The following is a 123,286-nucleotide window of genomic DNA, read 5'->3' as shown; positions in this document are numbered from 1 at the left end:
CTCCACCGCTCCTTTATCTCCCTCAATTCAATTTCACTTCCAACAATTCGGCCTGCTTTATGGGCATGAGTGCTGCCCAAACAGTATTACCAAAGCTTCAATTACAATTCAATTACTCCGTTTCTCTTCCTCTCTTCATTTACCCATTTGCCCTCCCTCTCTGTCTCTCAAATTGAAGTCCAGAATTTGTTTTTTGGCATGGCTATAATTAAGTTAAGTGCAGTATTGTTGTAGTGTGCTGTGCAAGATTTATAATGCAAGTACAGTAATACAGAATTTCAAAATAAGACAAAAAAAATGCACATTACAAGATGGTTTACCAAAAATCATTGTCAGGAAATCATTTAAAAAAGGAAGAACGGGGCTGCAGATGAAAATTATTGTTATGGTGCAGGCAGGAAATGAGATATAAAAAAAATATAATGCAACTGATTAAAAAAGGAAAAATGCTCTGCTGTATAAAACATACATAAAACAGAATGTGATCATTTGCTAAAACCTCTGACTCAGCTGAACTGATGAACTCAATTGAAAATAATGTGTTTAATGTTTGACCTCATCGGTTTCATTGATTTTTTGTAAATATCTGCTTATTCTGAGTTTGATGGCAGCAACATGTTTCAAACAAGTTTTGCAGAGTGTGTGAAATTCTCTGTTTTTCGGTTGTATTTTGCGACAGAACTTGGTTATTCTCTGTCTTTGTGCAGGCTGTAGTGAAGCAGGAAGTGCTGCTCTTTCCCTGCTTCTCCTTGACACCATCTGTTTTCTCTGGGTTGCCAGGTTTGTCTGTGTCCACCAGTCTCAAGGCTGGCCAGGTTGTCGTCATTCAGTCTGAATTTACTCCATGTCTTCTCCAGTTTCTGGTCGCTCACAGTGCCCAGATGGTATTGTCGCTGCCACTTTGTCTTGTCTGTTGGGTGTTACTTAGCATTGATGCTCACTTTGAGTTTTTGCTGTTGTACTTTTCTCTTATCTTTATCTGCAGGTTGGTCAAGATTGCATGAGGCTTATGTTCTCTCATTTTTCTATGAAACATCCGAAGCAATTTCCCATCCCTTGAATACTGTTGAAACTTCGTATTGGTGAATGTTCCTGATTGTGTATTTCAGTGTGGAACCATAACAAAGTCACTGCAATCATGTGAGGACACATGAAAACCGAAACAAATGCTGATGAGAGCAATTACAGTTTTATTTCTCCAAAGGTTTACTCATTGGCTGTGGCATGTGCCGATATATTTAGCTGTCTCTGGGGAGCTTTTCTCTCCCATTGAATTGGAATTTTATTTTTGCAAAGAATTTGGACCCTTTCTGTATCGTATTTGCCACAGCGGAGCAGAAAATGTTTGTCATCTCATTTTGAGGGCAGCGCTGACACATTGTGCCTTCTCTCTGCTGCCAGGTTTATCTTTGTGTCATCCAGTCTTTACAGTCCCCGTCTGCCTACTCCCTCTCACTTCGTGTTTGCCTCTGTTGTTGCTGAGTGGTTTTATTGTGTTCAGATTGTGACAATAAAGGGTTTACAATCCAGAATCCATCCTCGCTCCCCCGCTCACTCTGTTTTCACCTTTCTAGCGCAATTTTTACCCCTTATCTGTTTCCTCGGTGTTAAAAACTGTTCTCATATTCACATTAATATTTTAACTGCCCATTAGCTACAAGCCATACATAAAACAACATAACCTGAATAATTTGAAAGTGACTTGTAACTGTAGAGCACAAACTGGGAATTCAAGTAAACATGTAAATTAAATATACGAGTGTGCGATGTGACTGTTGTGTGCTGTGATTGGGTTATAAGACCTGTCCATCAAGCCTTCTTGCCCACTTCATATTTAGATATGCATTGTTTTCTAGCTAAGTAAAATTGGAAAAGCACACTGTGCCCATTCATACTGTTGTCAGACGTGTATCTTTTATACCCATGTCTGCAGGAAGAGGGGTTTAGGAGTAAAAGAGACCTGCAATCACTCTCTGTGGTTCTCTGAATCACACTGTGTGTCCAGAATTGAATCTGAGGTGAACTGTACGGGCTCAGAGAAAATCTCATGGGTGGTCGCCAAATATGATGAAACTGTGCCCTCGACGGAAATCTTCCGTCTCTTCGATGCCAAAAAGCAATTTCCAAATGTCTCGTATTGTCTGAAGCACACGCAAAACAAGCTTTTCTGAAGGGTATAATTTAATTGAAATCAAATGGAAGATTCACCATAGCTTAGTGTTACAAAGGAGGAAGGGATTCCTCGGGTGCAGGGAAAACTGGGCCTCAGCATCAAGATAAGAGATGACTGTCTGTAAGTGCCTGTGTCTAAATAATTTAGACAAGGAAAACGTGAGGAGTAAAAAAAAACAAAAAAGCACATTTATATCAGCAAAACAAACAAAAAAGTCTTTATTTCTGGCTACTTGGTGGCAGCAGATAGCTTAAAACACACCATTCCCATATTGTCTCCTTATAAAGTTGTTATCGTGAACCTTTTACACATTCAGCAGACATGCAGCAACATATGTTTCCAGCTATCTGACAAATGTAAGCTGAATATTCACTTTGAAGCATTGGTAGTTTCACTGCACGTCTCCGTATCGTCGCTGTTTCCTGAATCAAATAGCTTTTCTGTAGCTCAGCTCTTTAATTGATCAAATAGCGTGGTAGCGTCCACACAAGCTACATTTTTCCAACCATTCTGATGCTTCATGGAACTTTCTGCTGCAGTGTGAAATAAAACTGCTGTGGATCAGAAAGTGACGCCACCGCCGTACATGGACGTGTACGTGTGGCCGATAGACGAGCTTCATTATGAGATGATGGCTACATCGTCTCTGCTGCAGGGGAATGCAGACACATGAGCTCCAGTTTACTTGATGGAAATGTGGCAGAGGGTGAGGAAGGAGGGACTGATCCCGAGGGAGTCTGGATTTTCCTCTTTATCTACAGTGGTTTGAGTTGAGTTATTCAATTTTGGGTTTGTCCTGCAAATGTGCCAGAGTCTAAATTGACCCCCCCCCCCCCCCCCCCCCCCCCCCCCCCACACACACACACACACACACACACACACACACACACAGATAGATGAACATACACACACTCTTGACACCTGCTTTTTGTTATGCGCAGCACATGTTCGTTTGTTTATTACCATATTGGGTTTTGGAGCAGTGAGAGCAGAGAGCACAGCTGATTGTTTAACTAGTGTCTTTGCCTGTCTATCTGTTTGACTGACAGTTTATTGATCACTTGATAGCACTGACTTGAAATGAAGCTGGTTGAATGTATATAAAAGAAAAAAGAAAGCTTTAATGTAGCAAACTACTTGTTGCTTTAGCGTAGTTTGCTGTAGTGAAGCCTCATTTACTGTAGAGCAACCGGTAGCTTAGCTCACTATACTTTCCAGGTATCTTGCCCAACACTGTCTCTCTCCATCAAGCAGCGAGCTGGTCTGCACCTAAAGGCTCTGGCGGAAATATCTGACTTTTCAGCTGCTAAATTCTTGACTCTCCAGCCAGTTGCCAACTCTGTCTGTTGTTTGGCACCAGGCAGTAGGTAACAAAGCGACCCCCTTTGACATCACACATTTTTTTGGTCCATTGGTGATATGAAAACGTTGGATTAGCACAGCTTTAAAGCTCAATCTTCATAAACTCTAAACTACTACAATTTGCATTTAATGTGTCAGAATGGGTTTTGAGCCCCTGTTCGTGCAGCCACTCTGGCTCCTCATCAAGCTAACAAACAAGGAGAACGTGCCTGATGTTACAACAGAGTAGCACAATGTCCTGAGAAGACAGCAAATCAGGCAACATAAAGACCTGGGTGGGTGGACTATGGGTGTGTTGGGGCTTCAATTAGTTCCCACAAGCTGAGGTGTGTCAGAGTGCTACAATCCCCCCCCCCCCCCCCCCCGAGTTTCTTGCTTTCTTTAACATTTCCCTCCATTCCTCTGCATCTCATCTGTTTATCTTCCTCTTTCCAACCCATTTCTCTTTCCACTTTCCCACCCCAAAGAGTTGAGCATCATTAGCAGCAACAGCAGTTGGATGTCTGTGGCCCATATTCAACATCAAAATAGACTTCCTTCAGAGTGATTTGGCCACAATAAACAGGAAGCTTCTCTACACTGCAATACTGTATGATGTTGGAATAATACATTCAAGAGGCAATAGAGCAGAATTTAAGCATACATCATATTACATTAGTAACTGGCACAGGAATACGGTCTGCTCCTAAATGCCAATCATGACTGTTAATTCCACTCTGCGACGTAAAAATAAACACTTCAGCAGAGCTTTTATCAGTCCATGCCATCAGAGTTAATTCAGCTCTAAATGGACAACTCTACAATCAACAAAAAACAATAGTTACAGAAAACTAATAACACAAGAAAATGTGTTGTTTGGGAGCACAGTAGTGTTTTGTTCTTATTTGCGCTCGCTGCAGAATGAATTGATTGCGTTTAATGAAACAACCATAAAATTTGGGGTGAAATTAATCTTGAGTTCAGGTCAAGAGGCTCTCAGTTTTTCATATTTTGAGTCTGAAATATTACACAAGCAAGTTTTTGCTGGGGTACAAGACGGGGACTATATATAATTTTTGTCGAGTGTTGCAGTCAATTCTCCAGCGCTCCAGTCAATTCTCAAACCTCATTAAGCCGGGGCTCTGTTTATTTTATTACTCTCATGATTTGTTGTTTCTTTGGACATTTTAAATGTAAAATAAATGGCAGGTCTAAGCATGCACGAGTATTATAAGTACTCATGGGCTTACAATACATGGGCCTATGTAAAGCAAACATCTAGTGATACATTTATTTTGATTATACTGCTGCAGTGAGACAAATGTGTGTATAGATTGCATGAGTGGCCTAATAAAATACCTTCTGTCTTCCTCTATAACTGCACTGCATCTCTGGAATCATTTTCAGCTTTAAAAGGCCATAAAAATGTGTAAAATCCAACTCTCATGTGTCCAGGTTATAATGCTGTACAAGTTGAGCGGCTCATATGAGCGAATGGGGAAGGGAAAGTGATTTGTATGGGTCCTGGATACTTGCCTTAATACATCAATTTTATACTTGAAAGTAATGTCCTTTTAGGCCCTATTAGAATAAATGTGCATATTTTAATGAAATTAAGATGATGACAGATTTGAAGATTTACTTGAGTAATGCAATATCTTGTCTGATATTCAGTCTTTGGTAGTCACACTTTGTCCAGATAGTCCAGTGTTGATACTCAGCTTTAAATTACTGTAATATGTCATTAAAAAGTGTGATAATTGTGCAGGAATGCTCTTTAATTGTTTGCAAACTTGCCCATAGGTGTTGGAGATCTGATACATGTGAATATCAGAAATGTAGTCAGGGTAACTCATAATAAAGTTATGATGATTAAATATGAAATTAAAGATGAATACGGCGGAGAGAATAATGTGTTATGTAATTTACTGATGAAGCGTAGTACTTTATGCTTTAAGGGGAACTCAAAGTGTGTTTACTGCATGTGTGCAAAAAGCATTTTTTTAAGGAAAGTAGAGGAGCAGTAGAAGACATCCTGACTGGAAACATAACAAGCTGATGTGGTTTGAGCCCAGAGCTGGTGGACTCTGCCAGTGATTAAAACTGCAAAGAACTTCATTGGTGCCCATTTACCGAGTATCAGTGATATCAATGAGGTGAGGTATGCAGAGCCCAAAGGATACTAAAGGACAGTACCCACCCCAGTCACAGCCTGTTCACCCACCTGCCGCCTGGCAAGCGATACAGAAGTATCTGCTGCTGTACCACCAGACTGCAGAGCAGCTTCTGTCCTCAGGTGGTGACACTCCTCATGTCATCCTCAACACTCCACCATGTATAGTAGTTTTTTTTGTTTTGTGTGAAGCATAAAGGGACTAGAGCTTGCATTTCATTGTACAGCCCTGTGCCGTAGAATGCAAAACAATATGAACCTTGAATCCTGAACATTGAAACTTCTGCGGCCTCAGAAGGAGCTTCATGAAATCTGCCTTAAATGATGTCACTTGAGTCGGCGTGATTAAGGGCTGAAGACTAATAGTCTGAAAACGACAAAAATCAGGGGGTGTGGAGTGAGGAAGAAGCTCCTGATCTCTGCTTGAGGCTATGTCAGCTTACTAGCATAACATGGCTGGAATTGTTGGTGGTTGGGTTGTGTTGTGGGTAATGCAGATGGCGGGAGAATAAACATGGAATAAAAGAGATGATATCTCTGGTTCTTCATCATTGATTTTGATCTATTGTATTTTTTAACTGTATGGGAGTGCAATGCTGCATGGGTGGAGTGTTCTTTTAATTTCTTTGAAACTGGACAGTGTGTCAGTCTGGAGGAAGAACAGCACATTTGTTCAAGTTGTTATCTCAATCATGTAGAAAAGTCTGTTTTCTGTAGCTCATTTTACCGGGAAGCAAACACATATTGTTTAGTGAGATAAAGTCTGCAGAGTGGCTATTCACATATACACTGAAGTCAGTCCTTTATTTGGCAGATAGGGAAAAAAATCCCTCAATCAGGATAAATGTTTGGGTTGCAGAAAACTTGTTTCTTTCATTTGCTATTTGTGTGACTTTCTTATCAATACATGAACACATGTTGCTTGAAATGATGTAGATATGTATAATGTCATGAATCATGTCTTCTATGAGCTACTGGAGGATGTCTAGCTTGACATTTAACATACAGCAGTGTCTTGTAATTGCTTGTGAGATTGTTACTTCAGTGGATGTTTGACCATCACAGTGCAGAATGATGTTCAGTATATGCAGCGTTTGACACCGGAAGGCTTCCCATTCATCTGCTTGCATTCATGCGTCTGATTGTGTAACATCGCAGCTAGTTTTGAAGCCAATCAGGATCCAATATCCGATAGACTTTTTATTTACAGATTGTGGAGTTTCAATGGTGGAGAATGAGTGACGTGCTTTTATGAATATCTAACCATATCAGACAGTAATTGTTATTCAAGGCATAGTGTTTTGAAATGCTTTAAAACATGTCTGGAGGGTGACTTTAAACAGCCACCTCTTGGTGCCTGACAGCTGAGCATCAGCCAGTCAAAAAAAGTGCTTCTTGTATAAAAACAAACAGATCATCTCATCCATTTATTCATAACATCCACACCTCCCATCAACAGCTCTTTCCTATCAAAATAAGATCTGCACTTATGCAACATTATGAAGTGAAGAAATTATCTCCGAACCAGGTTTGACTTGCGTGTGTGAAATCTTGTGGACAAATGTGGTCTTTTTCCTGGTTTTGATGTGTCAACACCGGTCACCCGCCATCTGTCCATCCAGTCACTCATCTGCCAAATGCTGTTTAGTATTATCTACTTACTGGTAACATTGGCAGCTAACCAACCATTGTTTGGGGATTGTATTTCATGATTAAAACTGGTTGGCGGTGGATAAAACAGTCAAACTCGATAAATACTAGGAAATATCAGGCTCTGCCACTGATCGTGCAAGGATTGGATATATTCTCTGTGAGAGAACTTTAGCAGTATTGATAAAGTACTGTATTATCGAGGTGAAAGGGGTAATCAGGAATCAGTTTCAGATTTCAATCAATGGCACGAAGTCTCTCAGTTTCTCTGTCTCACATTAGCTTCCTTTATCTTCCATCAGGTTCCGCTAATAGGTAGTTTGTTATGCCCCTGTTCATCTTCATAATATGAGATTTATCCGGTTCATAATATGAGATTATGAGCCCTTCTGTGTCCTTTTCTCTGCATGTTATCTGGGTCCAGAATGTGTTCTGGATTCGTTTAATTACGAAAGTATTTTTTCCCTTTGCCCTCCCATGTGTCTCTCCAGCATCCCTGCTGTAAATTACTCGCTTCCTTTCTTGTTATCTGCTCTTGTGAGGCTAATTTCTTCCTTGACCAGATGAGCTGTGCCTATTTTCAGTAAATGCTGTGTTACTCTCAGCTAAGCGAAATCTATGCAACACAGAGACATTAATAAGTCCTCTCTGTCTCGCTCTCTCGCTCACCTTGCAGGGATAGGTCATTCACAGGGATGATGGACAGGTGATCTGCGCCGGGCTGCTGTGACCTCTATAACCTTTTAATGACCTTTCACGACCTTCTGACCAGCCGATTAGTGTCTACCCCGTCCCTCTCTGATTAGCCTGAAAATTGGAGCTATTTGGACGACCTTTTCAGCTGAAAGGTCCACTCCCTACTCCCTCTTCATACACTCGTAGTTCTTTTCCACTGCCTTCATTTGCAGCAGTGCTCAACCACACACACACACACACACACACACACACACACACACACACACACACACACACACACACACACACTAAAACACTCAAGCAGCCCATCTCCCATCTCCTCTTTTTGCTTCTGAAGGGTAACATGATAAGGCTTATCGACCACCATGTTGTTAACCACAGCAAATTTGTAGTTGCGTTCTCCTACATTTCACTGTGTCCTCACTGTGGACTCACTGTGGACTCATTGTGTCTTCACTGTGGACTCACTGTGTCTTCACTGTGGACTCACTGTGGACTCCAAGTCTGATTATGTTCCTCAGTTACTCTTCAGTTTCTGTGGCTGCACCAACTTCGGCAAAGTCCTTTGTTTCCTTTATTTCTTTGCATACCAGCATGCTTTTCCTTATTTCTTTCACATTTCTGACTGTGAAAACTACAATTTCAGCTCCATTATGAAACTAGTAATTCCAGAAACGGCAAGGAGCCAGTGAGTCACTTTGTGAGGTCAAAGTGAATCACTGCAAGGAGGAGAAATGGAAACAGAGCCTTTTTTTGATTAAAAGACCAGATTAGAAGACCACCAACAGACTCCATAATGCAACTTTGTCCTCTGTGGTCAATCAACTGCTCAGATGGACTTGCTGTCAGGTGGAACAAAGCCACAGCTGCAGATGGAAATGTTCAATAGATTATATAAATCGGTTACTATAGAATAGATTGTGAACCGTCAGCAGTGCCTGCCCACACACTGCATTTATTCCTCTGAGACTGAACCCAAATGAAGGAGTTATTTTATCTCCCCAATCCATATCTTTCACTTGTCCTATCGTTTATCTTTCTCTCCCTGTTGTATTTTATCGCTGTCTATCTTGTTTTACAGGGTTTGGGGAAATGAGATTCAGAGAAAGGGAGCGTGAGAGGGAGAGAGGAAGACAAAGATGTGTGTTTACTGTGAAGCTTCACAGCAGTGTGCGTCTGTTGGGTCCCTGTGGGAGAGCCCGACGGCCTTCACCTTGAGGTGCGTGCATACAGACAAACATGCTGCGGCTCACACGCTGAAACATGCACAGGAGGTTTAAGCAGTTGTACAAGATAAATGGGAGCGCACACACATTGCAAACCTAAATCTTAAAGGGCCAGAAACATCAGTTATTATTTCCTTATTGAACACTGAGCTGTTCCCTAAAGCGGGTTTGATAGATACTTTTATGATAACAATGCATCAAATGGCAGTGTGTAATGTAGTGAGTCCTGATGAACCAGCAGAGAATTATCACCTGATTTTGCAGCTCCTCTCAGCTTTACAGAGGCTTATACTGAGTTTAAATGCACAGTAAGTAAGATCTGCCACTAGGGGAGTGAAAACAAAAGACATAGTTTATTGACATCATGAAGTAGCACACAAGTCCTCATTCACACAGGAGATGAGGTCATGCATTAAAGTCTCATTCACGTTACGTCTACTCACGTTTGCCGATTTTCTCTGGGTTTGAACATTGTTGGAAACATTTGGGACCACTCAACTTAACATATAACAAAGGTCTAGATGTTTCCAGACACTGTAATGTAGAAATGTTATATATTATATCGTAAAGCCAATTTTTTTGGCTGTCTAGCCCACAACTTTACTGTTTTTGGTTCATTGTCAACGCTCCTGTTGTATCGTTTTCAGCCACAGCAAGCACTGTTAGCACCTGCTTAGCACCAAGCTGCAGACAGACACACTTAGGCACTAGCTGGTGAAGACAGTGGAGCATTTAGCCAGTGGTTGGTGGAGACTAAAAACGGAGCTAAAAGTGAGTGATTACTGGACTTACATTCATCAGGTGGCCACAAACAGGACTCCAAATGAATGATAATGTTGCTCCATACCGGCTGGATGTGTAAGTAAGCAACTATTTGTAATGTTAATGTCATCCAGAGCTGTTTTGTGACTTACTGATATGATTTAATGGTTTTTGTATTCTCTTTGGTGCCTTTGGTCTTTTCATAGAATTTTGTTGACAATAAGAAAAATTAGACGATCACCCGTCTTCAGTATTTTACAAGCCCTCTTTTATTAAAGTGATTGTATCTTTGGTGGCTCCATGTTGGAAGATCATTATGTGTACTGTATTGTGGAAGCAAATATGAACCGCATGCAGACTCATTTAGAGTTTTTGTTTGTAACAGCGCCACAAGTCCTCTTTTATGTGTACATGTTGTCAACATTTGTTCCAGCCTTTCTGGAGTTCTTGGTAAAAACACTGCTTGCAGGGCAACAGTGTCACCATTAAAGAGGAAGCTGAAAAAACACTGCTGGACGGCACAATTATCTTACTGATATGAAAACTGCAAGAAAACATTTGCAAGCTGAGTACATCACCCACCACTGAGCGCAGTGCTTTCTTTGCCAAGCGACCATTCGGCCCCTCGCTGCTCCTCACATTTATTCTGCTTGTAAACAGCAAAATATCAGAGACCAGAGCAAACAACTATAATTCACATAACTCCCATGTCCCTCCAGTAATTAGCCTCCCCCACCATTTCCTCTTCTGCAAGTACTTAATATTTCCACAATGCAATGCTGTCTTACAAATTGTTTTAAATAGCTCATCTCATCCTTAACATTTAGCATTTTCAAATGGCCTTTTCAAACTTCCTACATAATAAAATAATAGTCTTCACTCAAACATTAACAATAAGATTCATGCATATTTAAAATGCAGATATATATATAAATAATGTTTAATTGAATGCCACAGGGAAATTAGAAGCCAGCAACACCAAACAAAACACATAATAACCTCTCTAATATCCTCTCTGTTTTCATCACACATTCTTTTGTTATTTTATGCGTTGTAAAATTTACATTGTAGATGAAGACCCTGATGAACTTTTAAACTGCTGCTTTTGATAAACAGTAATATACAGAAGTGGCCTTTCCCCCCAAAAAAATGAAATGAAAATGTCTTCCCAAAATAGCAGAAAATGTTCTGTTTGCCCACCAAACATGTTTGGATGAAGAACGAGCAAATCAAATTTACATACTACATTTTAAACTGCCATAAGCTGTTAAAACCCCTGCTCCTTTTGGTGGATTAAGCAGTGCTTTGTTCCAGCTTTGATCCTTTTTTTAGGGGGATATTTCAGAGGAAAGATGTCAGTCAAATCATTAGAGATCCAAGAGTGATACACAAGCTAATGTGTAGCCCGTGAGAGAAATCTGAAACTTAAACATAAAAATAATCTTCAGCTGTTAAAAGATTAGTTTGACATTTTTGAAAAAACTCTTATATGCTTTGTTTCCAAGAGCTAAATGAGAAGATTATACCACACTCATGTCTGTACATTAGATATGAGGCTATTTAAAGACTGGAAACAGGAGAAGCCCTGTTGAAAGATTTAAAAAAGACCTTGCAGCACCTGTAAATTTCAGTAAATAAGACTTTTTATGTTATTATGGACTTTGTATCTTCAGGAAGAGCTAGGCTAGCAGTTTCCCCCTGCTTCCAGTTTTTAAGCTAAGCTAAATTAGCAATCTTCTGGTTGTAGCTTCATATTTAACAGAGATATCAGAGTGGGATTTGATCTTTTTATCTAATTCTGTGCAAGAAAGCAAGCGCATTTCCTAAAACGTCTAGACTATTTTATTGAACTTTATCGATCATATCATTGCCTTCTTAGAGCACACTGTTTTTGCCTGCCACTTAAGGACATCTATATAAAGTATGAAAAAAACAACCTAAGTTTGTGTTTTTAGAGACACTACTTTGTGTAAATTGACCCTATAAAGAGGAGATAAATTAAAAGCAACATGTGGTACTATTGTAGGCAAATTTCTGGCTGTGAATCCATAAGTAAAAGGATAATATTAAATGTGGTTGAATTTAGAGAGAGCAGCAGTGAGAAGTAAAGTAGTGAGAGAAGTGTGGAGACTACATATCAGGAGTAATTAGGTGTATGGTGGAAGAGAGAGGAGTGCTGAGTGAGCTAGAAACACGCTGTCTTTAGGCCCTCTCTTTTGTCAGTCGTATTGACCCAGTGGCACTGGCACCTTATCTGTATCACATTTAATGTAATCAACACTGTGTTTTCTGCCCAGAGTGCACTGTGAATACAGATAGATACCAGAAGCACTCCGTGTGGAGTCCAGAGATGCTGGAGAGTACAGAGGAACGAGTCCTTACTGTTCCCCCTGCTCATTGAATTTCTGTACTTTTTCTCATTTTTGTCTTAGAGTGAACTGCATTGTCTCTTGTAAACGAATAAAATCAGGCAATTCTAGTTCAGACCAGCAAAAGAGCCTGTGGGGAGCAGTGTTTGTCACAAATTCAAACTCTTGACTCATGACTTTCTGCACTCAGCACTGAACCTGCTTTTAAACGAGGGTTGAAGAAGATACCAGAGCTGGCTTGAAGTCTTTGAGGCTTAATAAACAAAGAATAAGCATTTTTATTTTTCTGGCATTTTATCAGGATCCTACACTGAAGTAAAAGCTGCAATGTAAAAATACTGGTCCATGTAAAATGTCTGCGTTGGCGTTTTTATGCTATAGAATTATCAGGAAAAAGATACAAAAATGAAAGGAGTATTTGTAATGTTGTGATGTGTATTATATTTTTGGATTGTAATGATAAATGCGCAAGTATGCTTTTAGTGTAGATTGCTGAGGTTAACTGCTACTTTGTGTGCATAATTCTGGGTAGTTCAGTCGATAAATATATGTCATTTTATTTCTTGATCATGTTTTGTATGTACAATATGAATCTGTAAAGTAGCTAGTGACTAAATCCCTCATTCACGACACAATTTGACACAACTTATTCACCTCGTCGGGGTTATGGCAAATATGTTAGCATGCAGTTATCCAGTTACACAATCAGGAAACACAGAGCAGCACAAGCATTCAGTTGAAGTTGTACTTTTGGCCAAATGGCTTTAAGTCCAATATCCACTCTGTTTTAGCCTCCACCAACTCCTGGGGGAAATATCTGGTGCTGTAACTGCTAAATGCTCCACTATGTTCACCAGCTAGTCGCTAATTTGGTCTGTCTGCCATTTGGTATAGAGCAAGTAGAGTGGGTTTTTAGAGATATTGCCTGCTCCGACTCCAAATTCAATTAATGAAAGTGAACCAAAAAAAACAAACAAAAAACAATGAGCTGAAAGACACTAACACGCTTCATGGAGCTGACGGTAGCTGTGGACTCTCTGTGGGTTCATGGCTACAAGCAATCCCTTTCTCTTTACACATAGTCATTTTTAGCCTTCTTAATATGAATATATTGATAAACACAGGGGCTGCACGGTGGCGCAGCAGGTAGTGCGCGTGCCTCACAGCAACAAAGTCACAGGTTCGATTCCCGGGTCGGGCCTTTCTGTGTGAAGCTTGCATGTTCTTCCCGTGCATGCGTGGGTTCTCTCCGGGCACTCCGGCTTCCTCCCACAGACCAAAAACATGCTCATTAGGTTGATTGGTGACTCTAAATTGCCCCTAGGTGTGAGTGTGAGTGTGAATGGTTGTGTGTATGTGCCCTGTGATCGGGTGGCGACCGGTCCAGGGTGTACCCCGCCTCCCGCCCGTTGACAGCCGAGATAGGCTCCGGCCCTCCGCGACCCCGAAAGGGATAAGCGGTATAGAAAATGGATGGATGGATGGTAAGCAGAGCTCTGAGTACGTGTCTGAAGTCCTCATTCTTGTGACTTAATTGTGACTCAAGTTCAGTTTCCAGTATACAAAGTTCTACTCTCTACGCTAAAAGAGGAAGTGTGGCATAAAACCAGCATGCAGAATACTTTGTATGTATGTGTGAGAGCAGGTTGTGACATATAAGGTACTGACTGTATATAAACACACATATCACATATCAGTACTGCCTACTGCTGCCATCTCTTCACATACAATGTTATTGTTCTAATTATTGATAATCATTGACAACATTGGCCGGCTCTCATATCTTTCATTAGTTCAGGCAGCTCATCAATAACAACACTTACTTTGTAGCCAAACCAAGACAGCTAGGTCAGCTGATTTATCTGAGTGACTGGAAGCCAAGGCAGCTCAGCTACAGTGTAAAAAAAAAAAAAAAAAAAATATATATATATATATATATGTGTGTGTGTGTGTGTGTGTGTGTGTGTGTGTGTGTGTGTAGCCTACTAATAAATACAAGAAAGCGTAATTTTTTGCTCATATTTCCTCTATGCAGCTATAATTTACTTACTTACTTACTTACTGTCTCTTCTTTCTTTTCCTCTCTGCCTGTCTCACCCTGTATCCTGCGCTATTGGACAAAGTGAAAATTATTCATGAAAACTAAGTCTGCAACATCTCTATTGTATGCAGTCATATAATGCATGGCTACTCCTAATGGTCCTGCAACAGCAGCTCGGGACTCTCACAGAGTACAATACAGAAAATACTATCCAATGATACAGTGAACATCCCTGTTTTCTATAGTCAAGACACTTTAGAAAACATTCCTCTCACCACAGGAAGCAGAGATCATATAAATAATGTCAGTGACAATCTACCTCCTCAAATGAATCATATATACAACCCTGGTATGAGAAAACAGGGATGCGGTGCAATACATTTCTAAAACAAAATGTGATAACTTGCTATATGCATATATGCAATTGAAAACAGTACAAAGACAATATTTAATGTTTTAACTGATTTTTGTAAATATGTACTTATTCTGAAATTAATGCAGCAACACATATTAAACAAGTCTGGACAGGAGCAACAAAAGACTGGGGAAGTTGTGGATTGCTCCAAACACACCTATAAACACAGTCTGATTACAAATGGCTGCATTCTGTTGTAATTTATGTTTTGTACAGCTTCCCAACTTTCTTGGAATCGGGCTTGAATCATGTTGTATCAGATGTGACTCATCAGTACGTCCGCTCGAAAACTGGAAGCTCCGAGCTTCATCCTCCTCATTCATGTTTCAACATTTGGGAGTCAGTTAGCAGTTCATTGTCTTTTTGGCAGTGTGGCCAAATTCTAAGAAAATACAACAGTGTAAATATGACTGATTTGATCTGAAGTTTTAAAGTAATTAGTTAAAACCATCCGTTATTTATGATTTTACCGTGATAGTGGTGGCATATAGGTTGAACCAGAGGTGCTGAAGTTCGTCCTACTTACAGGTACGATTACAGTTAATTACAAGTGGGATCTTAGTTTTATTGTTTTATCCATCCTAACTACAAGAATCATCTAATCAGCTTAATTACTGAGATCTGAGAACTTGCCGTCATTGTCAAAAAATTAATTTGCTGTTTCACTATGTGTTTTAATTCCAGGACCTACTTCCTTTTACTGTGTCTGTCTGTCATTGGTATGGACGGTGAAAGAAAAAGTAGGTAGGAACATGCTCCATGCGTCTCTCTCTCTCTTTTGTTTTATAACCATCTAACTCAATCTGATAGCAACTAATGAGTGTGATTACTTTAGAAGCTGCTAATAGCTGCAGCTAATCCCTCCCTGCCCCCTTTCATTTCATCTCACTCCGCTCGTCCTGCATCACTCCACGCATCTCTCAGCTCTCTGACTTTGCATGCCGTTATTATGAGACGTGTGACCCCTGAATTCCCTCATCACCTTTTACACATCACTAATGACAGGAGGCATTGTTGCAAATGTCCTACTTGAAGTGGAATTAGTTGCTGTGTGTGTTGTGACAGTAAGTGTGTTAATGTTGTACAGTTCTCTGAGTGGGAGTCAGACAGGCTGACCTGTAAAAATGAGCAATTTGTCCCGCTATCACAGCACCAAAGTGACATTTCACCTTGTGGGTACTTCTTAACCTTTTCGTCATACTTGTGCAGAAGTCTGTCTTTCTTTTCATGAGTGTCATTCACTCCCTCTCTCTTAACTGCAAACAAGCAAAATGGGTCCAGGACACATTTCCTGCTGCAAGATTTAGATGAGGTTTTCAAAATAAAGGTTAAAAGGTGGTGCTGACTAGAGATCCCCAGAGCAGCCCGTGTAAATGAGTTGCTGTGGAGTTATGTACACTAAAAATGGAAATGTTCTGCCAAAGTGAAAGATCAATTGATCTCATGGTTCTCGGTATTCTCATTAATTGCGATCAGGAGGAGAGTCCCATCTGTGTGCAACGATACCAATATTTCTTTTTGAAATATAATCTATATTATTTTGTGTTAATTAAAATCTTGGAAATGCCACAAGCTCTCGCACTGGAACATACTTGAGCCTCATGAGTAATGTTTATGTGAGTAATCTATCAAAGTATATACAGTACATGATCCTGTTGGTGTGTTAGTGTGTGTTTGCTGGTGGGGTGTCAGTTGAGATATGTGTAAGTGCATGACTGAATGTGATTAGGGAGTGGTAGAGGCCATGCAGAGCCATACTTCAAAGAGGAAAAGCATGGAGAAACACATCAAGAAACCTTCTCTCAAGGTTATCAGTCCTTCCACACTGTCTTCCTTTTTTTGTCTCTGCATGTTGCACTGTGATAAGGTTAATTAAAGCTGCATAACGAGCAATTGATACATGTGCACACAACTGCACTGACGCATGTAAAGCACATACTCAGGCTGCACCTATTGTACTGGCTTGACTCGTTAAAAGGGGAAATCCCACGGAGAAGGGTTGCACCTCTCACTTGCAAATGGAAAACAGGTCACCACCTGAGAAACTGGAATATAGTTTTCAATTTTTGGTCTACATCTGGCCTGTGAAGTGACTTCTTCTCAAATGCAGAAGGACACTCAGTTGAGTCATCGCTGCAAAAATCCATTAAGAAGACTCTTAACCTTTACAGTAAAGACATCACATGCATTTAAACATCCTGGTGTGTTATTACTTCAAGGAATGAGAGTGTATATGCACACAGGGACATACACAAATTGTAAATGCATACAGAAGTGGTGTGTAGGTGCAGAAAGTAGATCAGGAGCAGCATGTGTTTTGCTAAGTGTCCACTTACTGCTTTGATATAGCTTCCTCTCTGGTTTTAGCTTTTATCAGTTTAGTCTGACTAGTTTGTCTTGGACACACACACACACACACACACAAACGTGTTTCCATCACTTCCAAGGACAATTCATAGACGCACCTTAATTTCCTGGAGACTTGCCCTAACATAACCATAACCCTTACCTTAACCTAAACCCAAGTCTTCACCCTAAAATTCAATGATTTACCTTATGGGGACTTGCATTTTGTCCCCATAAGGGAGGCAAGTCCCCACAATGCATAAACAGATTTATGTCCCCACAGCATGAGTAATACACATCCACACACACACGCAAACACACACACTTTAAACCTCCTTACTCCCCTCCCCTCTCGCTCCCATTTCTCTGATTTGCAGCAGGAATATTATAATATTTCTGCTCCTCATAAATCACCGTGACAGGGAAGGGCCACATTACACCTGAGCTCAGGAACTCCCCACTTTCTTTCTTCTTCCCTACCTTTGTGTCACACCCCCTCTTATTTGCACTCTCTTTCTCTGTGTCTCCCTCGGGGATCGACACATGGCTCCTCATCAGCGCGGGAGAACGTCAACAGCAGCCTTTTCCCCCGGGTGTGTTTCTTAACGCTCCCTAATTGGCATGTGCATCACGGCACAACAGTAGGCCTGTGTGCGCTTTCATGACAACAAAAGACCTTTAGTAAACCTAACCAGTGCAGCCTGTATGTGACACCTATCTAAAACTAGCGTTGCATACTTAAGGATAGAAAAATAGAAAAAGAAACAATAACAGGGACTCTGAAAGGAGATGGAGGAAGTGAAGACACTCTCATTTGGGAGCTGCCTTGAAGCAGGTTTGAGACCGCACCTATCAAGCAATTGGTGTCATCCCTGCCTAACTACCAGGTCCCAGCTGGGCTCTTTTATACCATGTAAACACTCACAAGACTCCTGCAGGATACAGCTGCCTGCTAGGTGATGTCTCTCTGTGAACATACCATTAACTATTCACTCTTGCCATTTGATGCCTCTTGACATTAGATACATCAGATGTATAAGGTGAAATGGATATAAGGCCTTGAAGGACCACCAAACCAGTCTTTCTGTATGTTACAGCTGATAAACAAACCATGCACTGCTGGGCATATTCCAAGTCATATGGACTGCTATTTTACTACAACACAAATATCAACTTGCACAGATTTGAAACTTGAAACAACATGTAATCTGTCTGTTTTTGTCAAAGCTAATGTGCCATTAATGATTTTTTGTGCCATTGGGGGGCAGAAGAACTCCAAAACAAGCCGACAGACACATATATTTCATATATGATCGAAGTATTAAGTGGTTATGGCGATTGAGGTAGCAAACCGTGTGTGGCTTCTACCAACTCCTCAGAAAAATATCTAGTCTTGTGAAATGTTTGATTGTCTTTCTTTACCAGTCTGTGTCATTTGGTGCCTGTGGAAACTTGGTTGATGAGACCTGGGGGTCTGAATCATGGGGTGCTCCCTCCAAATAAAATGACAAAATTCATGAAATATGCGGGAGGACATCATTTGTCAGTGCCCTCTGAAAGCAAATCGCTGTATAGAGAAAAAATCTGTTCATGATCTGACAGCACAGTGGTTCAGGTGTGGTTTGGTTCAGGCACGAACTTGATGTGGTTTGGTTCGAGGAAAGATGTTTTTTCCTGGAAAAACGTTTTGGTGTGGCCTAAAATGACTAGTTTGTTAAGGTTAGGGGACCTTTGTTGTCATGGTCGTAATTATAACCACATGGTTATGGTTAGGGAAAGATTGTGGTTGAAAATCAACAGCACTGATGGTTGATTGAAATGAGGAAACAAACAGCTGTTTCTCATGGTAGTGTCACTGTCCATGGACCTCAACCTCCTCCATTTGTGAGGCTGTACAATGACATCACCCGACTTTGCTTCGATGGACACATTATAATTACTACAGGGGGCTCTACAGAGGTTTCATCACTTACATGTAAACAAAGGTTTTGTGAAATGACTGGCGTCTCATTTTATTCAATGTGCATAGAGAAATATCAATTAGTGCAGATTTGTTCACATGCCGTGCACTGCAGTTACAAGCCAGAACTCTTCTTGTTATCCAGGACTGCATAGTGGCCTAACAGCAACCTTTAAAATACAAGAAATGATCAAAATCATGTGACCTTTTTCACAGTATCCATGTTTTCTTCTTGTTTCTCCAATGGGGATTGATTTTCTGACATGTAGCCCAAGAACACAATGCATGCTTCCAGCTGCATCACCATGTGACCAAGTTGGTGAGACGTTCCCTGTGGTGATGGCTAACTTATCTCCAGCATGATGTAAGTGCAAGTTGATCTGCGTACAGCAGCAGAATGATCTGATATCAATGGCTGTCAGGAAGGCGGTACGCATGTGGTGATAATCCAGTTCATCACGATCACTGAACATTAGAAAAAGTGAAGAGAATACATTCAAGTGAAGGACACATTGGCCTGTTTTAATCACTTTAAAACATATATACTGGTAGTTAAGCTCAAGCTAAACAACTATTTAATACAGAGACAGACTATGTAACACAAACAACATGGAAAGATCATTTCATCAACAGGGAAAAAGACAAGTATGTAACACTATTTATATACACCAATGCTGTATTTACCAACTAACTAACTCATCATCAGTGGTGGAATATAACTAAGTACATTTACACATGTGCTGTACTTAAGTACAGATGCAAGGTACTTAGTTAGGTAATTTAGTTAAGTATTTCCATTTTTGAACTCTATACTTCTACTCCACTTCATCTCAGAGGCGAATACCAGTCTGCTCCATTCATCTGACAGCTGTGGTTACTTTACACATGACAGTTTTGACAACAAACATTTACAGCAGTAAAATGCGACATACACATTATTGCAGCAGTACTATTCATCCAAAACATCACATAGAACATATACATATATAGATATAGTAAAACTGCAGAATAAGTACTTTTTATATTTTAAGTCAATTCTCTCTGATAATACTTTTACTTAAGTAAAAGCACCACCGTATTACAAGCACCACCGCTTATAATACAATGACAATTAAGTCCTTTATTGATCCATGTTGGGAAACTCCTTCTCTGCATTTAACCCATCCTCACTATGAGGAGCAGTGGGCAGCCACTGAGCGACACCTGGGAACCAACTCCAGCTCCAAGCCAGAGACCTGGTCAAGGGCACTGACAGGAGAACTGACCTAACATATGCTTTTGATGGTGGGAGGAAACTAGAGCACCAACAGGGAGGGCAATAGGGGATGGGGCCCAGGACCCTCTTGCTGTGAGGCGACAGTGTGAACCACAGAGCCACCATGCAAAGTTCTGATTCACACCTCAGTCAGAAAGGTAGTAAGTCTTTCTAAAAATGTATGGTTTGCTTTGGAAATTATAAGATATCTGTCATTTATACTTAATGGGCTATAACATGTAATATGACAGATATGGGAATATGTCTTTCTAGCCTTTATTTATTCGTTTGTTTGTTTTAGTCTCTGATATGAGCTCTGATAAGGCCCCACGAAAATCTGAGAAAGTACAGTACAAAACTTTTACTTTCCTCTCCTGCAAGCCTCCATTAAGCTTCCCATTTGCTCAAGGCAATTGCAATACCGGACGCCCTTTCACCAGAAGTGAGACAGGGATGTCTTTCTCCATGGTCTCACAGAGAGCACTAATACAGTCCCTCCCTGTTCATCTCTTCAATCTTCATCTTCAGCGTCCTCCGTGTCTCCTCTTCTCCCTCCCTCTGGACTCTCATCCTGCTGCAGCCTCTTCTGTTAAGAACTGGTGGAAATGCTCGGCACAACCCAAATGCTCTGATCTACAATTCTGCGCAACGTTGGGGTCATTTGTTTCTCTCAATGTTGGGCCTTTGTCCAAAGACAGCGGATACACCGAAAAGATCAGCAGTGCTGGAGTTATTGCTGTATTGCTGACAGAGGAGTGGGATTGGGTTAATGCTTTATAACATATGCAGCGGCAGGACTTTAATTACTTGATCTTGAAATATGTGGAACATAAAATTAAATAATTGAGCAGCATGTGAAGCGGATGATGATGTGAGGGTAAAGAGTGGGATTTCCCATGTTCAGTGTTTGATTCCCAAGCGTCTGATCATAAAATTTAATTTCTGGTGGTGACACGGTTTATCCCCCCTTCTAGACTTTTATCAATTTGATCTCTTTGATCTATTTCTTAATGAAAGCCTGCAGCCAAAAGCATCAGGGCCACTTGCAAGCCACTGAAGTTCTGCTCGCTCTGCAGCCGGCAATGGACCGTGAATTTGAACAGCGATGCGTCAGAGCCTCATTTTCAGACATATACCAGAGAGTAGCGTTGGGTAGCTTTCCTCGATGGAAAAAGGAGATTTGCTCCTTCCCACATGTGAGAAGAAATAATTTGAGGGGAAAGCATGTTTTCTCTTTTCTGATTCTCCGTTCACATTAACGCGTCCATATGCTCATACATGCGTGCATTGCAGCTGTTTTGCTTTTCCGCTGTAAGCTGCAAAGGTGGTTCTAATGTAAAAGTAATGGAAAATCCACTGTCATCATGCTTGTAAAGATTCTGAAGTTCAACACTCATGGCAGAAGATCATTTACTGATGTATCAGTACAACGGTGTAAAAATGCTCCAGTATTAAAAGACTTGCGTTCAAAATCTTAAGTAAACTGAAGTGAAAGTGCAGAATTATCAGTAAAATGTACTAAAAGTATCATTATGCAGAGAAATGATGGCGTTAATCTGAACATTTTCATTCTTAATATGTAACGATGCATAATATTTTAATTTTTATCTTTAAAAGCTGAGCTAATTTATATGAAAACTAGGATAAACTAGGAACTAACTACCTAAGAATAACTGGGAGCTATCACTGTCAGATGCAGTTGAGCAAATGGTGCAATATTTTCCACTGAAATGCAGTGGAGTCGAAGTGTCCCTCGAAAGTTTTATTGCACAGTACTTGAGTAAAAGTACTTAGTTACATTCCACTACTGAAGATCAGCCGAAGCTAATGTGAGGCTTCAGCGGTCTGAATTTGTCACGTCAGGCGGGTATCGTCCATTGTCTCTTCATCCATCCATCCCAGCCCAGCACGGAAACACTGTCCAAAGAAGTTTTAAGACGTATGTGAGAAAAATGCGAGTATATGTTGAGTGAAGCGATATGTGCCCGTCATTCCTACTAGTTGAGTCATATAATGTGGCTTTTTTGAGTTCACAAGGAGTCCCTCCTGTGTGAGTCAATCAGAATCGTACTCAGAGCCTAAAATAAATACTAGTAGCTCTCAGATTTCAAGGCTCCTTAGAAGGAATAGTCAGTGAGTCAATGGGTAAACTCATGTTTGTCTCAGCAAGGCGTTAGTCTGCTCATGCAGAGCAATGAACGCGTCATTTAAAGGGAAGGATAAGATGTTTTCTAACAGACTGTGCTGTGACCTGATGGAGCAGCTTCAAATATTCCAAATTTCTTTGGAAGGGACTGCAGACCCCCCTCCAACCCCCCACCCCACTGCTTCTTTCTGATTTTTTTTTTTTTTTAATTGCACTGATTAGCCTAAGTGGGACGCTGCGACAACAGTTGCTTTTTGCCAGTGCAATCACACTCTGATATGCCCAATGGGAAAGCACGATGTCAGTCTGTCATTTCATGAGTGTCGTGCGTGCACCAGCAATTTAACAAAACATGACTTCATGAATAAAAACATGCGAAACAAAGCACATGTATCAAAATGCGTTCGATCGTGACAAAATGTGGGCAGATGAGGCTCCTGCAAACAGGATTCTGCCTCAAATCACCAACACGTAACAGCAGATGAAACTTACTGAATGCTTCGGGGGATGAAGTGATGGAAAGATGGATAGACAGTGGCAGCGTGAATGGCTCCTGCATCAGGAAGTGGTTTGAGACCACCTTCGTATTATTTAATGTCAATAATGGAGTCGTCCATTAAGTGGCGCTGGTATTTTCAGTGACAACAAATGACATGTCTTCTTCCTCACCTGTCACCTTCGTCCCATGATAACATCCGTCAGCTGTCAATAAAACAACAAAACAACCTTTTTTTTTTCACCTCGCTTGTCCTGATAAAACCACAGTGGCGTATCCCTGAATGCAATGTAACACTTGACGATAAAGACCCCCCCCCCCCCCCATCTATCTGCTTTTCTTCGAGGACATCCACATTGTGTATGGCCTACATTGCCAGCTCCAGTGAGGATCCAGAGCAGACAGGACATTCGTCATACTCTTCTCTGTCCTCCTTTACATGCACGCAGACTTCACAGATTGCATGGCAGAATGACAGGGTCTCTAATAATGTCGCCGCAGGGGACAGCAGCACTGGTCCTCCGCTGGAGGACACAACCTGCAGGCCGCTCTGACCTCTCTGAACTCGACTGCTCCCCCTGTTTTGGTTCTTGGCTCTGGCTGTGAAGCTTAACCTGCGTGTCCTCATACTCCTGCTGTACCATCACACGTCAGCAGCTGGCTTTACAGAGCTGTCTTATCACACACATTGTGATTCTCAATCTGTAGGGCAGATCTGCTGTTTTTAATTTAAATGGTTTGCTTTTGAATCACAGTGTTTTCTGAATTTCCTAATTACAATATTATGCATGACTCAACTCTTGATCATTATTCTGTGCAATTACTTTCTGTGGCTTTTTTCTGTGTATGCTCGCACACACAGGTAGGCTCGGGTTGCTGGCAGTGTTTTTGTGGGAGGTGTGAGGTTTGCAACAGCAGTACAGCCTGAATTTATGGTGCACTACTGCCCCCCTGTGGACTGTATTTACACATGAAGGGAGACCTCATTTCACCTCACTGCCATAATTGGTAACTTTTTAAATCTTCTAAGAGAGATTTCCAGACTGTCTTCCTTTGCCCAAACCCAACCCTGATACTATCACCTGTTTCCAGTGAACCTGTTTACCTGTGGAATGTTCCAAACAGGTGTTTTTGGAGCATTCCACTACTTTCCCGGTCTTTAGTTGCTCCTGCCTCAGCTTGTTTGAAACGTGTTGCTGGCGTCAAATTCAGAGTAAGCAGATATTTACAAAAATTAATGATGTTAATGAGGTCAAACATGAAATATATTGTCTTTGTACTGTTTTCCGTTGAGTGTATGTCAAAAAGGATCGCAAGTTATCACGTTCTTATTTCTTATCCATAATTTTTCATTGGTTTGATATTCAGAATGTCAAAACTGAGCAGATATGACTTCACAAATCTGTTTTTTAGTGTTTAGAACAATCAGAACAACCGTACTGATTTCACAATTGATATTATTCCTTACAAAACTGGTTTCGAAATAGAACAAATGTAACTGAAAATATCATGAAAAACAGTATTTTACACTTACTTAAACAGCTATTATAAACATGTCAGCTTAACAGTTGATTTCTTGTTTCTTTTAGACTGTATGCACATTATGGCCTTGTGTTATATTTATCGCCTAATTATGCGCACTACTATGTTCATTATGTTACCATTATAACTAAGAGTTGTAGATTATATTGTGCTACAATTAAGATAATCATTATTTTGATGAAATGCTCATTTTCATAGCTTGTTAGTTATTTGTACTATATTATGATGTGATGATATTGTTATATTTTATGATCCACATGCGTGCCCAGGACGCTGAGTTTTGAATAACAGGAAATGTCTAAGTGTGGAGCCGGGACAGCCAGGGAGTAATATGTTACAGCAGCCAATTCTGGAAGGAATTAAAAATAAAAAATGACAGCGGGGATCAGTTTTCTCCACCAGCGAAGGTCTCTCTCCCTCTCCATCGCTCGCTCTCTCTGCTTCCCTGGGGGATCGACACATGGCTCCTCACCAGTGCTGAAGAACATCAACAGCAGCCTTGTCCCTCGAGTGTGTTGTGTTTTTTTTTTTTTCACTCTCCCTAATTAGCATGTGCGTCATGGCCAGGCAACACATGCGCTTTCACAGTAACAAAAGACCTTTATTAAACTCAATTGATAGACTCCTGTAGATGAGACCACTCCAAAAACTAGAACAACATCCTCAAAGAAAACAATGGCTTGTTGACAGAGAGCCTGAGAGGAGACGGACGCAGGAGAAAACAGTCCCTCTGAGCCTGAAGCCTGCCTGGCCTTCAGGCCGCACCTTCAAAACAGTCGGTGTCCTCCCTGCTCAATTACAAAGTCCCAGCTGGGTAAACCCTGACCCAGAGCTCTGTTATAACACACTAATGCTCACAGGGCAGTAAAGGAGCCACCTGTTTTTATTTTCATCTGTTAACAGTAAAGTGTTTAAGATTAATTAACAGAAACTAACACACCAATTATACTTTTTTCTAAAGTTGTGTGTATATTGGGTGCCCATAGTATAGGAAAGGGTGCGATGCAATAATGCTTCCATACAAGGCTCATTTTTCTTTTTATGCTTTTTTCCATCCTCCATTTTTCCCCTATTGAGCACGAGACTTTTGATATCTGTCACTGCTCTGGGCCTTTCCCAAACCCTTAGGAGGACTGGCTATATGCCAACTCCTGTATATCGCTGCTGACGGGATAATATGGTGTTTGGGCTATTGCCTTCATATGTTTGTCAAAAGAGAATCTGGATCAAAGATAACGTCTGTGTTTTTGACAGAGTCCTTTGGGAGAACTGTGCTGCCACTGAAGTTGAAAGTGAGTCTGATAAGTGAGTTCCTGTGGCCTAGAATTAGCATTTCACTTTTATCTGTTTTTTTTAAAAAAAAAAAACCTTTGTCAGTTTTTGTGTGTGTGTGTGTGTGTGTGTGTGTGTGTGTGTTGGTGCACAGAGATGAAAGATTGATTTTCATGATTTTTACAGTAGCTGCTTTGTATCACCTGGCTTGTCTGAGGTGTCACTGCATTCTCATCTGTGTCTTTAGGGGTCAGCCTCCTATCAGCTAGCAACGAGTCCGTCGCTCTGCCACAAAAATGCGAGCACACACTGTACCCGTTAGCTGAGCATCAATCAGACAGTAAAATGTGTTTTCTATAAATGTGAGGTGGAGGGAAGACACGTTGTTGTTTGCTTGAGTATTTGCAGGTTTGGTTCCAATAATTAACCATAAAACATTAAACTGGGTCTTACTGTAAGTCCTGGCTTAATAAATACAGGTAAGAAACATGGATTTGCTGCTCTGGCTAGCTCTTCAGTAACGTGAAGTTTAGCTCAATCTTTCTATGAAATGCATGTTGCAAAAGACTTAGAAAACAATTACAAAAAGGCTCAGTCACTCACAAGTGAGGATAGAGCAAGGTTCACCACTTTGTCAAATACATGATTGTATAAAGGATGTTACTGCATGTGCTCAGGAGCACTTCTCAAAACACAGTTCATTTGCACATGATTGCATCGTGTTTTTCTTTACATTTTGCAGTGTCCCAACTTTTTTGGAATCAGGGTTGTATTTCAGAGTCCGCTGATTTGCATTTTCCACAGAAACGTGTAAAGTCACATGATTATTTTATTCTCAAACTTTCTGTCAGTTGACTTATCAATCAATCATTTCTGAAGTAGTAGGCACTGTAGAGAAGAACATCCAGTGCTGAATAATTCAGACAAGTACAGAAATACACCAGAGAACGCTCGTCTTGTCTTGTCAGTGTCACAGATTTCACTCTCAGAAGTTCTCTTTACTGACAAATCTAACTCTGTATATGATAAAGTCAGATGTGAATGACATATAATGGACACACTAGATTATATTTCCCTGTGAAAACACTCATTGCCCCTCTTGTGCCTAAACTCTTCAAACCACATGAAGTCGACACAAGATTGCAGCATGTCATGTAAGTGGGTGAATGGTTGCAGCCTCATCAGTATGAGCTATATGTTTAGCAGGCTGTTAATCAGAGCTGCTGCTGAAGGAAACTGAAGGAGGTTGGCAGTGATGCACAGGAAAAGGGTTTGATGTGAAAGCATAGCGCACATAGTGTGTGTGTGTGTGTGTGTGTGTGTGTGTGTGTGTGTGTGTGTGTGTGTGTGTGCGCGTGTGTGTGCGTGCGTGCGTGCGTGCGTGCGTGCGCGCGACAAATAAAACCTTTTGAATCCTTGAATTAAAGTATCAAGGCCCTGAACTGACACAACTGAAAATAACTAACATATGATATTTCATTGTATGGAAATCAAACAGTACATCAGCTGTTTGTTTCAGCTAAAAGTTACATTTTATACATTGAATAAACTGTTGCATTCAATCTTATAACTTTTCTTCACTCTTTACTGTGATAGCAGACACACGTTTTGATCAAGCTCATAGAAGCTACAGCAAACAAATCTGATTTCCTTCTACTGGATATGTCAGTTTGTACTAAATCAACTATAACTTTAGCGTTAAAAAACATATACTGACGTTATGTGTAGTGTTATTTAGCCTACTATATATAGTCCTTTAAATGCATTCTTTATAGGTAGTCATGTTTACCAACAAGAGTTTTACTTTGAAAAGAATAAACGGAAGTACTTTTCAGTTCTTCCGGCTGACCTCGCGAGAGATATATCCGTCTCTAAACTTTGCGGAACTGTCAGTATTCTAACAGCCAAGTTAGCGAACTCTCTATCGTCCTTTAAATAACCTGGGATATAACATATAAAGTGCTGTATAAGTTAAATGACAACGACTTGTTCTCCTCCTGAATTTACGTTAATATCTTCCGACTTCACGCACACTTGAAACTAACTTGGTGTAGCTAGCGTTAGCTCGGCTGGCCTCTCCATGGCACCTCTCCGGGTCCTGTGCGTACATGGTTATCGTCAGAACGGCTGCTCGTTCCGTGAGAAGACGGGAGCTCTGCGGAAGCTGCTGAAGAAGCAAGTGGAGCTCGTTTACGTGAGTGCACCGCACAGTGTGCCGCAAGCCAGCAGTGACGGTGGGTCAGCCTCTGCACCTGTCTCTGTATTACCACAACTACCATCAATGATCTGTGTTTAATGTAACTATAAGACATACTGTACAAAAATGTCATATAGCAGAGTATAATTTTATGTCTATACCAGCAATAGTTTTGTAACCTGAATAAGTCCAGAATGAGTTACAGCCACAGTCTGTAGTTTTTGGGAGTTTTTTTGTATTTATACTATAATGTATGTGATCCTAATTTTCTGAGGATGAAAGAAACTTGTGGTGCCTCTGATTTGGATATAAAATAGCGTAAAACAGCAGGATAACCACTTTGTTCCTCTGTCCTTTCAGAAGCTCCAGAGAAGGAGAATGGTTCAGTTCCTGGCCCTGGAGGCGATGAGGACCCCAAGGGTTGGTGGTTTTCTGACATCCAGGCTCGGAGTTTCAGTGCTCAGCAGGAGTGTGAGGCAAGCCTGGGCCTCGCTGAGAGCGTGACTGCTGTGAGAGAAGCTGTGAAGGTCCAAGGTCCCTTTGACGGCATCCTGGGCTTCAGTCAGGGAGCAGCTTTCGTGGCCATGCTGTGCTCTCTTCAGGAGCAGAAACTGGAGCCAGAGTTCAGCTTCCGCTTTGCCATCCTTGTTGCCGGTTTCCGCAGCGCATGTAAGGAACACCAGACATTCTACAGTGCTCCTCTCCAGATTCCCTCCCTGCATGTGTTTGGACTAGAGGACCGAGTCATCCCTGACAGCATGAGCAGGGAGCTCCTCACCTCCTTCCAAGACCCTCAAGTCCTGACACATCCTGGTGGCCATTTTGTTCCCGCTGCATCTGCTCACAGACAAACCTACCAAGACTTTCTCAAGATGCTCCAATGAGAGACAAAAGCCTCAGAAACTCAGTCATGCACTTAAACGTGGCCAGCGAATGTTGAGTATTTAATGTTCAGGAAAATCAAGTGATAACGTAATTGATCCCAGAAGCACTTGGTATAAAAATGTGCTCTGGAAGCAGTTTTTTTCCTCTGATCTGATCCATCAAAAACAGTTCAATGACTGTTGTGCTTCTCAGGGAAGATGTCTTCTAACAGACAATAAATGAAGTGACAGTTGTTATTTAATATATTCTGATCTCTCTTTCTTTTTGTGAGCAACATATTATCTTTAAAGTCCCCTTTGTTGAGACTGTTGCCATGACTTTTCTTTGTACCATATACACAGCTGTTCAGACCTGTGGAATCGCCTGCTACGAAAGCTTTATTCAGTACAGTCACATAGCTGAGAGGAGTACTCCTTCTACTTATGCAAAAAACTTATATTTTGTACATGGAGAGCAAAATGTTGTACAATGGTTCGACCAGACTGATGACTGAAAGGGTAGAAGTAGACAAAGATTCCTCCTAAGAGATCATCGGCCATTGGTAGAAGAAACCAGAAGCTTAGCATCAAAATCTGTGCATGTTTGAATTGGAACAGGCTCCTTTTTCAGTGTCAAGTGCACAGTAATGCCTATAACAAGCTGGAACTTAAACATCAGAATAGAGGTAGAAGGTTAATCGAGGGTGAGTGCTGTTGGAATATCAGCAGAACATACTATGGGCTGACTTCTCACAGTGTAAACCTGTTCAGACTAACCACTGAGTGGACTTAAAGGGCCCAACGGAAACTGTTTATGGCCCAGTTGCAGTGTTGGGGTTCAGTGATGCTCTTACACTTTTCTGGACTGCAAAACGAATCAATATAGAAGGGTATTTAGGGGAAGATGGTTACAAAAATTGTTCTCTCCTGCCATGCAACACTGTTCGGACATCAGCTATATGGAAGTTTCAATCATTAAATTATTATTCCTTTGGGGCTGAAACTATTTCTCGATGTTAAATTATCCATTATGGAAGGAAAGAAGATAAACTTGAATTTATCAGAGAATTCCAAACTTTGGAACGATAGTGTATTTGGAATATATTTTAATTTATCATAACAGGAAAAGCACAAGTGTAACTGCTAACATTCACTATGGCTTTGTTCCATTAAAATGTTGAGTGCTGTGCCTTTCCTGCTGTAACACCCCCATCTTCTCCCACATGGACGTGAGCATGAGTAATTAAATAACTGATTGCATCATGAAGTTTTTGTCATTCTGTGTTGAAATCAGAATAGATCAAGATAATGAGATTGAGGCCTCAGTATGCCTCCAACGGGCGAAGCTCTGCAGGCCAAAGCGTCCACCTGCACCTGAATGGTCACTAAATGTCTGCTGTCTTCGCCTCCTCCTGCCTGCATCCTTCTGCCTACCTGCTTTCTCTAATAACTGATGCAAGAAATGTGCAAATCTTGAAGGCATTAACGGCGTTGCACGCTGTTTCACACAAGATAAGTGACGGAAATCGTTGTGTCATGTTGTGTCCGACAAGCACGTTGTTTGAAGTGTACTTTGGCCTTAAGACAGATTGGCAGATGGGAATGATCAGAATGTTTCTTACATTTGTTTGGGAACTAGATATATGAGGAACATTACTCATTTTACAGGAATAAATAGAAATGTATTTCCCACTTTTCCCTGCATTAATCTGAACAGTCAAAGCTCCCCTTTATAAAAACAACGCTACGCCAGGAGAGGACATTTTTAAGTTCTGGGAACACTGCGCCAAGATTGTGGAAAGTTATGACAAGAATTTCAGAGCCACAGTGGAAACCTTGATTTAATAAGTGCGAGTGATATTTTGCATAACGAAGGTTTGCTGACTTTGTTGTGACAGCTGTGTAACAATCGAACCTCACACTGTAATGAATTAACTAAAAAATGTCTGCACCAGAGTTTATGCAAACGCACAGATAAATGCTCGACACACCACCCTGTGGTTACTGAGTCACTTTCACCCGCGGTGATTGGACGAGCGTGGAGTCGCTCTGCCATCAAGAGGCGATGCTCCTCTGTGACTGCTCCAGGTGTGGCGTGAAGGTGTCCCCTCATGTGTGGGTTATATGGAGAGGTTTATGCACGAGCTGGAACGCACACAGTTCAAGGACATGTTGTTCTTTTATAGCTGAAAGCATGTGCACGTCAGACTGCACTCATTCGATTGTTTCCAGATGTGTGCTCTCTCCTCTCTACCTCTCTCCCTCTCTCTCTCTCTCTCTCTCTCGCTTGCTTTCATCTCCCACTGGCCTCTACCTCGCTCCGAACTCTCCTCAACATCCTCCTCCCTTCCACATCCTGTGTGTCATCAGCTTTGGGCGCAATACCCCTATCACATGTCCGCTACATTTATGACAAGGACAGAAATAGTTCTGTTTGTCTGGATGTCTCAAAGCTCACACTACAGACAGCTGTGGGCCGCTGTGGGTGGTAATTTGCCTCGCTGACATGATATCCACTGTAAAACATCTTATATTCAGCATGTGCTTCCCCTATTGTAAACACACACACTCCCTCTCCCAATCAATCTGTTTTAATGTCACCTGTTTGAACATCCAATGAGCCACCTCTGCCGCTCTCACACACGCACACATCACGGCTACGTGGTCCTGTTTCACCATCACAGCCCTCATATTCATCCTCTCCTGTGCTCCCCTGTGGCCCTTGTGTCCCTCCAAGACCTCACAGCCGACACACACACACACACATGGTTTTGATAACAAGTAAAGACGAACGGAGAGAGTGAGCAAGCGAGGGAAACAGTAAAAGAAAAACACAGAGGGTCACTCTTGCCAGTAAGTTTTACAACAGAGCCGTGACTCTCTTCTCAGGAATCCGTTCCCCCTGTTGCACAACAACCGGGAAATAATGGAATGAGAGACAGAGACAGATGAGGGTGGAGTTATCCTCCCACTCTCTCTGCCTCCCCCCTCTCCCTCTCCCCCTCTGCCTCTCTCTGGCTGTTGCGGTTAAAAAGGGAGAGTAAGGGCACATTCAAGTTTTCGCCGCGATTGACTGATCACTTTTTCCCTCTTGCCCTGGTGGAGTTTTTGGGGTGGGGGGGGTGGAGGGGTGTGTCAGAGCACAGATGGGCTCTATTTTGATTATGGAGCGTTTGTTGTTATGGGAGATGGGAGGAGGGGAGGGGCCACGTGGTGCGTGTGTCTATATAAGACTTGCACTTAAACTCCAAAGAGCCTGGTCATCCCATGGCCCAGGCTGGCCCAGACTCTGACAAAGGTGACCAACTCTGCCTGCAGCTTCCTCCACTGACAGCTCCCACTGGACTAATCTGAGATATTCAGCAGAGGATTTGAAATTTTATTACCTGACCCACAACTTTTGGATTTACATGCATTTTTTTGCAGCTATTCACCATCTTTTACTTTTGATCATCGTAATCTGCATTGTTCTGCGAAGAGAAGGTGCTGAAGACAGAGGGACTGTTGCGTAGTTTGGATTTTGTTTTGCGCACCTCTGTGAAATTGATTTTAATATCAGCTCATTTAAGTCTGCATGTGTTTATGGGTGTGCTTGCACTGTTAAATTTGGTATGCTGGTGCGGGTGGATGTGATGTAACCTCGTGTTGGACGTCTTCCAGAGGTATGGCCTGTGTCCAGTATCACATGGGGATTCAGCCATGCCTCTCTGCTTCCTGTGTTTGTTTGTGTGTATGTGTATGCGTATGGGTTGGTGTGTTTGTCTGTGCATGTGCATCTGCATAGTTTGCATAAAAAAAGAAAGTCACCTCATGATGTTAGAGCTAGCTAGACATGCAGCGTGTCTGCCGTGTGTGGTGTGTGTTGACATGTGAAAGCGGGAACAGAGGGAGTATATTTAGAGTTGTCAGGTGAATTGCTATTTCAAGAACAGAAAAGGCAGGAAAGTCAGTTAATGTCAGCTAATGACATGAAACTACACGGTGAAGACGTCTCTGCTGCAGTATTGGTGTGATATCTGGGCCCAAACAACGGGCAGAGTGTGTTTATGTGGGTGTGTGTCTGCATATTTTTAGTCCTCCATATGGGTGTGATTTGGTCATTTGTTATTCCATGCTTGCATACTCACACACTTCTGGTTTTCTTCTACTTTGTGGTTTTCTTGTTTGTGTGGACAAAGTGTACTTTGGCTAGGGCCAAAACTTGGTCTGGTTTTTTCCCCTCGTCCTGTCATCATGGGTACCATGCAGTTTCTCTGTCTGTCCCTCTCGGATATGCAACTTACTATTACTCTGTCATCTAAAAAACTTCCTGTTGGTTGACAGTCACAGATTTGATCTCCTGCATCATCCTGTCTGTGATTGGCCACTCGACCTTGTTCGGCGTGGGCGTATCCGGTTCTCGTACCAGATGTTAGTACGTTCAGAGGTTGCGCTGATTGTTGTTGACCAAGGAGGTACAAAGGTGAGTTGAGGACACAGCTGAGGCCGTCTGAAGTAAGGGCAGCAGCCGCTTCATGTATGATGTCATCTGCAGTCGTTTGTCTGCTTGTGTGCTTTGCTGGACTGTTATAGAGGCCATGGTTGGGTCCTGGCGAGGAGAGCTGTGGTTTGGCTGTCCTTATAGGTGCCTAACTGACACTACTGGGGTAAATATTAGTCATCGTGACTATGGAGGAGGACTGTGGTGGTAGAGTGTGCATAAGACAGAGAGAGAGAGAGAGAGAGAGAGAGAGAGAGAGAGAGAGAGAGAGAGAGAGATCGAGAGAGAGAGAGGCATGTCTTGGCTCACATATGCAAAAAAAAAAAAGTGAACACTGTTGCGCAATGTTGTTTGGTTCCAGACAATTATTAAGAGGTTTGGAGGGTAAAAAAGGGACTTAACAATAATTCCATCACGAGACTTGCTGTACTTCTGTAACTTGATAACATTTGGAATCCTTTGCAGACGAAACATTTTTGGAGCATTCATACCCAAACAAATAATAATAATCAAATAACTTCTGAAGTAATGAAAGTCCTAAACATTGATGGGTGTTCACTTACACCAGACTCTCAGCGCTGCACTGGGACCTAATGTGCGACTGCTTAAAGCCTGAGAGTGATATACTAATATTTATTTGATATTACAGCTTTATAGGTTTTCATTTCTAACAATTATATATATATGTATTAATTTTAGTTTCACTGGTTTCAGTGGTTGTTCAGTAGTCAATTAGTGGAACGCTCCTTTAAATGTAGCTTGAACAGCAGTGATGTGTGTGTGTGTGTGTGTGTGTGTGTGTGTGTGTGTGTGTTTGGACGTGTATTACCTCTGCTGTGGGGGCATAACTCTCTTTACGCATTCACATTGTGGGGACTGGCCTTTCTTATGGGGACAAATTACAAGTCCCCTTAACGTAAATCATTCATTTTTAGGGTGAAGACTTGGTTTGGGTTAGGTTTAGGGTTTGGGTAAGTCTCAATGAAATGAGTGTAAGAAGTCGATGTAATGTCCTCTGAGGGAAACAAAACTGCGTTTGTGTGTGTGTGTGTGTGTGTGTGTGTGTGTGTGTGTGTGTGTGTGTGTGTGTGTGTGTGTGTGTGTGTGTGTGTGTGCCAGACAGCTTTACTTCTCAGCCCTGAACAGTAAGAGTTTATGTGCTGTTGTTTCTCTGTCAGCACATGAGCTTTTACGGTGCAGGGAGGCAGAGGATAAACAACTCTACATCCCTTTTCTTTTCTTTTCTTTTCTTTTCTTTTCTTTTCTTTTCTTTTCTTTTCTTTTCTTTTCGTCAACACACAGCAAATATATTTAAAAGATTGAGCACCAAGAAGATGATGCGTGGCAGAAATGTGACAGCTGAGGACGCAGTGAAGAGTAAAATAGTTCAGTTAGTATGTTTTGTGATGCAGTTATGTGCATCATATGATTGTACCACATGTCTTAGTGATTAAAAAAGGCCAGCAGTCTACATGGTAAAGTGGTTTACATAGATTTTTGATGTTTAGAATGAAAAACTCATCTGACCGTGGTGCAGCCGTGCTCTGTATGCTAACTTTTGTTGCCTGCGTCACTGCACTGATGCTGGCAACGTGCACCCTGAGCATGTTCGCATTTTTTCACTAACTTCAAAACTCAGCCTGTCAACGATGTGTTTGAACCAGCTATTCTACTCAAACCTTAAACAACACCACCATCTGTCACATGAAAACCGAACACGCTGAAGACAGCTGCTTTAGCAAGTATCAACAAAACACTGTCGCTTTTTCATTTTTATTTTATTTCATTAAATCAGCCACACAAAATGTTTCAGCTTGGAGCAAGTTTTCAGCAGATGACACAGACAGATCCTGACCTGTAGAGGGCAGAATAACTCTGGATATTATAGAGCAGTGCTTGAGGAAGAGTGGTCAAGAGCTCGTCCGTTCTTTGCAAGCGTGTTTGTTGTGAGTATGCCATATGTGTGTATCTCCATGTGTGCATGCATACATGTGATGTAGCCCAGCTGTGTAGGACCCAGTGTGTGGCTTATGTCTGCCTGCAGGGTACGGCGCTGCCTACTGGGAATTCCTGGCTGTGCTGCTTTGAAGTGAGGCTGCTCTCCTCTGATAAATAGAGAGGGGAACAGGTGTTGGAGCTGGCTGACTCATCCGTTCAGCGTGTGCTCTTTGCATTCATTACTGTACTCAGTGATCAATCCGTGAAGACACGAGCTCTGCGTAATAAAGCACAAGTGAAAAGCAATATGTGTCCGTATGTGTTATTGCACACCTGGTTGTTAAACTTTCTTTGGTGTATCACACAGTTTACGTCATGTCTTTTATGTCTATTTATCTATAAAATCAAATGAAAATTCAGTCACTTTGGGATCTTATCTAAGGGCTCACACTGGCACATGACAACTCCTGCTGTACATGCATGAGTGAACGACCTTTGACCTACTTCCTAGATGAGAATTTCAACTCACAAATAAAAACTTACTATCTCTAACTTAACTTTTTCCAGCCTGTCGTTTCTGCTTCCTGATGACGCCTGCCCCTAACGACCATGGCTGTAGACTGTTACCATGGTGCTATTGCTAGAGTAACAATCTAAAGCCACGGTCGCCATGGAGACAGCAGGGTGGAGGAGGAGGAGCCGGAGTTGGCATGGTAACTGGAAAACTGCAAGGTCTCATTGGTTTGAGCGTGGATATTACGCACTTACATGGTGTAGGACTCCCCCAATGCAAGCCCACACAGGTTTCCTTCCTGAGCAGGAGAAGAGAGACGGACCAGAGAGAAAACTCTAACACGCAGAGCCTCGGCCGTCAAGTCAGCCATTTTAAAAGTACTGAGCAGTATTCCCGTGGTCTCTACAAGTCCGTGTTGTCTTCAGTGTGGTGTTTGGTGCATTACCAGGCTTCAGTAGCCATGACTGTAGACTGTTACTGTACTGTGACACTGTATAAGCAGTAAGCAGTCTAAAGCCAAGGTGCTGATGCTCTGGCCAAGTTAGGAGGATAGGGAGGAGACGGCAAGAAGGACAAACTCCCCTCATGGAAACCTGCATCAGCAAAAAGAGGAGAGGATATAGGTTTAACATTACTGGAATCAAAAGTGACAAAATTCCCAAGAGGCGGAGGCTGATCAATACAATGCTTGTCAACCAGGGGCATCCCAGTGACCGAAATAGTTATCATGGAGAGATCGCTCTGAGATAAGATGCTGGAAACTGCTGTTAGTACTTTATCATGGTAACGTTTTCATCAGCTGGGGCTCTAGGTGTAGATGTAGCATCATCCCTGCATCAATATTGCTGATCCTGTGCAATCAGTTTAAAGCAGTAACATGTTTCTGACCTGAGGTGAAGACTCTCTAAATTAGCTTTTACTGCTGTGCTCTAAACTGAGGTAGGATGGAGAACAAAGAGACATTGATGGAGAAGTTTGTGTTCATCTTTTTAAACATTACAGAGTGTCCAATTGGCAGTCTTGTGTTAATTTGAACTGAAGTCTCAACCCTGGTCTCCCACCATCTAGTCAGGGACTCATTTTCTCCTGTAATGACCAGTGTTGTAGCTGGCAGGACAGAAAAACATTAGTCCAAGTTACAATTACAATATTTATTTATGTATTTATTTTACAGATGATACCATTATTTACACTAATGTTTCAACAAGTGAGTGGGCCATCTTTCCGGAAGTGTTTGACTACAGCAGACGTACTTTTTAAAAATAAGTGAGAAAAAAATGCATCAAAGACTCAATAAATCATCCACAGATCAGTCAGTCAACCAATCAAACAACGGAAAAAAAAAAATAAAATACAAAGTCCGCAAATATTCTCAATCATCCGGCTCATTAGAGCCGAGAAAACTTTATTTAAAAACTCTTGCCAAGATTGGCATTCGGCATCATCCACCCACTCCTTTTCCTGTCTCTGACCTAGTTTGCAAGTGTGTGTGAGAGCAAGTGAGTGAGGCAGAGGGACAACCAGAGAGAAGCAGAGAAAGATCGAGTAAACTGTTTGACTATTTTGAGATTATTAATCAGTCTGACTTATCCCAGAGAAGAGTAAGAACTTTGGAAGACCGTTCCCTCATAATGCATGCGAATTAACTGGGGTCTTACGTCAGGTTGGGAATAAAGTTAATAATATTGCATTGGCTACTATATCTACAAGCAGCCAGAAACAAGTCAATGTTGAATACAAATTTTAAAATATTGACCACTGACTAATTTTCTTGAAGTCTCTCTCCTTCTTACCCTCAACACTGTTAAGCTGCTTGGCCTTTGATCTTTTAACCAGGAAATGTACCTGATTAGATCTGCTGATTATTATGGTCTTTGCTCAGTGACTTACTGTTTGGGGATGGGGGGGGGGGGCATATCAGAGTAATGCAATTATAGTACAGTATGTGGAAGAAGACCAATCAAATAGCTAACTAAAAATTATATACAGCAACAGCGAATCAACTCTTTCCAGCGAAAAAAGTCATGAAAGAAAGTCATCGGTTTTTCACTTTTTGAAGGATTCTTCACTTCCAACGCTTAGTTTCATTCTGTATCAGTTCACAGAATAGTTTTTGTGAGGAGCAGCATCTTGTTTGTGTTGATTCAGAAGGTGTCTCTGCAACAGGTTCCCTTTCACCTCAGTTTCAGCACCACGGCGCTGGGACAGCGACTCAGCGGTGCTGCGGCTCGGCGCTGTCTGCGGTGCTGAAGCGGACGACGCTGGCAGCAGAGAGGAAACGTAAAGGCTCATTTTTACATCAGGTTATAGAGTCAAGCGTTCCGAATCTCACTTTATTGTGACTTTTAAAGTATTTCAACCCTTACAGATATGTCAAACCTATAAAACGTTACTCTAAGTGACATATTGTAGCGCCCTACTTTCTCCAACGTAATCGTGTCTGACGTGGAGCTCGGGCTCCGCAGTCTCTTCTCGCATTACCGAATAGATGTTGGTCAGGTGACGAGTACCGTCACGCGTCTCAGTGCTCGACAAGTCACATGCCCGAGGGTACGGACATATGACGTCACGCCACACTCGAACCAATCGGCTGTCGTCCCATTCTGCCGCCTGGCTTATCAGAGCGCGTGGGCAGTGGCTTGGTCTGGCTCGGTTTCCATGGCACCGGGGAGAAACCGGTCCGACCGTGTAGGTTGACTTGACGGGCATGCGGATCCCTCCAGTGAAATGCGCACGGAATCATTAAAAAGTGAGCCGGGAGCTTGAGCCTGGACTTTAGTTGAGTTTCACTCTTGTACTTTTTGCATAGACACACACGTATGTATATGTATATGCACAGTATATACATACACTATATATGTATATTCATATTATTTAGCTTTACAAAGTCATAATAAACACTGGCTGATCAAAGACAGCGCAACAGTGGCCACAACAACGAGTTGTGAATGAACAAGGGGTTTCATTGACTCGCTCCACCCACTCCTCCCTCGTGTTGTCCGTGCACGAGCCTCTCACATTGCGCATTCACACCCCCGCACGCTAGAGGATCACACTGCAGTGTGCGCGTTCGTGCATGCGTGCGTGCACGCGAGCCTTTAAAAGGGTTATAGTAGGTGACTGCGTATCATCTGCAAAGTGCGCAAGAATGACGCAGGGCTGACTTCACCGGGTGACGACGTCACAAACTAAGACTGGAAAAAAAAAGTTAAAGGAAACGCCGGCCGGAAGTGCATGAAGGGGAGAGAGAGGGGGGAGGAGGGGGAGGGGGGAGAGGCGGAGGCGAGGAGCGTGCCGCCACACCGGAAGAAAGTGATCGCTATAATGTCATCACTATCACCGGAAACCTCCCGGTGCCACGCGCTACCGAGAACGAAGAGGGGCTGGTGAGGAACACTCCCCCACCTCCACACTCCCCCCGACACGCACACACTCATACAGAAACCTGCGTAGACAAACACACACACACACACACACACACACACACACACACACACACACACACACACACACACACTGGGGCGACGTGTTTGCGCAGCTGTGTCTGTGCACGTGTCAGTGTACATTGCACGGTGGCTTTTGCACATCTTAGGTGGACAACACCGGACAGCCTCCAGAGGGTCCAGTGCTGTCCGAGAGGCAGCCAGAACAGCGTCTACCTGTTCAGTTCTGAACCAGCTGCAACCTGTCTGACAGGTGAACCTAAATAACCGACATACATGGTCATTTATACATGTATGAATATATATTTGTACCGTGCGTGATTTGACCAGAGTGAACAAGATTGTCTTTACTGAGGAGACAGTAAAGACACATTTTGATGGCGATTTTTGACCGCATTTTCTATTTTTTGAGATTTTTTTTGTTCAGATGGCAGGCTGAATGCTGCCCACATGGGAGAGAAAATGAGTCACACTGCACCAACTTCCAACTGGAGAGTCAAGATGAGAATTGTGTCAGTCAAAGCAGACTATGGGGCTTCTTCAGGGGACGGCCCGTCCAATTCACCCCCTGGCTGCACTTAACCCATATCAGAGCAGTGTTTTATTCTCCCCCAGGATTTGGATAAAGTAACACAAAACCTGGTCTGTAGAAATAGGAATTTTTAACTTACCTCAGTCAAAGTTCCCTGTGTGGCCATGGCTGCTGTTCCTTGCTGCAGAAATATGTCTGTCCTATCTCTAAACTCGCTGTCTTCATCAACATGAGACTGTCAGAGCAAATCTGTGCCATGCTGTCTTCGCGCACAGACGCTGTCGTCCCTCTTCTCCAAAGTCGCTTCCCATACAGACCGGGCTCTCCCATCAACCGTAGGCTTTTTATAGAGATCCCGTAGTAACTAGTAGAGGGAACGGAGGAGGGAGGAGGGGGAGGGAGGGAGGGAGGGAGGGATGGAGAGAGGGGGGGAGAGGGAGAGCTCATTCAAAGATTCACCTACACATGTACGTGCGTATCCCACGTCATTGAACGGAGTGCAGCTATTTATAAAAGGGAGGAAAAGTATAGCCTGAATCACTGTGCAGGTCTTTAAAAGGGAAGATGAAAATAGCATATTTGTTGTGTATGAGCTCTTTACTCCGAGGTGTCAAATATTAAAAGCTCTAACGAGAAAATTCCTGTAATATGAAGACATTTAGAGTCTCGGAGGTACTCATTAGTCAGTCGTATCGTATTTCCATCTCCTAATATTCCTATAATAGCATACTTATTACGTAATTATCCCTTGTTAATTTTCGCAAGGCATGCATTTCACATTCTCATTGTCTACTTTTTTGCCAAGAGTACCCGCAAACATGCTGTAATTTCTGCTGTCAGGGGATTTAATCTGTTGCTTCGGCGGCAGTATCATGTTCAGTTCAAGTGAGGCATCAACAAATCTCACGCTATATGTTTAAAATCGATCAGATAAGCATGAAACAAGTCCACGGCTTCGGTTCTCTGTCGATGCAGTCGATGTATTGGAAATTTATTTTCTCGATAAACATCAGCTGATAGCAAGCATCTAAAGCCGACACTTGTCGCATATGTTTCAAAATTACCAAGTGACCAGCGATGGGCAAATCGTGATGTTTAGATTAGGCGATGAATCACTGCAGCCGCCTGCTTAGAGTGACTGGAAATGTTTGCTGCAGTGCACTGATGGTTTTTTCTCCTTAAAATATTGATGTATTAAAAAAAAAACAGCCAAATATGCAGCCCAGATTCAACACATCGGTGGAAGCGCACAAGGACGGACGTGACAGGAGTCGTGCGTAAATCCATCCCGACGCTGTTGAACTCGCAACACGTTCAGGGAGATTTGGGGGAGACCCTCGTGCGTAAAGAAGTGTGTCAGACATGCGTAGGCGCGTGCAGTGAGAGACTCCTGTAAATTAGACGCACTTTGGGCACAGGACTGAAGTGCCCCTTGAGTTAGAAAAGCACAGAGTGGAAGTTGAGAGAAAACTTATACGCCCCTGCGGGCTAGGCCAGGTCTGGATCAGTCTCCCGCACGACCCACCTCCACCTCCACACGCCTCCTTCACCCAGGCATCACTGAATAAAATGAGGATGATTTCATTCTTATTCACTGTGGATTTCAAAAGAAAAAAAAAGCTTATAATTTGTAATTCAACCCTCAATTTAAAGTAAAATCCAAACCAAAGAAATATCATTTTAGAGGTAGCCACTGCAATCTGAAGGGAAACCTTCCGCCCTCCCTTTCCTTTGATTCTTATGATTTAAAAGTAGCCAGATTCCACAGTTGAAGCCACAGACCTACACCAGCAGATGTTGAATGATGTCTCTTCACTCCAAGGTGTAATTTGAAACCTTTAAAAATAAGTTCTGCTTTATTACACTCATGATGTAATTAATTTTGAGCTATAAAAATGTTTCTGAACTTACCATAAAAACAACAAACACAAGCCCATTGCAGCATCCTGAACGCCTCATTGACCTGAACAGCAGGGCGACAGCCTGTAGCGATGATGTGCTGTTTCTCAATGTTACTAAGGTCATTCTCATTGGGCCTCAATCTTCACCAGAGGCTGCCAGGACTCCAAAACCAAATAATCCAGTTTCCTGAGCTTGGAGTTTGAGAATACAGTGCTAAAATATTCAACACTCGAGTTTCGTGTATTTACTTTGCTTTTCCCAGACGTTTCAACCATATCCCACAGCAGTGCTTAACTGAACAGACAGGGGTGACAGTCTCTCCCCACTTATCAAGTGACCAAAGTCCTGCACTGATGACACCTGAGCACATGCCACGCACTGAAGAAGATCATGGGATGTGGTCAAAAGCTTAACCTTGAGAACATTTTACCACAGTCACAGTTTCTGTTCGCGATCGGCCTACTGCTGCAAAATGGGGACATTTTCTCAGGATCATGGTGGAAACCTTACAATCTTACAAAAAGAGAAGTAATATCTTAGTCAAACACTCTAAGCCCACAAGGTTAATCATTAATTAAATATCAGTGGACTGACCCCAAGAAGGTACACCCGATGACAGGTAGCGGAAGTTGCTTGCTATTTAAGAACAAAGCACCTTCAGCACTCTGCCTGGAAATTAATCTTATTAAACGTAGGGACACGTGGGACATCCTGGTGGCCTAGTGCTTGGATCTTATGACTGGGATTGTGGACAGTTCTAACTATCTTGGGGGTTTCTTTCTTTAATGGCTAGATTATGAGAAGTTAACATATTTCAAACACTTTGCGAGGTTGAATTGTTGCATAACTGACACATTTTTGTAGTACTACAATAATAAGGTCAAGAATACAGATGTTTACTTAAATGTGGACATCATTTTGTCTCTAATGAAGAGATCTAAGATACTTTGCTTGTGAAAATGGTTGAAGGATGACACAATATGAACAAATGTATTGACCACTGCTCACTCTGGCCATGACTGTAAAATCTACATTCATATCCCAACTAGAGGCAGCTTACTGGGGTGTGTGCGTATCACTTAACAGAAAACAGCTCCATCCTTCCAGCATGATAAGAAATCAGGACAACAATACACCCACAGAGGCAAGTACAACATTAGATGTCATTCACTCTGTTATTACATCTTACGTTTAGAGTAAACTCATCTCAGAAATTATTCCAGAGGAGGAGGAGCGTGAATCTCTCAACCTTGGGCCTCAGATCTCCACTTACTGCAGCCAAACAGCAATATAAATGTGCTGACGTGCAGCAGAGGGTAAGTGTTGTGCAAGTGTGTGTACACAAGCATACACAAGTCAATTTCATCATGCTACACCCCACATGAATATGCAAGTGAGTATGTGTGGGGGTTGGGGGGGGGGGGGGGGGGGGCTGAGTGATTGAAATAGTGTGAATGAAATTGTTCCTCACTTACTCCCTCCTTAATCTTCCACTCCCTCCCATTACTGGCCCCACAGTGCCATAAACACAAACATCTTCTTTATCTCTTCTTTTCAGCAATTTTGATTTCATCCTACTGATTACGTCTTCAGCTTGTTAACCTTTTGCCTCTTGCTTTGACACCAAGCCATTATCCCACTGGCCGGCCGCCTTCAACTCATATTCAGTGCTCAGCTTCGGTCTGGAAGCTTGACTGTGAATCAGGATGCAGATTATTTCCTGTTCAAACCTCTCATCTGTCTGTCATGCCCAGTTGTTGGCTTTCTTTTTATCTCCTCATCTGTATTCCAAACAGAGAATGCAGTCAGATAAGAGAGAGAAAGAAAAAAAAAACCTCATCCCTCCCATACACTCTCCTCTCTCCTCACAACCGCCTACCTTGCCTTCCCACCTCCCCTTCTCCCATTCTGACTCATACTGAAATCCCAGTGAGCCTCCTCTCCCCCCACCCCGCACCCCCACCCCTCCGCTCTCATTTGTGTTTTCTCTCCCTTTGATTGCCAAGCTGGCTCGAACGCAATGAGCAGGGCGAGAGAGAGTGAGCAAATGAAACAGATAGAGAGGGAGAGAGGAGCGGAGGGATGGAGACAGGGAGGGAGAGAAGGAGGAGGAGGAGGAGGAGGAGGAGGAGGAGGAGGAGGAGGAGGAGGAGGAGGAAGGCTCTATGCTGCCAAAACGTGCCCGTAATGAGGATTCTGTCAAAGGAGAACTGAGGAGGAGGAGGAGGAGGAGTGTGTGTGTGTGTGTGTGTGTGTGTGTGTGTGTGTGTGTGTGTGTGTGTGTGTGTGTGTGTGTGTGTGTGTGTGTGTGTGGGTGTGTGTGTGTGTGTGTGTGTGTGTGTGTGTGTGTGTGTGTGTGTGTGTCTGTGAGTGTGTGTGTGTGTGCGTGTAGTGTTGGTGGGGGTGTGTGTCGGAGTGAGATGGAGGTTTGGGAAGAGTGGGTGTACATTAGTGAAACCCCTCTCGCCCCCACGCCGCTCCCTCCACTGTCTCCGTGCTCTTCTTGCCTACAAGATTTGTGAGATCACAAACCCACACTCGCACGCAACAGCAACCCAACATCCACCCACACACACACACACACACACACACACACACACACACACACACACACACACACACACACACACACCGCCTAAGCAGAGACAGACACTGTGAACCCATATCTTCTCAGAAACTTTGAATATGTGTGTCTTTTTAATGTTGTGTGACGGAGGGGGAGGAAGAAGCATGTAATGGCGTATGTACTTCCTGCCTTGACATGTGTTCCTCATCCACCGGAGCCAATTAAATGGCTCCAGCAAAATTGACTTACCTGAGATGACATGACAAGGTTATTACCCTGATTTCATTACATTTGCAGAGCATCTGTGGCAAGTGATGCCGAGACGGGCTGTCCTTTTGCAAAGTCATATGCCATCTCTTCTCATCTGCTGCAACTCCAACAGTGACTCACACAGAACTTCACAACATTATGCCAAAATCATATGCTGAATGGAATTAACATGCAATGCCAGCTGTATGCGCGTGTTTGTGTGTGTGCAGGCGTGGGCAGTCGTTTGTGCATGTGTTGGAAGGGGGTGTCAGTGTTCGAGCGAGAGAGTGCATCAGTTTGCAGGAGTTCAGCGTGGGGATCATTGGAACTTTTAGCACAGATCACCAGGAGTGACATATGTGTTTATATTCACGTGTCAAAGTCCACGCCATGCCCTCATGTTGTATATACTGCATATAGAGAGCCTGGTGAAAATGAAGCAGGGACTTCCATGTAAAATTCCTTAAAACTCACTGATCTGCCAGTGGGGCAGTCATTACAAACTGGAAACGTGAGTGCTGCTTTCCAGGGAGTGCTGGATACATACATTAAAAAACAGTCAGTTAAAACAACAGTTAAAAGCCTGTAGACTAGTGAGTTCCCACATAAGCCTGTCTCACTGCTTCCAGATAGTGGCACCTTAATACTGGAGGCTACTCTTGAACTTCTTCTCTGCTCGCCTGCAGCCAAATGCGGTTCAAACACACAGAACTTTGCAATGAAAATTCCACACAAAGTTATAAAATACTACATGTGTGAAGCTGTATTTTGGGGAGAAGAGCATCATGAGAAATATTGATGGAAAGGTGCAGCCATTAAAACATTCATGTTCAATCAGACTAAACGGACCGTGTGGAATAAGATGATTTTAGCAACCCTGAAGCTACTTAATGAGAAATAAGGCGAAAACTGTTCATTTAGCGTTGAAGATGTAATGTAGTTTGTGCACAGCAGAGTCAGGAGTCATGACATATAGCTTTGTTCTTTGATTAATGCATTTAATACAACTTCCATCTAATGAGGTCATGAAATGCAGTCAGTGGCTTCCACTGTTACAGTCGGACTTCCACTGTTACAGTCGGACTATTGACGCACCACTCCATGTACTCCAACTCATATCATCATTTCGTTCATCCTTCCCGTCCCTCCCTCTTTTTTGTGAATTATACATTAAAACCAGTTGAAATGGATATACTCCAAACATCTAGTGCCAGCAAATATGCGTCACACAAGCCTCTGGCCTCAGACTCTCTTTCTCTGTCTTTCTGTCTGTCTCTCCTGCACACACACTCATGCCTTCTTTCGTGTCTGTCTCTCTCACTACTTGAGATGTGGATTCCATTTCAGTCGTCACACTTTCATCTCCCTGCCGTTTTCATTCTCTTTTATTTGTTACCCACTTTTCAACTCCAGCATTTTCATTCTGCTCCAGCCTCAACCACAATGTCCCGCTCTTGTCTCCACCTTTCTCTGCTGACTGTATTCCCCCATCTGTCCTCCTCCTCCTCTTCCTCCTCCACTCCAGTCATCTCTAAAAGTCATCTCCTCCCACCTCCCAGTGTCCCAGTGGGGGGAGACAGAGAGACAGACAGAAAGAGAGAGGGAGAGAGAGAAAATGAGATGGGGGCAGGAGAGATCGAGATATGATTGGGCTGGAGAAACCCCCTGGTGTCAGAAATTCACCTGCAAAAACTCCCTGCTTCCCCCGCTTTTTCTCATCTGTATTCACAGTCTCTCCTCTCCTCCTGCATCATGCCTCCTCACCTCTCTCCCTTGCTTCCTCTTTCTCTCTGTCTCCCTCCTTCCCTCCCTCACTACCTCCCTGCCTCCCCTCCTCTGTCCTTCTGTGTCTCTTATCATCCTGCATTGCTCCACCTGCACTGTGGTGCAGCACTGACAATCAGAACTCTGCACACATACGCACACGCACAGAGGCACACACACACTTACTGACTCTCTCTCTCACACACGCAGGGAGACACACGCCCACCACTTCCGGCAGCCCCCCTCTCTGTCTCACACACCTCTCCACTGCAGACACGAAACATTCTACAACCCCTGGTGTGCCGGTGCTTCATCAAGAGACACTGTTAGCACTACATCACACCAGTATTCTGCATTCATACACAATGTGGCATGTCACTTATTTATGCCATGTATAAATAACTGTGATAACAAAAAGAAAAACAGAGAAAGAGTTAATGACAGGAATGAAAGGATAATAATGATGATAATGATAAATGATGAAAATAATCATAATGATCTGATCTTAGTTTATTCTTGATTTGTATTGCACCTTTCTTTTCTGTGCTTTACATAACATATATATTTAATTAATAAAATCAATTAAAACAACAATTAAAACACTTTGGAATAAACAGAAAATTTCATGAATGAATTAATTACCTATAGATGTGTGTAATTAGCCTGATTTTCGCAGCCTGCATGTCCTCTCTCTGCTGCCTGCCAGCTTTTTGATTTGGTGGTACAGCTTAGATTGGCGGAAGTAACTTCTGTTACTGTAAGAAGTAATCTATACACACATACAGTAAGTATGTGGAGACGTTCCTCATTACTATGCTAAAGAAGCAAGCCAAGCACCTTGGATGAATTATTTAGTGACAGGATGAAGGAACGTGTGTGTGGACAAAGAGGAGGTTTGGCTCTGGATGAAGAATCATGTGTGGGAGATCTGTAGGAAGGACAAGAGACTCTGGCCCTTTAATTTGGTGTTGCTAGGGAAATGAAGCTGTTTACTCTAGCGTCAGCCACATCAGCCACACCAATGATGTCTGCATGAATTCTCCACCTCATATGCTCACACATACACATGCGCTAGTCAGACTTTCTGTGTATCTTTCTGCCATTTGTTTCTGCAATTTCCCTCCACACCTCCTCATGCAATTTGTCAGTTCACATCAAAGTCATGAATGCAGACAGGACAAGAAAAAAGATGTAATTGGGAGGAAATGTTGGACCACATGGACATAAATTACCTTGATGGAAAACAAAAGTAGATGAGAGAAAGTTCGTTGCTGGGCCAGTCCAAAGAGGGTTGGACAACAGGACGGTTGGGCAAGACATGAGAATAAGTAATCTATCCTGACATCTAGTGGATATTGTGTAGAACTGAGGGTGTGTATGTATGTAGGATAACTGTCTGCTTCTTTATATAATGTGCAGACCTTTAAGCCCCCTTATCCAGGCCTCATATTTAGGTCAAGGCCTACGTAATAATTACATAACAACATATTTCAGAATGACACACATTTTGTGAAATTATAAGAGAAAATCTTTCTAGAAATTATAGACTTAAGTCATTTTAAAATGAAACAAGAGTTTAACTGAAAAGATAATTATAACATTACATTTAGCCTGGTGTAAAAGGGGACAACTTTGTGCAATCATTATCAAACACCCTTGTAAAATAACATATCTATGTCTGCATAAACAGGATTGATGGAAAGATATTGTGCCTATTTGTTAATCAGCTCACTACAATAAAAGGATTTCAGAACAGGCGGGACATAATCCACACTGAACAACCTAAAATAAAATCAAGTAAAATAAAATAAAACAAAATAAAATAAAGATTAAAAGATGCAATAATATATATATATATATATATATATATATATATATATATATATATATATATATATATATATATATATATATATATATATATATATGCTGCCTGTTCTGAAATCCTATCTATCTATCTATCTATCTATCTATCTATCTATCTATCTATCTATCTATCTATCTATCTATCTATCTATCTATCTAAACATAGACATAAACAAAAAATACAATATTCTGTGTACTACGAAACAATAACAAATTATTTTTGTCGTTCAGCTTAAACAGTGAAATTTGTTGTTACCTAATAGTACTGAAATAGTAGTATATTTGTAAAATCTTAATGCAGGAGTTTTACTTGTTATGGAATATTTCAATATTCTAATGTTGCTGCTTTTACCAAAATAAAGAAAATTAACAGATTACGTTGAAAGGGGGGGCCGTACTGCATTACCCGACAGCCTTTGCTCTAACGTCACACGGTGAATATGTTTGAACCAGTTGAGCCACCATACTTGTTGTGTTTGTTTTAGTGAAAGCAAAGATGGCGAACGAACTGGACAGAGTGCGAATCTCAGCTGCGGAACTCCGTGCTGAAGCGTCGAATTCAATCAATATTACGGACTTTCAGAAAGGTGAGAGGAAGTGGACTAGGTGCTTGAAAGGAATACATTCGCGAAAAAGTCGATAACTTGAAACGAAGAAGTATCCCAAGTTAGCTGAAAGTAACATACGGAGTCGCTAAGTTTGTAACCAGCTAATGTTGTTAGCTAGCAAGCTATCTATCTACCTGTCCATTCTTTGCTCTCGCGCGTTCTGTTTTAAACGCCCCCTTTAACCGCAACAACACTAGATAAGTTATCTGCGACTGTTGTGACGAATTAACCCTGTTTTTAACATTCATCGGATCGTTTCCTCTGTTTCATTCCTCTACTTTTTATTACATTTGTGCAAGTAATTTGTATGTAACGTTGTATGATTTTGCTACTGATGAGCTCGACTCCTGACATCGTTTACCGTTATAACTGGTTTTTACATCATATTTATCACTGGTTGTTATTTTATTTTTGACGCTGACTTTCATTTATAGATTCATGAGATTGTATTGTTTTACTGTTGTAATTTTTATTCTGGAAAAGTTGCTTTTTCTTTGTCTGTGTTTAAGTTTTGCAATGTGATGCACTTTACACACTAACTTTAGAGAAATAACTATCAATCATTACAATTAATGTTTTCTGCTGAAGAGAATGGACGGTTCATTTGAAGACTCAAATTAAAAAGTCGTCAAAATAGTGATGTTGATAGATGAATTCTCATGTTATGGCAAGTATACGTATGTTTTCCTCTTTGGTCCTGATTCTGAACATCTAAAACGTTTACATTTCCAGCGACTTGGTTCCAGAAAGGCAGAACTTCAACGAATAAGCACGATGGTGTTCTTTAGTTTTCCTGTGACAACAAATCCAACGGAAAACAGGCTGATCTAGCTCATCCTTCAGTGTCATAGCCCTTGGTTGTTGTCCAAAAACTATTAAAAACACATCAGTGAGGCAGTCCACTGTACTTGGTGACATGTTCTTTTGTTATTATGAACATAGGGACTGTAATTTATTGAGTCAATGCTGCTGCTCTCAGTACTTGCCAGCTCAACAAATGCATATTGATCACAGCTGTAAATTATTCCCAACAAATGCGCTTTTTACTCCTGTCTAAGTAATATTTACTAAAAACTAAAGTGACCTCTTGATTAAATTTATTATTGAGCCCTTTTTAGAAATTATTTATTTGTGATCGATCTGTTCAGATTTACGTCCTCAGTGGGTATAAATGAGCTGCGGTCTCAGCGCCAGAGTCAGGGTAGGGAAGTCAGAGAGTACTGACAGTCTAAGGCATTGATGAATTTGTTCTTTTCAAGGGATTTCTTAATAAGAAAACTCAAACAGAACAGGACAGCCTTAATCATTATACCCAAAACCCATCTATGTTGTTGATTACCAACTTTGCTTTTCACCATCTTAATTTCTTCTTTCTGTGTCTTTTTCTTTCTGCAGAGGAGCAACAGGAGCATCGCGTGCACAAGCAGCAAAGGAGGCGTGAAGGAAAGCGCCCTGATCTGCAGCGCTACCAGTCAGTACCTGGACACGGACGGCGTCATCGTGACAGTGAGGAGGCAGAAACTGGTCAAGGTGATTCCCTGGCCACTGATTCATATGAGCATGAGCAGCCACCACAGAGTGAGAAAAAGGATGTGGCTGAAAAAGTTTTAGAGAGACAAGGATGTGGAGACGGTGGAACAGGTACTGACAAAAAGGAAGAAGACAGGGTGAGAGGCGATGGTAGTAACACTCAAAACTGTGGAAAAGGCAGCCAGTCACAGGCTAAAGCAGAAACAAATCAAGCTAAAGGCTTTGCTGAAAATGAAAGAGAACACCAGGAACCTGCTGGAGCTGCTAAGCCAACAAGGAAAACTCGCAAACCAGATCAAGAATTTTATCAACCTGGGAGCCGAAGAAACATTCAAGGGAAGGATTGTGGTGTTGGAAGAGAGCAAGATAAGCTTCCCTCACGGAAGCATGAGCAGAAAACTGAACCAGAGTCCCAGCTGAGTACGGGGGAAAGGGAGGGGAACAATAAAATATCTACACAGAAACAGGGAGGGAAAGATGAAGGAAAGGGTAAACAGGACAAAGTAAAACTGTCCAGTGAGACAAACAGAAAGAAAGGAAGCCGAGATGAGAAAAAGCCTCCTTTACCCTCGGATGCTTCAGTGGAAAAAATTACAAACAAAGTAGAAAAGCTCAGCGTCAAAGAAAAGGGTAAAGTTGGATGTGAAGGCCGAGTTGTTGACGAGTTAAGCTGCAGGACGGGAGAAACAACTGATAAGGAAAAGAGAGGCCAAGAGGGAGGAAGAAAAGAAGTGGAAGAAAAGGTAGAGAAGAAGAGGGAAAAGGGAAGCCGCAGGAGAAGAGGAGGGGAGAAAGAAAAAGAGAGGAATCAGGATTCCAGAAGAGCAGAAGATGAAGTAGGTGGTGGAGGAAAGAGTGACTGGGGGAAAGCTGAGAGGGAGAGAGACAAAAGAACAGCAGAAGCGGATAGGGATAACAAACCGGGTAAGACAGGAGAGACACATCAAAGCAAAGGAAGAGAGAATCGCAGAGAAAGCAGAAAAGGAGATAACAACAACAACAACAGTCGATCCAGAGATGCTGAGAAAGATGCTAAGACACAAGGATACGTAGACAGGGCCATGGAGAGAGGTGATAAAAAGCAATCCAATGCAAACATCACAACACCAACTTCAAAACGCTATTCCAAATCAGATATTCGACGCTCACGGAATCGAACTTACAGCAGTAGCTCAGCCAGCAGTGTGACCAGCCTGGATGGTCCTGGACTAGGAAAGGATGTAGAAAGTACCAAGTGGTCACGCTTGGAGACTCGGCACAATAACAGAGAGGGGATGGGTAATAGAGGGGAAGGAAGAAGGAGTCATTTACATAGCTGGACCACCAACGGGGAATCCTCGACAGAATCACTGGAAGGGAGTGAGATGAGTGACATAGCAGAAGATAGAAGGAGGAGAAGAAGAGGTGGAGAGGAAGAGCTAAGTGCAGAGAGAAGGAGGGACGAAAGGAACAGACCGAAGGGAAACAAAGGTGGAGGTCGGGGAATCCTAAGAGTTTCTCTAGAAAAACAGTCAGGTACCTCATCACATAGTGGGGTTGCACAACATCACAAGCAGGGCTCGGTCCCTCGTGGCAGAGGTGGGGGTATCCTGGTGCTTCCAGCCCGTACAGACATCTCTAATTCACCTGAGGTTGGGCAAAGGCTTCTTTTTGGTGGAATTAGAGGAGGAGCAGCTTCCAGGAGTAGAGGAGGCAGAGGAGGAGGAGTGAGACGACTCTGGGATCCAAATAACCCTGACCAGAAACCAGCTCTGACCAGCGCCCAATCCTCACAACATTCATCTCTCCAGCAGCCTGTGTATCTTCAGACTGGAACTGGATATGGACAACTTCACTTTCTGGACACGGACGATGAGGTAGCAGGCAGCCCTCCGGTCCCGCAGGGTGAGCACTTTCGATCCAAGCAGGCTGCTACCATGGCCTACTACAAATTCCAAAACTCTGACAACCCCTACTGCTACCCCATGCCAACCAGCAACCCACACGATCCTGGCACTGTCACTAGTCCGCGCTATCCATACCCTTATCATGTGGGGCCCTACCAAATGGCTCCCACAAACGGTATGTACGCGGGTCCGGGTGTGGGTCAGTTCTGTGGGAGTTACAGGGGAGCAGGTTATTCGCAGTCAGGTGCAGGAGGTGCTGTGACATTTGAAGAAGCGGAACACCAAGCCAGAGGGGAGCTGGGGAGGCTGCTGAGGGCTGCGGATGCACAGGAGCTCCAGCTCAGTAACCTGCTGTCCAGAGACAGAGTGAGTGCTGATGGACTGGATCGCATGGCCCAGCTCAGGTGAGGATGCAGGGGAAAAGATGTGTGTTTTGTGTGTGTGTGCTTTAAGTTTTACTCTTTTGTTTCATGCTACTTGTTTGGCTGTCAGTTGCCCCTTGGGACTAACTAATGATAAAATCAACAGAGCAGATTCAGCTGGCATATTGAAAGTGCACTGTCCTGCCCTCCTGTTTTCTAGAGCTGACCTTTTGGGACTATATGAGCACATGATCCTGACAGACATCGAGTTGTCAGACTCTCAGAATGTGGATCAGGCTCTGTGGAAGAACGTCTTTTACCAGGTCATAGAGCGCTTCAGGCAGCTTCTCAAAGACCCCACCTATGACAACACCCCTCACATTAGGAACATGCTGCTCACACTGCTGGATGAGGTAAGGAATGTGTGCGAAATTTGGACAGAGTAGGATTTCACTAAGTCACTTTTTTATAGGATTCTGAATGAGAGGAAAAGCTGAAGTGAAGTTTGCATGTTTGTATACATACGTACATTAATGAGTGTAACTTCACTTGTGCATTATGATTATTGTCTGTTTTACAGGGAGCACTATTCTTTGATGCGCTGCTTCAGAAGCTGCAGACAGTATACCAGTTTAAATTAGAGGATTACATGGATGGCATGGCTATCAGGACTCGGCCATTACGCAAAACGGTAAACTCATTTTAGGCTGTGTGTGTGTCTCAAATTTATTGAGCCAGGCAGTGATTACATTTCTATGTTACTAACATTGTAGTTTCTAAAAGCATGTTAATGGTTTACTACTTGTTAATTGTGTTAACAGTGATGTCCTAACTGAACTTTGGCTCAAGTGATTGTTAAACATTTTCGTGTGTTTCTGTCTCTTTCAGGTAAAGTATGCACTGATCAGTGCTCAGCGCTGCATGATTTGTCAGGGAGATATTGCACGTTACCGGGAGCAAGCCAGTGATTCGGCAAACTACGGCAAGGCTCGCAGGTAGGCTGTAATCCGAGCATTCTCTGGGTACTGTGAATTTCCTTTTTGGCATGGAAAAGTACAGGATGTGTGTTGTCATTATATATTTGATGTCAGGAGGTTACGTTGTCCATGTCTGGTAACTTTTAAGTCCAAGAACGAGGGGTCAGGACTTAGCCTTTTGTTGTGGGACAATTTTTCCACCTTTCCTCCTAGAGAAAGTTCCTGTACGTTTTTTTTTCCTGAGATGCTAGCTGCTGACGACAAGAAACTTTAGAGCATAACTGAGAAAGTTCCTTTCTAGCTGCATGTGACTGTTTAGATGAGAACCTCATAATTTCTAAGGTAGAACCAGAAAACAAAGGCGAAATCTTCCGTGGTGTTCCTCTGGTGGTATCTCATAACTCCGTCTTTCTTTTTTTCTTAGCTGGTACCTGAAAGCCCAGCAGATTGCCCCCAAAAATGGACGGCCATATAACCAGCTTGCCCTGCTGGCAGTCTATACAGTAAGTGATACTTTGCTTAAGTAGGGATGGAAAGTTCAGAGTTAGCTGAAAAGGATCTGTGCGGGCACAATTACATCACTGGAGTTAAATAGCTGGTTTTTGTGACTGTATTTCTCCAGGCATGTCCCCGAGACGATTGAATTCTACAGCTGTACTTTGAGTAATGGTCTGTTTGTGCCTGCCCAGTGTGTCCTTGTTGTAGGATACCTCCCTCCTCTCACTCTCTTCCCACCTCTCTCACTTACAGAAACGGAAGTTGGATGCTGTGTATTATTACATGCGCAGTTTGGCAGCTTCCAACCCCATTCTGACTGCAAAGGAAAGCCTGATGAGTCTGTTTGAGGAAGCAAAGCGAAAGGCGAGACACACATTTCTGTCATTAACTTGAGTCAGATGATTTTTCTTGGCTTGAAAACCTTGAAGGTCACTTCAGTTCTAACATAAGTGCACAGCCTTGAATCTGATACACTCATAGATACTGAAAGTCAGAACCATGGAAATGAACTGTTGTGGTTTGTTAGTGGACATTAATTATTGGTTGGAAGAAAAGTGGTCTGACAGAAGTATAATCTCAAAAGGTTATTAAGAAATTAACTGTCAATGTAGCTGGGCTGCCTGAATAATTGTATTACTGTTTTGATTTATAACTCATATTGCATTTATACTTGTTCAAGACACACACACTGACTTATTTTATCATGAACCATGAATTCATATACATATTAACATGTATTAAATAAAGACAAATATAAAGACTTTGTTGACTTAGGCAGTGCAGGTGCTTCTTGTTTACAGACTTTGTTCTTGCAGGCTGAGCAGCTTGAGCGAAGACGGAGGCAGGAGCATGAAGGGGGCTCCAGGGGTCCAGCAGTAAGAGGAAGAGGAAGGGGGGAAGATGGAGCACGTGTGGAGGTTTGGATTCGCCCCAGTGGACAAGCGGCAGCGGCATCCTCACAGAGAGGAGGTAGTGAATCCAGCAGAGACTCCGAGCAGGACGGAGAGCTGGGCAGCCTCAGTGCTAGTGATGTAAGATCCCTTTCTTTCGCTCTCTCACACACACACACACACACACACACACACACACACACACACACACACACACACGTACATAGAGTCTCACATGTGTCTTTACACGTATGCACTCAAAAACACTGTGCAGATTTTTTAACAGGTGTTCTCCATGTTTTTTTTTTTGCAGAATACTTAGAGAGTGTCTGTAGACACAGAGGTGTTTTTTGACATGCTGTGATTATGTTAATAGTAGCTTTAAATATCCCCAAAATGTGGGAAGTAGCTTTTTGTACTTACTTTCTTGACTTCTTGACAAATGTATGTTGTCTCTCTCCACTGCGTCTGCCTCTGTTCACTATCTGTCAGTGTATCCTGTCGATAGAGGCATCTGTATATCCTCTTTGCTCTTTCCGGCTTCAATAGCCATTCAGTCCATTTCCTCCCGTCCCTATTGTTCAAATTCCCGGGCGCATTTAAATGATGACATCAGCTCCAAACCTCTCCTTGTGTTTTGTCCATGGATGAGGACTTGTGTTTTCTTGTCATGCGCTGTGCTCACGAGTTTGTTGCTAAATAAAACTGTTGCCCAGAGGTTAGTAATACTTCTGGCTTTCTCCTTCTCTTTTCTCCAGCTAAATAAGAGATTCAGTCTGAGTTTCCTGCATGCACATGGGAAGCTCTTCACTAAAGTGGGGTGAGTAATGTCTCCTGTATTCCAGTACTGAATTTGATGGATCGAATGGGAATACTGTATAAACTGAATTTTTTATTTTTCTGTGCTTTTGTGTCTGTTTTTTCTCTATTTTTATGACCGTGCGTGTCTTACCTATTCAGCATGGAGTCCTTCCCTGGAGTGGCAAGCCGTGTTCTGCAGGAGTTCAGGATGCTGCTGCAGCATGGCCCTTCCCTGCTGGGCAGCACACACATGCTGCAGATCATCACTATCAATATGTTCACCATACACAATGCCCACAGCAGAGGTAATACTACACACACACACACACACACACACACACACATACACACCATTATTATCATCATTAAACAACAAATATTGCTTCAGAGCTTTAACACATGGTGTTAATCTTCATAATTAATGCAAATGCATGGCTGGGGAACAACTCTTTTTATTTTCACGAGATTAACATGCATTTCCTGTGTTGTGTATGTGTTTAAGAAAATGTTAACTCATTGGCACGTTTGACCAACTTGGAATCTCTCTTGCTTTTTCTTTGTTATGCAGTTGCACCTGGGCTGCAAGTCATTTGTGATATTGATAATGTTTAGTAAGTCCCCTTTCCAATACTTGTCTCTGTCAGGTGAAGAAGGGGATGTGCGGTCTGTTTTACACGAGCAAAGCACTGCCCTGGGCCTCGGCATGTTTGCACTGCTGGTGCAGCGCTGCACAGAGCTGCTCAGAGATACTCCAGCAGGTACACACACACACATACACACACACACACACACACACACACACACACACACACACACACACACACACACAACACAGAGTAAGCTTCACAAATAGTTGTTCAGTTGAAGTATTAGATCAGCAGCATTGATCAAAGTTGTGGTTCTACACTAATCCAATTCAGGTACTAATTAAGGTCAGCATTAGTGTTAAGGTGTTTTCATCTGTATCAGCTGAACAATTAAAGGACAAGACATTCCTGTACAGTCCCACAGCATATCAGTGGAAATTATTCATAGAGCTAATTAATAGCTAATAATTAAATTTTAATTTAAGAAATGACATGGTTTTTGACCGGGATGAGTTTTGTAACTGCAGTAGGAGTTGGCATATTGTAATAAAAATGATTCCAGCTGTGTTCACGTTGGACTTAAAACATTATCCTATTTCCCTTACAATGGGAGTTCCAGTTGTTTTTGTTTCATTGTTTAGTATCAAATGTCTTTAACAAACTTACAAACTCTTTCAGAACCAGTTCCCATGGCAGATGGAGAAGAGGAGGGTAAAGGGGAGGAGCTGGAGGGTATGGTGAGGGTCTCTGCCTTCCCCTTGGACCTTAGAGAACTACTACCAAGCATCAAGGTCTGGTCTGACTGGATGTTGGGACACCCAGACCAGTGGAACCCACCACCATGCAGTATAGAGTAAGAGCTTTAAAATTGCAGTAACTGATGTTTTTGACCACTGGAGGGCAGTAGAAACACATTGTGAGTACAACATTTAAAGATCTGCACCTATCTAAGTTGATATGGGGAACCTGCTAGCAAACAGCTACATACTTTCACAGCAGTTACGGAGTAACATTATCATTCATTTGGAGTCTTGTCTCTGTTGACCTGATAAATTTAAGTTGAGTATTCACTCTCTTTTAACTCTGTTTTTGGTCTCTACCATCTCCTGAGGAAAATATCTGGCTCTTTAGCTGCTAAATGTGCCACACAGCAGCCAGTTGCTAATTTTGCCTGCCGTTGCTGACAGGTTGTGGGCAGTGGGTCATTAGAGGTTTTTCTTGTGAAACCGCTTTACATTTCTATCTCAGGGTAATGTGTTGGTTCTATTCATGGCTTCTGCTGGTAAGTTTACACAAACCACACACACCAGACAGTAGCTCTATAAGATGCGCATTCCTCACCAACACCTGTGTTTTTTCCACTCTATCAAGTTGCTGCCCCGACGTTTGGCAGTGCCTGGCTGACCTGTGTAACGTGCTGGCACGTGTGGACCACGGTGAAGTGCCGCTGTACAAAGTCGACAATGACGAAAGTGAAGGAGATGAGGAGTTGACTGTGCTACAGCTGAAGGAGGACAAGCTACTTGCCGGCTTTGTCCCACTGCTGGCTGCACCACAGGAGCCCTGTTACACAGACAGACACACTGACATGGTGAGTGGAAAGACAAATATTTCATTATATTGTCACACTGCAGCCCTGGAACATACTTCTGCTCCTGTGAAATGACTGAATACCTGTTATTCTTTTGTCACCTTCAGAGTGCTGAATTTCACATATTACCTTAATCATCCTTTTTCTATTCACATGTATGTATACCTTCACCCTCTTTCCTCAGGCAATAGCAGCAGATTGTAAGAGAGTCACAGTGTTGAAGTACTTTCTGGAGGCGTTGTGTGGACAGGAAGAGCCTCTGTTGGCCTTCAAGGGAGGCAAATATGTCTCTGTGGCAACTTCTCCATCTAACCACACTGTGGATACAAGGACCAGGCAGGATTCTCTAACAGAGAAAGAGGTGAGGGTCTTTAACCTGCCTTCCCTCTAATAACCTTTCCTCTTCACTTATGTTGCTCCCTCTGTTCCTTTCACCTCTGATTACAGTTCTTTTTAAATTTGACCTGCACATTGTATGTAAATGCTAAAATGTATGTAAATGCTAAAATCAACGTGTCTTATCTACGTCTGCGTCTGTCTGGCAGGCTGATGATGTCATAGTGGAGTCCTCTCTCTCCGCATCAGAAGGAGAAGAGGATGCCGAGGAGGCTGGAGATAGTGAGAATGACATCAGACAGCTGAAGGCACGACGCCACGCCCTCACTAACAAACTGGCACAGCAACAGAAGCGCAGGGATAAAATACAGGTAAAACTGGCACACCTTACCTAACAACTAACTAGGAAATAATATTCTTCTGTTTGTCTAACATTTTATAGTAGCAACTTTAAATCAAATCAAATCAAACTTTATTTATATAGCACTTACATACATATTAAAATGCCGCTCAATGACACTCTCACCACAGACAGTTGCGAGAGTAGAGATAAAAACAACCAAAATGACCTGTTCAGTTGCTAATAGAGTTTTACTGAATCTCAACTTCACCACATTATTATTCTAAATTTCATAAAACAAAAGTTAACCTTCCATTCATAAGGAAACCCACTATGGGCTTGAAGTGACCCTGAATTGTATGAATGGCATAAGCATTTCAGATGATGTAGAAAGAATTTCAAATGTTTTGTTTCTGGTCAGGCTTGTGTCTTAGTAAGTATCACCTGAGTCAGGCAGGTGTAAACTGTTACTGTATACCATGTTGTGGCAGAGTTCATGTCAAAATTAATTGTGTGTGTGTGTGTGTGTGTGTGTGTGTGTGTGTGTGTGTGTGTGTGTGTGTGTGTGTGTGTGTGTGTGTGTGTGTGTGTGTGTGTGTGTGTGTGTGTGTGTGTGTGTGTGTTCGTGTTCCAGGCAGTGCTACAGACAGGTGGGCAGTTGGAGCTGGAAGTGAGGCCTCTGTTTTTGGTTCCAGATACCAATGGATTCATTGATCACTTGGAAGGGCTGAAGAAACTCCTTCAGTGTGGAACATACATAATAGTTGTGCCGCTCATAGGTAAGACTGAAAGATAGGAAGACAGAAAAGAGGAAAGAAATCAAAGGATGAGCATGCTCTCTAGAAAGAGTGGCGAAGGAGGGTTGAATTCTGGTGACATGTTTGAAATCAGAATATATGTTTGGCATTTAGTGTAGAAATGGAAAATTTTCTTAATGTATACTGGTGATGTGATGTGTTGTGTGTTCTCTGTCTCAGTGATTACAGAGTTAGATGGTCTGGCCAAAGGCCAGGACAGCTTTGGTGGAGGAATGGGGTCAGGAGGGCGCAACGCTGGTGGTTGGGGCTACAATGTTAGTGGCACACATGTGCGGGCTGTTCAGGAGAAGGCCCGGTTGGCTGTGGCTTTCCTAGAGAAAGGATTTGAAGCCAAGGAACCGTACCTCAGAGCGCTAACAAGCAGAGGAAATCAGCTCGAGTCTATTGCCTTCCGCAGTGAAGACACCTCTGGACAGCAGGTGAGATGTTTTTTTATTGTTATTTTGTTTTATTACCTTTGGGTAATCTGGTTTCTTTTGCTGGCAAGCAGTGGTTTACTGCCGGTGGATCATTACTATTTGTTATATGTTTTTGTTATTTTTCAGTGACTTAGTTTTCTGTTCGTCCTCAGGGTAACAATGATGATGTGATTCTGTCCTGTTGTCTCCACTACTGCAAAGACAAGGCAAAGGATTTCATGCCTGATCAGAGAAGTAAGGAACATTGACTGTCATTCAGTGTTCATATGTCCCCATGCACAGTGACAAACTCTTACTACTCTTTGGCTTCTCCCTCCTCCCCCTGCACAAACACAGATGGGACAGTGAGGCTCCAGAGGGAGGTGGTACTCCTTACCGATGACCGTAACCTGCGTGTCAAAGCTTTGACCCGCAACGTCCCAGTCCGAGACATCCCCGCTTTCCTCAGCTGGGCCAAAGTGGGCTGAACCAGGCTAAGCTGGAATCAAAGGAACCCAACTGCTGAAGCCTGCTTGCCACTCAGCCAAGGAGAGAAGACACACTTAAGCAGGAGAAGAAGAAGAGGAGGCAAAAACAGGGGAGAGGAAATGATGAAGAAAGCAAAGAACCGCCTCTTAAGAAGTACAAGCAAATGTAGTGAGAGCAGGGTGGTTTCAATGAGCTTTTTCCCCCTCGTGATGAAGTGTGTGTGTGTATGTATGTGTTAAGATCAGTGAGCTTGTCCAGAAAGAGACATGGGAGACTTAATACGTCTCAGGAAGGCTGGATCGGAAGGGAAGAAGGAGGTAAAAATGGTGCGATTTGATTTTGGAAGTTGTGTGGCGGTCCAGCCTCGAGCCTCTGCTCCTAGTTAGTGAGTGTACTCTGCAAGCAGTATTAAAATTTGAGGCTAATGATAGCATGAGGCAGAGAGAGGGAGAGTGTTAATGGCCATTTAATTGATTAAAGACAGCAGTAATGAAGGCCATAACTGGCACTTTCACACATCTCCGAGGGCACAGTCATATTCGACTGCTTTGGCCTCGACATGAGAGCTGAGAAAGCTAGGTGGAGAGAAGCACAGCTGGAGGGTCTTTGTCAGTACAGTAAAGAGTGGCTGATTGTTAAATCAAGACCCCTTCTGCAACCATAACACCTTTATGCAGGTATGGTATTTGCTGCTAAACCAGGAAGTGCCTGTTGCCTGTTTGGTAACTTGGGTTGTTCCTCCAGCTTGATGCTAACATGAGGTTATTGTAAGAAAATGTTTTTAAAAGTCAGCGAACAACGAAAAAACATTCATTTTTATTCATGTTCTTGTTTTTTCCTGTTTTTGAACTTGTGTAAAAAGTTTTATTTCCTTCTTGGAGGCCATTTCTCCATTTTGAAGACTCTGATAATAAGCACCTGCAAAGTCTCCTCCCAAACAGTGTGAACCATAAGCTTTTTTTTCTTTTTATAATCAAACCCGCCTGCAAAATATGGTTTTTGAGCAGTATGACAAATGTGTAAGATTGTACATATCAAGACCACTCAGTTTGTGGTGAGTTTTCAGTTCCAGATTATGCTACATTGACCAACTTTAAGTGAAATTCCACCCATCTATCACTGGAACAAAGACTTTCAAATACTGTTTGATAGCCACGAGGTTTGGAGATGGTTTGGTCCTTGACAGTGACTTTGCAGATACTTTATTATCGAGTGCCATTGGTGATAATTCACTCACTTTTCTGTTCATTGTTGCACTCCTCATTCTTCTTGTGCTTCATACCACCACAGCAATTCACCTTTTAATGAAATGTTTTTAATCACCAATACCTGTTTTCCTGTTCAGTGTGACCTTTTCTCAAGGTCACGTTTCCACTTCTATCCACTCCCAGTATCCGCTCAGTTGAAATACACTGCATGAGGTATACCACCATAGATTATAGCCTGTAAAATTTCCATTGTATTCAAGCAGCACCTCACTGGCACATTGTCAACAAACATTTAACGCAAAGGGAGTACTTGTGTTTGGATTTTTGCTTGTGCTACATTGCTTCAGGTGATTCTGAGTTATGTCAGTGTTTGTTTCTGTGTGCGTTTGAGACCGTGTCTGGATGCTCAAAATAGATGTAATCTACACTTGCGTCCTCTGTTGTGTTACATCATACATAATTCATGATTCACTCATCAGCGTTTGATAATATGGATGTAAAATAATGCTGTATGTAGAAGTGGCTGCCTTGTTTGCTATTTGTCCTGTACCTTTTCAGCTCGGCTTGTACAACTTCAGTCAGCAGTGGATGTTTTTCTGTATCTGTTAATCACAGACAGGGTTAATATTTTTTTCCGCTCCTGTTCTGGTGCTTTTGTAGTGTTCAGTACAATCTACCGTGTTTAATGGCACTGCTGCAGTGTTTTATTGTTGGAGCAAACAAAGTAAATGCATAATCCGTTTAACACAATTACTTTTCCATCTTTCATCATTAAAAATGTTTACCTAAATGTGATATTATTTTAAGAATACATTTTAACTTTGTATTTAAGAATCCCAGTAAACTAGTATGAATAGTACCAGCACCCTGAAGGATGAGCAGCTAAATGGAATTCAGCCATCGTGAATTTTTATTATTTACATCTGTACTTTTCCTTCTGTGACCTGTCAAAATATCTGCTGTGAAAAAAGCTTTTAATGTTGCACACAAAAGATTATTCTTAATATTCATGTTCACTTAATCGTAAACCTTAATGTAAAAACATACAGAGCCAGATTACTTTAGATAGATTCACTGGATATGTGAATATAAATCCATGAATAATAAACTCAAACATTGAAAGTTACTACAGTAAACCAAATGCATTCACACAACCAAGTTATCTGCAAAAAAAAAAAAAAATCATTGACATACCGATGGGCCCTCATGTGGCAGTTGAAGATGACACAGGTGAGTTGTGGCCATAGCACTTCATCACAGGGAATGTCTTGATAAACTGGTGAAATAAACATGAGGAAATGTACAGATCAACCATAAAAAAGCATACATTTAAAGACCACATTTATTGTCTAGACATGTTGAATGACTGAATTGCTCTGGCTCAGTCCTGATTTTCTATTCTTAGGGCTAACGGTGATATTTCAGAGGCCAGCATCGTCACTTGGTACCAGCAGTACAGAATCAGTGATTGAACACTTACTATTCAGTCACATGAAACAAGGCGCTCTTCCATACTGCAACAAGCAGCTATTGTTGGCCTTCTTCAACATGAAACATCTGCACAGAAGCAGCATCATCACAAATATGTTCAGTTTTAGTTTGAATAAACATCTGTGGTCATACACAGGAGTTATATGTATTAACATTATATTGTGTGTGTGCGTGTGTGTGCGCGCGCGCGTCTGTCTCAGGAACAGAAAGTTCTGCAGCCCATCCATCCATATCATTTGCTTCAGTATACTTCTGCGCCTGGATACAGACCACACAGGCAGGACCTGATTCCCATCATCATGACAACAGGGCGACCAAGCAACCAATCAAAGCCCTCTGAGCCCCGTTCTGCACGCTGATTGGTTTCTCGGCCTGCAGCCTGTTGTGGAATGCCCATCTTTAACCTCTCTGATGCCATGCACATTGCATACATCCTATATTTTCTCAACGCGGATTACACCTACATGTGTAATCCTTTGACATGTGGTGTCACGTTTATACCGACGTGACGGTAAGTTGTTTTTCATGCTAGAAGCAGAACATCGAGTATTTCTGTGAATATGGAATAAACAGATGCTTCAGCGACACAAATGGTCACTTCTCTAGTATAATCATAACACGATGAAAAAGTCAACATCTGTAGTGCATCAATGGACTTATGTCAGTTTCCTAGGTTATTAGGAGACCCACTGCAGAGGTGTTGACCCCCCCCCCCCCCCCCCCCCCCGGCCGAAATAATAAATGGCATCTGCTCTTTTACTTAATTGTTAAATCATACTTCATTATGTAAGATGTGATACCGAATCATATCAGTGCAGGTTATTGACAAGATGTTGTACTCATCACATGCTTTCAGTACATAACTAGATTATTCAGGCTGCACTATTACTGTTTACCGGAATAAATTATGGTGTTCTGATGTAAAATCCCACTCCTCTCAAGCTGACTGCACATCGTGGTAACTGTGCAGCTGGTTGGACCTTGACCATCTTCCCCGACATCTCAGGTCTGTTATTGTTCTGGGATGACAGTTTTTATATTGTCTGCCAGTGAACGACAACCTATTTATAGCAGAGGTCAGATTAAGACTCCAACTGATAATCAGGTTAGGAGCTCAGTGACTGAAAGTGAATAAGGCCAAACACACACGGGAAAGAGGGAAAAACCCAACATTTGATTATTATCGGTTAGAAAACGGACCGGGCGCGTGCTGAGTTGACAGTCATTGTGTGTATTGCTCTCTCCATCCAAATCACACACCTTTATGTTGTTGGATGGCACAGCAGTATTAAACTCTGAGATTAGGGAGGGGGCAACATTTCCGCTGTAGGGCACAGCTGGACAGCAAGACTCCCCAAACCTGTCACACATATCCTCTCGCCTCACTTCATGTTGACTGTGTAGCTCCGACTCTGCGCTTTTCGATTCATTTGCTCCTTGATTCCTTCACGATGAAAGGGAGGTGATTCTCCTCGCCGCCATTTTTAGGGACTGCCTATCGAGGAGAGAAACTTTGCTAGCTACTGCCTGACGTTAGCAGCTAGCTAGCTAGCTGGCCAGTAGCCTGCCTGCCAGCTCGCTCTGACAGTCAACGCTTGACAGTCGTTAGCTCGGTCAGCTTGCCTCACGTTGAAAGAAATTACTCCTGTGGCCGACCAGTATATATGACAAAACAGCGGCTATTTCTGAAGTGAACAGTTGAGCTAGGTTTGAAGTCAGGCTGACCGTCTATATTGGGTAAGGCAATTGTACGCTTAGTTACCTTATCGAATTAGCATTGCTAACTTATTAGCTAGCGAATTCACACTTTGATTTCTCTGGACTGCATTGCCTCGTCTGTGATTTAGCGTCAGCCGCTTACTCTGCCGTGTTCAGGGTGACTGGATTAACCAGACGCTTATACCCCACCTCGCAACCTGCGTGGATTCATCTTGACCAGGTGAGTTGGTCGCTAACTCTAGCGTTCTGCTAACTAACGATAGGTAACGCTAGCGTTAGATTTGTTGTCCAACGCTACATGCTGCAGTGGGGCTTGATTTCAACATAGGTTAGCTCGCGAGCTAGCCAGCTAACCAAAAGTTGCTGTCACAACTTGTATGGTCTGTCGCATCGACAGATTTTGTGTCTGCTTTACAGGGCAACATCAGTTATCGATTGTTACATGGGTGTTTTATTTGAATGTCAATGTAACACACGACTAAATGGTTTCAGTGTACGGGGAGCAGGGCTAGCGAGCTAAATTGTCAGTGGTTCGGTTTGTTGTGAGTAATTGTAACAGATTGCTTTACCCAGTTAGCTAGCTACGTTAGCTTGCTAATCCGCTTTATGCAACTATCGTTGGAAGCCGTGCCACTCCCTCGTTTTTGTTTTTGTCCACTGTGGCTGTACGTTACGCGAAACTCGGATTTGGAGGTGTCTGTCTCGGAAGTTTTATGATCTGGGTAGGGGCATCATGACTCACATAAGTGTCTGAATAGCAAACTTAGCAGTGTGATGGTAGGTGACATTGGTCAAGCCTCTTTCGATGTCTGTCGCACGTAACAGTTCTATATCCTGACATTGTGTTTACACGCAGCATTAGTCAGGAGAGTCTGACAGATCATTGTGATGATCATTGTGTAAGCGACAAGCAGAGCTCTCATCCATCTGCCGCTGATGGCTGTTTTTGTGCACTGACGTGAGTCGCATTCCTCAGTTTTCTGTGTTGATATTGCGTAACACTGGCTATCACTCAGCAAGCTACTCTCCTGCTTGGCTTATCTGTGACTTCGCTGCTTAACTTATGCATGACACAGTTGATCAGCCACACAGGGATTTAACACAACACCGTGGATGTGGTTAATTCGCGCATAACACCAGTGTTGTGACACCAAGTTTACCATTCGCATCACCGAACTGTCACATCTGATGCTCAAGGTTTGATGGATGATCCAGCCCAACACCTACACATGCTCTCTGGTTTATGTGTCAGGTACTGTATCCTGGCTCTGTTTGTCAAATAAGCACTGCAGCATAAGCAGTCCACCTATCTTTGTAGGTATGTTTAGACCACCATGAGCAGACTGTCCATGTTGTAAATGCAGCCTATAGGATAGATCTGAAAGACAGGTACAACTTGTGCTCTTACTCTGCCATCATATATTTCTCCTCGGCTGCCTATGTTCACTGTAACCTGTGCTGATCTGCGCACCTGCTATTTGTTCTTTTATGTCTCTGCATGCTTGTTAGAACAACAGTGCTTTCACAGGCTGGAACAGCTCCCCTTCTTTACTTTCAAGGACTTGGTGCTCGCTGATGATGAGAGGTACGCAGCTGTTATTAACTGCGAACATCTCGGTGCAGGAGAAGCCGTTGCAAAGTTGTGTTTCCTTGTGTGTCTGTTATTTCAGGGGGTGCTGAATATGGGCGCACTGCATAATGGATTTAAGTGTCTCCCAGGAAAAATGGATTAGACACTGGAGCAAAGCCTGCCCTGCTTGCTCAAGCCGAGATCCAAGTCAGTCAGTGACTGTCAGCCACTGCAGAACAAGTGCTGGTACCACAGTATGATCCACTGCAGTACTGCCAGCATAACTGGATTTGTTAGTGATTTGAATTATGCAGTGTACTTGTGAAGAACCTTATTTGGCTTACTAATGCTATGGTGATTTTATTATATTTAATTTGTTTATATAGCTGTCAAACCTAATGGCTGATACTTTTATAACTAACGGTAAACTGTTAACTAAGCTGACTGCCACAGAGGCATCTTCAGTGACATGCAATTAAAAAAGTGGGGTAATAAAGTTATGGTCCTCTTCCTTAAAAGGAGTTCCTATGCATCTGATCAAGGTCTTTGATTGTGGCTGGCTGCTGAAAGATGGAAGCCAATGGAATATTTGATGAATCAGACTGAGAAGGATAGGCACATCCAGAAAGTAGTTCAGGTGATGGACAGAGGATGTACACTGTCCACACAATGAAAAATATTCACAAACGCGAGGGTCAGGGTTTTGGAGATAAATTTAGGTTTTAAACAGTCTAAAGGATTCTGCTTCCTAGTCCGAGGTACTCGTCCGGTTTGTCATACCACACCCACTGACATGACTTTGTAAACTTGCGCTTCGCATGCCTGCAGGTCTTGTTGTTCCAGTTGCCACTGGCACATTGTCTTATTTATTTACCCTAGTGTCTCTTGTTCAGAGGAAACTTAGTATGTTGTCGATGTTCGTGACATTCATCCCAACAGGACGAGTGTAAATGGAGCTCTGTGAGTGAAATGGGATGGGTCAAATCCTCTTAGTGTTTGGTCACTCCGTTCCTCTCTTCTGTCACCATCATCTCTGTATCGCCCACAAATCGAGATTGTGTTGTTGTTATTGTTGTTGACGACGTTGGGAAGCTATAGAGCTTTCACTTCCTCCACTTAGTGAAAGCCACAATCTGTAATCATTCTGGGAAGCAGGAGTATGGACACCCCACCCTCCATCTTGGGGGATAGAGACATAGTGTGTAAGCCATTTGAGCAACAGCGCACATGTAGGTCATGAAATTAACATTGTCTCTGAACAAACAGCTGTGGTGTTACAGTGTTGTTTGTATTGGATTGTGTGTTTGACTGATGATTTTTAAAAGCAGGGATGCACATAACCCAACCTTTTCTCTTCTGCTATCATATCCAACACCCAAACTCAGTGTATTGGCTGATTCAAACACAGATCAGATGCTACTGTACTTCACTTTTTCTTTTTCTTTTAAACTCTGCACACCTCACAGGAGCTGGCTGGGGTCATTTTTCTATGTTTCAGTGCGCACAGGGCTGCACATCTTTTTACACTTGTGAACGTTTTCGTTATTATATTAAAAAGCTGCGCTGGTACGATTTTGCAGAGACAGACTGAGAACTGTTTCATGTGCACCAGTTATATCTGGCTGATGCACGATCATTTAATAAGATGTATCAGCTCAGTGCATTCCTACTTTAAATTATTTAGAAATGCAGCATTTAGTATCTTGCTGAAGGACATTTTGAAAGCATGTGCATGAAAGTGTATATACATGTAGTTTTTATTATCCACCGAGATGTGTATGTGTGTGTGAAATGAAGCAAATTGAAATGACTACCGGTTTCAGACGTTTCTGTGAAAACTGTTTAAAGGCCCTGCACACCCACATAGGTGATTTCAGTTATTCTGCCGGATGTGATTTTCAGGTTGACATTTAAGGTTGAAGATTGGCTGAGATCCGCTACATGTACCTAAAAGAATCACAAGGGTCCAAGTTGTCCCATCTTAGCAGGTGTAACAAAAGCAGGAGTGTCAGGGAGGGGATGTCAATCAAATATGGTATGCACAGAGGAGGCATAATAAACCTTAACAATGAAAACCACCTACAGTGCGTAGGTGTAGCATGGATGAGTAGGGGCTCTAAGTAATCAGATCTATTTATTGTGGTGATTGCAGAGCATGAAACATTTGCAGGAATTACAACTTTTCGAGTCAAGATTGCTTTTAAACCCGGCCTTGTGAATACATTGGAAATCATTATCAGTTTAATCGTAGCTGGCCAATATAAGACTTGGTCCAATCTGCTGTTAAGCAAAGAAGTGTTCGTCTGATTAATGATGGTAATTGAAATTAAAGGGTGTTTAATGTTATGTAGTTGTTATGGATTTTAAACTAAAAAATGTAAAGGAACTGAGATGGATGGCTGGATGGATGTTTTAGTCTGGGTTTGAAAAAGCTTTTCCTCAAATTCTTTCGTATATCTTTCCTGTCTTGCACATCTTTCCTCTGCATTTCGCTAAACCGGCAGACAGCAGGATTGCTCCAGGGTTGCGCCTGTGTTGCTGACCCTGCGCAGCTAAGAGAATTTCACTATGAGGATCAATAAAGTATTTGATTATTTATTATGCCTCTCCATTTCGCTCTCTCGCTCATTCTTCTCTGTGACACCGCTTGCTACTCAGCTTTGTGTCGTGGTTGCCTCTTCATTAGGCTTCTCTGTGATTTTACAGCGCAGAGGAAATCAATTCACGTAATACAGCAAGAGACAATCCATTTTCTCGAGCAAAGCAAAGCAACTTTCGGTGCGTTTCTCGAACACGCTGTTCTTTGTGATAACGTGTGTGTGTGTGTGCATGTGTGTGACAGAGAGACTATATTTTTGTTTTTCTTCCTACACATTTTATCATCTAGTCAGAAATGTACGACCAGTGTAACTTCAGTCAAGTCTAGTTAGTTTTCTAGTTTTCTTTTTAGACTAGATAAAGTGGCCTGTGCGTGTGTGTATTAAGGTTGTCAGTGTTGATTCTTTGATATTTTTTAGATGCCATGTATTTAAAACAATACAATCTCCATTAATTATACATTTGATAGTATTCAATGGTACCAAGGCTATTAAAAATAGATGACACTATGGGGGAAGAAAATCCACTTGTCTTCATTTATTAGTTTAAACATTATTACAAATATTGTTGTATGTGTTCAGTGACTTCTTCAGTATCAGCACTGCGTGCAGGTTGCTAATAACGTATCCTAATCTGTATGCCAAGGACTTAAAGAGAGAGGTGTTCTTAATATTTTGTCCACCCCATTTACATTTACATACATGAGAGTCAGACTTCATAATGCACAGTTGCAGGGTCGTTACAGAGGTTACACCGTTTCAAATACAGGTGTCAGTGATGACATTATTAATTGCTGTGTTTCATTGGAGAACTTGCTGGAAGTGAGTCATGGTTTATGTCATTTGTTCTGCCTCTGCTTTTTCTTCTACTTCTATGAAGAATATCTCTAATTCGGTGATGAAAGAATTAAGCTTTGATGCCGGCACAGATTCACTAAGAAAACAAAACAATGTGTAAAGTCTAAAATGGAAGACCTTTGACAGATTAGAAAAGGAAAAGCTTTCAGCTTTCTTTCAAGTCCACTTCTGTGTTCAGAGTTTAAGATGATTTTTTTCATTTGCACGTCAGGAATGCTTAACATTCTGCATTCAAAAGAAACAAGGCAGTTCATCTTTCTTGACGATTTTATTTCGATGAAATTCACCTCGGCTCCTTTTCATTTCAAGTTTCCCCTGCATGACTAATAAAATCAAATCAACGTACACGTCTAGATGTTTGCTAACCACTGCTCTAATGTCAGATTTACCAGAGGGCAACAACACAACGCACAGAACATTTTAGCATCAGAAAAACATTACTGTTAGAACAAATGACTGCTAGAGAACAATCTAGTGACTGCTGCAGGGAAATTAGGTCATTTTCTTACACTGCTTATCAAAGTCCTTATGAGACGGAACAAAAATTCTGCAGTGAATGCTGCTTTAATTAAGAGGAATTAATCATACTGCTTTATTTTGATTGAACGATGACTCTGTGTATGGCCGTCTTAATATTGCCTTAAGTCAATACTAGTAGTTAATAGCATGCCTGTTAACAACCTAACTTGTGATTTTATGGCCATGAGAGAAATCAGTGTGTGCTGAATCAAGTAAAGTATTCATGAGGAAGTACAATCACATGTTAGGTGGGAAAAGTCTTTCAGCACTTCTTAAACAGGTCCAGAAAGCTTAGCCAGCAGAGTATTAATAACATTGTTTTGCTGCTCCTGCTGACGTTCATGCTTTGTCAGAATATTTTGCTGTTTTGTGCAGCTGAGACAGTCGGTATTGGCTGATAGGAAATTTATCATTTAGAGTAAAGTAGTGATTTTACTTTGTCAACACGACTCAGAAGCCTTTCACACGTCCATTAAAACGTTGAACATTTATCAGATGACCCTTTCATACCATGATACTATCACCTGTTACCAATCAACCTGTTTCATTAACCTAACTTTCCCAGTCTGTCGAGGCTCCTGTCCCAATGTGTTGTTGCTATCAAATTCAGAATAAGCAGATATTTAAGAAGATCAGTGAAGCTGATAAGATAAAACATTGAATATATTGTCTTTGGACTGTTTTCAGTAGAGTAGGATTAGCAAATGATCACATTCTGTTTTATTTATGTTTGACGCAACATCAAAACTTTTGGAATCGGGGTTGTATTATGGCAAAGCAGTAAAAATGTCACATTAGTGAGGTTGGGTTGTATGTCATACTCTCTGGTCATGAAAGACTTGAAATATGATGTATTAAGCATTGCTCTCATGTATTAACACTGGAACACAGTTCATTTCTTTGAATATCACTAGCACTCCTTTGACTTTCTATCGGTCTGCCATACTCACAGTGCATATATAAGAGCAGTGTCCTTGTAGAAAATGAATCATTTACCCACATTAAGTCAGACTGGATGGCTTGTCTTTCCAGAATGAAGTAGTGCTTGAAGTCACTTTGCACATAACACACTCAAAGTAAGAGAAACATCCCCAAACCTGAATAATCAGTGTTTAATGCACAGTGGCGTTAATTTTCCTGCTTCCTGAAAGCAACTTTAAGCTTTGATTTTTACGGGGCATCTTTCAACCCTTCACAGTCAAAGTTTGGTGTTGTTGAGACATATCTATCACAGTGCTTATATACTAACGCTGTAGGTATTGTGGCAGAATCAGAAAACCTGTAAATGACTCTCTGCTATTCTCTGCTAGACTCCGACATAGACATGAAATGAATGGATCTCTGTTCATGTTACTAAAGTTTGTTCCCAGCAGCAGTTTTTAGCTTCTCCTCACGAAGATATTTGTTGTCCTTCAGGGCTGGGTGTCTTTTTATGAGTTTCACTCTTGTTTTTTTTTTTTTTCCTCAGTCAGCTGGATCGCTTTTTCAGCAGCACAAAACCTTGTGACATTCAGCCAGCGCTGTGGTTTTGGTACAGCAGGCTGATAACTTTAGCCGGCTAGGTTAGCAGGGCTGCCAACCCAAAGGTAAACTAGTAGTTTTACCACTGAGTGATTCTGTGATGATATACGTGCAGCTTTTGGGTATGGAGGGGGCTGTTTTGTGAAAACAAGACAAGGACGTTAGGTTGTTGCTGGTTTTTAGGCATACCCCCTGTATGTGCTGACCAGTTTGATCCCTGGAACATAGAGCCGGGCCATAATTCAACACAGCATTGTTTATTGGCTTTCACTTGTTGTTGCATTTAACAAAATGTGTCTTCAGTTGAATGGCTAAGTTTGATTTAGTATAGATTAGCCACATTAAACACACAATATGCAATATTAATCCGACATGCATGTTATATGAATTAACTGGAGCAAAATTGATGCATCCAGCTTCGAGTACACAGTAAAAATTGGCCCCATGTCCTCTGATTGATCCTGCAAAGCCGCTCACCCCTCATTACTGTTGGCCACCTCATAGCTGTGGACATGAAATCAATGCTTGAGCTGGGATATTTGCATTGCCCAGTCATTCCAGTAGCTGAAGCAATCTGCGCTTGTGATGACTCTGCAATTATTCGATTATATGAGGGTCAGCAGTTGAAGGTGTGACCAGTGGCTGAAGTCACTGTGTTTAGAGGACTCCAGGAGCCCCTGACTTTTCTGACAAAACTTAATGTGTGCTCTCTTTAGCCGTGGAAGCCAGTGAGTGAGGCATCAGTCGTCTGGAGCCCCATAAGTTAACATTTTTTATGTTTCCTCACTCCAAAAGAAGAATCATCTCATGCACAATCTGAAGTGAATTCAGGAGTCATTTAATCAAAACTGGGAGCATTATGTAGCCAAATACCTTTTATTTTTAATGTTTGGATGTGGCCAAGTTTCGTGCATGAGCACATGAAATCACTGAACAGGCTGGCTTCGGTCCGGCCAACGGAGAGAGTGTTCTGGAGCCCTGCGGCCGCACCATCCATTCGTGTAGTGCTTTTTCCAGGGCGTGTAACACAGCATTTTATTTTTGCCTCTCTTTGTAGTGTGTCTTTGGTGCGTGTTGTGGTTGGAATTCATGAAAAGCAGACTTTGATAAAATGCAACTTGAGTCGGTTATGTTTCAGATTTGGGTTCGTGTCGCAAGATCAAAGTTGCGCTGAGATTCCCTCCTCTTCTTTCAAAGTCTGGCCGTTGACTTTGCCCATGAGTTTCCTCAAACTCACATCAGCTGAGCAAATACACTCTTCTTCATACTGAGCTATATCATAGCGTTTCATCTTGTCTTTGCTAACAGCCCTGTCTTTCTCTCTTTGTCTCCCCTTCACCCCTTCTGTCCATCTAGGCACCCATGTGCTGGTTCCTTAAGCCCATCCATTGTTGCAGATGAATCTTCAGCTGCTTTGGCGTAGCTCAGCACCCAGATAGTCCCATCCCCTTTGCGTGGGTGATAAGGGACTACATTAACAAGGATGCCCTCCTCTGTAAGGGCAGGGAGCCTGAAGGATCCGGAGGTGGCTGAGCTTTTCTTCAAAGAAGACCCCGAGAAGCTTTTCTCTGACCTCCGAGAGATTGGCCATGGCAGCTTTGGCGCTGTCTACTTTGTATGGCAACTGCATCTGCACACTGACTCACACAACAGAGAAATGCATTTGAACTTATCTTATTCTACATGTTATTCAGGGATATGATCAGTTAAATAGACAAAGTCCATCAGTTCTGAGTCAGTAGTCACAGATTCTACACAGTCACATGGTATTTGATTAGCTGCTGTATCCCTTTCTGTGAATAACACAGCAACTCAAGGCTGATTAAAGTTAGCAACTGAATCAATTACAGCTTTGTTTCAATACATCAGTGGGCTGTGCCAGAGTTTGCTTCACAGTTTTAAAAATAGTGAAGCTTATTTGATCTTCAATAAAGAACAGAAACCAGCCCTTGATGGGGTTTAATTGCAGCAAGGTACAGCGGAGTGACGTGACTCAGCCTGGCTGCCTGATCTGACTTTTGCTCTCGAACGCTGCACACAGTGTGGTTAAAAAAGCACAAGAGGTCTTGAAAAACCACATCCTCGATGAGAGAAGATGCACAGAGAATTAGACATACTGTATTTTCTAGCTGAAATGTGTGAACTGACCATGTATGATACCGATCATTTGTGTTTCCCAGGCACGGGATGTGCGCACCAATGAGGTGGTGGCAATTAAAAAGATGTCCTACAGTGGAAAGCAGTCTAATGAGGTGAGACAAGATTGATTATATTTATATTACTTTGACCATCAGCACTTTCACACTGTCCAGTCACTGTGTGAAACACGGCTTCATGAACAGTCATTTGGCCTGGTTTGATCAGTGCAGAGAACGAAGAAACAGACCTTGAGCTCAGCAATTCAGAGAACTGACAAATGTTTACTCAGCAGCCCTTCAGCACCAAAGGAAGCTCACATGGACTTTTTTCCATCAACATAGTCTCAGATGGAAATTGAAATGTCTTCAATTGAAAGTCTCATTTTATCATTTTTTAGATACACCTCACGTCACTGTAGCCGCTAGAGGCGTTAGGCTGTCTGTGCCATGTTCTAACATATATGTCATATAGTAAATGTTTGCAACAAATGCCGAATGCTGATATCATCAATGAAAATCTGAATTTGGCTAAAAAAAAAAGAAAAAAGAAAGTCTTTTTCTGTGCTTCCAAAAAAAGTGGTATTCACTGAATTTGTCTTGTATCAGTATCTTCAGTCCAAAGCCAGATAAAGAGCTGCTGGACCACAGTATTCTTGCTGGGTATCGTGATTCTGATTGAAAATCACTGAACCTTATCGTCTCAACAAGGTCACCCCTGTGTGCTCACTTTCGCCGTCGTCGTCCCAGATACAGTTTACCCTGCTCATGATTTCAGATTAGCTGTAATAAGATTACACATAATCTGTGAAGAGAACCACCTTACCCCTATCTGCACTGAAAGACAATCTCATGCACGCACGCACACACACACACACGCCGTCACCTCCAGCGCTGAAAGCCAAGTGACGCGTTGGCCGGTTTCATTTTGAAATCCGTTCTTTGCCCCCAACAGAAATGGCAGGACATCATAAAGGAGGTGAAGTTTCTCCAGAGGATCCGGCACCCCAACAGTATAGAGTACAAAGGTTGTTACCTCCGTGAGCACACAGCATGGGTAAGTCAGCCGCTTACATGCACAGAGTTGGAAGATCATGTCATTCTGCAGCGTGTAAGGGCCTGCGTGCGTCTATACGTTATTCTTAACTTGATCTCTCGCTTTAGCTGGTGATGGAGTACTGTCTCGGCTCAGCCTCCGATCTGCTAGAAGGTGAGCAGATGTTCCACACCGATTTTGGATTGGGGGGGGTTGTTCAGTGAGTTGTCTGAGCTTGCAGAAAACACACATGGATACCTGTCTTCCTCCGCTGATGTTGATTCATCCTCACTCTGGTTTTCTTCCTTCAGTTCATAAAAAACCTTTACAAGAAGTAGAGATTGCTGCCATTACACATGGTGCTCTGCAGGGGCTGGCCTACCTTCATTCCCATAATATGATCCACAGGCGAGTGATTTACATTGTCTCCTCAGATGTAAACACTGCGCCCTCCTGCTCTCTCTCACATCTGTGTTTTTCTCTCTCAGGGATGTGAAGGCAGGCAACATTCTGCTGACTGAGCCCGGGCAGGTCAAACTGGCCGACTTCGGCTCTGCCTCCATTGCCTCACCTGCCAACTCCTTTGTGGGAACGCCATATTGGTAAGTGACTGGCATGTGTTAGATGATGTGATGACATAAACAGTCTCTAATTGAGCTTAAAGAAGCATCGATTCAGCTGTATTTGACTGTAAAAATGTGTTTTGCTTCTTCACACATCCAAATGTTTTGCTGCTGTGATTGTTGGGGCCAATGTTTGCTCAGGGTTCAGACATCTTCCGGATCATTTTCTCTGCTCTTTTTACTTCATGCTGCTGAGAAACTACTTAGATGAGTCATGAAAAACACCGTTATTTAATTCCAAAGAATGAAACGACTTTTAGTTTGGAGATTTATAGTAAAACAAAGCTGCTGTTTTTCCACATCTAGCTGTGTGGTGAGAGTGACCAACTCCTCATGAAAGTTATCTCTCTCTCTAAAATTACTCTTGACCTTTTCTCCTCCACCCCCACTTTATCTCTCCCCTCCACTTCATCCAGGATGGCCCCGGAGGTGATTCTAGCTATGGACGAGGGCCAGTATGATGGGAAGGTGGATATCTGGTCCTTAGGGATCACCTGTATAGAATTAGGTGGGTGGCAGGATGTGTGTGTTGTGCCAATTAAAACTGCAGTGGAAAGAATATTTCTCTATAAAAATAAGTGTAAACATAATATTAAGCATCCTTAAAGTCCCTGAGCCCTAAAAACATTTTCTTCTTGTTCCTACAGTTGATGTTTGAGCTTCACTGTGCAGATTGAAACTATTTTCCCATTCATCTACTGAAAGTGTAAAGTTTGCTCTCATTGAAAATCCAGTTTCAAGGGGCGGGTTTACGAGCATGATTTGTGACCTCACAACTAGTTTGGAAGCCAATCCTGGTCCAGTATTTAATTAGACGAGTGTGATGCGGAAACCTGAAACCCGCAGTGCAGACACACTGAGAACTGACCCTTCAGTGAAGTAAGAGACATGTTGTGTCCAACGGTTAAACTTTGGAAATGAAAAATGATTACATGTTCGAAGATTCTGTGATTTTAAATGAGGGAGACGGAGTTGAGGTCATTTTGACAATTTTAACAAGATAATTGAACTTTTTTTTAAAACCTCAAAAAAGTAGAGGATTTAATGTGCATTTTAAAGATGTCTGAATGGGGTCTTTAAATACACAATCTGTTGTCCAACTGGAACAAATCATGGTCTCATGCTAAAGACTGATTGACAGGTCTTTGAAATCAAGGACTAACACCAGTGAAAATTTAAGGTTTAGAACTCAGCTGTAAAACAAGCCTATATTGTCAGTTTTAAAAGGTTTAGAAATACAAAAAAATGCTTCATCTGAAACTTAAACCAATTCAATTACACGTGTGAATAAACCTGTACATTAATGTGGGTGAAAAACATGCTTTTTTTCCCTGTTTTTCCAGCTGAGAGGAAGCCTCCCCTGTTTAACATGAATGCAATGAGTGCCTTATACCACATAGCGCAGAATGAGAGCCCTACACTGCAATCCAGTGAATGGTGAGACGTCTCCCCTCTCTCTCACACACACACACTCTCACGCATGTGCATATGTATATATAGTTAAATGTATAACGATCTGCACATAATCTCAGTAATGACAGATGTAGAGCAAAGATGACCATGGGAAGCTATCGTGGAAGCTTGTGCAGAGGTCGGTTGTTCAAAGCCACTTTAAAACTCAGGAAGTGCACCAGCCACATGTGTTACACAGCTATGTTTGATTTGTGAAAACACAAACGTGGTGTGGAGCGCTTTACGTCCAGTCCACTGGCTCTTTTTTTGAATGGGCATAATTGTAATAATGTCTTATATTTTGCAGCGTGTTTTCTTTCGTTCAAGGCTCTCTGTAGAGGTGTCTGCTTTGTTTTCACTCTGTGTCTTTTCTCTCTTGTGTTTCAGGACGGATTACTTTAGAAACTTTATCGATTCATGCCTTCAGAAAATCCCCCAGGACAGACCACACTCTGACGACATGCTGGGTGTAAGTGCACACTGTACACTGTGGCAGAGAAACAGAGAGCAGGGTCAGTGTGTTAAGATGGGAGATTGACAAAGCCCTCTGGTGATAAATCTCCCTGATGTTTGCGCTCTGTTCTGTCCCCCATAAGCTTCTATTTTGATTCCCTAATCCTCTACTTCCGGATTCACACACACACACGCACACACACACACAGAGCTCGGTTTTGTAGAAACAACCCAGATGTAATTACTGTAGAGATGTGACTTCTGCGTCCACCGTTAAGTAACTGAGCAGCTGTCACTTAGCCCACTAATGGAGTCACTGTTGCTAATGGAAGTTGTCCTCGGGGTGTGGAAGCACTGCACACTGTGTGTTACTTTTTTAAATGTCAAGTTCCAAAACAGCACTTGTTCTTAAACTAAATTAAAGTGTTTCTCAGTGTGAGCTTCTTCAAATGGACTTCTGGCCCAACTTTAGCTTGAGGATGAGAGAATTTGTCATGCTGGGTTTTATTCTCATGTATTTGATATATTTTCTGTCCGTTTTGAAAACTCGTCATCATCTACATGATGCACTTTATCACAAAGGGGGACAGAAGACTCATTGACACAATGTAGTGAAGGGTTTTATACGGACATTTCAAAATAAAGCAACTAGTTGGACTTATGGTTTTCAGGTACGGCGAGTAGTAGTAGTCCAAACTTTTTGTTTTATTATTATTATTGTTTTTACCACACACCACATATTAATTGAAGTCTCTCGGCTCTGGCTATAACGTGACACATTCCAGTGAGAAGGAGCAGGTATAGTAGCAGTAATGATGCAAATCCAAACTACGCAAAGTTGGCTCTTTCAAAAAAAAAAAAAAATCACATACATCTTAACTATGGAAACCTAGCACAGCCATGCATGCAGTTATTTTCTTCACGCCATTATATTTCAGTTATTTTGTTATCTGGAGAATGAGCTTTGTTATCTCAGATAATGACGTAATCAAACGGTATCATGAGAAAACAGGAGGTTGTTTCCTCCTGTTACTTAACATGCTCATCAGAGATCAGCTGTGGCATGTCGGCATGCACAGATGTGTGTTGACAACTGTAGCAGCTGGTTTAAGATGAAAATATCAGATCAAAGAGAACCTTTTATTGATCAGTGCATCAGACTGTACTTCAGTGAAAGTCTGCAGATGTCACGAAACACAAATTTTGTAACACAGGCCATAAAATTGTAGCAAGATTATAAAAGGTCTGTTAATATTTCTAAAAGCAACCACAAGTAGTGCAGTTCATCAGTTAAACAGGCATATGACTGGCAAAGCATCAATGTAGCACACATGGCGCCATCCAAACCATGAAGAGAAACGTGTCAGACAAATGTTTTGTTCAGTACAGATCTGTACAGTGTTTCTGTTCACTCATTAGTGATTTACACTGTGCAACGTCGCACTGTACAGTCGCACTGCATGTGGGACAGATCAGACAAGTCAGGCAGTCTAGATCAGTGTTTTGCGTCTCGTCACGCTTGCATGTTTTCTTTTACTATTGACACGTGAAAATGCCGACTGCGGCGTGATTCATGGTGATAATTCATACCGTACAACATGGCTGTGACTGGAACTGATGTTTTCTTGTGATAAATCATCTCGTTATCTTGAAAAACGGTCCTTTGGTTTTCTCGCTAATGGGATAAAGCAACACATTATCACAAGAAAACGATCTTTGTTATCTTGAGATAACAAAGTAATGAAATTGTGATCTTGAGATAACGACAGTAAAACAAATTACAAGCATCGCTGCTCTCTGCGTCTGTCGTCAGGAGCTCAGCAGCCCTTCGCTGCATACTCTATAGAACAGATGTGTTACATTCATTCAGTGCACAGCCTCCAGTCACATGACTGCAGTGTGAACAGGCAAAGTTTCACTCTCGAGAAACTGTCTATACAGGATTTGATAAGCATTATTGATCAGCCAAGCAGGATCATTAATAATATTAAACAAACAGCCATGAAGGCCAAATAACAGTATGAGATGTTTTTCTTTCTGCTGTTTCAGTGCAAAACCATCGATGGCCTCATTAAATCCAGGGCCCCGACCACATCACTGACACTAGTAGCTAATTCAGCACTTTTTCACCCACTACGTTTGTGATATGTGCAGTTTATGGCTCAAAAACAAACCTGTCTATTAAACATGAACATTGCAGTAGCGCCTTTAGAGTGAAGAACAGTTTTATTGTGTTTTTCTCGTCGTCATTCCTCTTCGTCCTCTCTTCTTCTTCTGTGACCTCTCTGTTCATGAAGTTCTGTCTTTTATTTCCTGTCACGCTCCCCTCCAGCATGCATTTCTGCAGCGTGAACGTCCAGACTCTGTGCTGATGGATCTTATCCAGAGGACCAAGGATGCAGTGCGAGAGCTGGACAACCTGCAGTACCGCAAAATGAAGAAGATTCTCCTTCAGGAGGCCCACAACGGACCCACAGCAGAAGTCCAGGATGGAGACGAGGTGTGTGGATGTTTGAATGTTAGAATCAAACTAAAGAGCCGGTGTTAGAGTGGGATTTGTCCGGTCTTTTTGGAGCACATAAATACACTTGACACTTTCATGGCATTCCACTGTGCAGAGAAAGTAACCAAGCATGCATCTATCTGTCTGTCTGTCTGTCTGTCTGTCTGTCTGTCTGTCTGCCTGTCTGCCTGTCTGCCTGTCTGTCTGTCTGTCTGTGTCCTCTGTGTGTCTTGTTTCTTCCTCCTGTTCCCTCTCTGGCTCTCTTTTTGCTGGCTCTCCCTGCTCTGTCTCCAGGAGCTGGAGCCGGGCGGAGGTCGGACAGGAACGGTGAACAGCGTCGGCAGTAATCAGTCCATCCCCAGCATGTCCATCAGCGCCAGCTCCCAGAGCAGCTCTGTCAACAGTCTGAACGAAGCGGCCCAGGACAGCCGCAGCGAGCTGGACCTCATGGAGGGAGACCACACAGTCATGTCCAACAGCTCCGTCATTCACCTCAAACCGGTGGGTGAAGCGGCACAGACACACCCATACTTAGGGGAAGTCTGTAGGATTATTTTCAATATCGATTAAAGAAGCACTCTGCTGATGTTACACATAAAGATCAGTCCAGTGGTTTTGGAGTCTGACTCACGCTAGGGACTAAAAATCAGGATATCTCAGGTGCAGCATCAGTTTGGACTAGTCACTTTTTAATCAGTCTCTTGCAAGTCCCTCAACTTGATGGAAGTGCAGCACGGAATCACTTTCATTGAGTTTATTTATTCTTTGTTCAGATTATTTGAAGAGTCTTATAGATTGTCAGAAATTGTGAAAAATGCTTTTCCCAGAACTGATGCCGTTTTTTAAACTGCCTGTTTTGTCTGACCGACAGCCCAAAACCAAATTCAGATGTAATCCAGTTAAGCTGAGTGATGCAAAGCTGAGAAAGCAGCAGATCATCTCATTTAAGAATCTGAAATTTCTGCTTTGTAATATACTTAAAACATATTTCTATGTTAAAATATCGTATTTGTTGATTTAAGCTATGTTAGGATACCTGCATCAAGTAACCTCTCTCCTTCTTTGTATATTAATTGTACAAAAAATGTGATCAAAAATGTGTAATAATTTAATTACTCATGTCTAATTTTGAGTGACCTATTAATTTGTAAGTAATTATGTTCTTCACTGGCCTGGTTTGTCCAGCTGTGTTTTGGTAGGATGTTGTGAGGAACTTTCTAACAGCAGTCTGAGGGCGTTTTAAGAACGTAAACACAGGAAGAAGGTCTTGAACAAGGTCCACTGGCCAATGTACTGTGTGGCACTCGTCCAGGTCCGACCTTGATTCCTTCTCCAGCTGTTTGCTAGAAACTGTTAAATTGCTCATCCACATCCCACTATGCAAAGCACACCTCTACAGGTGCTGTTTTGATCAAACTTGCATGCCGAGTAGTAGATCAGATCACGTTCCCTCCACAAACAAACTGCACCAGAAATCATTTGGGACCAGACAGAGACCACCTCCTCTTAAGAGTCCAAGTCCGTTAGCTTGGTATACATATACGAGTTAGACAGAGCACTTTATTACTGTGATTGTTCTGTGGAGCTTTGGTGTACAAAGCTGTTTCTGATTCTCTTCCCTTCTGTCTTGATCTCCTTCCCACACCCCTAATGCGTCCTTTTGTCTCCTGTTTAATACCATAACTGAATAACTTGTTAATTCAGCTGCCTTATGTCTCCAGGAAGAAGAGGAGAGTTTCTCTGGGGAGCAGGCAGCCACCAGTCAACCCTCTGAGCCCCAGCCAACACCAGCTCAAGCCCCGAGGAAGCACTACCGCAACAGAGAGCACTTTGCCACCATACGCACAGCATCGCTTGTGAGAACACTTGCTGACTCCGCCATGCATCTCATTCTTGTCTTACTAGCGGCTGTGTAACACGACAGGTTTCACATTTAACAAACATTCTTCCTTCTTGCGTCCACATCTCACAGGTTACCCGTGAGATGCAGGAACATGAGCAGGACTCTGAGCTGCGGGAGCAAATGTCGGGATACAAACGCATGAGACGGCAACATCAGAAGCACCTGATGGCCCTGGAGAACAAGCTGAAGGGGGAGATGGATGAGCACAGGCTGAGGCTGGACAAAGAGCTGGAGAGTCAGAGGAACAACTTCACCCAGGAGATGGAGAAGCTGCTCAAAAAGCACCAGGCGGCTCTGGACAAGGATGTATGTAGACAAGCAAATTAGTATTAATTCAAAGATGCACCTGCCTGCTTAAGTGTTCAACTATTCTTGTTTTCAAAGCATGTTTCTACAGCTGCAGCAAGGTCTTTTTTTTGTCATGTTTGGTTTAGCTGAAGACGTTCACCAACGACGAGAAGAAGTTCCAGCAACACATCCAGGTGCAGCAGAAGAAGGAGCTCAGCAGCTTCCTGGAGTCACAGAAGCGCGAGTATAAACTACGCAAGGAGCAACTCAAAGAGGTAACAGGAGGGGATCGTTTGGGAATCCTTTTTGACACATTCTTCAGTTGAAAACATTACAGAAAATCTTATTTTTGGTTATTATCACATGAGACAAACAATGCAGCAGATCCTCACAGCTGAGTGGCTGGAACCAGATCATTTTTGGTGTCTTTTGCTTGAAAAACGATTTAAACAATTAATCAATTATGAAGTAAGCTGTAGCGTTTTAGCTGTAGTCAGTATAATCGTGCTGGGGAAGACAGAGCTTGAAGCATCTGTGTGTTTAATTGGACTTAAAGTATTTATAAATACCCACAAACTGTCATGTGCATAAAAGCCAGTCTTGACAGTGCCCTGACATACTGAAATAAAAAAACACCTGTGTGGCAGGAGCTGAGCGAGAACCAGTCGACTCCCAAGAAAGAGAAGCAGGAGTGGCTGTCCAAGCAGAAGGAGAACATCCAGCACTTCCAGGTCACGGTCTCTCACAAAATATGCACGCTGGCCAAGACCAGATGAAGATTGTGCAATGAATTCACACATACATGTTAGAGTGAATCATTGTAATGCAACGTGGTGTCAATCCCCAGGCGGAGGAGGAGGCCAACCTGCTGAGGAGACAGAGGCAGTACCTGGAGCTGGAGTGTCGGCGCTTCAAACGCAGGATCCTGATTGCCAGACACAATGTGGAGCAGGATCTGGCCAGAGAGGTACTTGGTCACACAGAGAGAAACAGCCACCACCACCTCTTCTTACTTCTTACTTCTTAGTGTTTGATTTTCTTTATTCGATTGATGTCACCCGGTATTCTCTCCCCCTTTTCAGGAGCTGAACAAACGGCAGACACAGAAGGACCTGGAGCATGCCATGCTGCTCAGGCATCACGAGTCGATGCAGGAGCTGGAGTTCAGGCACCTGGGGACGATCCAGAAGGCGCGGGCCGAGCTGATCCGGACCCAGCATCAGACAGAGCTCACCAACCAGCTGGAATACAATAAGAGGAGGGAGAGGGAGCTGAGGCGCAAGCATGTCATGGAGGTCCGACAGCAGCCCAAGAGCCTCAAGGTACACGGACTTCTACTGCAGTTCTGTAAATGACGTTAGTAGAAACCACACACCCCCTCACTCAGCATCTTCATTTCTTTTCCTTCTTCAGTCTAAGGAGCTTCAGATCAAGAAGCAGTTCCAGGAGACGTGTAAAACCCAGACCAGGCAGTACAAGGCCCTCAGGAACCACCTGCTGGAGACCACGCCCAAGTCTGATCACAAGGCCGTGCTCAAGAGGCTGAAGGAGGAGCAGACCAGGAAGCTGGCCATCCTGGCCGAGCAGTACGATCACTCTATCAATGAAATGCTGTCCACGCAGGCTGTGAGTACCACAGGAGACAGCCTAGAAGTTTATGAAGCATACACACGAAAATGTCCTCATTTAATGGCACAGTTTTGAGTTCTCAGTACCTTTGCCAGTATGATACCTGACACCACAACAGACATTGTCAATACCTGTAATGTTCACAGTTCACAGTAATGAACTTTAGCTAAACTCACAAATGCATCAATGTGTTTTTTTATCTCGACACGAAACAGTTGCAAAATGCCATCTAAAATGAGCAAAATTCCATTATTGGAATCTGGAAACATGTCATTTAAGAACATGTAAACAAGACAAAGAATCCGAACAAGCATTTGATGACAACTTATGATGCTCGACAACTTGTCACGTGTGACAGCTGAAAATGAGTTGAATGATCCTGTATGTATGGCTGCCTGAAAAATCTCTTTTCCCTATAAAAAAAAACACATACACAAACAAACTTGGTGCTTACAAAGACACACTTTCCATCTTTCTCATTTTATGTCTTTCCTTTTCTTCTTCCTCAGCTGCGGTTAGACGAGGCTCAAGAGGGGGAGTGTCAGGTTCTGAGGATGCAGCTGCAGCAGGAGCTGGAGCTGCTCAACGCGTACCAGAGCAAGATCAAGATGCAAACAGACGCTCAACACGACAAGGAGAGGAGGGAGCTGGAGCAGAGGGTCTCTCTGCGGAGGGCTCTGCTGGAGCAGAAAGTAAGAGAGGCCCTGGACTTTGTCTTGTGTTGTCTAGTGTTCGGACAGGTATCAGTAGATTTTGGAGTGGCAGTAACAGACATGGTGCACACACACACACACACACACACACACACACACACACACACACACACACACACACACACACACACACAGCACGACACTGCTGCCACAGCAGGCTCGCAGCAGAGTGCATCCATTACCATCAGTCATGGAAGTAGTACGTCTGTGCAGACATCTTAATTTTTCTGCCCCTGATCTAGTTTTTTTTCTCTCAATGCACTGCTACGCAGCCCTCCAACAGGTAACAACTACATAGAGCTGCGTAAGAAACGAGTACAATCTATTCAAAAATGATCAAAATAAATACCTCATTGTACCAGCAGCAATGCCACACAGCAGAGCAAACATGATCCTGTGCTTAAAACGATCCAGTTCATTAAGTCAGTACCAGGTAATAAATCCTGTGCTTCCAAACTCTGGATAACCAACTGCAATTCACTGTGTGTGTCTCCCCAGATTGAGGAGGAAATGCTCGCCCTGCAGAACGAGCGCCTGGAGCGAATCCGCTCACTGCTGGAGCGCCAGGCCCGAGAGATCGAGGCTTTTGACTCGGAGTCCATGCGGCTGGGCTTCAGCAACATGGTCCTCACAAACCTGGCTCCTGATTCCCAGGGAGGCTGGGGGGGAGGAGGTGGAGGAGGCCAGGGGGCTCAGGGGGGAGGCCACTGGCCAGGAGGAGGTGGAGGAGGCGGCCACCATAGTCATCACCACCAGGGGGGCTCCAGCTCACAGCAGCCATGGGGTCACCCCATGCTGGCTGGGGGCCCACCGCCCTGGAGCCTCCACCACCCCGGAGGAGGGAGTCAGAGGGGGAGCGGAGGAGGGGCAGGTGGGGTGAGGAACAGCCCGCAGGCTATGAGGAGGACGTCATCAGGGGGGAGGAATGAACAGGGCATGAGCAGGAGCGCCAGCATCACCTCTCAGATATCCAACGGATCCCACCTGTCGTACACCTAGAACACACACACACGCACACAATGATCTTCTTAAAGTAAAATTCTTGTGCACAGAGGTAACACTGTACACACACACACCACACACACACACACACCATGCATGCACCACACATACATTTGTTACTTCCCACAGTGCGTCTGATGCACAGTATTCAGACTGGGTGACCTGCGCTCAGTTCCTCTCCCATCACCACTGCTCTCTTACATCAGTGTTCTGCTAGCAGCGTCTGTGGAAGCCCAGAAGTCTCGTGACTAATCCAATATGGCTGAGGGCCATATACAGTATGCCACAATGCAATAGTGTCATTTTTACTGTAGCCTGCAGTGCTATTATATGTGTTTCTAGTTGCCATGTTAGTCTCTGTTGCCATAGACTCAAAACAGTATTCATCTAATCAGTCATGGAGTTGATTATCAAGAGCTGTCACTTTGCAGTATGCTGTTTTATACTATATAGGTATGAAGTAAATCTGATTCTTAAGGTGTGTTATTGGAAAATTTGCATTCCATGTGCAATTTTTAGAGTAAAAATGTGCAAATTCCTTCAAATCAGTCACAGCTCAAGATTTCAGCACAGACTGATAGAATGTTTAATGAGATTATCGTTCATGTGCAGTTGCAGGCAAATGAAAGGCAGGCGGTCACGTAGGGGTCTGATTTCAGATCGATGCAGACAGTTTGAGCACACGTTGGAGAGGTCTAGAAGGACAATGAAAAGAGAACGCATGTCGTCAGGTGTGAGCACCAGTGGGAGATCTCTGGCTTTATAGTGGTGGCAGGGGGACGACCTGTAGCTAGAAGCACCATGCAGCAGAGTGAGGAAACGTAACCAGTGGAATCACCAGGTGCATCGTTTTGTTAAAAAATTAAAGAAATAGTTAAAAAACCCCTCTGTGCCACACAGGCTCTTATTCCCAGGTGTTAGGAAGTATTGTGTGATGTGAGCAGGACTGCAAAGATGCCAAAGGTAAGGGTGTAGAGTCAGATGCTACATTATAATTATCCATGCCAACATGTGTTTAATGAGATTGTGCCAGTGGAAGTTCAGTGTGATACTATGAGGCCAAGTAGATGCGAGTGTTGCTGGATCGGAGGAGAAGGAGCGGAGTCGTTTCTCTTGCGCGCTCAGCCTTATTGTCTGTATTGGCTCCTGGGTTTCCACAGACCTCTGCACTGGACTCGCTCCTTGCGACAGGGATGGGTTTTCAGCAGCGCCCAACCTTCTGCTTTCATAGTTTCAAAACTGGTGTTCACGCTCCACTCTTTTGCAGTCATTTCCAGGTCTAATTCGGCACCGTGTTGATCGGTGAAAGCAATGCACCACGCAGAAAAAAAAAACAAAAAAAAAAAAAAGTCAAATTGAACTGTGGCTGTTGGCCTACCTCAAGAACACTCGAGTAGAGCTTCACCAGAGGGTGACCAGACACTGACTTTGGTACAGGCCTTGTACCCCACACTTAATGTTAATGAGACATATTTACACATACATACCTACAAAAGTTATTGATTAGGCGGTATGATCCTTTGTACACTTGATAATGATGAATGCATGTACAGGGTTCATTTTCTGGAAATGGAATTTGGGCAACACGCTCAGCAGCATTTGTGTCGGGGCAGCAATGTCCGCCTCAGCTGCCCGAAAATATCCCCATGTGTTTTTTGGATTTTCAAAAAGACCCTTTTAAGGGAAAGGAGATGTGGTGAATGAGCAGGGAGTGTGAACAGAGGAGCTTCACTCGCCCTCCGCTGGTTGGCGACTGCTGAATGTCTCGGTGGGTGGACGGGCGGTGATGCTGTGATCTCCGCTGCCATGCCCCTGCAACCTTCCCCTGGTCTGACAGCCCGCTCTGTCTCACCCCCAGTGACCCCCATATCACGTTCCGACCACCGATCTCCCCCCATCCCTCCACCTCCGTTTCCCCCCCTCCTGAGCCTGGTGTGCTCCTCGCCTCCTCCCTGATCTATTCGGGAAGAGCTCTTCATGTGAAAGAAAAGAAGAAGAAAAATATATATATAATAATTATTATTATATGAATCTATAAAAAAGAAGGATTATAAAGATAAAGGTCCTATTGTGAAATGCAGAGATTATGCATTATGTGACTTTCAGAGGAGGAATGTACATGAAACCTGTTAATATTGTATATTTTGAATTTGAAAATATGGAAATCTAATTGACAACTCAAAGACAAATTAGCCTGTTGTGATGCGGACACAGTGACGTGGTTTTAGACCAGCGGTGTTCAGATGGACCATTTGCAGCCGCTGGGTTTTCGCTGTCTTGCTTGCAGCTGCGAGTTCAGAAACGTGTTACAGATATTCTGTTGTGAGTGATAACAACACGACTCGAGGGCAGACCGCCTTGAGTGAATGGCAACATTTTGTTTCATGCTGAATGAGGATGATTTTGCACATAATTTGAAATGTAGGTAGGTGACGCCTTTGCTTTAGCAATGGCTATATTTTACTGATGATACCCGATACAGAAGACTCGCCTGTCTCTTTTGGTTTTTCATGGTTTTTAGAAGGCTCTCAGACCTAAAGTCAGAGTTCTAATAACATAGAAAAAGAGAGAATTGATTTTCAGATCATGTCAAATCTGAAAAAAAAGCTTAATTCTGAAACATTTGGCTGCATAAACAATATTCAGTGCACTTCACCTGAAATTGTTTCCAAATTCTTGCACAAGACAGTGAAAATATATGTTATTTGATATCTACAGTGTTACCCTTAGGTGTTGTGGGGTCCCTGGATATTATTTGGACTTTTATTTCAGACTTATGAAACACGCGCCCTCTTTTGTTGTGGTCATACACGAAGCATTTTCACACTGCACTTAAGTATTTGCCTTTGTTTAAATCTTACCACCCTGCACTCAGAATTTATAATCCTGTTGTTTTTCTTGGCTTCGGTCTGAAAACAAAAAAAAAAAACAATGTGGTGGCCCCACTTCTCTCCTCAGCCAGTATGCCATCGTACCCAACATCTTTTAATCAGCCCTTTATTTCCCCAGTTCTTTAGTGTTTTATTTGCTTTTATGCCAGAAAGGGTCATTTTATTTTCCAGAGGATGTCTGCGGAGGGCCAAACGAGGGCCAGATTTTTAGACCTTCTCTTGTGTTTACTAGGACTCCCAGGTGTTTTGCGAGGCAGTCGGGGCAGAGTCTAGCTTTAGACCTTGGTCACTCTGAACTGGATCAGTTGCACTGATTGCACAAGTGATTGACCAGATAAAAGAGTCTACTGTGATCCCCCTCAGTGCGCTGAGGGACGGCTGCCATTGGCTGAAAGTAGACGGCAGGCAGGGTTACGTCTCTGTACAGTCTGTTTATCAGTATTCCCTTTATCTCTCCTGTCATTTGGTGGATCTTGCTGTTTTATTCTCCGTAGTCCAGAGACCTGTATTAAACTGTATTAAATTGTATAGATTGTGCAAAAAGATGAATGTCGCATAGCAGAAGAAAAAAGCTATTCCTTACAGATGACAAAGTGATTTAAAATGTATAAAAGAAATTCAGAAACAAAGTTTAGGGGATAAATGTAATATTTTGTTTGTAATTACTATTTTTTGTTGGAAGAGGGCTACTGGATAAAGAATCATCTGTAATAAAGTAATTTTAATATTTCTTTGCTCCATGTTTTTTTTTTTTTTTTTATTTTCTGTGTGAGGAGCATGACAAAGCTGCAGTATTTAAAACTTTAAAAAAAACACAACTTAAGCCTAAATGTTCAGATTCTTCTGTCTGTTAGAAATACCTCAGGTGTTCATAGTGCAGTTTCAGAGTGATACAGGATGAACTTTAAAGCACGCGTTGGTGATAAATCCAAAATGCTGATCTTGCGTTTGAACAGAATTGTGGGAATCTTTTTTATTTGTCTTGACTCAAGATCACATGTCCTTTTGATCAATTTTTCTAATTCCGCTCAGTAAAGGAAAATGTCTGTTTTAATATGCTTTTCCTGACTCGCTTCCAGCCGCTGTCCACTGCCTTTACTTTGCTGATTTTCCTTCCCAGTTGGTTGAAGGATCGCCCTTTGATCCTCTTCAAAGTCGCTAACATGCCTCTCGGCAGACCTTCATCTCTTCCTCCTCAGCGTGTGTAGGACCTCTTCCAGGTGAAGTTCCCTTCCTCTCCATCCGTCCCGCTCTGCTCAGGGACCTGCAGCCTCGGCCTCCTCATTATGGTGGCTCTCCTCCTGCGAGGGGGGGCCACGTTGCCGGCCCTGCTCCTCTGCCCAGCCTGACCATATTCTCCTAGTGGACCACCCCAGCTGGCCTGCTCCCTCTCCTCCCCTTTCAGGAAATCAGCCACTACCCTGAAGTACTCCAGAACTGCGACATGGCTCCAGTTACCACCCTCCACTTCCTCATTACTGGTGCTCCCTCCCTCCAGAGTGAACCCACAGTGCCCTCCTCTGTCTGTCAGTGCCAGGAGGAAATAAGGATTGCTCTGGAAAAGGGGAAGGGGTAAAGTGGAAGCCGGCGGGAGGAGAGGGTCATCTCGGCTGCAGACACAGAGCACAGGGACTGCCACCTCATCTGCATCTCTCAGTGGTTCGTTCCTCTCCCAGTAGCTGTCCCAGTCCTTGGCTGGGTATGCCCTCTCGCCCAGTGTCCATGCCACTGAGGGTGCCAGACCCTGCGGGGAGTGAGATCCTGTGCTCAGTCCAGAGTTTTGAGAGCTTAGTGGAGGTGTGGCATCTGTCTGCTGAAGCTGGGCTGAAGAGCAGGAAAGAGCTTCCTCGAAGTCTCTGAGGGAGGAACAGCTGAGCGCTCTATCCACATCCAGGACTCCTCTGAAGGAACTCCTGTATCTTACGATAGCGAAAAACAGCATTTTTATGATCCATGTTGCATTTATGAAATACCACCATTAATACATATTCCTTTTGCTTTCATTTCTCTCACCTGCTGAGCTGCATTTTGCGGTGAAATAAAACCCCCCAGTGATACAGAGGAGGCATGGCTGTTTCAAACCACAGCTGGCCGAGGAGTACAGGTGAGATGGCTGCAGCCGCTGACAGGTATGAACTCGATCCAGACTCCCCCAAGTAGGAGAGAAGAATCCCTGAGCCTGAACCCTCACTCACTGCAACCAGCACAGAGGACGGGTGGCGGCTGTGGACATAAGCCACCGCCTGAAAATGGAGGACATCCAAGATATTGTCACTGGCAGGTAAAAAAAAAAACATAATGAACAAAATGTCATTTTTAGCCATGTCAACAGCAGCTTTAGTGAGCTCTTCAGTGTCACTACGAGGTCAATTCTTCATACCAGCTAAACTGATGAAGACCCCCACCTGTGTGTTTATTGATAAAGCAAATTTTAGCATGCTGCTATGCTAAAGTGAGATGGTGATTGTGCTCAGCATTAAACTTTAAACAGTCATTGTGAGCATGTTAGCATGCTGATGTTAGCATTTAGCTCAAAGCACCACCTTGCCTAAATTTAGCCTCACAGAGCCGCTCGTAGATGCTTGTCTACAGCCGTGTTGAGCTAAGACATTTAATTTGAGTAAAATTGCATATTGTTCATTGTGTATTAAGGCACCAATTAAATCTAACTAACTAACTAAATTATCTTTTAATCAGTTTTTTTTGTTTGCTGCAACATCAAAAAATTGTGGAAATCTTAAATTAAAACTCCAAAGAGAGCAAAATGGTGCCATTAAATTCTGTTGTCCAATCAACAGTCCAATACCCAAATGTGTTGAAGTTACAATCATATGAAACAGATGAAAAGCAGTAATTCCTCTGGGGTTAGATTTTTACTATAAATGTTTAACATTTTTTGCTTGGCTATTAATTTTCTGTTGCTTCAGCACAAATTTCTTCTGGGCTTCTGGGAAAAAAAATGTGTACTTTTCCCACAACATTACAATCAAACGAAGGAGTGTCGACCAGCCATCCTCCTTTACCTGCTCAAGATCGACTGGATCTCCGAACTCGGTGCGTCGTGCTGTGGTCAGCGGGCACCCTGCTGTGCCTCGAGCGTGAAACACCACCACATAAAAGCCCTGACGCACCGCCTGATGGCACAGCGCCTTAAGGTGGGGGGTCGTCCCTCCCCAGGACTGAGGGATGACAATGAGGACAGGTGGGGTCGCGGTGAAGCAGCCTAGCGCCTTTCCCACCGACTGATGCTCCCTCCTCCCCTCCCACTTCTTCCTCCCGATTGCCTCACCCTGTCTTGTTCCCACTGCCCAGTCCAGAGCTATGATACCTCCGTCTCTCAACAGCAGATTGTCTCTTGTGAACTGTAACGTGTCTTCATGTCGTCCACACAGCATGCTGTACAGAGTCTGGATGTGTGGGTCCCCTCTGGGCCAGGAGGCCAGTCTCGGCCTGGCCAGAGAGCCACAGTGCCGGAGCAGATATTTAGCCAGCGCAGTGGCTTTGCAGATGAGCCTGGGACCCTCTGAGGCCTGACCTGACCCGGACAAAACATCTGTCCCTGGTGATCTGGCCTCCTTCGTCAGCGCTCTTGTATTCCTGTCTAGCGGCAGCTCCAGGATCAGACAAATGATGATCCAGAGTCTCCAGCCAGCAGCCCTGACAGCCAGCCTGGTCCAACTACGTACCCTGGGCCAGCGGAGAGCCAGAGACAGCAGCAGGAGCAGCAGTGACGGGACAAAACAGAAGAAACACTCCCATACAAATGAAGCCATTGTTAAACATAGGAGCGTGTAGTTTAACAGAGAATCCGGTGTTTTCCCTTGGAAGTTTTGCTCTGATTCCTCAGTCACATCTGACCCACATATTTGGCAAACGCCTGCCTCGTTGCTTCACGTACCAGCATGAAAGTCTGGCCTGATTTGTTGACTGATGTTATTCTTTTGCCAGTTTGTTAAGTCGCGCAAAGAGAAGTCTGCAGTGATTCAATCAAACAAAGAAAGAGAAAAGGAGCAAAGAAACATGGAAATTGTTGTCTCTCAACTCCCCCGGCCCCCTCTCCTCCCTCCATAAATCATTTACTGCGAGCAAACACAGGCCACATAAATCTGTCTCTTTAACGTGAACATGATTACAGTCTTCAGTCTTGTTCCATGTCTGCTGTTATTTCTTTTGCATTCTTACCCCAGTTCACCGGTGAATTGATACAGCAGTTCATGTAAAGTTTCCTTTGATGTTTTAGCTCTAACTATGTGAAGAAATACCTGCTGACAGGTGAATAGGATTGTGGAGTCACACTGAGAGGAGCAGGGCCATGTTATATCAGCATCTCTCCACCTGTGAACTAAACTGTGTGTTGTGATCTTTGGCTTTGATCTGTGCTGCATCTCATTTTTCATCTTAGCCCGCATTCAATTCCTGTCGTCTTTCTCTTGCTGCTGTCAAATAAAGGCCTAAAACTACCCAAAATCTACATTGTCATAAGTATATAATAATATAATCTGTTTATGAGTACTCCTTTCATGTGAATCTATTCGTATAGTACAGTAGTTCCACAGGAAAGGACTATTTATCTTTCAGTGTTGCCCTGTACGTTGTTAGATATATATATTAAAAATGTTTTCTTCTGTAATAATTTTTGAGGTTTATGGTTCAAAATGTATCATAATGTTTCTGCTGTCAGTGAAATTTATCTACAAAATATCTTCTTTATTACTTATTATCCTCATCATATCCTTATTATCCTCATATTTCATCAAATATTAGTGTACACTGATCATAAATAATGCTGATAATGTTGACCGATACATTGTATATATATCAGATTTTAATTACATTTTACATTCAATTTTATTTGAAATGACATCACTTTTGTATCAGTAACAGCATCAAAAACCAGTATTGTTCTGGATCTGTAAGACTCCCTCTAGATATGTTTTAAGATGTGCAAATATGTTGTGCTTTGAATAATAATTTATGTCTGATGGTCTTTCCACTAAAATGAAAATCTATGAATCTATGAATATGCAAATATTGTTCATTTGAAAAGTTTAACTCAGGCACATCGTCTCCTGCTTCAGTTAAAAGTCCATTCTTTATGTATGTGCACTGGAGGTGTAAAGTTCCCAAATTACATTGTTAGTTGTATTTTGAACCACAGCAGCTTCCAGCTGTGATGCCACAAATCCTGCTCAGGCGTCTTAAGCTGAGATTTAAAGTTGATCTCCGCCACACAGGCAAACTCCTGTGGTTTGACATGTTAGTTAGCATCTATACATACATATTCATGGGCACCTTTCATTTTTTATTTCTTAATAATGTAGTCGCATTGATATGGATATATGTTTTTAACTTGGAATGGGAGGATCGTTTGCGACCGCCATCAGTTCCTTTAACTACACAGACAGAATTCTCACACAACCTGTTATCATGAGAAATGAAAATGAAAGCTGCAAAAAGAAATGAAATGAAATGAAATTAGTGGGTTTGAATCTGATCCAAATCTTACCCCATCATTATCTTGGTAATAAACTCTCACACCCTAGAAGAAAAAAAATAAAATAAATAGACAAAAGCTTAGCGAGCTGTTCTTTGAATGGCTGCTGGGAAACCAGGAAACAAGGCATAAAATCCTACTTCCTTCAAGAGGCATCGTTCCCATCACTAATAGTAACCAGCCCAACACACACCTGGGTTACTGTCTCGCTGTTAATGGAGCATGTTGGTGTGCCACACCTGTCAGGTGGTTTGATTGTCTTGGCAAAGGACTAGTGTTCACCAGCCTGGATTTAAACAAGTGTGAACTCATGAAAAATGGGAGCAAAAAAAAAGGTGTTTATAATTTTGTTCAGTGTAAATATGAGATGACAGAAAGCTGTCGCTTACATTATTTCAGCATGAAGACTGAGGTAAACAGCCAGCCGCTGAATCAAATTTACACAACAGAAACCAAGGTGGTATGAGTCTCAAGCCCAAACCAAACTAATGATCTCATCTGGGGTATTTTTTAAATGGAATGCTTCTTAAGAGCGACAGAAAGTATTATACGCCGGTTTGTTTACACAGGCTGACTAATTCTCCTCAAGAGGAACAAACTGAACATCATGTGTAAAATCAGTGGAGTGTCCCTTATAATTACATTTGTCATTGTGAGCTACTTTTCATAAATTCCTCTACATTTTCTAAAATGCAATCCACAATCAAATTGTCATTAAAACGCTTACTTTATTTCATTTGATAATGTAAGAGTTTGAAAAAAGGGTTTGAAAAAAGGGTTTGAAAAATCCTAATCTGAAATCCTAATCTGAAATGAAATATGAACTACATCTGTCAGACAAATGAAGTGCAGTAAACTGTCATTTATTGGCCTCTGAGATGTGGTGGAGTAACACAAAATGGTAAAAGTCAAGTTAAGCACCAAATCTGTATTTCAGTAGTTCAGTAAATGTACTTAATTACACACCACTACTGAAGGTGAATCTTGAAGCACTGCAGCTTCCAGTTGTGGTGTCACAGCTGGAAGCTGATGAATGAGGAAACAGACTTCTAGTGTCAAACTGCTCATAGATCACTCGTTGAAAGTCAAACAACCAAGGGAAGAAACAATAAGAAAAAACACATTTTTGAGTGGAGAGCTATAAATATCCTGAAGTGCCCATCCCTGTCCGTGATGTTTGACTTGTTGATGCAGTGTGTCCAATGTGATCATTTTCAAAACGTCCCCTCACCATAAGCAGAAAAGGTTTGGATTGTCATTTCTTTCATTGTTCTGTGGCACACAATTCACATCTTACTGCTAAAACAGGCTTCTCACTCAACCTGTTACCACGAGAAGTGAAAATGAAATGATTTAAAAAGCATCTGCATGTTATCGGCCTGTCTGTAGTGTTTGATATGATTCTGTTTCAGCCTCTTTCAGTACTCTTATCTCATTCTAAGGAATATGGAGGCATTGTCCAAGAGACATACCAACAAATGCTATCGCTTTCATGAATCAGTTTCTCTCATCGTGCGATCTGATGGCATGATAACAAGCCAGTGTAATCATAGCTTGCAGTGGAAGAAATGTGGAGGAAAAATATCATTTTATTCTAGCAGCATGTGACATGTCAAACAGGTCAAACAGTTGTGACTCCACCCTTGATAGGCAGCCTTAAAAATCAACTTGGCAAAATAGGTAAATAGTCTACAGGACGGCATCGAGAGCTAAGGTACAGTACAGCCATATCTGCTAATCAGCATCTATATGAATGTTGTGAAACAAGGTCAGGTCAGTTAATATTTGTATTATTTAATGCCAAAATAATTTAGTCAGTGTTTCATTGTATATGATTTTTGAGGAATGTATACCATAATGAGAAATGTTTTGAATGTCTAGAAAATAACAATTTCACAAGAACTTTAATGTCAGCATCAATTGAACATATGGAGTGAGCTGATGTGACACTCGCCTGGTCAGGCCTGATCTTAATGACTGACTGTGTGTTTCTGAATCTTTCCAGTGTTGAATCTGACTGATTGTGCAGTGATGTCTTCAGGGTTTGTCGTGTTGTGTCTCCTGCTTCTTCACACTGGAGCTTTTGGCTTTAATATATTTGGAGGAGAGTCTCTGAATCACCAGGAGATCACTGAGAGCGCCATCTTAAATGCCACCGTGCAAACGTGCCGTGCCTTAGCCGTGGCCGAGGGCACAGACTTTACTTTTCCTGTAAGAAATAAAAGAATATATCATCTTTTCAACCTTTCAAATGACCAGAGCCTGTATTCTTAATAATAATGTGATGATACTGAAATAAAGGTGTGTGTGTGTGTGTGTGTGTGTGTGTGTGTGTGTGTGTGTGTGTGTGTGTGTGCGCGCAGCCACAGCCTTTTACTGCCGAGTCTGTCGCCGCTGCCTGTCAAGCACCCAAATCGACCAAGACATTTGTCCAAACCATCAAACTGATCCAAAAAAAGAATAAGCGCATCGACTATCGGCATTTCTTCAACCCACAGTATCACTTTGACAATGAGAAGTTTTCAGAGGGAAGGAAAATCATCACAGATGGATTATCAGCTGTGAAGATCGGCAACAAGCGAGAGAACTTTGAGGTGGCGAGAGAAATACTGGGAGAAATCTTACATACTTTGCAGGTACTATTATTTCTTCATTTTCGTACACAAATGTTATTCTTTAAATTGTATTCACTGCTGTTTGTTTCATTTCACTTCTTTAAAGGAAGTTCAGAAAAGGTGATTTCATACATAAAGATATAACAGAGATGCTGCTTTTGACATGTTGTAACTGTTAATCTCTTTTTTGAATAATAGGATTTCTACAGTCATAGTAACTGGGTGGAAATGGAAAACAAACTACCAAACTCCAATCTGATCAAACCAGGCACCAGCATTGGCACCATAGCAGGTAAAGAGATCGTGTAATGTGTGTTTGGCTGTGTTACTGAAATGGAAAACAGAAACCCAGATGAGATGTGATAAGACATCATTTTACAAAACACTGACGAAATGCCTGTATTTTCTTTTCCACAGCTGAATGCAGAGCAACCTGCCGCAACTGTGATGGAAATGACTGTAGAAACAACATTTTGGAGGATATCCAAAAGGAAAAGATACTTATCTCAGGGTATTTTTCTTTCCTGGGTACCAAACCAAAAGGTAAATGGCCTACTCATACCTGCAAACCTCAAGAAACACTTCTTATGTCACAGTAACCTGACATAGCAGGTGGTTTGTTACACAGAATAATAATAAAAATTGCTGCTTAAATATGCAAAAAAAAGTCAACTTGAGCCATTTTCAGATGATCATTGCAAAGCTCTGGCAGCATGGCATGCAAATCTTATGAAAAGGTATTTGACGATGTGTACGCAGTCTTTTGGAAATGCCAGAATGTTCCATGTTTAGCATCTACATCATTATTACCGTACTTGCACAAATGTTCAATTTGATCACTGTGGTTCAAAAAAATCAAAATTCTTTTGTGTTAACAAACTCTGAACCAATAAAAGCAAACAGCAACCTCCAGGGCTGAAACAATGAAGCCAACGTCCAAGTACCAAAAACTGCAGTTCCTCGAATGGCCACTTGAGGGTGGTTCCAAATACAAGTCATTCCCTGTAAACCCCCCCTATTAAAATGCCCAACTTTACAGCAGAAATAAACATGTTTACAGCCTGATACAAAGAACAGTTTTATATACATTGTTTCCCCATTCGTTCATCCTTAAAACATCTCCAGTACGCCCTCTTAAGGTCCTCTCCTAACATTCGCTACAGTTCATTGTTTGGTTCCTAACATGTTATGGGGACATTTGGGAAAAGTCTATTATTATTATTATTGTTATTATGTCACTGCCAATTAAACTTAACATAGACAGCAAAATAATTAATTTAACTATATTTACTCCTTTGCGCACTGCATTGTTAGAGAATGGCTCAAACATTTGATGTTTTTTAGTATGCATAGCCCTTGTTTTGAGTGTATTTAATTTTGGCACTTTCCAGCGTGAACACTCAAAACCTGCTTGAATTAGTTTGTAGTATCAATTTGGGACATAACTCTAAAAACACTTTCCAGTTTTTGTTGACCTCTTGAGGTCACCAATGTCAAAGAGGATTCATCCGTTGGGTCTGCGAACCATAAATGTCTGTGCAAAGTTTCATTGCAATCCATTAATTAGTTTTTAGGATATTTGAGTTTGGACCAAAGTGGTGGACCAACCGACACTAGCATTGTTATTTTGAGGCATGCTGCTGGTGGTGCTAAAAACATACACTGACATAGTCGATTGTCTCCGACCGGCGGTGGTGTTCTTTAAAGAAGAGGGATACGTAAAGCTGTATGAAACATTTTGCTCTTGATCTGCTTCTCATTCTGAACAGGAAAATGCAGTCATGGAGGATTACTTGATTCAACACGTTTCTTCGAACCGAAAGGTGGCATCAGCAAAGACACTCTCAGCTCTGATCATGGACATCTCCACAAAGCCGCCGCAAATTTGGCGATAGCTGCGACCAGTGAGCTGCTAGAGGACGTTCGAGGGGCTGCTGGCGACAGACCATTCCTACAGTATGAAACCCACTCTGCATGTTCCAGTTCAGTACTGTGAAGAGGGAAAGGTTTTTTTTATCTCTTTGTTTGATCCTTCTCTCTCCATCCCTCAGGATGATGGGAATCTCCAGAGGATCCAGTAAAGCTCTTTGTTTCGTGATAGACACGACAGGAAGCATGGGCGATGACATTGCAGCAGTGAGGAACGTCACTTCCTCTATAATCAACAGTAAAGTGGGAACCGAGGACGAGCCCTCGGTTTACATTCTTGTACCTTTCAATGATCCAGGTAGGATCTTAATGCTCCCAGAGTAGACTTTACAGTCCTTGTTTTGTTATTTTTTTGTCACTTTCTATACTATTAAGATTGATCAAATAAAATAACAGTATAATTTTGAGATAGTAAGACAAAGTTACAAACGCATAATAAGAATAAAATAATTTCCTTTCCTGTCTCCTCCAGATTTTGGGCCGCTAACGAGGACTACAGACCCAAACGCCTTCAAGAATGCCATTAATGCACTAACAGCAACCGGTGGAGGAGATGCTCCAGAAATGAGTCTTTCAGGACTTCGGGTGCTGCTTCAAAATCTACCTCTGCATAACTTGATAATATGAACAAAATATGAAGTCTGACTACAGCATCATGCATGGCTGTCATCTCTTGCTCATACAGCTGGCTTTAACTGGAGCTCCTCCTGGTTCTGAGATCTTCGTCTTCACGGATGCAGCTGCTAAGGACATAGACCTGAAGAGCTCAGTGACTGCACTCATCGAGCGGACCAGGACAGTGGTCAGTACTCACTGTAAAAAAAACAGCATATGGTGTAGAAAAAGACTTTGCAATAGTTGTATGTGAAGTAATAGGAAAGCATTTAAAAACTTAATGTAAAAACTGTAATAGATGCTATGAATGAGGCTGCACAGAGAAACAACTATGGACTGAGCTAAATGCTAATGTCAGCATGTCAAATTCACCATGTTCAACATAGCAGTTTAACGTGTTAGCATTGCTCACTAGCATTAAACACCAAGTGGTCCTCAGGCTATGGACATGTCATTAGCTTTGCAGGGATTTGATCATAAAAGCATTAAACAAATAAAAAAAAGTTCCTAGTTAAACAATATTGAATTTATAACATAATAACTTTATTCATATATTCTAATATTGTTGTCTTTACCCCTAAAATTCTCCCTCATCTGTTTTCTTTTCAGGTGAACTTCATGATTACTAATGTTCTGGGGTTTCGTCGTCGAAGACAGAGTGGTGACAGCCAGCAACAACAACTTGCTCGTGTAGCGACATCAGGAACTGAGCTGTACAAAGAACTGGCTCACACCTCAGGAGGTCAGGCTATTGAAGTCTCCAAGAGTGAGCTCCCTGTGGCCACCAGCATCATAACAGAGTCCTCCAGCTCCTCTCTGGTATGAACAAATGCACTCACTGGCCATTACCAGTGACTTTTCTAGACTTCCAAAAAATCAGTGGTGTCACCAGTTTCATTTAACCTCCTAGGTGACCCTTCTGCAGGCAGCCAGGAGTCCAGGAAAGGCTGAAAATTTCCAATTTGCAGTTGACGCGTCAGTAAGAAAGCTCACAATTTACATCACTGGGCGCTCTGTCACCTTTACTCTCATCAGTCCCTCAGGTGATACTTCGTTCCAGATTTAGTTATTTGTATTATTGTAGCAGTTAATAAGCATCAGTTTCCACCACAATTTCCACCCAGCTGTTCAAATTCTTGTCTTTGGCCCTATCTGGTGGTAGTATTAAGTATGACACTGTGTTATTGACACTGTCAATAACATGCTACTACTTCACAACAGATCTAAGAAACTGAGATGTTTCATTGTTGGAAATGCAAAATGTTTGTTTGCCTCTCGGTCTTTTAACCAGTGAGCTCCACTCATGCCATGGCTTTGCTTTTAGGTGTGTCTCAGGAAAGCACCAGCACAACAGGATCGCTGATCGCTGCGTCCCTGTCAGTGGGAAACTTCAAGACTCTGCAGCTAAAAACACAAGTGGGACAGTGGGAAATTAAAATGGTGTCAACAAATCCCTACACTCTGAAGGTCGTAGGTGAGACCTCCATGATTATGTGGCTGGCACACAAAATGAATACATAACTTCATAATTATTTTAGCTTTAACTATCGCTTGCTGTGAAGGGATGGTATGTGGAATAGTGTTGGACCTGCTGTTTTGTGGAGGCTTGAGCTTAGTTTGATGGTGATAAACATGCTTGAAAAGAACTGTAAATCTAATGAGTATTTACTAGTAATCACGCTAATACTGTCTTCTGCATGTAGCCTCTTTGGTTGAGTTTCTTTCTTGCAACTTCTTGAAACGCAGGTGAGACTGCCATTGACTTCCTGTTTGAGTTTTTGGAAACATCTCAGAGCCCGCTTGGAGGTTTTGATGTTGTAGACAACCGTCCCAAAGCTGGTAAAGGAAACAGAACTTTGTGATGTGCCAAAGCAGTTTCATCTACTTCATGCTTGCATGCTTCAGTGGACTTCTTCTTTTTCTCAAGGTGTTAATGGTAGTCTGATGGTGACCTTAACCGGGACTGACTCGGCCACAGTGACAGAAGTGGTTCTGGTTGAATCATCTGGATCAGGACAAGTCAATGGCAGCGTGGAGGCTCAGGGTGGAGGAGACTTCTTAGCTCATTTCGACAAAATACCATCGGAGGAGTTTGTGGTACTCGTGAAGGGGCAGAACAGCGATGGTTCCTCCAAATCGTCCTCAACGACCTTCCAAAGGCAGTCAAACACCAACATCAGGGCGTCTGCTCTGACTGTTACTGCTGTAAGTGAAACTGATCCATCTAAAAACCTGATATGACTTTGAAGATTGGTTGCACTGCTGCAGTCCTTTAATTATATGACTGATGCTGACAGTTTACCACTTTCCTTCCTTTTCCTTTCTCTTTTAGGCCGATTCAAATGGCGTCTTAGAACCAGGAAAGTCGCTTTCAGTTCCCTTCTCTGTGACGACCAGTGGTGCAGGAGGAGACTTCAGCATCCAAGCTACTAATGACCAAGGTTTTAGTTCAACGGTCCCGTCCACTCTGTCCCTGGGAACCGCAGGCAGTGCTAACAGTACAGTGACCCTCACAGCACCTCTCAACACGCCGTCAGGTACTGATGTCACTCTGACCATTGAGGCCAAGGCTCCAGGAGGCACAGACACCAACTATGCTGTGCTGCGTTTCACGGTCCTTACAACGGTAACTCTTTGTCAGGAATTGTTAAGACTCTGAATAATCTCTCTATCTTTTTTAATCCCTTCATCATTGTGTTTATTGGTTGAATCACTGATGTGAAACCTGACTCTATCTACTTTTACTTCTCCTCATAGGTGACTGACTTCACTCATCCAGTGTGTAAGCTGCTCAGCCTGCAGTCCAACTGCTCTGCAGCCTGCAGCCTGTTGATGTGGGAGCTGTCTGTTCAGGTGACTGACGATGCTGAAGGGACGGGTGTCGACCGTGTTAGCCTCAAGCAGGGCAACGGTACCATTAACACCACCCTGGCTGCTAGCAACGAGAACATAACACTTGTGTCCTACAATGCGTCCTGCTGTTCGCCTGATGTGGAGCTGCTGGTTGTGGATCAAGTGGGCAATGTAGGCTCCTGTTCCTACAGTGTCCGGAGTACGTCCACCGGTAATCCACAGCCTCCGACAGCAGCACCTACTGTGTCTTCATCCACCAAAACTGTTCAGTCTTTTCTGCTTTGCCTCATCATCATGATTCTCGGGCTCAATTTACCTTTTGACATTCAGATCCACTGATTGTTGACGTGTGGTGGTGAATAGTTACAGTTTAAAATGCTCTCTTGACTTTGGAAAATCAACTATGCACTCAGTTGACAATTTATGAAGTGCTTGTAGGTTAAACTAACACAGTCGATAACCAACTCTGCAATAAATCCTATGAATTAGTTTGCAGAAGGTGACATTGTCAGCTTTGTGTTCATTGAGGAGGTTGTAGTTTGTTGTGTTGTTGAACTGTATTGTGTTATACTGACAGGTGTGTTTGATTTTTGGTCTACCTTCCTTGGTACATTTATTTGATCTTTCAAAATTAGATATATATCTCAGGGAGAAAATTCTATTATTTATCTGCATAATTGTTAACAATCCAATGTCATTCAATAAACCTGTCTGTGTGGAGCTGCATAGATTCAGAATCAGTCGGAATGAAGCAACGTGTGATTATCCACACTATATAAATAAAACACCATCAATAGTTGTTATCACCAAATTGTGACCAAAATAAAATAAACAAAAGCTTGTATAGAAAACGGAAAGAAGCACTTTCCAAACATACACTCCTCTATTGTCTCATATGGGGGGGAGCAGAGAACAGCAGATAACAGGTTTGAAACCATTAGAGCTCCCTCTAGTGGAGGAAGAATGAGCAAGCCTCACTTACATCAAATTGTCACTTCCACATGTCACCATAAATAATCCTTAAACTATTTAAGACAAGCAAGAATACAAGACCTGTATACAAGACCCCCCCCCAAATTATGCAATTTCTCACATTAGTGATGGGACTGGTGGCCCAAAAAAAGAGGCACCCCCTCTGGCATACAGTGTGATTTTGAATTGATAAACCCTTATAAACCTGTTTGGCCATCCACGGTGACAAATAATGAGAGAGAGATCACGAGTAAAACAAGTTATATCACATCACTGATTAAGGATATTCTCCCACAACAACAATAATACAAACAGAATATTTTAGTTTTATTTTAGAATATTTAATATATATGTATATGTATTTAATATCTTAGAATATTAAAAAAAAAAGAACAATTTAGTTAATATATAATCAATATAATCAATCAATAATATCAATCAATATAATATAATCAATTCATTCATTCATTCATTCATAAAAGGCTGGCCACACACATACTTTAGAAATTAAAACTAAAAAATCAGGGTAAGAAAAAAAAAAATCTCTGTGGAACAAAACTTCCCAAATTAAGACTACCCACATCTCAGGAAATAGACAGGCGTTAACACATGTTATTCAGTGGGTCAGTCCACCACCAGTCCAAACTGCAATATCTGTACAATTGCTGATATTTGTACAGACATTCATGGTGCCCATAGGATGAAGCATACTGACTTTACTGCCCCCCTCACTTTGCCTCTTTGCTCGAGGTTCGCATTTGTAGTTTTGAGTGAAACATCTCAACAACTGTTACTTGCATTCTCATGAAATTAGGCACTGACATTCGTGTTGATTTGATGAAATTCTCACAAAACTATTGACATTCTTGTCCTTCTCAGCTGTATTTAATGCTTTGTGCTGATTAATAAGTATTAGTATGCTATTATGCTAATCTAACATTGCTGCACATTAGGCTACACCTGCTTAACATCAGCATGTTAGCATTTGTGCATAGTGCTGCCAGTGCAGCTATTCCCTCACAAGTCCAGTAAGATAGTTGAGTAGGCATAGCTGTAGAAAGAATTTCCTATCAGTTTCCATTGTATGTATCACAAATATCAGATGCTGTCAGTCTACCTGTGGGTGTAGCGGAAAGGACTGAAAGTCTTCGTCTGAAAATGGAGGACCCAACAGAGTGCTCTGTGGTTTACTTCTTTCAACAGTAACCTTGAATGAACCAACCAATTTGCATCTGCACAGTATCTGCCTGCAGTGTTTGCTTTGATCTGTGTCAGTGTGTGTTTTCCTTTTACTTTCAGCTCTTGCCAATCAGATTTTTTTCTTTTCTTTTCTTTTCTTTTCTTTTCTTTTCTTTTCTTTTCTTTTCTTTTCTTATTTATTGTGAATAAAGAAGAGTTTATTGTCTCTGCATCCAAAGCGCCATGTTCACTCAAAACTTCACATTCTTCTTATATGGTTAATGACACATAACACATATCAACTGATGTACATTTCAGTTATGCATTGCAAAGTTTGTTTTTTGTGTCATGAGTTCACAGTGTTGTGTATTGGGAAATTGTCACTGAACTTTCCATCAGTGCCACCCTTGAGTCCACGACGGCCTATTTTCTGCCGCAGAGGTCAGCCAGGCAACAAGTTTGGCAGAAGTTCATCAGTTCTCTGTGTGTTGGTCTACCTGACTACCTACTACTTAAGCTCTGAAGCTGAAAAATTAAGCCAACACTGAAGCGCCAATAACTGTCGTTCTTCAAATGGCCACTTGTGCCTGGTGCCAAAGTCCCCATAAACCCCCATATTAAAATGCCCAACTTTGCATCAGAAATCAAACCTGTTTACAACCTGGTACAAAAAACGGTTTTCTTACCACTAATTTTCCTGCTGATGACAACTCCTATTTTTTGGAGTCAGGCACTGCCAAGATGGTGACAGCCCGAGCAACTGTCACTGAGCTTCACAAAGGCTCTTTAGAGCCTATGGGTGAAATTCTATACACTCTACATTGACACTGATGATCCCCTTCTCCACCCACCAGGTAAAAACAGGTGAACAAAAGGCATATTGGCAGGGAAGGGCGTTGTTGTCACAGTACACCTGTGCAGGCAGCAGATAAAAACAATCCATTTTAAAGGTTTATCTATCAATGTCTGGAATTCATTGTGTATTTTTTTTAATGTTTAAGATTTATTAATTCTAGCTTAGAGTAAAGGTTTACCAGAAATTAAATTGAAACTCCATAATTACTGTTTAAACAATGACTCTGCAAAACACAATGATCTGGAAGCACAGCAGTCATATGTACCAGAGTTCATATAGATTATTGCACATTTTAGTAAAGATTTTAGCTTTGTCATGAAAAAAATTAAGCCTCAAAGAAAAGATCTCCTTTTGTGGCATCAGTGTGGCAGTGCCTGTATTTCCGAACAATCCCGACATTGACATGCAACTGTTTATTAATGATTCCCCATTTGCAGAATCATACCAAAGCAACAGGTAGAACAAGTCCTGCATGACCCCGCCCTGACTGTGAATTTCAGAGCAGGTGTTGTCACAATATGAAAAGTTTATAGCATGACAAGAAGGACTAAGGTATAGTACTCTTCTAACTCGTTTAAGTAATTCCTGACAGACAGACATCAGATTTGTTTGACTTTATGCAGACTGTAAATCCACATACTATGCATTCTTTGGTAAATTGTATGAAAGAAAATATTTTTGAGGTTTTTCTTCTTGCAAGACTTCCAGTCTGCTGTTATACACAAGCCTTAAAGTGTGAGTTTAAAGAGTTGATATGGAAATCTTTAGGCAGATATACATAAATGATTATTTTGTAAGTGGTCATGCTTTAATGTGAGATTTGAATGTTATTTAAACAGGACACTTGATAAAAATCTATTCTTCTGGGCATATGGAGACAAGCACTAGAGCTTTATGGTAATGCTGTATGTAAATTCTTGCTACATAAAGCAGGTCAGTGTAGGTATGAACTGATTCTTGGAGAGTTTGTGTCATTGGGATAAAGCTTCCCCCTGCAGCAAAACTGTTTGGCTTTTAGCATTATAGGTCTACAGCACTGCTGGTATTATAGTCTGTTATTGTGTAGTGACAAGTGAGTTATAGAGTCATATCCAGGAAACACCAGCTGTCTCCTTGCTGTCATTTAAACCAAACTCTTTTACTAAAAAAACAGAAAGTTCAAAAAAAGAAACTAGAAAAGCATGGAATCATTTACCCTCACTCGCCTGCAGTATTTGTGACCATAAACATGCCCGTATGAATTTAGCAGACTGTAGGAACTTTTGAGAGCTCCTTTGGTTAATGGTTAAAGAACCAATAACTGATGACTCCTCTCTCAGGTGATGAACCACTGAAGGAGAACAGAGTGAAATAAATTTGTGTCTATCTTCCTCAGAGTATTCGACAGGCCGAGGAGTGATGTCTTCAGGGTTGGCTGTGCTGTGTCTCCTACTCCTGCACACTGGAGCTCAGGGCTTTGGGATATTGCCAGGAGACTCCCTGAATCACCTGGAAATTACAGAGAGAGCCATTTTAAATGTCACTGTGCAGGTGTGCCGTGCTCTGGCCCAGGCTGAGGGGACAGACTTCACTATTCCTGTAAGTATTCCCTTAAATTAACTTATTCTTTTAACCAGAAATGAGTACACCTCTTAGTAATATTTGACTTTGTGTGTGCAGGCGAAGCCTTTCACTGCAGAGGCTGTCGCTGTAGCCTGTGGAGCGCCAAAATCAGCCAAGAGTTTCCGCCAAGCCATCACATTCATCACACTGAGGAATATACGGGTGGACATTCGTCATGCCCTTAATGCAAGCTTCCACTTTGATGATGAAATGTTTATTCAAGGAAGGAAAATCATCACTGAGGGAGTAGTGGCTGTCAAGGCAAGCAACAAGCAGGAAAACTATGAGGCAGCCAGGCAGAAACTGGGAGAAATTTGTCATCCTCTACAGGTATTTATCATTGCTTTGAGAAGTTTTACTAGAACTGGTTTTAACTCAAAGGAATTTATTGGATTATTAACCCTCATCTTCTTTTGTCAACTTGAAGGACTTCTACAGTCATAGTAACTGGGTGGAGCTGGGTAACAAGCTCCCAAACTCCAATCTGATCAGATCAGACACCAGCATTGGTAACATAGCAGGTAAGGATGGCGTGACGTGACATCTGTGTTTGGCTGTGTGGGGAATGATGGGGAATGTAGATTGGATGTGTTTGTAGAGAAACAGAAGAAGAAAACATAACTGAAGTGTTGATTTGTACTTCTGCAGAGGAGAGCAGGGCGACGTGCCGCAACTGTGATGGAGATGACTGCAGGAACAACATCTTGGAGGACATCAAAGAGGAGGGGATCCTGGTCTCAGGATATTTCAGTGTTGTGCCTTTAGTCTCCACCAAACCTAAAGGTAAAGGATTCATTCAACCACTAAAGTCACAGTATTGTACTTTCAGCATTCAGCACTGACTCAGGTGGTCCACATCCACATGTTTTTGAGATTTCTACTCTATGGTTTCATTTTAATAGAACAGACACATTAACAACTTCTGTTATGTTAGCAGCACTGCAAGATGTTGTGAAATGGGCTAAACCATCCATCTATCCATTTTCTATGCCGCTTATCCCTTTCGGGGTCGCGGGGGGGCCAGAGCCTATCTCGGCTGTCAACGGGCGAGAGGCGGGGTACACCCTGGACCGGTCGCCAGCCGATCGCAGAGCACATACACACACCATTCACACTCACAGTCACACCTAGGGGCAATTTAGAGTCACCAATCAACCTAATGAGCATGTTTTTGGTCTGTGGGAGGAAGCCGGAGTACCCGGAGAGAACCCACACATGCACGGGAAGAACATGCAAACTTCACACAGAAAGGCCCAACCCGGGAATTGAACCTACGACCTTCTTGCTGTGAGGCACGCGCACTACCTGCTGCGCCACCGTGCAGCCATGGCCTAAACAGTATATAATGTATAATATATCCTTCCCTGACTAACCTGTTTTGTCATTAACAAGATCAACATAATACACCTTTCTGTTAGTTAACAGCTGACTAAAAGCCAACAGACCTCAACAGCCACCTTCATTCAATGTTTCCCATGTTTCATTGTCACTTTGTCTGCGGGGTCACCTTGCATTCACCATTCACCGTTACAGATTTCTGCTTTAAAGGTGCCGCGAGCACAGCATGAGGTGAAATGTTCACACTGTTGCACGGAAATCTCATCTGTGCATCATGAACTTCTCTGTTAAAGCTTTGTTTTCCCTCTTCTTTTGTTGTGCCCATATGCTTTTCCTCATGTTGTGTTTTCTGTCTCTGAGACATTTTCCACCCCCTCCTATTGAGTTATTGCTCTGAGTCAGCTGTGTAGACTGCTGCCACGTGTGTCTCTCCAAACAGAGACATCATCATGGCTGTCGGCTTATTCTCTCAAAACATTCATGACATGATTCAAGTGAAAACTCTCACTAATAGCTGCATAGTGTCTAAAATGTCTAAAAATGATCTACAGAAATAAAAGCATGTATTTAACCGGTGGAATACTCCTCAGAAAATTTTGATATCTTTCTCTCTTGCTATTTGTTTGAAAGGAAAATGCAGTCATGGAGGAGCAGTTGATCAAACAAGTAAAATCGAGCCTAAAGGTGGCATCAACAAAGACACTTTCGATGCCAGCCACGGATATCTCCACACAGATGCCGCAAATTTGGCGATAGCTGCAACCAGCGAGTTGCTAGAGGACATTCGAGGGGCTGCTGGCGACAGACCATTCCTCCAGTATGAAATCCACTCTGCATGTTTCAGTTATGGACTGTAAAGAGGTAGTTCTAAGTTTTTTCCATGTATTTGTTTAATCTGTCTCTCTCCGTCCCTCAGGATGATGGGAATCTCCAAAGGATCCAGTAAAGCTCTTTGTTTCGTGATTGACACCACAAAAAGCATGAGTGATGACATCGCAACAGTGGCAAATGTCACTTCCTTTATAATCAACAGTGAAGTGGGAACAGAGAATGAGCCGGCACTTTACATTTTTGTACCTTTCAATGATCCAGGTAAGGATCTTTAAGAGGTGGCAAATTATCTCTTTGCATGTGGAAAGATGCTCATCACAAACAAGCATCATCTTGGTGCTTGCTTGAAAATTTTGAAATGTTGCCAAAGGAAATAATTTTCACGTGTCCTCCTGGAGTTGAAGAATAACAAAATTTCTTCCTGTCTCCGAATGAACTCCAGATTTTGGGCCACTGATAAAGACTACAGACCCAAAAGTCTTCAAGACTGTTATTGATTCACTATCAGCATCTGGAGGAGGAGATGAGGAGGAACTGAGTCTTTCAGGGCTTCAGGTGCTGTGATGTGTGACTTCAAAATCTGCCCCAAAAAGCTTGTTAATGTGTAAACAACTGTCCTTTCTATCCCGTGCTCTCCTCGCACAGCTGGCTTTAGCTAGTGCTCCTTCAAACTCTGAGATCTTCCTCTTCACGGATGCAGGAGCTAAAGACAAACACCTGAAAAGCACAGTGATAGCACTCATAGAGCGCACTCAATCAGTGGTGAGTATCTAATCTACATGTCAGGCATTATGATTTTAGAATTTTCTTAATGACAGGTAATAATAATAATAATAATAATAATAATAATAATAATAATAATATACCATCTATGGAAGAATTGATGCTTTTTGTACTTTTTATAGAGGTAACCATACTCTTTTCTGAGTTGGTTAACCTAGTTTCCATTCCCCTTTCTTAAGTGCAGGTGAACTTCATGATTTCGACGTTGCCCAGTCGCAGGAGACGGAGGGATGACAGTCAGCAGCAACACAGCAGGATAAAGGAATCTGATGCCCAGCTGTACAGAGACCTGGCTCAGGCCTCAGGAGGTCAGGTTATTGAAGTCACAAAGAGTGAGCTCCCTGTGGCCATCAGCATCATAACAGAGTCCTCCAGCTCCTCTCTGGTAATAACACAAAGACCTCATTACCAGTTATTTTGGCAATTTGAGGATTTCAGCTGAATCATCTGCTTAATGTGGTCCCCAGGTGACCCTTCTGCAGGCAGCCAGGAGTCCAGGAAGAGCAGATACTTTCACCTTTATCGTTGATGAAACAGTAATAAACCTCACAGTTTACATCACTGGACACTCCGTCACTTTCACTCTCATCAGCCCGTCAGGTAACACAGCCTTTTTTAAGTTCAATATTTCCTCTTCATGAAAGCTACACTTAGGGCTTCATGTGTCTTATTTTAGCCCAAGTGTGCCATTACATTGATTTCAAATCATCCCAATTTCTTTGCAGAGCATTGGCAGTCCCTATTGTTCCCCTCTGCAGATTGTTATGGAATTTGCTTGAGAGCCTCATGCAACAAAACAGCATTTATTAAGATTATATTAACAGCTGAATGCTAGACTGTCATTCATTTGACAGCATATGAATTGAATTCATTCAATCTGATTTTATACCTTGTTGCATTGGTGCAAAGAGAAAAAGGCTGCCAGAAAAGCCTCACAAATGATAATTCTAAGACGAATAAGAAAATCCTTAAAAGAAATCCGGTTTTCTACAGGAATATCCATCCATCCATCCATCCATTTTCTCCCGCTTCATCCGGGGCCGGGTCACGGGGGGGGGCAGTCTGAGCAGGGATGCCCGAACTTCTCTCTCCCCGGACACTTTCCCCAGCTCTTCCGGGGGGATCCCGAGGCGTTCCCAGGCCAGCCGAGTGACATAGTCATGCTAGCATGTCCTGGGTCTTCCCCGGGGCCTCCTCCCTGTGGGACATGCCTGGAACACCTCCTTAGGGAGGGGAGCGCCCTGCCACCCTGCGGAGGAAACTAATTTCAGCCGCTTGTATCCGGGACCTCGTTCTTTCGGTCATGACCCAAAGTTCATTGACCATAGGTGAGGGTAGGAACGTAGATTGACCGGTAAATCGAGAGCTGAGCCGAAAGGCTCAGCTCCTTCCTCATCACGACAGACCGGTACAGTGACCGCATTACTGTAGCCGCTGCACCAATCCGCCTGTCAATCTCACGCTCCATCCTTCCCTCACTTATGAGCAGGATCCCAAGATACTTAAACTCCTCCACTTGAGGAAGGAACTCTCCCCCAACCTGAAGGAAGCAAGCCACCTTTTTCCAGTCAAGAACCATGGCCTCGGACTTGGAGGTGCTGACTCTCATCCCAGCTGCTTCACACTCGGCTGCGAACCGCCCTAGTGCATGCTGAAGGTCCTGGCTCGAGGGAGCCAACAAGACAACATCATCCGCAAAAAGCAGAGACCAAATCTGCTGGCTCCCGAACCAAACACCCTCTGGCCCCTGGCTGCGCCTAGAAATTCTGTCCATAAAAATGATGAACAGAACTGGTGACAAAGGGCAGCCCTGCCGGAGTCCAACATGCACTGGGAACAGGTCCAACTTACTGCCGGCAATGTGGACCAAGCTCCTGTTCCAGTTGTACAGGGACTGTACAGCCCTCAACAGAGGGCCTCCAACCCCATACTCCTGGAGCACCTCCCACAGAATGACGCGAGGGACACGGTCAAATGCCTTCTCCAAGTCCACAAAGCACATGTGGACTGGTTGGGCAAACTCCCATGAACCCTCAAGCACCCTGTGGAGGGTATAGAGCTGGTCCAGTGTTCCACGGCCAGGACGAAAAAAACGCATTGTTCCTCCTGAATCCGAGGTTCGACTATCGGCCGGATCCTCCTCTCCAGTACCCTGGAATAGACTTTCCCAGGAAGGCTGAGGAGTGTGATCCCCCGATAGTTGGAACACACCCTCCGGTCCCCCTTTATAAAAAGAGGGACCACCACCCCAGTCTGCCAGTCCAGAGGCACCATCCCCGACTGCCAGGCGATGTTGCAGAGACGTGTCAACCAAGACAGTCCTACAACATCCAGAGACTTGAGGTACTCAGGGCGGATCTCATCCACCTCCGGTGCTTTACCACCGAAGAGCTTGCGAACTACCTCAGTGACTTCAGCCCCGGTGATGGATGAATCGACCTCCAAGTCCCCAGTCTCTGCTTCCTCTACAGAAGACATGACAGTGGGATTGAGGAGATCCTCGAAGTATACCTTCCACTGCCCGACAATATCCCCAGTCGAGGTCAACAGCTCCCCATCTCCACTGTAAACAGTGTTGACAGAAAGCTGCTTCCCCTTCCTGAGGCGCCGAACAGGTTTGCCAGAATTTCCTCGAGGCTGACCAGTAGTCCTCCTCCATGGCCTCCCCAAACTCCTCCCAGACCCGAGTTTTTGCTTCTACAACCACCCGAGCTGGCGCACGCTTGGCCTGCTGGTACCCGTCAGCTGCCTCAGGAGTCCCATGAGCCAACCAGGCCCGATAGGACTCCTCCTTCAGCTTTATGGCATCCCTTACTTCCGGTGTCCACCACCAGGTTCGGGGATTGCCGCCACGACAGGCACCGGCGACTGTCTGTCCCGCTTCCTCCCCTGCCAGCGAATCCAACTCACCACCAGGTGGTGATCAGTTGACAGCTCAGCCCCTCTCTTTACCCGAGTGTCCAAGACATACCGCCGAAGGTCAGATGATACGACTACAAAGTCGATCATTGACCTCCGGCCTAGGGTGTCCTTGTGCCACGTGCACTGATGGACACCCTTATGCTTGAACATGGTGTTCGTTATGGACAAACTGTGGCTAGCACAGAAATCCAATAACAGAACACCACTCGGGTTCAGATCGGGGAGGCCGTTCCTCCCAATCACACCCCTCCAGGTATCACTGTCGCTACCCACGTGAGCGTTGAAGTCCCCCAGCAGAACAATGGAGTCCCCGGTTGGAGCACTTTCCAGTACCCCTCCCAGGGACACCAAGAAGGCCGGGTACTCTGCACTGCTGTTCGGCCCATAGGCTGAAACAACAGTGAGAGACCCATCCCCGACCCGAAGGCGCAGGGAAACGACCCTCTCGCTCAGCGGGGAGAACTCCAACACATGGCGGCTGAGCTGGGGGGCTATAAGCAAGCCCACACCAGTTCGCCGCCTCTCACCACGGGCAACTCCAGAGTAGAAGAGAGTCCAGCCTCTCTCAAGGAGTTGGGTTCCAGAGCCCAGACTGTGCATGGAGGTGAGCCCGACTATCTCTAGCCGGTATCGCTCAACCTCCTGCACTAGCTCAGGCTCTTTCCCCCCCAGCGAGGTGACAGTCCATGTCTCCAGAGCCAGGGTTTGGGTTGCCGGGCCCCCGCCCACGACTGCCACCCATATCACATAGCACCGGCCCCTTCTGATCCTTCCTGCAGGTGGTGGGCCTACGGGAAGGCGGGCCCACGTTGCTCCTTCGGGCTGTGCCTGGCCGGGTCCCGTGGGCAAAGATCCAGCCACCAGGCGCTCGCCTGCGAGCCCCAACCCCAGGCCTAGCTCCAGGATGGGGCCACGGTGACGCAAATCCGCGCGATGTACGCTTCCTTGATTGTTTTTCTGTCATAAGGGGCTTTTGAACCGCTCTTAGTCTGACCCGTCACCTAGAACCTGTTTGCCTTGGGAGACCCTACCAGGGGCATTAAGCCCCGGACAACATAGCCTCTAGGATCATTCGGGTGCTCAAACTCCTCCACCACGATAAGGTGTCGGTTCAAGGAGGAGTCTACAGGAATAATTAATAGGAAAGATGATCTGGTGATGATGGAACTACCAATCACTCATTCAATCAGTTATATTCTTTTCCAAATAATATGAAAATGTTTTTATGTGAAAGAATAAATGCAGCACATCTAATTGTCAGTATGTTGCATAATGGATTCTTATGACCTTGTGCCGTTCAGCCTTCTTATTATTGCCTTTTGTTTGAAGGTAAATCTCAGCAAAGCAGCGACACAACAGGATCATTGATCACTGCATCCCAGTCAGTTGGAAACTTCATTACTCTGCGACTAATAAAAGAAGCTGGACAATGGGAAATGAAGATGGCGTCAAATAATTCCTACACGCTGAAGGTCATAGGTGAGAACTCCATTCTCCAAACTATGACTGTCATTACATGAATTTTTACCAAATCCATCCATGAAACTTTGGTAATGTGTGACATTCATATTCAAATTTCAGATTGTGGTCTTGTAAAAGGCTGCACGGTGGCGCAGCAGGTAGTGCGCGTGCCTCACAGCACGAAGGTTGCCGGTTCGATCCCCGGGTCAGGCGGGGCCTTTCTGTGTGAAGTTTGCATGTTCTTCCCGTGCATGCGTGGGTTCTCTCCGGGTACTCCGGCTTCCTCCCACAGACCAAAAACATGCTCATTAGGTTAATTGATGACTCTAAATTGTCCGTAGGTGTGAGTGTGAGTGTGAATGGTTGTTTGTCCTTGAATGTGGCCCTGCAATCGGCTGGCGACCGGTTCAGGGTGTACCCCGCCTCTCGCCCATTGTAGCTGGGATAGGCTCTAGCCCCCCGCAACCCCGAAAGGGATAGGCGGTATAGATAATGGATGGATGGATGGATGGTCTTGTGAAAGGTGGGCATCCAAACTCCACTGAGGAGCGTTAACTTTATCCAAGTGCATTTGTCCTTGCAGCTCATCCAGTTTAGTGTGTTTTGAGATGTAATGATGTGTAAGCGTCGTGTTAGTCTACTCTTTTATGTTATGTATGTTATTTATTTCTGAAAACAGAGGGACGTATGGTTGGTTCATTCAGCCCTTTTTTTGGTCATTTTTTTATTTGCAGGTCAGAGTCCTGTTGACTTCCTGTTTGACTTTGTGGAGATATCACAGGGCCCATTCAAGGGATTTGATGTTCTTGACACACGTCCCCCAGCTGGTAAAGGAAGCAATTAAGATGTGAATTTGATGATATGTTAATGTAACATAACATCATCAAGTCAGGCATCATTTTCTTTTTCTTTTAAGGTGTAAATGGCAGCTTGTTGGTGTCTTTAACGGGGACTGACTCTGGCACGGTGACAGAAGTCGCTCTGGTTGAATCGTCGGGGTCAGAGGAGATTAAAGGAGTTGTGGAACCACAGGGGGGCGGGAACTTTTTAGTGCAGGTAGACAGGATACCACCAGTAGTGTTCGTGGTGCGGGTGAGGGGGCGGGTTGATGGTGTTACCGCCAAAACCTCAGTAATCTTCCAAAGGCAGTCATCGACCAACTTCAGATCCTCCAATCTGACTATTACTGTGAGTACTCTTCCCACACCATCACTGTGTCACAGAAACATCCTATCAAACATGACAAGATATGCAGCAATGAAAACTTGAAATGTTTACTTTATAATAAAGTGTGAAAGAGCTTCATCACTACTCTTGTCTAATTCCCTCCATATTTAGGCTGATTCAAATAGCATCTTGACACCAGGACAACCATTCTCTGTGCCCTTCTCTGTGATGACCGATGGAACAGAGGGAAACTTTACCATCCGAGCCACCAACAACAGACGTTTTGACTCAACATTTCCAAGCAGTTTATTGGTGGAAGCTGGAAACAGCACTAATGGTACAGTGACCCTCTCAGCTCCTCTTAACACCCCATCAGGTACTGATGTCACCCTGACCATTGAGGCCGAAGCTCCTGGGGGCAAAGATACAAACTATGTTGTGCTGCGTGTCACCGTCATCAACACAGTAAGACCCCCGCTGAAGAATCACATTTATTTACAACAGTCTTTGGTTACTCTTTGTTTTACAGGTGTGGAATTTCCTTAGAAAACTTTGTAATTTGTAATTACATTATGCTCGTAATTAATTGACCCATTCAATAGCTTCTCCATTTTCCCTATAATTAGTCACAAATCACATAATAGTTTTCAGAAATCTTCTTGGAAGCTAATGTGAAATTTGTCAAAACCCACAAAATAAAGCATTCTGCATCTCGAAATGTCTTTACCTTCACACTTCACTGACATTAAACCTGATTTTATATACTTTTTCTTCTCCTCATAGATAACTGATTTCACTCATCCAGTGTGTCAGCTGCTCAGCCTGCAGTCCAACTGCTCTGAAAACTGCAGTTTGTTGATGTGGGAGCTGTCTGCTCAGGTGACTGACGGTGCTGATGGGACGGGTGTCGACCGCGTTAGCCTCAAACTGGGCAACGGCACCATGAACACCAGCCTGGCCGCTGGCAATGAGAACATAACACTTGTGTCCTACAGTGCATCGTGTTGTTCCCCTGATATGGAGCTGCTGGTTGTGGATCGGGTGGGTAATGTAGGCTCCTGTTTCTACACTCTCCGGGAAAGACCACCAGAGGCCATCTCTTTCTCCACCAAAGTCACTCAGTCACCACTTCTTTGCCTAAGCATAGTGGTGATAGGGCTCCATATACTAACAGAACTGGGCATCCAGTGACCCCATGTCAAAGTAGTGAATATTTAAAGCTGCATTACTCTGCACACAAGTAAATGTTATGATGATTTTTCTGATTGCTTTCCAACTAGCCTGGCAAATTAGCAGCCACTAATGAATAAAATCAAGCAAACACTTGCAAAGGGGGAGCTTCTTAAAATCCTCAAAGATCTATGCAGGACATTGAATTGTGGGAACATTTTGACCTTGCTGTGACAACGGTTACAAAGTTTTGTTTTTTTCTGGATTCTGTTTGGATTGTTGTCAAGTTCAGCTGAGTAACAGACATTTTACCTGCTGTTTTCCCCAGGATTCTCTCATAATTTACCCCTCTGTCCCACTATCCTGTTTAAATGTTTTGCTGTAAAACTCCTGTATTTTTTACCTTTCTCAATAAAAAGATTGGCTGTAATGTTGCTGGCATGTACAACCACTTATTTGATGTGTTTGCACAATTCTCCTCTGGGACAACAGGTGGCAGTATGTAGAACATTAGCTGTAACATCGAGTGACAAACAGCACACAAAAAGAAGAAGATGGATGAATGACTGTATTTATACGATTCCTCCCAATCACCCTTTCCTACTGTATCAGTTGCCAGTTGGCTTTCTCTCTCTCAAAAAAAATGTATGTATGTATGTGTTTATATACACATACATATATATCGCTCTGTTGTTGGCTGTAAGAAAAAACTGAAATGTATGTATGTATGTATACACGTACATATACATACATACATTTTGTCTTTTTTTGGACACACACACACACACACACACACACACACACACACACACACACATATATATATATATAATTTTTTTTTGGGTCTTGCAGCCAACAACAGAGCCAACCTATCGCGCTGTTGTTGGCTGGAAGAACAAAAAAAACCATCAAAAAGATTGTATGTATATAAAAAACTTTTTGTATGTATGTTCATATATACACAGACATTCATACATACATACTTACATTTCAGTTTTTTTCCTTACAGCCAACAACAGAGCGATATGTATGTATGTGTACATACATAAAGATTTTTGTTTTGTTTTGTTACTGCGGAACAAAAAATTGTATATGTGTGTATATATACACATACATACATACTTTTTATTACATATTTTTTTTTGCATGTATGTGTGTATGTATGTATGTATGTATGTATGTATGTATGTATGTATGTATGTATGTATGTATGTACACACACACACACACACACACACACACACACACACATATATATATGTGTGGATCCATGCAGCCTGGGATGGGTAAAGACCAGCTGGCCACAGTGTAGCCTCTCACATGTGAAGGGTGTCCAGCACCTCTTGGTGGCAGGTTGGCAGGTGGTCATTTGTCTCCAGGAAATTAACTTTAGAATGTTGAACACCAGACAAAAGGGGCAGACATATTTAAAAAACACTGTTTTTATTGTTGTCATTGTTGTCTAATGTATAATCCTTAACAGAACACGAAACGTTTTGCTTTTCACATTTTGCTACAAGTTCAGCAAATTTTCTCCTGTTTCCTTTTTATCACTATTTACATTTTGAAAAGTAATCAGAGAGACTCATTCAAATAAACTGGTCAGTGATCGTCTGATAGGGAGCGAGAGAAAATACATGTGTTGAGATGTCTTCTTCTATGGTGATGTGTGTGTGTGTTCAGTGGGGGTGCAAGTATGTGTATTACAAAGTAGTTTGTAGATGCAGTTTGCCAAAAGTCCTTTTCTGGCATTTTGCTACTTTCTGTATACTTGTCCTTGTCTCAGAGTTATTAAAAAAAAGTTATAACAACGCTGACTTTCTTTAGACCCAACTTGCACATATCCATCTAACCCACAGCCCCTTCACCCCACTTCTGCACTCTTTACAAATCACTGTCGAGGTGGGAATATATTAAAATATGTTTTGCCACAGTATTAAGGTACATTATGTTGAAACAGAAATGTGGATTAGGCAGAATCAACCACAAAACAATCACATTAGTTTTGGATGTAATTTGTTGAAAATTGTTTCACTGTAAACCTGCATTTATGTTGTCCATATTCATATTCTCACACAATGGTACCTTTAAAGGGGCAACACCATTAGAGTATTTAGGAGAGAGGTTCCTTGAATGTAAGGGAAATGTGTTTCTGTAATAATAGTGATTCTGAAATTCAGACCAGTTCTTCAGAGGGTGTGTTTAACGCATGTCAGTCAGTGCCATTGGTGTACTGGGAAAGCTTATTCTCCAAGTCACAGATTCTCTTCTCCTGAGACAAAACTGTGGCCTTCAGATTCTGAATCTCCTCCAACAACCTCTCAAGCAACTGAGGCTGGACGGGAGGAGAGTGGAGAGAAGGAAAAAAGGGAAACGGAAGGACAAAGGGAAAAAGACAGTGACAGGGAGGGGGGAAAATTAAAGGTAAAGGAAAAAGAGGAAAAATAGGTCAAGGACAGTGAGCATCTAGGAAAAATAAACCAAAACAAAGAAGGGAGCTTTGGAAAAAAAGTTTTGGGCAGGTAGAAATAGGAGAAAGATAAACAGAGCGGTGTTAAACAGAGAGACAGATGTTTTTAGGAGTAAAGTTCATTCAGATTTTAAAAAAAAAGATTTTTTTATATACATAAAACTAGATGAGTTGTACCATTCTATTAAAAACAGTGGCCCAAATACAAGATGAACATTGTGTGAGCATTAAACAACAGGTAACATAAAAGCTTACCGGCAGACTGTTGGTGTCCAAAGTGGACATGCTGCGTCGGGTGGTGGGTCTGGAGTCCAGCACGTTCTTCTTTGCCACTTTGAGCTCTCGGCTCTTCGGCGGCACGTAGCCATCCCTCAAGGACACCAGGATTGGATCTTCGTCGCGGCCATCCAGCCACTCATCAGGCTCCATGGCGGGCTCGGGCCCTGCTGTGTCCGGGTACAAGTCGTCCTGGAAGAGGTCCGACTGTGCAAGAGAGTTGGCAAGATGGGAAAAAAGAGAGAAATGTGGTTTTGTTTTTGTACCGTACAGTGGTTGTGTGTGCAGGGCTTATCAGAATTATTTCTTACTGTCTTCCTGAGAGGATGAAAGGAGCAAAGAGGGACAGAGACCCGAACAGAACAAAAAGATTCAGAGCAAAATAAACAAGACCTCAAGAGCAGACTGTGAAGTGGTAATGGGAATAATTTAAAAGTCCAGTTGTGGAAGAAGTATTCAGATCCTTGAGTAAAAGTACAGAAGTATCAGCTACTAAGTGGACTTAAAGTATCAAAGTAAAAGTACTCATTATGCAGAATGGTTCCTGTCAGTATTAAACAATTTTATTGTTAAATGAATTATGACTGATGCATTGACATGAGCACTGTTTTCATGTTGTAGTTGGTTTATTTATAAACTACAATTTCGAAACTATAATATGAATCTGAATAGTAACAATTATCTATAGTTTTGGGGGGACATGCAGTGAATGAAAAGTACACTCTTCGCCTCTGAACTGTAGTTGAATTGAAGTATGAAGTAGCAGAAAATGGAAAACCTCTACACACTAGCTGCCTTCCACCACTGTGAAAGTGTGTACGATGACTGTCTCACTTGGACTTACTTTTCTGGGCACTGTCATTGTGATGGGCTCACACTTCTTGTCAAGGAGCTTGAATAACCTAAGAGGATATGTGAAGAGATGAGATGGAGGAGAGAAGCCACCCATCAGTTGTGCTTTTGTTGTACATCTGTGTTTCAGTTTATACTTTATCAGATATGGACATGCATGCAGAGGATGCAGTCATGAAAAGCGGAGTATTTGCCCTCACAGGAAGCCCTGAATTGACCGTGAGGGTGATGTCAAGCAACATCTGTAGCTTCTACATCCCATCGAACACTGCCACAAAGCTGTAATTTGGGGTAATTTATCATGTGATCAATATCTCACCTGGCGATCTCACATTTGCTCACGTCCACACCTCTCTTGGGCATGAAGCCCATCCCTCTCTGGGGTTCCTTACTGCTGAAGGTGTTGAGGTAGTGGACGTATGGCGGCTCCTCTGTGATCTCAAAGTAACGGACGCTGCTGTCCCCCTACACACACACACACACACAAAGACACACATATAAAACCTGTCCGAAACAAACAAACCAAACAAGATTTGAATCAATAGACCAACGTCTCTGTACCTTTCCACAGAGGTAGACCATGTTTGCGTCTGCATCATAATATGGCAACAACACTCCGTTACTTGTGTCCAGCTCCAACAGTGCAATAGGCTCCTCAAAGTTTGTCTGTGGAGAGCAAAAACAATGAAGGAAGTCTACGATTTGTGCTGCAAAGGTTTATTTCTGCACCTTTCGATATGTGCAAACAGCATGTGAAATCTGAATTGTTCAGTACCGGGTCCCAGAGTCCGAGCTCTCTCTGGCTCATCCTGGTGAATCCTGTGGTGAAGATGTTTCCGTCTCTGGTGAAGATGGCTCTCATTGGCCGGATCCCCTCATGTGGAGCCAGGCGTTCCTGTTGGTCAGGTCATTGTTTAGGTTTACAGGCAAAATAAGCTTTAGGGACTTTAGGTACTAAATAAATTTAGGATGGTGCTGCTGCCAGCCAAGAAATTGTTTGGCTTTAGAGGTGGTAGTAGGTAGATTTTGTTACAGTTGAACAGAGCCAGGCTAGCCATTTCCCCCTCTTAACAGTATTTATGCTAAGATAAGCTAACTTTTTGCTGGCTGTAGCTATATATTTAATGGACGATTGTAAGTGGGGTATCAATCTTCTTTTCTCTCTAACTTTCTCCCTCTGGTCTCATAATATACTCCTACACAATGGTATTATTGTATTGGAGTGAATTATCCGGTGAGGCGTTTATTTATTAGTATTTTCTACTCACTCACCGCAACCACCTCCCGCTTGCGGGGGTCGCACACACGCAGACGTCGGTCCTTACAGGTGGTGCAAAACAAGCTGCCGTTTCGGTTCCAGCTGATGCTGTAGATGAGGTCTGGGTGGTCGTCCATGGAGATGAGGGGCTCGCCTGTGCCCACGTTCCAGATTATAATCAGATTATCACTGCCTGGAGGAAGAGCAACAGATGGACTTCTGAATGTCGTGTAAGCAGAGGAAGAGGAGAATCCCTCCTCTCACCATTGTTCATTCAGTCAAAAGATTATAAGGAAACTAGTCTGTATATGTGTGTGTGTCCAACCCGCAGTGAGGAGTATGTTGCGTGCGGTGGGGTGCCAGGTGACGATGCCAACACGTTTGGAGTGTCCCTCCAGGACCACGACAGGATCGGAGATGGGGCGAGTCAGCGAGTGATCTGGGATCTGCCACACCTGCAGAGGAGGGATGAAGGGAAGTCAGAGCAGCCAATGAAATGTAATTGTGTTTGACGTTACACAAAAAGTCTTCTGCCCAGTAATCAAAGTTTTAAGACTAAAAGGCAAATTAGAATTTAAATGGCATCTTAATTTGATGTCAGTAATTTCACTTGGTAGTGAAAGTGAAGTGTAAACAGGCACGACTCAAAAGCAGATGAAGGTGACTGAACTTGTATCAGAGTATTTCTCCCCCCTTAACTACCAAACCACATCTTTCATTTTCCATTAAACTCAGCGGACTGCCACAGGTTTACTGTACAGCTGCGTGATTTTAATTGGTTCATAAATTCACTGGCAGTGACTTTCAGTTGCTTCATAATCTAAGTGACAACTGATGACGCCCGCCCACTAATTTGCACACCTGTGTGCGACTTCAATAGGCTTCTTGCTCAACTTGTCCAACTGGTGGAGAAGGCCTTTGCTCTTAAAGCTGTGATCAACACGAATTTATAATTCTAGATTCAGGGTTTATGTCAAAAATACAATAGCATGTTTACATTTTTAACATTCAAATTAAATTTCCATCCAGCAATCCATTAAATTTTATTAAAATTAACCTATTAATTACAGGATGCAAGTTGCTTGTCTGGCTGTTTATGAATTCCTCATGTAATACTCAGGATGGCGCCACAAGAACACACACAGCAACACTAATTTAGCACATGCGTCATTAATGTCAGTTTGTTGAAATGTGGCCTTTTCAGTTACATCACACAATAGGTGATCCACATATGCTCCAGAACACAGCTCTCTCCACACACACACACACACACACACACACACACACACACACACACACACACACACACACACACACACACACAAACACACAAGTAAACACACTGCAAAGAGCCTTTTCAGATGACACAATGATCCGTCTCTGTGAACTGAAGAGAATGACATCACAGTTATGGCCTCTCTGCTCCACCGGCAGCGACCAAAAGTGGACAGCTGCAACTGCCTGTCTGTGTGTGTGTGGGACATAAACAATGCATACGTGGACATACACACACACCGCTCAAACGGCATCCCAGCAGCTGCTGCCATCAGAGAGGCAGCGATTCAATCATTCGATTGCACAAAGATTCCTGTGATGTGTCGCTGTGAACAAGTGTGGGCACATGTGACAACTGTGCTGCTGCACAGATACATGCTGAGTCAACACACATGTTGTCATCATGCTAACAAAAAAATTCGTCACTGACACATGCTGACACACATACTGCACATTTGTGTACACACACACACAAAGCTATGCAATGTGTAATATTTGATCTGTCTATTCAGCTGTAAAGAGTTGATTTTGCTGGTGTGCACTGATTACAGCCACTTAAAATAAGATTTTAATGTTGAGTAACTAATGAGAAGCTAAAATGTGATCATGAAATAAAACTTATTATTTACATTTTCCATAAACTGCAGCTTTATTTCTTAGTTGTGCAACCATTATGAAAGAAGCAGCGGTGTCTAGATTAGAGCTGAAATGGATTAATCTATCAACAGCGATTACTTCAATGAATAAATGAGTGATCAATGAGTCATTTTTAAAGCAAAAGGGCTGTAAATGTGCTCTTCAAATGTTTTTTCTGCATGTCATATAGGTGCAAAGCTGAATATCTAACAAGACATCTGAAGATCTAGATCACCAAGGAGTTATGTGATACACGTGTCATTATTTGTGTCAGTGGAGCAGCTCATCACTCCGTTACATCCCAGACACTAAACCTGGTTCTCACTTCCTGCT

The 123,286-nt window shown here is 42.7% G+C and overlaps 7 protein-coding genes across 10 annotated transcripts in view; 5 read left to right on the top strand and 2 right to left on the bottom strand.

Moving 5' to 3' along the window:
• The first annotated feature begins 27,696 nt into the window (after nucleotides 1-27,696).
• On the top strand, nucleotides 27,697-30,187 carry ovca2 (OVCA2 serine hydrolase domain containing). The gene is made up of 2 exons (XM_070983143.1): nucleotides 27,697-28,097; nucleotides 28,421-30,187. Exons 1-2 carry the CDS (start codon nucleotides 27,944-27,946, stop codon nucleotides 28,942-28,944), a joined length of 678 nt encoding a protein of 225 aa, XP_070839244.1. The 5' UTR covers nucleotides 27,697-27,943; the 3' UTR covers nucleotides 28,945-30,187.
• Nucleotides 30,188-48,662: 18,475 nt separating this feature from the next.
• On the top strand, nucleotides 48,663-60,858 carry smg6 (SMG6 nonsense mediated mRNA decay factor). Its single transcript, XM_070982789.1, has 19 exons — nucleotides 48,663-48,764; nucleotides 50,181-52,605; nucleotides 52,784-52,976; nucleotides 53,144-53,254; nucleotides 53,452-53,558; nucleotides 53,965-54,043; nucleotides 54,291-54,401; nucleotides 54,854-55,069; nucleotides 55,687-55,748; nucleotides 55,889-56,034; nucleotides 56,374-56,487; nucleotides 56,995-57,169; nucleotides 57,688-57,907; nucleotides 58,092-58,268; nucleotides 58,453-58,614; nucleotides 59,218-59,362; nucleotides 59,561-59,820; nucleotides 59,973-60,054; nucleotides 60,157-60,858. Exons 1-19 carry the CDS (start codon nucleotides 48,674-48,676, stop codon nucleotides 60,285-60,287), a joined length of 5,007 nt encoding a protein of 1,668 aa, XP_070838890.1. The 5' UTR covers nucleotides 48,663-48,673; the 3' UTR covers nucleotides 60,288-60,858.
• A 3,393-nt stretch (nucleotides 60,859-64,251) lies between these two features.
• Nucleotides 64,252-89,129, top strand: taok1b (TAO kinase 1b). 3 transcript variants are annotated; one of them, XM_070983184.1, is made up of 22 exons: nucleotides 64,252-64,724; nucleotides 64,863-64,926; nucleotides 73,128-73,386; nucleotides 73,952-74,023; nucleotides 74,862-74,963; nucleotides 75,071-75,116; nucleotides 75,254-75,350; nucleotides 75,431-75,544; nucleotides 75,982-76,073; nucleotides 76,909-77,002; nucleotides 77,405-77,486; nucleotides 79,803-79,970; nucleotides 80,268-80,474; nucleotides 81,695-81,829; nucleotides 81,946-82,182; nucleotides 82,311-82,439; nucleotides 82,812-82,895; nucleotides 83,012-83,131; nucleotides 83,247-83,486; nucleotides 83,578-83,790; nucleotides 84,303-84,485; nucleotides 85,005-89,129. In XM_070983184.1, exons 3-22 carry the CDS (start codon nucleotides 73,255-73,257, stop codon nucleotides 85,503-85,505), a joined length of 3,048 nt encoding a protein of 1,015 aa, XP_070839285.1. In that variant the 5' UTR covers nucleotides 64,252-64,724; nucleotides 64,863-64,926; nucleotides 73,128-73,254; the 3' UTR covers nucleotides 85,506-89,129. The 3 variants fall into 3 exon arrangements, with proteins under 3 accessions (XP_070839285.1, XP_070839284.1, XP_070839282.1); XM_070983183.1 differs by having other exon boundaries at nucleotides 64,835-64,926; XM_070983181.1 differs by having other exon boundaries at nucleotides 64,252-64,926.
• A 465-nt stretch (nucleotides 89,130-89,594) lies between these two features.
• Nucleotides 89,595-94,049, bottom strand: LOC139345016 (protein ABHD15). The gene is made up of 4 exons (XM_070983463.1): nucleotides 94,034-94,049; nucleotides 91,423-92,252; nucleotides 90,413-90,642; nucleotides 89,595-90,318 (listed from the first exon to the last, which is right to left on the bottom strand). Exons 1-4 carry the CDS (start codon nucleotides 94,047-94,049, stop codon nucleotides 89,595-89,597), a joined length of 1,800 nt encoding a protein of 599 aa, XP_070839564.1.
• Nucleotides 94,050-95,902: 1,853 nt separating this feature from the next.
• Nucleotides 95,903-102,359, top strand: LOC139344775 (von Willebrand factor A domain-containing protein 7-like). Its single transcript, XM_070983149.1, has 15 exons — nucleotides 95,903-96,104; nucleotides 96,257-96,529; nucleotides 96,707-96,800; nucleotides 96,926-97,051; nucleotides 98,278-98,464; nucleotides 98,560-98,735; nucleotides 98,910-99,022; nucleotides 99,123-99,239; nucleotides 99,662-99,871; nucleotides 99,963-100,095; nucleotides 100,377-100,526; nucleotides 100,799-100,891; nucleotides 100,980-101,257; nucleotides 101,385-101,678; nucleotides 101,810-102,359. The coding sequence occupies exons 1-15, from the start codon at nucleotides 95,925-95,927 to the stop codon at nucleotides 102,242-102,244; spliced, it is 2,859 nt and encodes a 952-aa protein (XP_070839250.1). The 5' UTR covers nucleotides 95,903-95,924; the 3' UTR covers nucleotides 102,245-102,359.
• Nucleotides 102,360-106,300: 3,941 nt separating this feature from the next.
• Nucleotides 106,301-116,249, top strand: LOC139344723 (von Willebrand factor A domain-containing protein 7-like). Its single transcript, XM_070983073.1, has 15 exons — nucleotides 106,301-106,490; nucleotides 106,572-106,844; nucleotides 106,942-107,035; nucleotides 107,163-107,297; nucleotides 108,483-108,669; nucleotides 108,769-108,944; nucleotides 109,126-109,238; nucleotides 109,329-109,445; nucleotides 109,651-109,851; nucleotides 109,934-110,066; nucleotides 113,718-113,867; nucleotides 114,584-114,676; nucleotides 114,766-115,037; nucleotides 115,188-115,481; nucleotides 115,800-116,249. The coding sequence occupies exons 1-15, from the start codon at nucleotides 106,311-106,313 to the stop codon at nucleotides 116,205-116,207; spliced, it is 2,826 nt and encodes a 941-aa protein (XP_070839174.1). The 5' UTR covers nucleotides 106,301-106,310; the 3' UTR covers nucleotides 116,208-116,249.
• A 1,357-nt stretch (nucleotides 116,250-117,606) lies between these two features.
• The window catches only part of coro6 (coronin 6), a 14,187-nt gene continuing 8,507 nt past the window's right edge, over nucleotides 117,607-123,286 (bottom strand). The window contains exons 4-11 of one of the 2 annotated variants that reach the window (XM_070982339.1): nucleotides 121,368-121,497; nucleotides 121,057-121,235; nucleotides 120,560-120,679; nucleotides 120,346-120,450; nucleotides 120,104-120,249; nucleotides 119,777-119,834; nucleotides 118,912-119,139; nucleotides 117,607-118,521 (exon numbers count right to left, since the gene is read on the bottom strand). In XM_070982339.1, coding sequence (XP_070838440.1) covers nucleotides 118,399-118,521; nucleotides 118,912-119,139; nucleotides 119,777-119,834; nucleotides 120,104-120,249; nucleotides 120,346-120,450; nucleotides 120,560-120,679; nucleotides 121,057-121,235; nucleotides 121,368-121,497 — 1,089 coding nt within the window. In that variant the 3' untranslated portion in view covers nucleotides 117,607-118,398. Of the gene's footprint in view, nucleotides 118,685-118,911; nucleotides 119,140-119,776; nucleotides 119,835-120,103; nucleotides 120,250-120,345; nucleotides 120,451-120,559; nucleotides 120,680-121,056; nucleotides 121,236-121,367; nucleotides 121,498-123,286 lie in introns of both variants that reach the window. The other variant, XM_070982338.1, reaches the window with a different exon arrangement.

The sequence above is a fragment of the Chaetodon trifascialis genome, chromosome 16 (genome assembly GCF_039877785.1).
Source record: "Chaetodon trifascialis isolate fChaTrf1 chromosome 16, fChaTrf1.hap1, whole genome shotgun sequence".
NCBI lineage: Eukaryota > Metazoa > Chordata > Actinopteri > Chaetodontiformes > Chaetodontidae > Chaetodon > Chaetodon trifascialis.
Note: the sequence above shows the minus strand (reverse complement) of the source record. Positions and strands in the feature narration are given on the sequence as shown.

Excerpts from the sequence above, each read along its gene's own strand:
- ovca2 (XM_070983143.1), top strand. The coding sequence starts at position 27,944 with ATGGCACCTCTCCGGGTCCTGTGCGTACATGGTTATCGTCAGAACGGC. Across the intron at positions 28,098-28,420 it reads GCCGCAAGCCAGCAGTGACG|AAGCTCCAGAGAAGGAGAAT; the intron begins GTGGGTCAGCCT and ends CTGTCCTTTCAG.
- LOC139344723 (XM_070983073.1), top strand. The coding sequence starts at position 106,311 with ATGTCTTCAGGGTTGGCTGTGCTGTGTCTCCTACTCCTGCACACTGGA. Across the intron at positions 113,868-114,583 it reads CTACACGCTGAAGGTCATAG|GTCAGAGTCCTGTTGACTTC; the intron begins GTGAGAACTCCA and ends TTTTATTTGCAG. Across the intron at positions 115,482-115,799 it reads GTGTCACCGTCATCAACACA|ATAACTGATTTCACTCATCC; the intron begins GTAAGACCCCCG and ends TTCTCCTCATAG.
- taok1b (XM_070983184.1), top strand. The coding sequence starts at position 73,255 with ATGCCCTCCTCTGTAAGGGCAGGGAGCCTGAAGGATCCGGAGGTGGCT. Across the intron at positions 77,003-77,404 it reads ACACTGCAATCCAGTGAATG|GACGGATTACTTTAGAAACT; the intron begins GTGAGACGTCTC and ends CTTGTGTTTCAG. Across the intron at positions 81,830-81,945 it reads CCATACGCACAGCATCGCTT|GTTACCCGTGAGATGCAGGA; the intron begins GTGAGAACACTT and ends CACATCTCACAG.
- smg6 (XM_070982789.1), top strand. The coding sequence starts at position 48,674 with ATGGCGAACGAACTGGACAGAGTGCGAATCTCAGCTGCGGAACTCCGT. Across the intron at positions 52,977-53,143 it reads TGCTCACACTGCTGGATGAG|GGAGCACTATTCTTTGATGC; the intron begins GTAAGGAATGTG and ends TCTGTTTTACAG. Across the intron at positions 57,170-57,687 it reads CCACCACCATGCAGTATAGA|TTGCTGCCCCGACGTTTGGC; the intron begins GTAAGAGCTTTA and ends CACTCTATCAAG.
- LOC139345016 (XM_070983463.1), bottom strand. Across the intron at positions 90,643-91,422 it reads ATCCAGTCGATCTTGAGCAG|GCGGTGGCTTATGTCCACAG; the intron begins GTAAAGGAGGAT and ends CTCCATTTTCAG. Across the intron at positions 90,319-90,412 it reads CGCAAAATGCAGCTCAGCAG|ATACAGGAGTTCCTTCAGAG; the intron begins GTGAGAGAAATG and ends CGCTATCGTAAG.
- LOC139344775 (XM_070983149.1), top strand. The coding sequence starts at position 95,925 with ATGTCTTCAGGGTTTGTCGTGTTGTGTCTCCTGCTTCTTCACACTGGA. Across the intron at positions 100,096-100,376 it reads TACTCTCATCAGTCCCTCAG|GTGTGTCTCAGGAAAGCACC; the intron begins GTGATACTTCGT and ends CTTTGCTTTTAG. Across the intron at positions 101,679-101,809 it reads GTTTCACGGTCCTTACAACG|GTGACTGACTTCACTCATCC; the intron begins GTAACTCTTTGT and ends TTCTCCTCATAG.